The following is a 144,179-nucleotide window of genomic DNA, read 5'->3' on the forward strand; positions in this document are numbered from 1 at the left end:
TGGTGAACTAGTTCCATGAAAGATTTTTTTGTCTACTCTAGTATCTTGCTCTTTAATATGGAGCAAATTGGCATATTTTTTGTGTTGGCGGGGGGGGGGGGGGGGGGGTGACGTTCCCTTATAATCTGCATGGCCAATCTTTCACCATTGCCGTTTGAGAAACTTTTCAGCCACTGGTGCAACTTTTCCTGGATTTATACAGAGGTTTTCTCTGGATTTAATCCTCGTTTCTGATCTCATTTCTCGAAAAGTTTCTTTTTGCACATGAGTTGGGTACCTTTGAAGACGACGTCTGACTCCTGTTAGCAGGATCACAGCTTTTCCTTCCTATGGAGTCGCAATGTCTTAGAGCTTCCTCCTGATAATTACCCATTCCCATTGCCCAAGTCAAGCCTTGTCCTCCTAGTTTTTTCCCTGGAGCACGACCCGCTAGACGGCTTACAACCAGCTGCCCTAATTACAACTGGGTGAACAGGGGAGAATTAGTTATGTCCCAGTTTGACCCAATACAATGTTGTAGATAGTGATTAAGTCCACTGTATTAGCCTAATGGCCAGTCCGGCAAGAATACTTCAGTCCTGAACATAGTCTAGGACTGAGTGTGTGTGTATATATACACACGTAGAAGCAGGGTAGACAAACTTGTCGATGTATATAACCTAAGTTTCCTTTCTTAACAGAAACACTATTTTGGGAATAGCGTAGATTTTAGTTGACTATTTTGTTATAAATGCTCTATTTAATAATATTTTATAAATTATATGTTCTAATTCCTGTATTTAATTAGATATTGTAAATTATGAACTTTAAACTCTCCATTGAATTAAAAAAATTATTTATTTTTAATTTTAAATGTTCTATTAAGATATAGACAAAAAATATGTAGATGTTCTGCCAAGTTAGGAATTAAAAATTAAAAATTTTACAAAATAAATTATAAAAATACTCATACGTCAGGCTGCGAGCAGCCGCGTCCAACAGCCTGGTAGATCAGCCCAGCAACCAGGAGGCCTGGTCGAAGACCGGGCCGCGGGGACGCTAAACCCCGGAAGCACCTCAAGGTAACCTCAAGGTAAGGTAACAATATATTTGAAAACAAAGTATATTGTAGGTAATAATTTATATAAAATAAATGATCTGTAGATTTAGTGGAAAATAAACAGCACCAGCAGCTTATGAATACAAAATAGTGCCAGCAGCTTATGAATACAAAATAGTGCCAGCAGCTTATGAATACAAAATAGTGCCAGCTGCTTATGAATACAAAATAGTGCCAGCAGCTTATGAATACAAAATAGTGCCAGCTGCTTATGAATACAAAATAGTGCCAGCAGCTTATGAATACAAAATAGTGCCAGCAGTTTATGAATACAAAATAGTGCCAGCAGCTTATGAATACAAAATAGTGCCAGCTGCTTATGAATACAAAATAGTGCCAGCAGCTTATGAATACAAAATAGTGCCAGCAGCTTATGAATACAAAATAGTGCCAGCTGCTTATGAATACAAAATAGGGCCAGCTGCTTATGAATACAAAATAGTACCAGCAGCTTATGAATACAAAATAGGGCCAGCTGCTTATGAATACAAAATAGTGCCAGCAGCTTATGAATACAAAATAGGGTCAGCAGCTTATGAATACAAAATAGGGTCAGCAGCCAATGAATACAAAATAGGGCCAGCAGCTTATGAATACAAAATAGTGCCAGCAGCTTATGAATACAAAATAGGGTCAGCAGCTTATGAATACAAAATAGGGCCAGCAACTTATGAATACAAAATAGGGTCAGCAGCTTATGAATACAAAATAGGGCCAGCAGCTTATGAATACAAAATAGGGTCAGCAGCTTATGAATACAAAATAGGGTCAGCAGCTTATGAATACAAAATAGGGCCAGCAGCTTATGAATACAAAATAGGGTCAGCAGCTTATGAATACAAAATAGGGTCAGCAGTTTATGAATACAAAATAGTCCCAGCAGCTTAGGAATACAAAATAGGGCCAGCAGCTTATGAATACAAAATAGGGTCAGCAGCTTATGAATACAAAATAGGGCCAGCAGCTTATGAATACAAAATAGGGCCAGCTGCTTATGAATACAAAATAGGGCCAGCAGCTTATGAATACAAAATAGGGCCAGTAGCTTATGAATACAAAATAGTGCCAGCAGCTTATGAATACAAAATAGGGTCAGCAACTTAAGAATACAAAATAGGGTCAGTTGCTTATGAATACAAAATAGGGCCAGTAGCTTATGAATACAAAATAGTGCCAGCAGCTTATGAATACAAAATAGGGCCAGCAGCTTATGAATACAAAATAGGGCCAGTAGCTTATGAATACAAAATAGTGCCAGCAGCTTATGAATACAAAATAGGGTCAGCAACTTAAGAATACAAAATAGGGCCAGTTGCTTATGAATACAAAATAGGGCCAGTAGCTTATGAATACAAAATAGTGCCAGCAGCTTATGAATACAAAATAGGGCCAGTAGCTTATGAATATAAAATAGGACCAGCAGTTTATGAATACAAAATAGGGCCAGCAGCTCATGAATACAATATAGGGCCAGTAGCTTATGAATATAAAATAGGGCCAGCTGCTTATGAATACAAAATAGTGCCAGCAGCTTATGAATATAAAATAGGGCCAGCAGTTTATGAATACAAAATAGGGCCAGCAGCTTATGAATATAAAATAGGGCCAGCTGCTTATGAATATAAAATAGGACCAGCAGTTTATGAATACAAAATAGGGCCAGCAGCTCATGAATACAATATAGGGCCAGTAGCTCATGAATACAATATAGGGCCAGTAGCTTATGAATATAAAATAGTGCCAGCTGCTTATGAATACAAAATAGGGTTAGCAGCTTATGAATACAAAATAGGATCAGCAACATTTGAATACAAAATAGGGTGACCTGAAAAGGCGAGACAAAGCCAAAAGAGTGAGAGCCTGAATATGTCGCCATTTGTTTTTTACATTTTTCTTTGACTTCTTATAGAAGACTTCTTCCCCTCTGTGGAACCTTGTATTATGTTACATGCAATAAAGGTTTCGAATTTTGCATTTGTAATTTCTATGTACATATGTTATAGGTGTTCAGTCAGTTCAGGTGCAGTCACAGAGAGAGGTTGTGCTAGCTGGAGCTCCGATTCTAATAACATTATTATTGCAATAATGGAGGGATTAGTGAGGGATTTGGTGAGTCTGGTTGGAGCTCTGAGAGCAGAGATGGATTCCCTGCGGGAGGAGGTGCGACGGCTGAGACTTCGGGAGGAAACGGAGGAGGAGGCCAGTGTTGACGGGACCTCATTAAGAAGGACTGACGGGACCAGTATTAAGAAGTCCTCGTCTTGGCAAGTTGTGAAAGACAGGGGTCTTAAGAAGACCTTGGCAAAACTGACAACTAATAGCCTACACCTAAGGACTTTTAATGCATTTGACGTATTAGAAGACGAGTGCTGTGTTGAACCTGTTGTTCAACGAGGTGGCAAAGACAAAGTAACGAGGAGCATTAAAGCGCACGTCCCTCAAACTGCGCGAAAGGAAAAGGGAGAATCGAAGCGAATTTTGGTTGTGAGAGATTCCCAGGTGAGGTATTTAGACAGAACGTTTTGTGCCAGAGATAGGGGGAACAGATTAAGGGTTTGCTACCCGGGAGCTGGAATTGGTGATATTGTTGGAAACATGAATGATATTATGACAGGAAATGGGAACAAACCCATTATTTGTATTAGTGCAGGGGGTAATGATGTTGGACGAGTTAGGAGTGAGGAACTAATACAGAGATTCAGGACAGCCATTGAATTAGTTAGGAGCAAGGGAGGAATCCCGATCATATGTGGCACTCTTTCCAAGAAAGGGAGTGGGAAATGAATGGATGTCAAGGGCACTTGGTGTCAATTGCCGGCTGGAAAGATATTGCAAATCGAATGCAATATCTTTCATAGACAACTAGGAACACTTCTATGGAAGAAATGAAATGTATGCTCGTGATGGGGTGCATCTATCGAGAGCTGGGGTTGTTGCTGTTGCGAACTCGTTGGAAGAAGTGGTTACAGGTGTTTGTTTGGATTTAAACTGTTAGTAGATAGAGGTATGGGAATTGATTTGGAGGAAGGAGATAATAAAAGTATGTGTTTGTGGGAGAAAGGAATTGGCAAAATGTTCAGGGAAAGAGAACGGGCCTCAAAATAACAATTCACTTAGGGTATATTACACTAACAGTAGAAGTCTAAGAAATAAAATTAACGAATTAAATGCTCTTGTCTGCACTGAAAAAATAGATATTATTGCACTTACCGAAACGTGGATGAATGTAGAAAATAGAGAACTATTAGCTGAATATCAAATAAATGGATTTAAACTATTTCACACAGATAGATATATTAGACGAGGAGGGGGAGTAGCCATATATGTTAGGGACAATTTGAAATGTAGTCTCAAAGAGGGAATCAAAACTGAGCCACACTCAGAAACTATTTGGATAGAATTATACGAAAAAGCAAATAATATTATAATAGGAGTTATATATAGGCCACCAAATTTAGACAGAATGGAAGCAAAGCATCTATGGGATGAAATACCTAGGGCATCTAGATCTAACAGTATTTACGTCATAGGTGACTTTAATTTTAGTGGAATAAACTGGTTGAACAAAACAGGGAATAGTGAAGCAGAAGACTTTCTAGAATTAATTGACGATTGCTTTCTTACGCAACACATTAAGGAACCAACACGGGAAAATAATATTTTAGATTTAGTGTTAACCAACAGGGAAACACAAATTAATGACATCGAAATAGGGAGTGAGCTAGGGAACAGTGATCACAAAGAAATCAGATTTAGCATAGAATGGAATAGACCTATAGGAGAAAATTCTGTTAAAGTGCCAGATTTTCGAAAAGCTGATTTTAATAGCCTAAGAAATTCTTTGGGTCAAATTGATTGGAAAGTCTTGGGTATGGGGTGGAGGCCGACCTTGAAGCGAGACATGAACCCAGCGATAGGTGACGTAAATGGGGATTTCGATGTGGATTCAATATATAACTCATTTAAGAATATTCTAAACAAAGCACAGGAACGAAGTATACCATACAAATTGAATAGATCGAATACTAATGACCCAAAGTGGATAACAATGAATTTGAAGAACCTTATAGGTAAAAAGAGAGCTTGGTACAAAAGGATTAAAAATGGAGAGGTCACTTTAGAACAGGAATTCGTACAACTGGTTAGAAATGTTAAAAAAGAGATAAGGAAAGCAAAAAGAAACTATGAAGTTCGCATAGCAGGGTAAGCAAAGACAAATCCTAAAGTTCTTTTTCAGTTATATCGTACTAAGACTAGGGAAAGGATAGATCCATTAAAAACTGAGACAGGTCAAATAACAGATAGTGATGAAGAGATGAGTAGTATTTTTAATAAATATTTTGTATCTGTATTTACTAAAGAGGAACTTAACAATATGCCTTCAGCCGAACAAGTCTATGTGGGTGGGGACGAGGACAAGTTGACGAGTTTAGCAGTTACCAGGGAGGATGTTCTAAAACAAATAGTAAAACTCAAACCAAACAAATCCCCAGGGCCGGATGAAGTGTTTGCCAGGGTGCTTAAAGAATGCAAAGAGGAGCTTTGTGACCCACTGTCAACCATATTTAATAAATCAATAGAGTCAGGCAGAGTGCCAGAGTTTTGGAAAGTTGCTAATGTGGTACCAGTTTTTAAGAAAGGAGATAGATCACTTGCGTCTAACTATCGACCAATTAGCCTAACGTCTATTGTGGGAAAGTTACTAGAATCTATAATAGCAAATAAAATTCGTCTTCATCTTGAAAAACATAAATTAATAATTGAGTCGCAACATGGTTTTATAAATGGCCGTTCATGTTTAACAAATTTGTTATCTTTTTATTCTAGCATAGTTGAGGCAGTTGACAGTCGTAAGGATTGTGATGTTGTGTACCTTGACTTTAGCAAAGCTTTTGATACAGTGCCACATGAAAGACTGATTAAAAACATAGAGGCTCATGGTATTGGGGGTGCTATATTAAACTGGATTAGGGCATGGCTATACCAAAGGAAACAGAGAGTTAGTATAAATGGAGTCATGTCGGAGTGGGAAAATGTTGTAAGTGGAGTGCCTCAAGGCTCTGTCCTGGGACCTCTGTTGTTTATAATATATATAAGTGATTTAGATTCAGGTTTGAGTAGCAACATTTGCAAATTTGCCGATGATACGAAAATCGGTAGGGAAATTAATTCGGAGGAGGACTCACTATCATAAGAACATAAGAACAAAGGCAACTGCAGAAGGCCTGTTGGGCCATACGAGGCAGCTCCAATTTATAACCACCCAATCCCACTCATATACATGTCCAACCCATGCTTGAAACAATCGAGGGACCCCACCTCCACAATGTTACGCGGCAATTGGTTCCACAAATCAACAACCCTGTTACTGAACCAGTATTTACCCAAGTCTTTCCTAAATCTAAACTTATCCAATTTATACCCATTGTTTCGTGTTCTGTCTTGTGTTGATACTTTTAATACCCTATTAATATCCCCTTTGTTATGTCCATTCACCCACTTGTAAACCTCTATCATGTCACCCCTAACTCTTCGCCTTTCCAGTGAATGCAACTTAAGCTTTGTTAATCTTTCTTCATATGAAAGATTTCTAATTTGGGGAATTAACTTAGTCATCCTACGCTGGACACGTTCAAGTGAATTTATATCCATTCTATAATATGGCGACCAAAACTGAACTGCATAATCTAAATGGGGCCTAACTAGAGTAAGATATAGCTTGAGAACCACACCAGGTGTCTTGTTACTAATGCTGCGATTAATAAATCCAAGTGTCCGATTTGCCTTATTACGAACATTTATGCATTGATCCTTTTGTTTTAAATTCTTACTAATCATAACTCCCAGATCCCTTTCGCAATTCGACTTCGCAATCTCAACACCATCTAGCTCGTATCTTGTAACCCTATCATCATTACCTAACCTCAGAACTTTACATTTATCAGCATTAAACTGCATCTGTCAATCCTTCGACCATTTCAAAACCCAATCTAGATCAACTTGAAGTGATAGTGAGTCCTCCTCCGAATTAATTTCCCTACCGATTTTCGTATCATCGGCAAATTTGCAAATGTTGCTACTCAAACCTGAATCTAAATCATTTATATATATTATAAACAACAGGGGGCCCAGGACAGAGCCCTGAGGCACCCCACTTACAACATTTTCCCACTCTGACTTGACTCCATTTATACTAACTCTCTGTTTCCTTTGGTTAAGGGAAAGGATAGGTCCATTAAAAACTGAGACAGGTCAAATAACAGATAGTGATGAAGAGATGAGTAGTATTTTTAATAAATATTTTGTATCTGTATTTACTAAAGAGGAACTTAACAATATGCCTTCAGCCGAACAAGTCTATGTGGGTGGGGACGAGGACAGGTTGACGAGTTTAGCAGTTACCAGGGAGGATGTTCTTAAACAAATAGTAAAACTCAAACCAAACAAATCCCCAGGGCCGGATGAAGTGTTTGCTAGGGTGCTTAAAGAATGCAAAGAGGAGCTTTGTGACCCACTGTCAACCATATTTAATAAATCAATAGAGTCAGGCAGAGTGCCAGAGTTTTGGAAAGTTGCTAATGTGATACCAGTTTTTAAGAAAGGAGATAGATCACTTGCGTCTAACTATCGACCAATTAGCCTAACGTCCATTGTGGGAAAGTTGCTCGAATCTATAATAGCAAATAAAATTCGTCTTCATCTTGAAAAACATAAATTAATAATTGAGTCGCAACATGGTTTTATAAATGGCCGTTCATGTTTAACAAATTTGTTATCTTTTTATTCTAGCATTGTTGAGGCAGTTGATAGTGGTAAGGATTGCGATGTTGTATACCTTGACTTTAGCAAAGCTTTTGATACAGTGCCACATGAAAGATTGATTAAAAAAATAGAGTCTCATGGTATTGGGGGTGCTATATTAAGCTGGATTAGGGCATGGCTATACCAAAGGAAACAGAGAGTTAGTATAAATGGAATCAAGTCAGAGTGGGAAAATGTTGTAAGTGGAGTGCCTCAAGGCTCTGTCCTGGGACCTCTGTTGTTTATAATATATATAAATGATTTAGATTCAGGTTTGAGTAGCAACATTTGCAAATTTGCCGATGATACGAAAATCGGTAGGGAAATTAATTCGGAGGAGGACTCACTATCACTTCAAGTTGATCTAGATAGGGTTTTGAAATGGTCAAAGGATTGGCAGATGCAGTTTAATGCTGATAAATGTAAAGTTCTGAGGTTAGGTAATGATGATAGAGTTACAAGATACGAGCTAGATGGTGTTGTGATTGCGAAGTCGGATTGCGAAAGGGATCTGGGAGTTATGATTAGTAAGAATTTAAAACAAAAGGATCAATGCATAAATGTTCGTAATAAGGCAAATCGGACACTTGGATTTATTAATCGCAGCGTTAGTAACAAGACACCTGGTGTGGTTCTCAAGCTATATCTTGCTCTAGTTAGGCCCCATTTAGATTATGCAGTTCAGTTTTGGTCGCCATATTATAGAATGGATATAAATTCACTTGAACGTGTCCAGCGTAGGATGACTAAGTTAATTCCCCAAATTAGAAATCTTTCATATGAAGAAAGATTAACAAAGCTTAAGTTGCATTCACTGGAAAGGCGAAGAGTTAGGGGTGACATGATAGAGGTTTACAAGTGGATGAATGGACATAACCGGGGGGATATTAATAGGGTATTAAAAGTATGAACACAGGACAGAACACGAAACAATGGGTATAAATTGGATAAGTTTAGATTTAGGAAAGACTTGGGTAAATACTGGTTCAGTAACAGGGTTGTTGATTTGTGGAACCAATTGCCGCGTAACATTGTGGAGGTGGGGTCCCTCGATTGTTTCAAGCACGGGTTGGACAAGTATATGAGTGGGATTGGGTGGTTATAGAATAGGAGCTGCCTCGTATGGGCCAATAGGCCTTCTGCAGTTGCCTTTGTTCTTATGTTCTTATGTTCTTATGTATAGCCATGCCCTAATCCAGCTTAATATAGCACCCCCAATACCATGAGACTCTAACTTTTTAATCAGTCTTTCATGTGGCACTGTATCAAAAGCTTTGCTAAAGTCAAGGTACACAACATTGCAATCCTTACCACTATCAACTGCCTCAACAATGCTAGAATAAAAAGATAACAAATTTGTTAAACATGAACGGCCATTTATAAAACCATGTTGCGACTCAATTATTAATTTATGTTTTTCAAGATGAAGACGGATTTTATTTGCTATTATAGATTCGAGTAACTTTCCCACAATAGACGTTAGGCTAATTGGTCGATAGTTAGACGCAAGTGATCTATCTCCTTTCTTAAAAACTGGTATCACATTAGCAACTTTCCAAAACTCTGGCACTCTGCCTGACTCTATTGATTTATTAAATATGGTTGACAGTGGGTCACAAAGCTCCTCTTTGCATTCTTTAAGCACCCTGGCAAACACTTCATCCGGCCCTGGGGATTTGTTTGGTTTGAGTTTTACTATTTGTTTAAGAACATCCTCCCTGGTATCTGTTAAACTCGTCAACCTGTCCTCGTCCCCACCCACATAGACTTGTTCGGCTGAAGGCATATTGTTAAGTTCCTCTTTAGTAAATACAGATACAAAATATTTATTAAAAATACTACTCATCTCTTCATCACTATCTGTTATTTGACCTGTCTCAGTTTTTAATGGACCTATTCTTTCCCTAGTCTTAGTACGATATAACTGAAAAAACCCTTTAGGATTTGTCTTTGCTTGCCCTGCTATGCGAACTTCATAGTTTCTTTTTGCTTTCCTTATCTCTTTTTTAACATTTCTAACCAGTTGTACGAATTCCTGTTCTAAAGTGACCTCCCCATTTTTAATCCTTTTGTACCAAGCTCTCTTTTTACCTATAAGGTTCTTCAAATTCTTTGTTATCCACTTTGGGTCATTGGTATTCGATCTATTCAATTTGTATGGTATACTACGTTCCTGTGCTTTGTTTAGAATATTCCTAAACAAGTTATATATTGAATCCACATCGAAATCCCTATCCACGTCACCCATCGCCGGGCCCATGTCTCGCTCCAAGACCGGCCCCCACCCCACACCCAAGAATTTCCAATCAATTTGACCCAAAAAATTTCTAAGGCTACCAAAATCAGCTTTTCGAAAGTCTGGCACTTTAACAGAATTTTCTCCTACAGGTCTATTCCATTCTATGCTAAATCTGATTTCTTTGTGATCACTGTTCCCTAGCTCACTCCCTATTTCGATGTCATTAACTTGTGTTTCCCTGTTAGTTAACACTAAATCTAAAATATTATTTTCCCGTGTTGGTTCCTTAATGTGTTGCGTAAGAAAGCAATCGTCAATTAATTCTAGAAAATCTTCTGCTTCACTATTCCCTGTTTTGTTCAACCAGTTTATTCCACTAAAATTAAAGTCACCCATGACGTAAATACTGTTAGATCTAGATGCCCTAGATATTTCATCCCATAGAAGCTTTGCTTCCATTCTGTCTAAATTTGGTGGCCTATATATAACTCCTATTATAATATTATTTGCTTTTTCGTATAATTCTATCCAAATAGTTTCTGAGTGTGGCTCAGTTTTGATTCCCTCTTTGAGACTACATTTCAAATTGTCCCTAACATATATGGCTACTCCCCCTCCTCGTCTAATACATCTATCTGTGTGAAATAGTTTAAATCCATTTATCTGATATTCAGCTAATAGTTCTCTATTTTCTACATTCATCCACGTTTCGGTAAGTGCAATAATATCTATTTTTTCTGTGCAGACTAGAGCATTTAATTCGTTAATTTTATTTCTTAGACTTCTACTGTTAGTGTAATATACCCTAAGTGAATTGTTATTTTGAGGCCCTTCTCTTTCCCTGATCATTTTGCCAATTCCTTTCTCCCACAAACACATACTTTTATTATCTCCTTCCTCCAAATCAATTCCCATACCTCTATCTACTAACAGTTTAAATCCAAACAAACACCTGTAACCACTTCTTCCAACGAGTTCGCAACAGCAACAACCCCAGCTCTCGATAGATGCACCCCATCACGAGCATACATTTCATTTCTTCCATAGAAGTGTTCCCAGTTGTCTATGAAAGATATTGCATTTGATTTGCAATATCTTTCCAGCCGGCAATTGACACCAAGTGCCCTTGACATCCATTCATTTCCCACTCCCTTTCTTGGAAGAATGCCACATATGATCGGGATTCCTCCCTTGCTCCTTACTAATTCAATGGCTGTCCTGAATCTCTGTATTAGTTCTTCACTCCTAACTCGTCCAACATCATTATCCCCTGCACTAATACAAATAATGGGTTTGTTCCCATTTCCTGTCATAATATCATTCATGTTTCCAACAATATCACCAATTCCAGCTCCCGGGTAGCAAACCCTTAATCTGTTCCCCCTATCTCTGGCACAAAACGTTCTGTCTAAATACCTCACCTGGGAATCTCCCACAACCAAAATTCGCTTCGATCCTCCCTTTTCCTTTCGAGCAGTTTGAGGGACCTGCGCTTTAATGCTCCTCGTTACTTTGTCTTTGCCACCTCGTTGAACAACAGGTTCAACACAGCACTCGTCCTCTAATACGTCAAATGCATTAAAAGTCCTTAGGTGAAGGCTATTAGTTGTCGGTTTTGCCAAGGTCTTCTTAAGACCCCTGTCTTTCACAACTTGCCAAGACGAGGACTTCTTAATACTGGTCCCGTCAGTCCTTCTTAATGAGGTCCCGTCAACACTGGCCTCCTCCTTCGTTTCCTCCCGAAGTCCTAGCCGTCGCACCTCCTCCCGCAGGGAATCCATCTCTGCTCTCAGAGCTCCAACCATACTCACCAAATCCCTCACTAATCCCTCCATTATTGCAATAGTAATGTTATTAGAATCGGAGCTCCAGCTAGCACAACCTCTCACTGTGACTGCACCTGACTGACTTTTCCCCCATCCCATCCCAAATCCTTACCCCTTCCAAGTGCCATATATTCTAAAAGTCTTTTTGCGCTTTCTCCTGATAATTACCTTACATTAGGTCCTTGATAGGGAAGAAGGGAAACAAATAGACGTCATATTCCTACTGTTAGCTCTAAAGATGTAATGTTTCATTATTTGGCTCTAACGAAGCTTGAATTCGTTCCCGTGGGCTCTAGGAGACTCGAACCATGGACCCCACGCGTGTGAGGCCGAAGCTCTATCGACCGAGCTATTGAGGAGTCTTAATAAGGAATGTTTTTTCCTACCCCATGTTCCTTGACTACGATACCCTTTCCTCCCCTTCCTTCAAGACCCTGACCCTCCACCAGCACTCAGACCTAGACTCCCCCTTCTCCCCCCTCTGCCAGACCCAGAATGCCCCCACCCCTCACCACCGGTAATTGACCCAGTCTACACCCAACCCTGCTCCATAATCCAGATGGAAGAGAGGGATAATCACCCTTGCTCTCTGACCCAAAACATCCCTACCTGCCTCACTGACCAAGATCCCTCTCCCCCATCCCTAGCATCCCTAACATCCATCCAACCTTCACCCCAATAACCACTACACGACCCCTCCATCCACCTCCCTATCCAGCCTTACTTATCCAGCCATTCATCGCCCGCTATCCATGACCTCCATACATCCTAATCCTTCCCTCTTTCCTCCCTGACAAACACCCTGATCCGTTCGGGGTCAGTTTTGTAGTTTTTGTTTTGTTAAAACTACAAAACAGTTTTTCTGTTTTGTAGTTTTTTTTGGATGGTGGAAACCCCATTTTTTGGTTTTGTAGGGCGGATCCCCGTTTTTTGGTTTTGATAGGGCCCCCTAAAAAAACCTCACACTAACGCAGTCTAATATTTATTTTTTATTGGGAGTAAACAGATTGCAATCGAAAGAAAGAATGTATAAATAGGAAATATGGTATGAGGTATGATAGCAGGCGGGCTGTTCGTCTTCCTGACACAATGTTATGATAGCAGGTGGGCTGTTCGCCTTGCTGACATAATGTTATGATAGCAGGTGGGCGGTTCGCCTTGCTGACACAATGTTATGATAGCAGGTGGGCTGTCCGCCTTGCTAACGCAATGTTTTTGTGTCAGGGAGCTAAGATAAGCTTTATCTCAATTGTGTGTAAAGGTTCGATTAACGAGTATTTGTATTTGAAGTACGTGGGTGAAGCATTTGGAGAGTGGCGATTCGAACACAAGTCGTCAGCGAAACACTGATCGAGAAATGTTCGAACGTCATAAGTTATGAGTCAGCCCATCCTCGTCCAGCCCGTCCTCCAACAAAGATCCAAAAGTGATTCCATGCACCCGCCAACCCCCTGTTTATGAATGAAAAACGGTTTACACACGGCTCACAACTGCTGACGTTCGAACATATCCGGAACAAGTGCTTCACTGACGAATTTTGTTCGAATCCCAACGCTATATATGCTTTACCCACGTAATACAAATACAAATAATCGTCAACAGAACCTAAACACCTGACCTAACCTATCCTATGCCTATATATACATAATATACCAATATATTATAATATTAAATTATACATGAAAAAATTCCCGTTTTGAATGAACAGCGTGTTAAAATTTATGAATGCGTCTGTGGGGTCGACTGCTGGATGTAATGGACTTGAGTCGAGGACGGGTTGCCTCGTCAACCAGCCCGTCCTCCAAACAAAGACCCAAAATTGATTCCATCCACCCGCCAAACCCCCTGTTTATGAATGAAAACGGTTTACATATGACTCAAAATTGTTGACGTTCGAACATTTCCAGAACAGGTGCTTCACTGACGAATTTTGTTCGAACCCCAACGCTGTAAATGCTTCACCCACGAACAACAAATAATCGCCAACAGAACCTAGGGAGTCGACTGCTAGCAGCCGTGGAGTGAGGACGTTTCCCGACCCTCCGTGGCTGTTGGAGTTGTTTGCTGTTTTGGTCGCCAGGTGGTGTGGGCGTCCCTGCCCTACCAGTTTTGTTGCCTGCCTGGCTGCGTTGACGTGGCAGTTCTGACATGGGGGCCATCTTCCTCCTGTTCAGCGTGTGAACTCCGTGGGCCTGGAGTTCACTTGTAAGGCTGGTTATCCGACCATCGAAATGGTGATGTGTGACATGCTTCGTGTCCCGGTGGAAGCTGTTTACGGTGTGGAGCTAGTTACGGCCCATCGGGTTGTTATTAAGTTCGTGTGGGAGGACGAGTACCGGGACTTCCTCCGTCGGTACGGGGGGGCGTACGTTGCCGTTGCCAGACGATGCCGGCTCTGTGGCGATTTCGGACCACAGTGGTGCCCTGACTTATATCAGTATCCATGGTGCGCCCCTAGAATTCCCTGATGACCTCCTCCGGCGTTACTTCAGGGGTTAGGTACTGTTGTCAGCGTGCGGGTGAACACGCTCTCTTCGGGGCGGTATGCTGGGAGGCGTACAAACATTCGCACGTTGGGGATGCGCCTGCGGTCGGATAAACCTTCTTCTATCCGGCTTATGGGGTACTACGTCCGGGTGTATTATGCCCGGCAGCCCCGTACCTGTTTCCGGTGTGGCCTGTTGGGGCATCAGGCTGCCGGGTGCTCTGAGGCCCCTGCTGCTCCTGTCAACTTGTTCCGCGACGAGGATTTCCCGCCGCTCCCTCTGGAGGCAGTCTCCGGTAATGTTGATGAGGTGGTGCGCGTCCCGTCTGCTGCTGCAGCATCCCTGGCGGCGCCTGCCGTTCCTCCGGTTGTTGCCGTCCCTCCTCCGGTTCTTGAGGTACCGTCGGTTGGTCTGCCTGATCCTGTCGCTGTTCCAGCTGCTCCCGTGGGCCTTCCTGGAGCCCCCTGTGTGACGTCGCTGTCTTCTCCCTCGTCTTCTGATGCTGCGCCTGGCCCTGTGTCCGTGACTCGGGTCCCGGAAGTGCTTGGTGCTGGGGTGGCTGCAGAGCCTCCTGCTGTGTGTGGCCGGGTTCCCTCTGTGATAGAGGCTGCTGCCGTCCTGGCGTCGGTTCCTTCGGCTCGTGGTACCCGTGTTTCTGGGTCACTTACCGGCTCGGACGATATCCGGCCGGTGCCCAAACGTTCCCGGCGTTCGTCTTCTTCCTGGGCCGACGTTGGTGACTTCAGTGACTGCGGGGCTTCGGGTATTGACAGTGTGGATACGGATGCGTCGATGTCTCCGCGGTTCGTGGTGGCGGAGGTCCATGTGCCTGCTGGTGCTGGTGCCTGTATCTCGGACGTGCCTTCGGTACTTTCTCCGCCGGGGGACTCTCCACAGTGGGGGGTGGTGGCTTCCGCTGCCAGGGATGGTGTGGACTCTGGTGCTGGGCGTGGCCTGGTGGTGACGTTACGGAAGGATGCGCGCCGTCCGGGTTCCTTGCTGTCGTCTGGTGGTGTGCCCGGGGCGGCGGGTACCCCTGTGGTGCGGGTGCGCGTTAGGGCCCTTGGGGGACGTATTGCCGGCGTCTGTGATGCCACCGGGTCACTGGTCGAAGATTGCCGAGTTACTGCTGTCTGACAGACCGGAGTGCTTTCGTGGGAGGCAAGTTCCCTTCCTGTGGGGGCGAGTGGCGACTTCTCGCCTCATGAGTACTACCATCTGGGTCCCCAGTTTGCAGGTGTTTGTTGACCCGGTTCCGGATGTTATGGCGTCCCCGGTGGATGGACGAGACCCTTGGCAATGGGTGCTCTGGGAGGCGTTCAATGTAAGATTCCCGCGGGCCACGTTCCCGGGCAAGTATGTGATCTGATTTCTTGTGTATTTGCTCTATGTCTTGCTGTGTGCCCTTCTGGCTGTTTGTTTGCCCTGTTCTATTATGTGCTTCTGCCTCTCCCTTTGTTCGTTGCTTTGCCGTGTGGCATATTAGTTTCTAGTGCTTGGCGTCACTCGTTTTGCGTTTTGTCTTGGCATTTCGCCTTTCCTGGCTTGGCGATTCACCCTTCACGGGTACGCTGGGGCGCCTCCGATCCCACGATCGTCGTCGCCCCTAACTCAACAACAACAACAACAGAACCTTAACACCTAACCTAACCTAACCTATGCCTATATACGCAAAATATGGTAATATATTATAATATTAAAATATATTTGAGAAAACTCTCGTTTTGAATGAACAGTATGTAAAAATTTATGAATGTGTCTATGAGGTCGACCGCTGGATGGAATGGACATAAGTCGAGAACGGGTTGTTCAGGAAAATGTGATGTCGGGTTGTTTAGCAATTGTATTAACGAGCATATGCTGGAAGAGTTTCACTCCAGCTCTGAATTGTCGTTTGTCTGCTATCACAAACAGCTCGTTTGCGTCTAGTTTATCCCTCACTCCCCTTTTTACTAATCCTAATCTCCACCTGTGTGCCCCTTTTTCTATAACACTCGCAAATCCCTTGTAGTATTCTGCCTCCACAAACTATACATAATCACAGAGGCTTATAGGTTTTCTCCTTGTACCGTAAATAGTTCAGCGGGGTACGCGGTACCCTGGTTCATGATTATCCCGAGAGAACAAGTGCTTGTTTGGCACAAGAGCCAGTTTCACGAAGCAGCTACTCAAGCACCTACGAACCTGTACATCTTTTCTCAATCTTTGGTGGCTTTGTTTTCAATAATTAAACTGTTAATGAGCTCGGAAGCTCCAGGAGGCTGTTTAACACAAAAGCAACAGTTTATTTGCAAGTTTTTATGCTTGTAAACTTTTATCAAATGTAACCAAAGCCGTCAAAGGTTGAGGAAAGATGTAGACGTTCGTGAGTACTTGCGTAACTGCTTCTTGAATGTAGCCGGCTCAAGTTCCAACTATTCGTTATTTATATTGTCTTCAACTCACTTCTGCCAGTTTTTCCACTCCCTGTCAATATATTTGCTGTCTGTTTGTTTACAATTGTTTATACTAGCTGAGGCTTCGGTTTGGTTTGTGTGAGAGTGTTTAGTGTGTGCATGTTTGAGGTTGTGTTGGGAGCACCTTCGTGCGAGCGTTTATGTGTGTGCAGGCTTCCATGTGTTTCATTGGGCAATTTTTTACACATCTGAGCGGCGACCACTCTCGAGCGCATGCGCCCACAGACGATCATACGTGCATATTCTGACCAGGCACTCGAGAGAGAGAGAGAGTGCATACTTCAGTGTCCTTCAACAAGTCCTTCAAAACCACTGAATGATCTCATTATCAGTCTTGACAGATACGTGGTCTCCCCCACGGAAATATCCGAGCATTGGCAGCGCAGAACTTCATAAAGTCAAGAGCCCAATTAAGGAGGAAGTCTCGAACTCTCCTGTTGTTTGTAAACAATGTCTTTTTGTGTACGTTGTCTCAAAGAATTAATGTCATAAAGCTTTTTAGTCCTAGTAACAATGCCTTCCCTGCTTTCACATTTAAGACAATGCTTATATCTCTTGAGAATTTTATTTTATTTTACAGCTCCTATAAGTGTGATAATGCGGTACATATCATGACACTGTACTACATAGATACAGCCCCATGGGGTGTTGTACTACATGGATACAGCCCCATGGGGTGCTGTACTACATGGATACAGCCCCATGGGGTGCTGTACTACATGGATACAGCCCCATGGCGTGCTGTACTACATGGATACAGCCCCATGGGGTGCTGTACTACATGGATACAGCCCCATGGGGTGCTGTACTACATGGATACAGCCCCATGGGGTGCTGTACTACATGGATACAGCCCCATGGGGTGCTGTACTACATGGATACAGCCCCATGGGGTGCTGTACTACATGGATACAGCCCCATGGGGTGCTGTACTACATGGATACAGCCCCATGGGGTGCTGTACTACATGGATACAGCCCCATGGCGTGCTGTACTACATGGATACAGCCCCATGGCATGCTGTACTACATGGATACAGCCCCATGGCGTGCTGTACTACATGGATACAGCCCCATGGCGTGCTGTACTACATGGATACAGCCCCATGGGGTGCTTATCAAAAGTGAGAACATTGGTGTTGACCAAACCACACACTAGAAATTGAAGTACTGGAACTCCTGAACTCCTAAAAACTGGTACTCCTAAAAACTGAGTATTGGAACACTTGATGATATATTGGACTTGTACCCAAGATTAACCATGTAATGTATCAATTATACAATGTATGTATGTGATGTAACTATATAACCTGAGCTTGTAAAAGCACCTTCATCACCTTCAGTGATTAAGTGCTTAATTGCACACTAGTTTTTCTATCAGCTATCTCACCCTGTCAGAGTAAAAGAGACAAATGTATGTGAATGCATGTGTGTGTATATATGTATACATGTATGTACGTATACATGTATGTACGTATACGTGTGTGTGTATGTATATGTACGTGTATAAAGTATATATGGAAGCTGATCAGAATTACATTTCACCTTTGTAAATGCACATTAATGACACAATGTAAAAGACACATCGAACACTTTATGTAGGGCATACGTAAATCTGTGTATCTATGTATTTACGTATGTAGGTTAGCTTAGCATCTTAAAAGCAACGAATCACCTTCTGTAGTTTTTTGTTCAATAAACCCTTGAACTATACGTTTAACACATCTCTAACCCTGTCCATGGGGGACAGAAGAAAATGGATATATGCTGGTTAGCATTGTAAATGTGTGGCCACGTCTGTGGTAGAAAATAATAATACAACAACAACAACAAAAAATGAAGAGACGACGACGACGTTTCGGTCCGTCCTGAGCCATTATCAAGTCGGTTGTGATGAGACAATGGAGGCAAGGGTATTATGCGGGCAAGAAAGAGATGGGAAGATGGAAATCATAGAGGAAGTTAGGAGCAAAGCAAAAAGGTACGGAAGGTAAGGTGTAATAAAGAGAGTAATAATAGGAATAAGAAAGGGATCGTAAGAGAGAACAAAACGATAAAAGGAAAGGTAGGTTAATGTTAGGTCACGTTTGAGAACCATCGTCTGAGAATGAATCATTCAGGTTATCCATGAGTCACTTAAGCTGTTGAAACTTGTCATAGAACGACCGTTCATGGAGCATCTTGACCGGCACCAAATTATCATGAAGCAACTTGTTTTGAAGTTCCTTGTCTTCTAAATGTTTTTCCCTGGTACAACTTGACCACTGAGAAAGTTGCCCTGGAACAACCTGACCACTGAGAAAGTTGCCCTGGAACAACGTGACCACCGAGAAAGTTGCCCTGGAACAACTTGACCACTGAGAAAGTTGCCCTGGAACAACGTGACCACTGAGAAAGTTGCCCTGGAACAACCTGACCACTGAGAAAGTTGCCCTGGAACAACGTGACCACCGAGAAAGTTGCCCTGGAACAACTTGACCACTGAGAAAGTTGCCCTGGAACAACGTGACCACTGAGAAAGTTGCCCTGGAACAACCTGACCACTGAGAAAGTTGCCCTGGAACAACTTGTCCACTGTGAAAGTTGCCCTGGAACAACGTGACCACTGAGAAAGTTGCCCTGGAACAACGTGACCACTGAGAAAGTTGCCCTGGAACAACTTGACCACTGAGAAAGTTGCCCTGGAACAACTTGACCACTGAGAAAGTTGCCCTGGAACAACTTGACCACTGAGAAAGTTGCCGTGGAACAACTTGACCACTGAGAAAGTTGCCCTGGAACAACTTGACTACTGAGAAAGTTGCCTGGAACAACTTCACCACCGAGAAAGTTGCCCTGGAACAACTTGACCACCGAGAAAGTTGCCCTGGAACAACTTGACCACTGAGAAAGTTGCCCTGGAACAGCGTGACCACTGTGAAAGTTGCCGTGGAACAACTTGACCACTGAGAAAGTTGCCCTGGAACAGCGTGACCACTGAGAAAGTTGCCCTGGAACAACTTGACCACTGAGAAAGTTGCCCTGGAACAACTTGACCACTGAGAAAGTTGCCCTGGAACAACTTGACCACTGAGAAAGTTGCCCTGGAACAACTTGACCACTGAGAAAGTTGCCCTGGAACAACTTGACCACTGAGAAATTTGGTCTGTAACAACTTGACCACTGAGAAAGTTGCCCTGGAACAACTTGACCACTGAGAAAGTTGCCCTGGAACAACTTGACCACTGAGAAAGTTGCCCTGGAACAACTTGACCACTGAGAAAGTTGCCCTGGAACAACTTAACCACTGAGAATGTTGCCCTGGAACCACTTAACCACTGAGAATGTTGCCCTGGAACCACTTAACCACTGAGAAAGTTGCCCTGGAACAACTTGACCACTGAGAAAGTTGCCCTGGAACAACTTGACCACTGAGAAAGTTGCCCTGGAACAACTTGACCACTGAGAAAGTTGCCCTGGAACAACTTGACCACTGAGAAACTTGCCCTGGAACAACATATCAATAAATAACTTGTCCTGTAGCACATTGTCTTGGAACCATTTGTCCTGTAGCAACTTAACGATCTACAGGACTGACATAACCAGGATGCCCTCGTGCCTCTTGCCCTGGTCTAATTAATAATAAACAGCTCAGCCGGATTAAAATTAAAAATCTTAAATGAGCACAAAATTGCAAAAAATTAAAAAAAATATTAATCAGGTTTAACTCTGGAATTAGGTAATTATAGCCTTGTTTACCTACATTAACTGTTGTTGTTGTTGTTGTTGAGTTAGGGGCGACGACGATCGTGGGATCGGATGCGTCCCGGCGTACCCGTGAAGGGTGAATCGCGAAGTCAGGAAGGGCGAAATGCCAAGCCAAAACGCGAAACGAGTGACAGCCAAGCACTAGAAACTAATATGCCACACGGCAAAGCTACGCACAAAAGGGAGAGGCAGAAGTACATAATAGAACATTGCAAACAAACAGCCAGAAGGGCACACAGCATGTCATAGAGCAAATAGTGTTGTTATAGTGTTGTTATATTATCATAGCAATATGGAAGTTGTAGTGAAGGACCTGGTGACTCTAGTGGGAGCCCTGAGGACAGAGTTGGACTCTCTGCGGGAGGAGGTGCGTCAGCTTAAAAAACAACGAGAAGTAACGAAGGAGGAGACCAGCAGTAAAGGGACCTCGTCTTGGAGAGTTGCGAAAGACAGGGGCCTTAAGAAGACTTTGATAAAGCCGCCTTCAAACGCCATAGCAACTTCAAATTCATTTGACGTTTTGGAGGATGAGTGGTGTGGAGAGACTGTGGATCGCGCAAAAGGGAAAGCAACGAAGAGAAAGGAAGCGCAGGCCCCTCAGAAAGTAAAGGAAGTACCTAAGCAAACATTAGTTGTGGGAGATTCCCAGATAAGGTATTTGGATAGAACGTTTTGTGCTAGAGATAGGGGGAACAGGTTAAGGGTTTGCTATCCCGGAGCTGGCATTGGTGATATTATAAACAACATGAATGATATTATGGTTGGTAATGGGAACAATCCCATTATTTGCATTAGCGTGGGAGGAAATGATGTTGGTCGAGTCAGGAGTGAGGAACTGATTCAGAGGTATAAAGCAGCCATAGAGTTAGTTAGGAGCAAGGGAGGAATCCCGATCATATGTGGCATTCTTCCAAGAAAGGGAGTGGGAAATGAATGGATATCGAGGGCACTTGGTGTCAATTGCCGGCTGGAAAGATATTGCAAATCAAATGCAATATCTTTCATAGACAACTGGGAACACTTCTATGGAAGAAATGAAATGTATGCTCGTGATGGGGTGCATCTATCGAGAGCTGGGGTTGTTGCTGTTGCGAACTCGCTAGAAGAAGTGGTTAGAGGTGTTTGTTTGGGTTTAAACTGTTAGTAGATAGAGGTATGGGAATTGATTTGGAGGAAGGAGGTAATAAAAGTATGTGTTTGTGGGAGAAAGGAATTGGCAAAACGATCAGGGAAAGAGAAGGTCCGCAAAATAACAATTCACTTAGGGTATATTACACTAACAGTAGAAGTCTAAGAAATAAAATTAACGAATTAAATGCTCTTGTCTGCACAGAAAAAATAGATATTATTGCACTTACCGAAACGTGGATGAATGTAGAAAATAGAGAACTATTAGCTGAATATCAAATATATGGATTTAAACTATTTCACACAGATAGATATATTAGACGAGGAGGTGGAGTAGCCATATATGTTAGGGACAATTTGAAATGTAGTCTCAAAGAGGGAATCAAAACAGAGCCACACACAGAAACTATTTGGATTGAATTAAACGAAAAAGCTAATAATATTATAATAGGAGTAATATATAGGCCACCAAATTTAGACAGAATGGAAGCAAAGCATCTATGGGATGAAATATCTAGAGCATCTAGATCTAACAGTATTTATGTCATGGGTGACTTTAATTTTAGCGGAATAAACTGGTTGAACAAAACAGGGAATAGTGAAGCAGAAGATTTTCTAGAATTAATTAACGATTGCTTTCTTACGCAACACATTAAGGAACCAACACGGGAAAATAATATTTTAGATTTAGTGTTAACTAACAGGAAAACGCAAATTAATGACATCGAAATAGGGAGTGAGCTAGGGAGCAGTGATCACAAAGAAATCAGATTTAGCATAGAATGGAATAGACCAGTAGGAGAAAATTCTGTTAAAGTGCCAGATTTTCGAAAAGCTGATTTTAATAGCCTAAGAAATTTTTTGGGTCAAATTGATTGGAAAGGCTTGGGTATGGGGTGTGGGCCGGTCTTGGAGCGAGACATGAACCCAGCGATAGGTGACTTAAATGGGGATTTCGATGTGGATTCAATATATAACTTATTTAAGAATATTCTAAACAAAGCACAGGAACGTAGTATACCATACAAATTGAATCGATCGTATACTAATGACCCAAAGTGGATAACAAAGAATTTGAAGAACCTTATAGGTAAAAAGAGAGCTTGGTACAAAAGGATTAAAAATGGGGAGGTCACTTTAGAACAGGAATTCGTACAACTGGTTAGAAATGTTAAAAAAGAGATAAGGAAAGCAAAAAGAAACTATGAAGTTCGCATAGCAGGGCAAGCAAAGACAAATCCTAAAGGGTTTTTTCAGTTATATCGTACTAAGACTAGGGAAAGGATAGGTCCATTAAAAACTGAGACAGGTCAAATAACAGATAGTGATGAAGAGATGAGTAGTATTTTTAATAAATATTTTGTATCTGTATTTACTAAAGAGGAACTTAACAATATGCCTTCAGCCGAACAAGTCTATGTGGGTGGGGACGAGGACAGGTTGACGAGTTTAGCAGTTACCAGGGAGGATGTTCTTAAACAAATAGTAAAACTCAAACCAAACAAATCCCCAGGGCCGGATGAAGTGTTTGCTAGGGTGCTTAAAGAATGCAAAGAGGAGCTTTGTGACCCACTGTCAACCATATTTAATAAATCAATTGAGTCAGGCAGAGTGCCAGAGTTTTGGAAAGTTGCTAATGTGATACCAGTTTTTAAGAAAGGAGATAGATCACTTGCGTCTAACTATCGACCAATTAGCCTAACGTCTATTGTGGGAAAGTTACTCGAATCTATAATAGCAAATAAAATTCGTCTTCATCTTGAAAAACATAAATTAATAATTGAGTCGCAACATGGTTTTATAAATGGCCGTTCATGTTTAACAAATTTGTTATCTTTTTATTCTAGCATTGTTGAGGCAGTTGATAGTGGTAAGGATTGCGATGTTGTATACCTTGACTTTAGCAAAGCTTTTGATACAGTGCCACATGAAAGACTGATTAAAAAAATAGAGTCTCATGGTATTGGGGGTGCTATATTAAGCTGGATTAGGGCATGGCTATACCAAAGGAAACAGAGAGTTAGTATAAATGGAATCAAGTCAGAGTGGGAAAATGTTGTAAGTGGAGTGCCTCAAGGCTCTGTCCTGGGACCTCTGTTGTTTATAATATATATAAATGATTTAGATTCAGGTTTGAGTAGCAACATTTGCAAATTTGCCGATGATACGAAAATCGGTAGGGAAATTAATTCGGAGGAGGACTCACTATCACTTCAAGTTGATCTAGATAGGGTTTTGAAATGGTCAAAGGATTGGCAGATGCAGTTTAATGCTGATAAATGTAAAGTTCTGAGGTTAGGTAATGATGATAGAGTTACAAGATACGAGCTAGATGGTGTTGTGATTGCGAAGTCGGATTGCGAAAGGGATCTGGGAGTTATGATTAGTAAGAATTTAAAACAAAAGGATCAATGCATAAATGTTGGATTGGCAGATGCAGTTTGCGGTCTTGGAGCGAGACATGAACCCAGCGATAGGTGACTTAAATGGGGATTTCGATGTGGATTCAATATATAACTTATTTAAGAATATTCTAAACAAAGCACAGGAACGTAGTATACCATACAAATTGAATAGATCGTATACTAATGACCCAAAGTGGATAACAAAGAATTTGAAGAACCTTATAGGTAAAAAGAGAGCTTGGTACAAAAGGATTATAAATGGGGAGGTCACTTTAGAACAGGAATTCGTACAACTGGTTAGAAATGTTAAAAAAGAGATAAGGAAAGCAAAAAGAAACTATGAAGTTCGCATAGCAGGGCAAGCAAAGACAAATCCTAAAGGGTTTTTTCAGTTATATCGTACTAAGACTAGGGAAAGGATAGGTCCATTAAAAACTGTGACAGGTCAAATAACAGATAGTGATGAAGAGATGAGTAGTATTTTTAATAAATATTTTGTATCTGTATTTACTAAAGAGGAACTTAACAATATGCCTTCAGCCGAACAAGTCTATGTGGGTGGGGACGAGGACAGGTTGACGAGTTTAGCAGTTACCAGGGAGGATGTTCTTAAACAAATAGTAAAACTCAAACCAAACAAATCCCCAGGGCCGGATGAAGTGTTTGCTAGGGTGCTTAAAGAATGCAAAGAGGAGCTTTGTGACCCACTGTCAACCATATTTAATAAATCAATAGAGTCAGGCAGAGTGCCAGAGTTTTGGAAAGTTGCTAATGTGATACCAGTTTTTAAGAAAGGAGATAGATCACTTGCGTCTAACTATCGACCAATTAGCCTAACGTCTATTGTGGGAAAGTTACTCGAATCTATAATAGCAAATAAAATTCGTCTTCATCTTGAAAAACATAAATTAATAATTGAGTCGCAACATGGTTTTATAAATGGCCGTTCATGTTTAACAAATTTGTTATCTTTTTATTCTAGCATTGTTGAGGCAGTTGATAGTGGTAAGGATTGCGATGTTGTATACCTTGACTTTAGCAAAGCTTTTGATACAGTGCCACATGAAAGACTGATTAAAAAGATAGAGTCTCATGGTATTGGGGGTGCTATATTAAGCTGGATTAGGGCATGGCTATACCAAAGGAAACAGAGAGTTAGTATAAATGGAATAAAGTCAGAGTGGGAAAATGTTGTAAGTGGAGTGCCTCAAGGCTCTGTCCTGGGACCTCTGTTGTTTATAATATATATAAATGATTTAGATTCAGGTTTGAGTAGCAACATTTGCAAATTTGCCGATGATACGAAAATCGGTAGGGAAATTAATTCGGAGGAGGACTCACTATCACTTCAAGTTGATCTAGATAGGGTTTTGAAATGGTCAAAGGATTGGCAGATGCAGTTTAATGCTGATAAATGTAAAGTTCTGAGGTTAGGTAATGATGATAGAGTTACAAGATACGAGCTAGATGGTGTTGTGATTGCGAAGTCGGATTGCGAAAGGGATCTGGGAGTTATGATTAGGAAGAATTTAAAACAAAAGGATCAATGCATAAATGTTCGTAATAAGGCAAATCGGACACTTGGATTTATTAATCGCAGCGTTAGTAACAAGACACCTGGTGTGGTTCTCAAGCTATATCTTGCTCTAGTTAGGCCCCATTTAGATTATGCAGTTCAGTTTTGGTCGCCATATTATAGAATGGATATAAATTCACTTGAACGTGTCCAGCGTAGGATGACTAAGTTAATTCCCCAAATTAGAAATCTTTCATATGAAGAAAGATTAACAAAGCTTAAGTTGCATTCACTGGAAAGGCGAAGAGTTAGGGGTGACATGATAGAGGTTTACAAGTGGATGAATGGACATAACCGGGGGGATATTAATAGGGTATTAAAAGTATCAACACAGGACAGAACACGAAACAATGGATATAAATTGGATAAGTTTAGATTTAGGAAAGACTTGGGTAAATACTGGTTCAGTAACAGGGTTGTTGATTTGTGGAACCAATTGCCGCGTAACATTGTGGAGGTGGGGTCCCTCGATTGTTTCAAGCACGGGTTGGACAAGTATATGAGTGGGATTGGGTGGTTATAGAATAGGAGCTGCCTCGTATGGGCCAATAGGCCTTCTGCAGTTACCTTTGTTCTTATGTTCTTATGTTCTTATGTTCGTAATAAGGCAAATCGGACACTTGGATTTATTAATCGCAGCGTTAGTAACAAGACACCTGGTGTGGTTCTCAAGCTATATCTTGCTCTAGTTAGGCCCCATTTAGATTATGCAGTTCAGTTTTGGTCGCCATATTATAGAATGGATATAAATTCACTTGAACGTGTCCAGCGTAGGATGACTAAGTTAATTCCCCAAATTAGAAATCTTTCATATGAAGAAAGATTAACAAAGCTTAAGTTGCATTCACTGGAAAGGCGAAGAGTTAGGGGTGACATGATAGAGGTTTACAAGTGGATGAATGGACATAACCGGGGGGATATTAATAGGGTATTAAAAGTATCAACACAGGACAGAACACGAAACAATGGATATAAATTGGATAAGTTTAGATTTAGGAAAGACTTGGGTAAATACTGGTTCAGTAACAGGGTTGTTGATTTGTGGAACCAATTGCCGCGTAACATTGTGGAGGTGGGGTCCCTCGATTGTTTCAAGCACGGGTTGGACAAGTATATGAGTGGGATTGGGTGGTTATAAATAGGAGCTGCCTCGTATGGGCCAATAGGCCTTCTGCAGTTACCTTTGTTCTTATGTTCTTATGTTCTTAAATACACAAGAAATCAGAGCACATACTTGCCCGGGAACGTGGCCCGCGGGAATCTTACATTGATCGCCTCCCAGAGCACCCATTGCCAAGGGTCTCGTCCATCCACCGGGGACGCCATAACATCCGGAACCGGGGCAACAAACACCTGCAAACTGGGGACCCAGATGGTAGAACTCACGAGGCGAGAAGTCGCCACTCGCCCCCACAGGAAGGGAACTTGCCCCCCACGAAAGCACTCCGGTCCGTCAGACAGCAGTAACTCGGCAATCTTCGACCAGTGACCCGGTGGCATCACAGACGCCGGCAACACGTCCCCCAGGGCCCCAACGCGCACCTGCGGCCCCGGGAACACCACCAGACGACAGCAAGGAACCCGGACGGCGCGCATCCTTCCGTAATATCACCACCAGGCCACGCCCAGCACCAGAGTCCACACCATCCCTGGCAGCGGAAGCCACCACCCCCCACTGTGGAGAGTCCCCCGGTGGAGAAAGAGCCGAAGGCACGTCCGAGATACAGGCACCAGCACCGGCAGGCACATGGACCTCCGCCACCACGAACCGCGGAGACATCGACGCATCCGTATCCACACTGTCAATACCCGAAGCCCCACAGTCACTGAAGTCACCAGCGTCAGCCCAGGAAGAAGACGAACGCCGGGAACGTTTGGGCACCGGCCGGATATCGTCCGAGCCGGTAAGTGACCCAGAAACACAGGTACCACGAGCCGAAGGAACCGACGCCAGGACGGCAGCAGCCTCTATCACAGGGGGAACCGGGCCACACACACAGCAGGAGGCTCTGCAGCCACCCCAGCACCAAGCACTTCCGGGACCCGAGTCACGGACACAGAGCCAGGCGCAGCATCAGAAGACGAGGGAGAAGACAGCGACGTCACACAGGGGGCTCCAGGAAGGCCCACGAGAGCAGCTGGAACAGCGACAGGATCAGGCAGACCAACCGACGGTACCTCAAGAACCAGAGGAGGGACGGCAACAACCGGAGGAACGGCAGGCGCCGCCAGGGAAGCTGCAGCAGCAGACAGGACGCGCACCACCTCATTAACATTACCGGAGACTGCCTCCAGAGGGAGCGGCGGGAAATCCTCGTCGCGGAACAAGTTGACAGGAGCAGCAGGGGCCTCAGAGCACCCGGCAACCTGATGCCCCAACAGGTCACACCGGAAACAGGTACGAGGCTGCCGGGCATAATACACCCGGACGTAGTACCCCATAAGCCGGACAGAAGAAGGTATATCCGACCACAGGCGCATCCCCATCGTGCGAATGTTTGTACGCCTCCCAGCATACCGACCCGAGGAGAGCGTGTTCACCCGCACGCTGACAACAGTACCAAACCCCCCGAAGTAACGCCGGAGGAGGTCATCAGGGAATTCCAGGGGCGCACCATGGATACTGACATAAGTCAGGGCACCACTGCGGTCCGAAATCGCCACAGAGCCGGCATCGTCTGGCAACGGCAGCGTACGCTCCCCGTACCGACGGCATGTCACACATCACCATCTCGATCGTCGGATAACCAGCCTTACAAGTGAACTCCAGGCCCACGGAGTTCACACGCTGAACAGGAGGAAGATGGCCCCCCATGTCAGAACTGCCACGTCAACGCAGCCAGGCAGGCAACAAAACTGGTAGGGCAGGGACGCCCACACCACCTGGCGACCAAAACAGCAAACAACTCCAACAGCCACGGAGAGTGGAGAAACGTCTTCACTCCACGGCTGCTAGCTTAACTGTACAGTTCATTAGAAATAATCATGGACACTTTCATTGCAATTTATCTGTGTGATATTACACTGCTGTACACAAGCCTTTTTCTCCATACAAGGAAGAGCACTTGGAAATTACTTTATGATGTAATTAATTATATACCATCAAACACACTACATAACCACGACGCTCTTTATTCCGTTGTTCAATATTGCATCACAATAACGTTTTAAAGAAAGTTGTTGGTAAGTTCTCTTTGTAAAGAAGTAAGGAAATACGTCAATTTAAAGATCTTTTCATGAGGAACAAAACTGGTAAACGAGAGTGGAGGGAACTAGGCCAAAAAAATGGTAAACTCTAATATATATATATATATATATATATATATATATATATATATATATATATATATATATATATATATATATATATATATATATATATGTATATATATATATATATATATATATGTATATATATATATATGTATATATATATATATATATGTATATATATATATATATATATATATATGTATATATATATATGTATATATATATATATATGTAAATATATATATATATATATATATATATATATATATATATATATATGTATATATATATATATATATATATATATATATATATATATATATGTATATATATATATATATATATATATATATATATATATATATATATATATATATATATATATATATAATCTTTGGACAACACCCATCAGTTGGCCTTGAACCCAGAAAGCACAACTACCTTCCAGTAGCTGCCATAACTAGTACGCCTTAACCCACTACACCATCAGACCCTACAAAAGAAGTAGAGACTTCGAGATATATATACACCTCAAATATCTCCACTTCCCGAGGGCACTAGACAAGTGAGAGGTTACTATGCGTTTTTCATCAAGCCACTGTTAATGTGAGAGAACTCGTGTCCATGCTATAAGCCTATACTTGCATAAACCACAAGTGAAGATTAACAATCTTTGGACAACACCCACCAGTGGGCCTTGAACCCAGAAAGCACAACTACCTTCCAGTAGCTGCCATAACTAGTACGCCTTAACCCACTACACCATCAGACCCTACGAAAGAAGTAGAGACTTCGAGATATATATACACCTCAAATATCTTCACTTCCCGAGGGCACTAGACAAGTGAGAGGTTACTATGCATTTTTCATCAAGCCACTGTTAATGTGAGAGAACTCGTGTCCATGCTATAAGCCTATACTTGCATAAACCACAAGTGAAGATTAACAATCTTTGGACAACACCCACCAGTGGGACTCGAACCCATAAAGCACAACTACCTTCCAGTAGCTGCCATAACTAGTACATAACTAGTGTAGTGGGTTAAGGCGTACTAGTTATGGCAGCTACTGGAAGGTAGTTGTGCTTTCTGGGTTCGAGGCCCACTGGTGGGTGTTGTCCAAAGAGTGTTAATCTTCACTTGTGGTTTATGCAAGTATAGGCATATATATATATATATATATATATATTGTGACGGTAACGCGTTGGTGTTCGGCTGTTTAAGGCTAGGGGTATGGCCTCGTCACATAGTTATAAAAAAAAATAGAAAAAACTGGAACTTCGTCTGTGGTAAGGTAAGGAGAAGACACACAAAACACAAGTAAACTTTAACAATGAAATTTTAATTACGTTAATTAAATCAAAACATGAATAAAATGCACAAACAAATTCTTATAATAAAATCAATCAATCAAAATAATAAGAATTATTAAATGACACAATGAAAAGTTACGTTAAGGCAAAATAACAAGAAGTGCAATACAAAGTAAATGGGAGGTGTTGGAATATTGGCTTTAAGCCACCACTTCTCTCAGTACACGCTAGCGTCTAGCTGGGAGGAGTGGTGACAACGAGAGCACTGAACATTCTGAGTCTGGGGTTGGTGCGACCCCAGACATCAAGTAGTATGGGGGGGCGAGTGCAGGTGCAGCCAGACCGGCGACCAATCAGCGGAGCCGGTAGCGATTAACATGTAGTTTGGTGGTTTGAGTACGAACAGGTGGCTGGCTGCATACGTTTTGCTCACCCTGGCAAGCCTTGCTGGTGTTGTTGTTGGACATGTCTTCCATAGTCGTTTTATATAATTTCAACGACGTGTTTGTGGAGGGAAGAGCAGGCTCAATCTCTTGAAGGAGATTATTGTCACAACTCTCCCCCGAAGCCTGCGGTTCTGGAAGAAGTACGTCGTTATGTGGTGGAGTAATGGATGGAGTCGCTTCTACTTCATAAACTCTGGAGAGGTCATGGGCTAAGATGTTGTCAGACTCTTGGTATAGCGTGTCTCCAGGTTGAATTTCTGCAGGTAGCAAGCCCATAGTAGAAGACGTTGAGATGGGAAGTGGGCGTGCTGCAGGTGGTGTAGGGTGGTGTGGTCCGTGTTGATGGTGGACCGAGCACTTTTCAGGTGTGGAGTGAAGTGCTGAAGCTTCAGGATGAGGAAGAGTAGCTCCTTGCCAATTGTTCCGTAGATCCTTGTAGCAGTAGTCGCTGACAGGTGTATTCTTCTCGCCTCGTTGCTGCATCACGACACCACCAACGTCGGTACCCCTAGCGTCGACATGGAGGATGAAGGGTTTATCTGACGAGGTGAGAGTGGAATTAGAAGAGGGCAAAGGAGCACGATTATTATCCTGAAAGCATTTGGGAAGATCATTAAGGATTTCGGAATTAGAAAGCGCTGACTCCTTGTCAGTGCTTTCGGGAGGAGAAGCTGGGAAGGTCTCACTGTGGATGTAGGGTTCTGTGAATGTGGAATAGTTAGTCAAGACAGTGGGAGGAGCACCATTATATTGCTTCAAGAGGTTGACGTGGCACAGCTGGGTCTTCCGCCGCCTATCTGGAGTCTCTATGACGTAAGTGTTGTTGCTTCTGCACTCTTTGACGCAGTAGGGTCCTGAAAATCTGTTTTGTAAAGGTGAACCTGGGATAGGGAAATAGGCAAGGACGAAGTCTCCCGGCTTGAATTTTCTTACTTTGCTGGTCTGGTCGTAATGAGTCTTCATTCTCACCTGGGCTTTCAATAGATTATCATGGGCAAAGCGGTGGACTCTCTCTAGAATGTGTTGAAGGTTTTGAAGAAACTGGGGCACATTCTGATGCTCACTGAAGGTGGCATCTTTGAGAGAGTCTTTGAAAGCCTTAAGGGGAGTACGGCACTTACGGCCGTAGAGCATCTCATAAGGAGATACTCCTAGGGACTCATTGGGGAGACTTCTGAAAATACACATTATTAGGTCAATCTGCTTATCCCAATCCTTTGAGGTTTCACTACAAAACTTTTTCAAGAGTGCTTTGATGGTCTGATGACTACGTTCAAGAGAACCCTGTGAAGCAGGATGATAGGGGCTGGACAATACCTGTTTGATGTTGAACTCCTCCAGTGTCCTTTTGAAGAGATCACTGGTGAAGTTGGTGCCACAGTCACTTTGAATCTCCCTGGGAAATCCGTATTGAGTGAAGATCTTCAATAGATGTTTTATAACCGTAGCAGTCGTGATGTTCTTCACTGGAACTGCTATGGGAAATCTGGTGGTAGGACACAGGATGGTTAGGATGTAGGCGTTACCTGAACTGGTCCGAGGTAAAGGACCAACACAGTCTATTATGAGTCTGTGGAAAGGTTCCGCAGGCACCTGTATGGGAATCAGTGGTGCTCTGGGAATGGAGACGTTCGGTTTGCCTGCCATCTGACATGTATGACACTGTTTTACGTACTGTTTGACGTTATTTACCATACCTGGCCAGTAGTAGTCTTGACGAATCCCATGGTAAGTCTTGTTGAAGCCGTAGTGGGAGAATGCTCCGTGGGCCAGGTGTAGAATAGTGGGCCACAGGCTGGTGGGAATCACAAGTTATTCGATGTTGGCCCAATCGTCCTCCTCCTTCAGTTTACTGGGTCTATATCTGCGGTAGAGCAAGTCGTTCTCTAGGACGAACCCAGGAATACTGTCGGGTTGAGTCTCAGCCTGGAAAAACAATGGTGTTAAAGTAAGATCTTCCCTCTGCAACTTACGGAACTCCAACTTGGTCAGATGCGGGGGTAGTTTCTGAGGGTCTTGAGGGACAGCGGTAGCAGTAGAGTCAGCTGGCTGTGGATGTGCGGCTTGTGCACGGGTGGTCACGAGAACCGGAGGAGAAACTTCATCACTCTCTTGAACCTCTGCTGGAACATACTCAAGAATAGGGTTTATTGGCACAGAGTTACACACCTGGGGTTTGTCCATGACGATCAGGTTGGTCGGTTGCAGGTCTTCTGCCAAGTCGTTGCCTAGGAGAAGTTGCACTCCAGGCATGGGAAAAGGCTTTTCCCTGACGGCGACTTGGACTTCTCTGTTCATGTAGGGACAATCCAGGTGGACTCTGGCGAGAGGGTATGGAGTGGTAGCAGTGAGGTCAGTGATGAAGACTGTTTCCCCGGTGTAGACTATGTTGGGCACAGCCGACTTCAAGATGATCGATTGTAGAGCCGCTGTGTCCCTCAAGATCTTCAATTTGAAACGTCCCTCCGGATTTGAACCGTTGGCAGAGACAGTTCCAGTATACAGGTGGTTACTGAAAAGAGAAAGATCATTAACATTAACACCAACATTCATCACAGGCTTACCGGACTTAGGAGGAGTTGGTTTGGGTCTTTGTTGGTCAGTGGTTCCCTTGTATTGAGACTTACCACACTTGTCTATGGTATGTCCATAGAGTCTACAATACTTGCAGTACAGTTGTGAACCAGCTTGATCGGGGCTCACCTTCTCGTAACTGTACCACGACTTCTTACTGGAGGATGGTTCGGGTGTCAGCCGGTGGATGAGGCTGTAAGTGTCAGCCGACTTAGCACACTTCAGGTAGTCGGTTTCTTCTTTATCTGCTAAGTAGAGGCGGACAGGAGGTGGCACACGTCTCAAGAATTCTTCAACAAGCATCAGGTTGACGAGTTCTGTAAAAGTAGAGACATGTGCTGCTTCCAGCCATTTCATGAAATACCTCCGTTTCGTGTTAGCAAACTCGAGGAAGGTAGTGGTACTTGCCTTCAGGTGGTCACGGAATTTCCTTCTATAACTTTCGGTGGAAAGTAGGTAGGCGTCCAACACTGCTTGTTTCAGAGTGTAGTAGTCATTCTCAGACGCCAAAGTACTGAGTGTGACTGCAGCTCTACCTGTAAGATGGACTCTGAGAAGTGTGGCCCATTGGTCGACAGGCCAACTGAGTTGATTAGCAAGGGTTTCAAAGGTGGTGAAAAACACATCAACTTCTGCTTCTACAAAGGATGGCATTAACTTACTTGCATGTGATATATTAAAACTGACGGGAAGATTGGCAGTAGCTTGTTGGCGTTGAGTGAAGTGGGAAGTTTCCAAGGCGATTTCGCGTTGACGACACTCTAGAGCCAGAGTCGCTTGTTGCTTGTCATGTTCGCGTTGTATTTCCAACTCGCGTTGTTTGGTTTCAAGCTGTACTCGTTCACGTTCACGGAGTAATGCGACCTCACGTTCGTGTTCTTCTCTCCTCAAAGCAGCTTCGCGTTCTTGTTCGTCTCTCCTCAAAGCAGCTTCGCGTTCTTGTTCTTCCCTCCGTATGGCAGCTGTTCGTTCTTCAATCTTTGCCAGTTCTAGTTTGAGTTTCAGCGTTGCCAAGTCAGGTTTATCTGCAATATAGTAAGTTTCATGAGTTTCAGAGTCTATCTTACCTTGCTCTAAATAGTAATCCAGCAACAGGTTGTGTAGGTCATTTTTGTTGGCTTGGTAGGGAACTTCTAGTTGATACTCATGTGCAAGAGTTTGTAATTCAGTCCTCTTGGCACGACTTAAAGTCCCTATTTCACCTGCTGGATTTGCACGGAAAGTTTGGAGACGAAACATGGTGAAATTAGCAAATAAAGGTACACGAATATTCAATAGTGAAATGTCAGAAACAGGACAACGTGGCAACTGGTACCTATCCTGTGTGATCTTTAACAATTAACGTTAAGTGAAAGATATTAAATGATTAAATTAAATCAAGGGCGCAGGAAATCTTGTACCCGGTACTCATGTAAGAGAATAAGGGCAAGAAAATCCTACTAACAAATGAAACAAAGTTTCGAAAACAAATGAAACAGTTAAATGCTTCAAAAGTAAAATTGGTAGTCCAAGGATGTAGGCATACCTTGCCAAGTCTCTATAGGACATAAAGCAAGTTTTTCCCACTGAATTTAATATGATACTTACAGAATTAGCGAACTTTTGTGCTCTGAAAAAAATAAGCTAATTCCCTACCGTTGTATGTATCATCATCTCTGACTGACGTGTAGGGGTGCGAGGTGTCAACTTGTGACGAGAACTGCTGCTGAGGTCCCAATTCAGCAACTAAAGTTCGAGCTAGAGGAACTATGGCCCTCTTTGTCCTCCTACAGTCAGATTGCAGAAGATTGGGTACTCTTGACCCGGGGCAGACCACAGTACCAGGGTACCAATATGATGATCTGTCAAAATGAGAAATATTCAAGGGACATAGATGGTAAATACGAGTAATAACACGGAGGGAGAGATGACCAATTAAGAGTATGACTGCGGCCTACAGTCACCACGTAATCCAAAGTTGTCTCACCTTCACTATATGTTACTCTCGTAATGCACAATACACCGCACCTTATAAAAAATGAAATTGAATGAAAAATAGTAAAGCTACGTTAACAAAGTTAAATACGCTTACCATAAATTACCACTTGGCACCAGTACCTGAGTGAAGCTCCTAGGACAGGCCCCCATATAACTTGTGACGGTAACGCGTTGGTGTTCGGCTGTTTAAGGCTAGGGGTATGGCCTCGTCACATAGTTATAAAAAAAAATAGAAAAAACTGGAACTTCGTCTGTGGTAAGGTAAGGAGAAGACACACAAAACACAAGTAAACTTTAACAATGAAATTTTAATTACGTTAATTAAATCAAAACATGAATAAAATGCACAAACAAATTCTTATAATAAAATCAATCAATCAAAATAATAAGAATTATTAAATGACACAATGAAAAGTTACGTTAAGGCAAAATAACAAGAAGTGCAATACAAAGTAAATGGGAGGTGTTGGAATATTGGCTTTAAGCCACCACTTCTCTCAGTACACGCTAGCGTCTAGCTGGGAGGAGTGGTGACAACGAGAGCACTGAACATTCTGAGTCTGGGGTTGGTGCGACCCCAGACATCAAGTAGTATGGGGGGGGCGAGTGCAGGTGCAGCCAGACCGGCGACCAATCAGCGGAGCTGGTAGCGATCAACATGTAGTTTGGTGGTTTGAGTATGAACAGGTGGCTGGCTGCATACGTTTTGCTCACCCTGGCAAGCCTTGCTGGTGTTGTTGTTGGACATGTCTTCCATAGTCGTTTTATATAATTTCAACGACGTGTTTGTGGAGGGAAGAGCAGGCTCAATCTCTTGAAGGAGATTATTGTCACAATATATATATATATATATATATATATATATATATATATATATATATATATATATATATATATATATATATATATATATATATATATATATATATATATATATATATTTCTTATTTTCATTTCATTTTTTAGCTATTTTTCTTATATTTCAGTGATGGGAACATCAGATCACTTCATTTTCCCAATTTTCCGATGGGACATTGAGACCATTTGGGAAGGCATCGGACGAGGGAGTAGGGAATGGTGGGGATGACGAGGGGGACGAGGGAGGGGGTAATGGTGGGGAAGGACAAGGGGACGGGGAAGTTTGGGAAGGTGGGAACGAGGGGATGGGGGAATGGAGAATGGTTGGGAGGCCGAGGGTGAGGGGGGGCAGTGGTGGGGAGGACTGAGGGACAGGGCAGGTTGCTGAGCCACAGCAATGCGTGGCCAGGTACTGCTAGTATACATATAATGAACTAAATTGTAGTACATATGTAGTATAATGTACTGCATTATAGTACATATGTAGTATAATGTTCTGCATTATAGTACATATTCACCCATAATATACTGCGTTATAGTACACATGTACTATAATATACTAAATTATAATACACATGTACTATATTGTACTAAATTATAATTCATATGTACTATTATGTACTAAATTATAGTACAGAGGTACTATAATGTACCAAACTATAATACATATGTATTATAATGTACTATGGGATCCATATAATGTACTAAATGTACAATAAATCTCGAAGCGTTCTCTTCAATGGGCAAATTTTGTAAATCAACAAACAAGATATTAGAGTTTGAATTTGATAGCGCCACATATGAGGCTCCTGCAGCTCACATCTGGTGTTATGTCAGACAAAAAAAAAAATTGTCAAATTGAATACCCTCTTTTTTTAGTTTGTTAAAAGTACCAGTGTATAAAAATGTTATTCAACCTGTCCTTTCTCTTATTATGTTTCATTTTGTACGGAGTCGACCAAACGTGAAAGAATGCGGCATATTAGTAAAATATCAACCACCATAATATTGACGTTTTCAAGGCATCGGTCTCGATAGGTCAGGCGGATTGTTCAGGTTCAGGTCCGTTTCTGGTCAGGCCAAACAGTCGCATTTTTGTACTAGTGGCATATCCTGAGAGCCAGATAGGATTAGGTAGTTTCAGAACTACCATGTGTAAGCACCTGACCCGAGATGTGATCAAGTAAGCTGTTTGATCTGTGTTTGCCCTCAGGCGGAAATATTTACCCCGCCCAAGCCCGAGGGATAAGTAGTTAACAAATGGTTAACAAGTATAGTTAACAATGACATATGTTGTTAACATCACTAGGCAATGGTGTGGTGGAGGCAGACTACATACACGAGGAGAGACCCAAGAGCCGAAGCTCAATTCTGGCAAGCACAACCAGGTGAATACACCTAGGGTGGATATACGCCGAGAGGTGTATTCTGCAATTCAGAAGTATATTTCACAGAGTATATTTCAATCCTGAAATGTGTTCAGAAGTAAAGTAAATTTGACTAACTTCCGGGTCAGTCAAGTTTGGTGGCCAGTAAATTCCCCTCGAAGGGTGCACAGGCTCTAAAGTCTGATGAAATGTTTAATAAAGAGTTCCTAAGCTACACGAGGCGTTGAGTAAGAGTTCCTGAGCTACACGAGGCGTTGAGTAAGAGTTCCTAAGCTACACGAGGCGTTGAGTAAGAGTTCCTAAGCTACACGAGGCGTTGAGTAAGAGTTCCTGAGCTACACGAGGCGTTGAGTAAGAGTTCCTGAGCTACACGAGGCGTTGAGTATAATTTCCTGAGCTACACGAGGCGTTGAGTAAGAGTTCCTAAGCTACACGAGGCGTTGAGTAAGAGTTCCTGAGCTACACGAGGCGTTGAGTAAGAGTTCCTGAGCTACACTAGGCGTTGAGTAAGAGTTTTTGAGGTACACGAGGCGTTGAGTAAGAGTTCCTGAGCTACACTAGGCGTTGAGTAAGAGTTCCTAAGCTACACGAGGCGTTGAGTAAGAGTTCCTGAGCTACACGAGGCGTTGAGTAAGAGTTCCTGAGCTACACGAGGCGTTGAGTATAATTTCCTGAGCTACACGAGGCGTTGAGTATAATTTCCTGAGCTACACGAGGCGTTGAGTAAGAGTTCCTAAGCTACACGAGGCGTTGAGTAAGAGTTCCTGAGCTACACGAGGCGTTGAGTAAGAGTTCCTGAGCTACACTAGGCGTTGAGTAAGAGTTTTTGAGGTACACGAGGCGTTGAGTAAGAGTTCCTGAGCTACACTAGGCGTTGAGTAAGAGTTCCTGAGCTACACTAGGCGTTGAGTAAGAGTTCCTGAGCTACACTAGGCGTTGAGTAAGAGTTCCTGAGCTACACTAGGCGTTGAGTATGAGTTCCTGAGCTACACGAGGCGTTGAGTAAGAGTTCCTGAGCTACACTAGGCGTTGAGTAAGGGTTCCTAAGCTACATTAGGCGTTGAGTATAAGTTCCTGAGCTGCACTAGGCGTTGAGTATAAGTTCCTGAGCTACACGAGGCGTTGAGTAAGGGTTCCTGAGCTACACGAGGCGTTGAGTAAGGGTTCCTGAGCTACACTAGTGGTTGAGTAAGAATTCCTGAGCTACATGAGGCGTTGAGTAAGAGTTCCTGAGCTACACGAGGCGTTGAGTAAGAATTCCTGGGCTTCACGAGGAGATGAGTAAAATATTCCTGAGTTGCACAAGGTGTTAACTAAAAAGTTCCCGAACTACACGAGGATCAAGTCAAAGTTTCCAGAGCCACAGAAGACGTTGAGTAAAGAGACTCTGAGCTACAAATCATTTGAGTAAAAAGTTGCGTCTCGTCTCAGTGTGTTGTCAAAGTGACTTTCAAGCAAGTAAAATCAGGCATCCTAAAACACGCAGCCGCCGCCACTGTCCTTGCACACACAACCTTTAAAACCTCCTCACTAGAAACGGGTGATCTTTCAGACATTTGAAAAGTGGCCAATGTGGAACTTATTTGACGGGAGGAAGACAGAAGTTACTAAACTGCAGATCGGTAGCATAACCAAGTATTCACTATAAGATATTAGAGTGACAAATCGAAAAGAAGTCTCATCAATCATTTAAATAATACAAAATTTTCCAAGCATGAACATGGATTCATCCAAGGAAACTTTTTGCTTTACCAAATTTTTTTAGAGCTCTATAACAAAAAACCTAACAGTTAAACAGGATTGAGAAGGTTGGGCTGACTGCATTTTCCTGGACTGCCCTAAGGCATTTGACACTTCCTCACAAGCAACTTCTATGTAAACTCGGAAAACAGGCTGCGGGTGTAACGAGGAAAGTACTAAAGTGGGTGAAGGAGCACCTTTCAGGAAGAGAGGTGGGGGGGGGGGGGACGAAGAGTCATAGTAAGAGGAGAGGTATGAGAATGGAGAGAGATAACGATTGGAGTACCTCAAGGGTCGTTACTAAGGACCATTAATTCTTGTCGTATTATATGCAAACGATCTAAAGCATGTAAGCTCATTCCTTCCTCCCCCCCTCCTCGTCCCATTACAAACCCTTATCCCGATTCCTTCCAAGTTCTATATAGTCGTGATGTTCTATATATAGTTTATATATAGTTCATTTATACATATACATTTATATATATAGATCTGTATAGGCTTGGTGCTTTCTCCTGGTAGTTCCCTTCCCTTTATTCTTTGCTGACGATGCGAGGCTAATGAGTCGAATCAGCACTGAGGAGGCCTGCAATACATTTCAAGATGAACTGGACAATCTCCAGAGATGGTCTGAGAAATGGCAACTGTAGACTTTAGCCCTAACAAATGTAAGGTTATGAGAATAGGAGCTGGAGCACAAGACCAAAAATACAGCACAGGATAAAGAGAACACAACTTCCAACTTCTGAGAAAGACAACGACCTATGTGTGGACACGACACAAGACCTAACACCAGAGGCTCACATCAGCAAGAATAACATAAAGGTAGGAGACGCCGTACTAGCAAACGTCTGTTTATCATTTTGGAACTTGGCAAAAAGCTCCGTTCCGAGCGCTCAATACATGCTGTGTGAGGCTGTTGTTGAGTATGCTGCCCCAGCATGGAACCCCGACCCTAAGAAGAACAAAAGAAAAACAAAACTAGAAAAGGGACTAAAATATACAAGACTGGCTATAAAGTTAATGTTAAGGGAACTGCGCTATGAAGAGAGAGAACTAAGCGTCACTACACTTGAGGAAAGAGGGAATAGTGTAGACATGATAACGACGTACACGATACTCAGAGATATTGTCAAAGTAGACATAGATGCAGTGCTCAAATTAAGAAACACAAGAACGATAATTGGAAACTGGAAACACAATGAGTAATAAGGATGTCAGAAAGAAATTTGTTTAGTCTTAGAGTCCGAAATAAGTGAAAATCATCATCCTAAATAATAGATGATGATGTAAAAGCCAATTCGAAACTCAACTTTAAATGTAAATTGATAAAAATGCGAGTGAAAAAGAATCATTGCATTGAACTACAGCCGGTCGAAAGGCGGGGCTTAAGAGCAGTTGCTTGACCGTGCAAGAACAACTAGGTGAATTCAACTAGGTGAGTACATACACACACACACACATACACACACACACAAATGGTCGAACAAGTGGCTGTTAGAGTTTAACCTAAGCAAATGTAATGTAATGAAGATAAGGGTAGGGAGCAGGGGACCAGATACAAGGTATCATTTGGGAGATGAAATACTTCAAGAGTCAGAGAGAGTGAGAAAGACCTGGGGGTTGATATCACGCCAGACCTGTCCCCTGATGCTCATATCAAGAGGATAACATCAGCGGCATATGCCAGGTTAACTAACATAAGAACGGCCTTTAGAAACTTGAGTAAGGAATCTTTCAGAACATTATATACCACATATGTCAGACCAATCCTGGAGTATGCGGCCCCAGCATGAAGTCCATATCTAGGCAAGAATAAGACTAAACTGGAAAAGGTTCAAAGGTTTGCCACTAGACTAGTACCCGAAGTGAGGGGTATGAGCTACGAGAGACTACGGGAATTAAACCTCACGTCACTGGGAGACAGAAGAGTTAGAGCGGACATGATCACCACATACAAGATTCCCAGAGGAATTGATAGGATAGATAAAGACAGACTTGTTAACACAAGGGCACACGCACTTGGGGACACAGGTGGAAATTGAGTGCCCAAATGAGCCATACAGACGTTAGAAAGATTTTTTCAGTGTCAGAGTGGTTGACAAATGGAATGCATTAGGAAGTGATGTGGTTGAGGCTGACTCCATACACAGCTTCAAGTGTAGATATGATAGAGCCCAATAGGCTCAGGAATCTGTACACCTGTTGATTGACGGTTGAGAGGCGCGGGACAGAAGAGCCAGAGCTCAACCCCCGCAAACACAACTAGGTGAGTACACACACACACACACACACACACACACACACACACACACACACACACACACACACACACACACACACACACACACACACACTGGATCCCCCGCCCCTCATTCCAGTATCCTCTGAGATCCTGTTACCCACCTCACAGGTCCTCACACCCATGGAACAGCCTCCCCCACCAGCAGAACACTCACCAAGGAGGCGATTTGAGAAGGGACAGAAGAAAGTGAGCCTCAAAGCGATGTACACTAACATAGATGGAATTACAAATAAAGCAAATGAGCTTGGAGAACTGGTACTAGAGGAAAACCCAGACATAATAGCCCTCACAGAAACAAAGATCACGAAAACAATAACAAATGCAGTGTTTCCACAGGACTATTATGTTATGCGGAAAGAGAGGGAAGGAAGAGGTGGGGGTGGTGTAGCTCTGCTGGTAAGAAAAGGCTGGGATTTTGAGGAGATGGATATTCAGGGCTGTGAAGGTTTCAGTGACTACATAGCAGGTACTGTAACAAATGGAGGGAAAAAAATTATAGTCGCAGTCATATATAATCCACCACCAAATGACAGAAGACCTAGACAGGAATATGATAGAAACAACATGGCCACCATTAACATAATAGAAAGAGCAGCTTCTGTTGCTAGCAGGAATGGATCTGGACTACTAATTATGGGAGACTTCAACCATGGGAAGATAGATTGGAAGAACAGAGACCCGCATGGAGGACCAGAAACATGGAGAGCTAAGCTGCTGGACGTGGCAACAAGAAACTTTCCAAGCCAGCATACCAAAGAGCCAACAAGAATGAGAGGAGAAGATGAACCAGCAATGCTTGATTTGATATTTACCCTAAATGAATGGGATATAAGGGAAGTTAAGATGGAAGCGCCCTTGGGAATGAGTGACCACAGTGTATTGAACTTTGAGTACCTGGTAGAGCTAGGACTTATCTCCCCCCAAAAAGAACTAGGAATCAAAAGGCTGGCATACCGAAAGGGGAATTATGAACAGATGAGAAGTTTCCTAAGTGAAATACCTTGGGACACAGACCTCAGAGACAAGTCTGTACAGGGTATGATGGACTATGTTACCCAAAAGTGTCAGGAGGCAGTAAACAGGTTCATCCCGGCCCAAAGGGAAAAATCCGAGAAGCAACAGAAGAATCCATGGTATAATAGGGCATGTATGGAAGCGAAGAAACTGAACAAAAAGGCGTGGAGGAACTTCCGGAATAACAGAACACCAGAAAGCAGGGAGAGATACCAGAGAACCAGGAATGAGTACGTCAGGGTGAGAAGAGAAGCAGAGAAAAATTTTGAAAATGATATAGCAAACAAAGCCAAGACCGAACCAAAGCTACTCCACAGTCACATCAGAAGGAAAACAACAGTGAAAGAACAGGTATTGAAACTTAGAACAGGCGAGGACAGGTATACAGAGAATGACAGAGAGGTGTGTGAGGAACTCAACAAGAGGTTCCAGGAGGTCTTCACAATAGAACAGGGTGAGGTCACTGTGCTAGGAGAAAGGGAGGTAAACCAGGCGGCCTTGGAGGAGTTCGAAATTACGAGAGAGGAGGTCAAGAGACACCTGCTGGATCTGGATGTTAGAAAGGCGGTTGGTCCAGATGGGATCTCACCATGGGTACTGAAAGAGTGTGCAGAGGCACTTTGCTTGCCACTCTCCATAGTGTATAGTAAATCACTAGAGACGGGAGACCTACCAGAAATATGGAAGACGGCGAATGTGGTCCCAATATACAAAAAGGGCGACAGACAAGAGGCACTGAACTACAGGCCAGTGTCCTTGACTTGTATACCATGCAAGGTGATGGAGAAGATCGTGAGAAAAAACCTGGTAACACATCTGGAGAGAAGGGACTTCGTGACAAATCGCCAACATGGATTCAGGGAGGGTAAATCTTGCCTTACAGGCTTGATAGAATTCTACGATCAGGTGATACAGATTAAGCAAGAAAGAGAGGGCTGGGCGGACTGCATTTTCTTGGATTGTCGGAAAGCCTTTGACACAGTACCGCATAAGAGGCTGGTACATAAGCTGGAGAGACAGGCAGGTGTAGCTGGTAAGGTGCTCCAGTGGATAAGGGAGTATCTAAGCAATAGGAAGCAGAGAGTTACGGTGAGGGGTGAGACCTCCGATTGGCGTGAAGTCACCAGTGCAGTCCCACAGGGCTCTGTACTCGGTCCTATCTTGTTTCTGATATATGTAAATGATCTCCCGGAGGGTATCGATTAATTTCTCTCAATGTTTGCGGACGATGCTAAAATTATGAGAAGGATTAAAACAGAAGAGGACTGTTTGAGGCTTCAAGAAGACCTAGACAAGCTGAAGGAATGGTCGAACAAATGGTTGTTAGAGTTTAACCCAACCAAATGTAATGTAATGAAGATAGGTGTAGGGAGCAGGAGGCCAGATACAAGGTATCATCTGGGAGAGGAAATTCTTCAGGAGTCAGAGAAGGAAAAAGACTTGGGGGTTGATATCACGCCAGACCTGTCTCCTGCAGCACATATCAAGCGGATAACATCAGCGGCATATGCCAGGCTGGCCAACATACGAACGGCATTCAGAAACTTGTGTAAAGAATCATTCAGAACTTTGTATACCACATATGTCAGGCCAATCCTGGAGTATGCAGCCCCAGCATGGAGTCCATATCTAGTCAAGGATAAGACTAAACTGGAAAAGGTTCAAAGGTTTGCCACCAGACTAGTACCCGAGCTGAGAGGTATGAGCTACGAGGAGAGACTACGGGAATTAAACCTCACTTCGCTGGAAGACAGAAGAGTTAGGGGGGACATGATCACCACATTCAAGATTCTGAAGGGGATTGATAGGGTAGACAAAGACAGTCTATTTAACACAAGGGGAACACGCACAAGGGGACACAGGTGGAAACTGAGTGCCCAAATGAGCCACAGAGATATTAGAAAGAACTTTTTTAGTGTCAGAGTGGTTGACAAATGGAATGCATTAGGGGGTGATGTGGTGGAGGCTCACTCCATACACAGTTTCAAGTGTAGATATGACAGAGCCCGATAGGCTCAGGAATCTGTACACCTGTTGATTGACGGTTGAGAGGCGGGACCAAAGAGCCAGAGCTCAACCCCCACAAACACAACTAGGTGAGTACAACTAGGTGAGTACACACACACACACACACACACACACACACGATGAACACACACGATCGATGAAATCGATCTCATTTGCTCATAATGGTGGACTTTAATCATGGAAGGATAGACTGGGAAAACAAGGAGCCACATGGAGGTGAGGAAACATGGAGAGCAAAACTGTTGGAGGTGGCGACTAGAAACTTCTTAAGCCAGCATGTCAAGGGTTCCACGAGAAGGAGAGGCAATGAGGAACCAGCAAGACTCAACCAAGTATTCATTCGCAACGAATCAGACATAAGAGAAATCGGTCTTGAAGCCCCCGTAGGTATGAGTGACCACAGTGTACTGTTGTTAGAGTATCTAGTCGGAGAGGGGTTAATGTACTCAAGGAAGGAACCAGAAAACAAGAGGCTGGCATTCCGGAAGGGAAACTATGAGAAGATGAGAAAATTCCTAACTGAAATAGCTTGGGAAAGAGAGCTCAGAGGAAAGTCGGTTCAAGACAAGACTAAATGACACAGAAGTGTGATGTAGATGACAAACCCATGGTTTAATCAGAGTTGTAAGCTAGCAAAGCAACTAAGTAAAAGGGCGTGGAGAAACTATAGAAACAACAGAACACTAGAGAGCAGAGAAAGATATCAGAGCGCCAGGAATGAATTCGTCGGGGTGAGAAGAGAGGTAGAGAGGCAATATGAAAATGACATAGCGAACAAGGTAAAGACTGAACCCAAACTGCTGCATAGCCATATCAGGAGGAAAACAACAGTGAAGGAACAGGCAATGAAACTGCAGATAGGGGCACAAAAATTCACTACAAATGACAAGGAAGTGTGTGAGGACTCAATAAGAAATTCCAGGAAGTATTCACCTCAGAGCAAGGAGAAGTCCCAGAGATACGAGAAGAAACATCAAACCAGACACCACTAGAGTGTGATAAAAAGTGGGGAGGTGAGGAAGCATCTGTTAGATTTGGACGTGACAAAGGCTATAGGCCCAGATGGAATATCACCATGGATGCTAAAGGAAGGAGCAGAAGCTCTGTGCCTAACAATCTCCATGGTGTACAATAAATCACTGGTAACAGGTGAACAGCCAAAAAATTGGAAGACGGCCAATATAGTCCCAATATACAAGAAGGGTGATAGGCAGGAGGCACTGAACTACAGGCCAGTGTCCCTGACTTGCATTCTATGCAAGATAATGGAGAAGATTGTGAGAAAAAGATAGTGGAACATCTGGAGCGGAAGAACTTTATAACACAACACCAGCATAGGTTTAGAGATGACAAATCAAGCCTAACAGGTTTAATTAAGTTCTATGACCAGGCAACAAAAATTAGGCAAGAGAGAGAGGGCTGGGCACACTGCATATTTCTGGAGTGCCAGAAGGCTTTTGGCACAGGACCACATCAGAGACTAGTACACAAACTGGAGACGCAGGCTGGAGTGAAAGGGCAGGTACTCCACTGCATAAGGGAGTACCTAAGCAACAGGACACAGCGAGTCACCGTGAGTGGTCAGGTCTTGGAGTGGCGGGCAGTCAGCAGTGGAGTCCCACAGGGATCAGTCCTTGGACCTATACTGTTTCTAATATACGTAAATGATCTCCCAGAAGGAATTGACTCGTTCCTCTCGATTATTGCTAATGATACAAAAATTATGAGGAGGATAGGATGAGGCTTCAAGATGACCTAGACAAACTGAAGGAATTATCCGATAAATGATTACTAAAGTTCAACCCAATTAAATGTAAGGTAATGAAACTAGGAGGAGGAAGTAGGACGCCAGTCACTGAATATCGAATGGGAGATGAAGTCCTTCACGAAACGGACAGAGAGAAGGATCTAGGAGTTGATATCAAGCCAAACATGTCCCCTGAAGGCCTCATCAAAAGAATAATATCAGCGGCCTATGCAAAGGCTGGCTAATATCAGAACTGTTTTCAAAAACCTGTGTAAGGAATCCTTCAGAACCTTGTATTACCACATATGTAAGGCCTATCTTGGAGTATGCAACCCCAGCATGGAGCCCGTATCTAGTCAAGCACAAGACGAAGCTAGAAAAAGTTCAGAGGTATGCCACTAGGCTAGTCCCAGAACTAAGAGTCATGAGTTATGAGGGCAGACTACGTAAACTGCACTTTACGTCGCTGGAAGACAGAAGAGCTAGGGGAGACATGATCACCACATATAAAATTCTCAGGGGAATTGACAGGGTAGACAAGGATTGCCACATAAGATTGGCAATTCACATAAGAATAGAGCGACCTACCATGAACACCCAAATCACGGAACTATTTACTCTACCCACCATGAGAGTAAGGACAAGACAAGAACATATCGATGCCAACACAGAAGACAATGTCCAACATAACAGGCCAATTACACTGGATTAATCTTTGTGTTTAGATAGGAGATGCCTCGTATGGGCCAATAAGCCTTCTGCAGCCTCTATGTTTCACCTCACATTTATCCCTTATGTATCCCCCCATGTTTTCACCTTCATTGTATTATCACCTGACCTAATGCGGGTATAAAATCAACTAGTATTGTAAGATCTGTTCACTTGAGAATGAACCATGGAGGTTCGAAACGTCGTGCAAATTATACAAATAAGTGTAATACACTCTATAGTAAATCACTTCTTTTCTTCACCATAAAAGTACAAAAATGAGTTTTGGAGAACTCCTATTTCAATTAAGCCCTGATGCTAAGAAAATAGTTAGAGGGATAGAAGCCCTAAACCAGAAAATAATAAATACAGAATATGCGGTCATATTCAATGAAATATATATATATATATATATATATATATATATATATATATATATATATATATATATATATATATATATATATATATATATATATATATATATATATATATATATAAATATATATATATATATAGATATGTATGTATTGGTGTATACTGGCAGCAGGTTTTCATTTATATTTTTTTCTGTATTGATTTTTTTCTTGTTTAGGGTTTCTATCCCTCTGACTAGTGCTCTTACATCTTGTTTTAACTGGAAGAAAATTTCTCCAAATGTTTTCTTTGTTCGAGGTGAAGAAAAATATATAATTAACTGTAGAATTTATTACAATTTTTCGAACCTATATGGTTCATTCTCAAGGGAAGGGACAGTGCTGGGCGTATTGTATTTTTACCATTAGGGAGGTCAGGTACATAGTACATATAGGTGAGGTGTACATCGTAAAGGAGGAATCGGGCATAAATGGTGGGCGGATTGGGGACGTAAATAGGGAACGAATGAAATAAATAAGAGGGGAAGTGGGAAGGAAGCGCATACAAAGATTAATCAGGTGTAGTGGGCATAGCCTGTTGAGTAGTGTCTTCTTTGTTGGCATCTTCACGTTCTGGTCTTGTTCTTACTCTCATGGTGGGTAGAGTAAAGAGTTCCGTAATTTGGGTATTTATGGTGGGTTGTTCCATTTTTATGCGGATTGCTTCAAGAATTTGTAATCTTCTTACATCTTGGATGTTGTCTATTATACAAGTGATTTTACTCAACATTTCTCTTGTTAGGGTGATGTCATGGGCTGTGTCATATGATTTTTAGGGACACCTGATTGAAGATGACAGGTCGTCGACCAAGCTGACGAGGCGTTTGACCTGTGATCTTCATGCTACCAGAGAAGGTCCGGTACTTTCTGGTGGTCCATCACTACATATTGGTACTTTCTGGTGGTCTATCACTACATATTGGTACTTTCTGGTGGTCCATCACTACATATTGGTACTCTCTGGTGGTCCATCACTACATATTGGTACTTTCTGGTGGTCCATCACTACATATTGGTACTTTCTGGTGGTCCATCACTACATATTGGTACTTTCTGGTGGTCCATCACTACATATTGGTACTTTCTGGTGGTCCATCACTACATATTGGTACTTTCTGGTGGTCCATCACTACATATTGGTACTTTCTGGTGGTCCATCACTACATATTGGTACTTTCTGGTGGTCCATCACTACATATTGGTACTTTCTGGTGGTCCATCACTACATATTGGTACTTTCTGGTGGTCCATCACTACATATTGGTACTTTCTGGTGGTCCATCCCTACATATTGGTACTTCCCACCAAATAGTTCTTATAAGTACTATCATGACATATGAATGATTTGATATATAAATAAAATTTTGTTATTTAATATTCATAAGTAGGAAACTTAATTAAAGATTAGATACTCCGCTAGCCACAACAGACAATAAAGTTTATCGGACTTTCACCTTTTAATTAAAAACATCACAAACTAATTATCCGATCAACGCACAAATTGGAGACCCAGAATACCATGGCTTCCTGGACCGATATAATGCAAATTGAATTTTACTCTCTGGGTTCAATGCTTTTCTGGGACTCTATGACCGACATTATTAAGTTAATTCCCTGATTCAATCAGCTATTTGTCTCTTCCCATCTTCTGCAACCTTGATTGAGGTTAATGCCATCCTGGGAATAATGTGTATACAAGCGCCATCCTGTGATTAATGCGTCCGCATGCACCATCCTAGGATTAATGCGGCTACAAACACCATCCTAGAATTACTGCGCCCACAAGCCCCATTCTGGGATTAAAGCGTCTACAAGTTCCATTTTGGGATTAATGCGTCTACAAGTTCCATCCTGTGATTAATGGGTCTACAAGTACCATCCTGGGATTAATGCGCCTTCAAGTACCATCCTGGGATTAAGGCGCCTACAAGCCCAGCCAGGGATTAATGCGTCCACAAGCCCCATTCTGCGATTAAAGCGCCCACAAGCCCAGCCAGGGATTAAAGCGCCCACAAGCACTATCCTGGGATTAATACGTTCAACAAACCTTACATTAATCTAAAACGTTTACAAGGTGTTTTGTGAACAGCATCAGATTAATACCTTCACAACACCATTCCGAGATAAATGCACGCACAAACGTCACCCTGGGATTAATTAATTCACAAACAGAATACCGAGAACAAAAAGCCCAAATCCCCTCCCCCCCCTCGACTGTGAGGCTCTTGCGGCCACTAATATCATCCTGAGATATGGAGACACAGGGCCGGGATATGAGAGGGCAATAATATGAGGACGGGAGGGAGGGTCCGACGTAAGAGGTAGATGAAGGCCAAGATGATATAAACAGGCACAAGGAGACTCCAAGAGAAATGTTGGGGGGAGCAAACCTAGAAGGATATACCTTGGCTAAAGGGACGAGAGGCGTTCAGGATTTTTTTTCAGAAATAAAGCTCGCTATTACTATATACATCCAAACCAATAGATCTGTTTAGAAGGGAAAAGGATTATGTATTGGTCCGTCTAAGATCATTATCCAAGACGGTGTGAAACATCATCATTTTTTTCAGACGTGTGAGCAGTGTGTAATTTTTCAGACATGGTATTGTGACTTACTTGCTATAAGTAGTTTAATGGTGGGTTGTGTGTGTGTGTGCAAGTGTACTCACCTATTTGTGCATGCAGGATCCAGCATTGACTCTTGGATCCCGTCTTTCGAACCATCAGTTGTTTACAGCAATGACTCCGGTCCTATTTCCCTGTCAAATCTAATTTTAAAATTATGAATAGAATTTGCTTCCACAACCTGCTCCTTAAGTGCATTCCATTTCCCCACTACTCTCACGCTAAATGAAAACTTCCTAACATCTCTGTGACTCATCTGAGTTTCCAGCTTCCATCCATGTCCCCTCGTTCTGTTACTATTCCGTGTGAACATTTCGTATATTTCCACTCTAAGTATTTGATACGTTCTTATCATAATCCCCCTCTTCTTTCTTTTTTCTACTGTCCTAAGGCTTAGTTCTTTCAGGCGCTCTTTATACCCCATTCCTCGTAACGCTGGGACGAGTCTCGTTCCAACTTTTGAACCTTTTCCAGTTTCCTTACGTGTTTCTTCAGATGGGGACTCCATGATGGTACGGCATACTCTAAGACTGGTCACACGTGGGCAGTGTAAAGCACCCTAAATGCCTCCTAACTTAGGTTTCTGAATAATGTTCTAACTTTTGCCAGTGTGGAGTACGCTGCTGTCGATATCCTATTTATATGTGCCTCAGGAGTTAGACTGGGTGTTACGTCCACGCCCAGGTCTCTTTCTCGAGTTGTCAAAGGTAGGCAGTTCCCTTTCATTGTGTACTGTACCTTTGGTCTCCTATCACCTAATCCCATTTCCATAACTTTACATTTGCTCGTGCTGAACTCCAGTAGCCATTTATCTGACCATCTCTGCAACCTGTTCAAGTCCTCTTGGAGGATCCTACAATCCTTATCTGTCACAAATCTTCTCATCAACTTTGCGTCATGCGCGGACATCGATATGTAGGATTCTACTCCAGTAAACATGTCATTAACGTATATTAGAAATAGAATTAGTCCCAGCACCGATCCTTGAGGAACTCCACTCGTTATTGTTCGTGTTAAGACTTATGTGTCTGCTAAGGGGGATCTAGTATATATTGGTGTAGGGTCAGCAGTTAGAATTAAGATGTATCTCAAGTATTGGAGATCATAAAGGCCCGGCCCCCAATAAAAATATAAGAGTAATACTTATAGTGGCTTACTGAAAATGTCAGCCTAGAGGTAGATCATAGATCTCCTACACAGGAAGAATGGATACTCCTTTGAAACTAACTTATTTATTAAACCCTCTTAACAACCCCCCGATATACATTCACACCAAAAACAAAGATTACTTTACCACACTATCTCACGTTCACACTATCTATCTTTGGTCCACTATCTTATGTGGACCAAAGCCTTGGTCCACATAAGAAGGATACAAGGTTTTACAATGAGCAAAAGCTAGGGTAAAGTCTACTAGGCAAGGGACACTAGCAAGGACTCTAGGTAGCTTACTGGTACTACTGGAGCCCACGTGGTTTCACAGGGACCCCCCTTAGAGTAACTTAGCAATATAAACACTAGTAATCACCTACTTAATTAATACACAGTAATACTCTACACATTAGAACACACTTATGCCAGAAAACGTGAATACAGCACAGTAATTATCTTGGTAAACTAGACACAGAAATAGGTAAGGGAGAGAAGCAGGAGGAAGGGGAGAAGGTTGTTTACACCACGACGCCGGCCAGAGAAGGAGGAGCGTCTCCACTTTCAGCTTCCTCCAGCTGACTCGTTGCCGGCCGACTACTCATCAAATCGTACAGCAGCCCTATATCCAAGTTTACTCAGATCTACTTTACTAATACTTTCTAATCATTTGTAAACATAGTTGATGCCTATTTTATTAATTAATAATCAACCACAAACTCAGTCTTTAAATGCTCTGTGAGAAACAAGATTCGTCTTACGTCTGGCAAGGAAGATACGAACAGAGACACATCGGCAAGCGTCCCACATAATATAAAGTAGTTTATTTAGCTCATTTTGACCTCTGGTTTCCAATTGAGGAACCTAGGATCATAACAGTTCGCCAGTCCTACTTCTCGCCTTCTCAACTTCTGTGTGTGTGTTCACCTATTTATACTCACCTATTTGTGTTTGCGAGGGATGAGTTTTGGATCTTTGGTCCCGCCTCTCAGCTGTCAATCAACTGGTGTACAGAATCCTGAGCCTACTGGGCTCTATCATATCTACTTTTAAAACTGGGTATGGAGTCAGCCTCCACCACATTGCTGCTTAATGCATTCCCCTGTTAACTACTCTGACACTGAAAAAGATCTTTCTAACGTCCCTGTGGCTCATTTGGTTACTCAGTTTCCACCTTTGTCCACCTTGTTCGTGTACCACCGGTGTTGAATTATTTATCCTTGCCTACCCTGTCAATTCCCCTGAGGATTTTGTAGGTAGTGATTATGTCTCACCTCACTCCTCCGTCTTCCAGTGTTGTAAGGTGCGTTTCTCGGAGCCTTTCCTTGTAGCTCATACCTCTCAGTTCTGGGACTAATCTAGTGGCATACCTCTGAATTTTTTCCAGCTTCGTATTGTGCTTAACAAGGTACGGGCTCCATGCTGGGGCCGCATACTCCAGGATTGGTCTTACGTATGTGGTATACAATATTCTGAATGATTCCTTACACAGGTTCCTGATGGCTGTTCTGATGTTAGCCAGCTCGCATATGCCACAGGCGTAATTCTTTTTATGTGGGCTTCAGGAAACAGGTTTGGTGTGATATTAATTCCTAGATCTTTCTATCTGTCCGTTTCATTAAGTACTTCATCTCCTATTCTGTATCCTGTGTCTAGCCTCCTGTTTCCACTGCCTAGTTTCATTACTTTGCATTTACTCGGGTTAAACTTTAGCAACCATATGTTGGACTATTCATTCAGTCTGTCTAGGTCGTCCTATAGTCTCCTACTATCATCCTCTGTTTCAATCCTCGTCATAATTTTTGCGTCATCAGCAAACATTGAGAGAAACGAGTCTATACCCTCTGGGAGATCATTTACATACATAAGAAACAGTATAGGCCCATGAAATGACCCCCTGTGGGACTCCACTTGTAACGTCTCGCCAATCTGAGACCTCACCCCTCACAGTGACTCGTTGTCCTCTGTTGCTTATGTACTCCCATATCCAACGGAGTACCTTCCCTTTCACTACAGCCTACATCTCCAGCTTTTTCACTAGCCTCTTGTGTGGTACTGTATTAAAGGCTTTCTGGCAATCCAAAAATATGCAGTCTGCCCACCCCCCTCTTTCTTGCCTAATTTTTGTTGCCTGGTCGTAGAATTCAGTTAGCCCTGTGAGGCAGGTCTTACCATTCCCGAACCCATGTTGTTGCTGTGTTACCAAGTTCTTTCACTCCAGATGTTCCATTAGATTTCTTCGCACAATCTTCTCATCAGCTTGCATGGTATGCAGGGTATGGACACTGGCATGTAGTTCAGTGCCTCCTGTCTATCCCCTTTCTCGTATATCGGGACTACATTACGGCTTTCTAAACATCTCGCAGTTCCCCTGTTGCCAGTGATTTTTTATACACTATGGAGAGTGACAGGCACAGTGCTTATGCTCCTTCCTTTAGTATCCATGGGGAGATTCCATCTGGACCTATAGCCTTTGTCATATCCAGCTCTAGTAAACTCTTCGTTATTTCCCCGCTGGTAATCTGAAACTCTTCTAGTGATACCTGGTTAACTATTCCCTCTCTTGTCTCTGGAATCTCCCCATTGTCTAAGGTGAAGATCCCCGTGGAATTTCTTACTCAGTTCCTCACGCACTTCCTTGTCGTTTGTAGTAAATCCTTCTGCCCCTATCCATTATTTCATTATCTGTTCCTTTACTTTTTTTTTCTCCTGATGTGGCTATGCAGCAATTTAGGTTGAGTCTTTGCCTTGCATGCGATGTCATTTTCGTGTTGTCTTTTTGCCTCTCTTCTCATCCTGACTTCCTGTGTGTGTGTGTGTGTGTGTGTGTGTGTGTGCGTACTCACCTAGTTGTGCTTGCGAGGGTTGAGCTCTGGCTCTATATATATATATATATATATATATATATATATATATATATATATATATATATATATATATATATATATATATATATATATATATATATATATATATATATACATATATATATATACATATATATATATACATATATATATATAACTGAAAAATCACACCCCAGAAGTGACTCGAACCCATACTCCCAGAAGCAACGCAACTGGTATGTACAAGACGCCTTAATCCACTTGACCTTCACGACCGGACATAATGAGGTGATAGCCGAGGCTATTTGAACCACCCCACCGCCGGCACTCGGATAGTAATCTTGGGCATAGCATTTTACCAAATCACCTCATTCTTTGGGGCAACACGTGAGGAACACAAATGCGAACAAGCCTGAATGGTCCCCAGGACAATATGCAAATGAAAACTCACACCCCAGAAGTGACTCGAACCCATACTCCCAGAAGCAACGCAACTGGTATGTACAAGACGCCTTAATCCACTTGACCATCACGACCGGACATAATGAGGTGATAGCCGAGGCTATTTGAACCACCCCACCGCCGGCACTCGGATAGTAATCTTGGGCATAGCATTTTACCAAATCACCTCATTCTTTGGGGCAACACGTGAGGAACACAAATGCGAACAAGCCTGAATGGTCCCCAGGACAATATGCAACTGAAAACTCACACCCCAGAAGTGACTCGAACCCATACTCCCAGAAGCAACGCAACTGGTATGTACAAGACGCCTTAATCCACTTGACCATCACGACCGGACATAATGAGGTGATAGCCGAGGCTATTTGAACCACCTCACCGCCGGCACTCGGATAGTAATCTTGGGCATAGCATTTTACCAATTTTCATTGGTAATTTTCTCAGCCACAGCTCAGAATGGAAGCAAGTCGACGAAGAACTCTGTAGGGTAAGGCAGGTCCTAGTCAATAACGGCTTCTCCAATGGTTTCATCGAAGACATCATAAGAAGGAAAGTGAAAAGCCATGCAACCTCTGAAGAGACAACTAACACAACACCTATACCCCCTATTAGACTATTTTACAGGAACTTCTTTTCCACAGCTCATAAAACGGAGGAAAGGGTCCTGAAAGATATTGTTAATAGAAACGTTATCCCTACAGACAAAAATCAGAGGATACAACTGACGATTTACTATAAAACCAGAAAAACGGCCAGCCTACTCATGAGAAACTCTCCAGACACAAAACAGAACGCTTTAAAAGAGACTAATGTCGTCTATGCCTTCAAATGCCCACTTGGGGACTGTAAGCTCCAAAAAACCCAGTATATAGGCAAGACAACAACATCTCTTTCTAGGCGTTTAACGATGAATAAGCAACAGGGCTCCATTAAGGAACATATAATCTCTTCCCATAACCAAACCATCGCCAGAGAAATCCTAGTAAACAACACAGAAATCATCGATAGATACAGCGATAGCAGGCGGCTTGACGTTTGCGAGGCACTACACATCAAGAAGTCAACACCAGCAATCAACAGCCAATTATTGCACAACTATATTCTACCCACCTCAAGACTCCGCTCCAATATAGAAGCATCAAGAAATATGGACCAATAGGCTTTCTACAAACACTTCTATTCAATACCCATTGTTTCTGTTCTGTCTTGTGTTGATACTTTTAATACCCTATTAATATCCCCTCCTGTTCTGTCTTGTGTTAATGCCACATCACCCTTCCCACCTCACTCAAATGTAGATATAAAATCAGAGATACGTTCTAATCAGTTGTGTATTTGTGAAGTCTTTGAAAATGTAATAAGTTTTACGAAACGCGCCCGTGTCGCGTCAGACTAGAAATAAAAATGAATTTTGGAGAAGTGATTTTTGATTTACCTCCAACAGTGAAGCGTAATGTACGAAAGATTGAGAAAATTCGTGTTAGAATTATTAATCTTACTTTTTCGGTCATATTTAATAATATATATATATATATATATATATATATATATATATATATATATATATATATATATATATATATATATATATATATATATATATATATATATATATATATATATATATATATATATATATATATATATATATATATATAGGAATGTAGGATGAGAATTGTTTCATTTGGGAGCGAATGTAGGGGAGAAGTGTGTCCTCTCGAGTACACCAATGTGAGAACTGTTAATTCTGTGTAAGTTGCAATGAACGAGAGAACTGTTATCTGTGAAGAAGAATGAGGCGCCTTCTGGACACGAAACAACAATCAAACTGTAGTCGCTATCGACCAAAGGCTTCCTCCATACACGCATCTTAAAGGAGTCTATACAAAAGATTGTTGTTTGAAATATACACCTGCACATGTATTGATAAAACTGTGTCACAAGTTGAGTGGTTATTGTTCCACTTATATTGTCAGTAATTGATAGTTTAGGGACATTTATCTGTCTTGCCGATCACTGAACGGTTCATGAACGACATTGTTCAAGACGGTCCTGATGACTTGATCTTCATCCAGACTATGTCGACTGTGAAGGATCTCTGCTTGTGAGCAGGAGGATGCCTCTCATATCTTCCTGCTTTTCTGCCTCTGATCCAGGTGGTGTGTTGGACTGAGTGTGTGAGGAGGAGAGGAAGTGTGAGACTGAAGAGTGGAGATGAAGTGTGAGGTTGAGGAAGAGAAGGGGGGGGGGAAGAGCGTATGAATGAGAAGGGATTCTTCCTCATTCTCACACCACGTATGGGAATGAGTAAGAAAGGGGAGGGGGAGGCTCCATGTGAGAATTAGAAGGGGAGGTGACGTTTGGAAATATTGTGACAGGGATATGAATGAGGAGTGACAGGCTAAGGATTTAGTCGGTGTGGAATGACGATGGTGAGTGAGTGAGCGAGGAAGCATACTCACCCACAGTCACAACGAAGGGAATGAATCCCCCCCTCCCCTAACTATACCCCCCACCCCCGCAGCTCCGCCCCCCCCCCTCGCTTGCAAGCTTCCTGTAATATCAACAAATCCACATCGAAGACTAATCTGAATTTTTTTCCTTCATATCATGTAATGCTCACTTGAAATTTGAAAGCTTTCAATGGAGTATATTTTCTCACATAAAAGGAGAGCGGAATCATCATTGTTAACAAATATTAATATTTAACGCTAGTTCAATGCTCATAAACCTATCAATGATATAAAATATGACCTTCATGTTAGTCTATGGCAGGGCTTATTAACCGAAGCATTAGATTCCGAATTTTGGGGGGTATGAAACTCGAGCTCTATACAGCTTAAAGCATAAGTGTTGTAGGATTAAATTTAAATATGGCATCTCTTATCTTGTGATTATCTTGAGATGATTTCGGGGCTTAGCGTCCCCGCGGTCCGGTCCATGACCAAGCCTCCTTTTTGTTGCACATCCCCAGGAAGCAGCCCGTAGCAGCTGTCTAACTACCAGGTACCTACTTTGCTGGTAGGTAACAGGGGCATCAAGGTAAATGAAACATTGTGCCCATTTGTCTCGCCGCCACCGGGGTTGAACCCGGAACCTCAGGACTACGAATCCGAAGCGCTGTCCACCCAGCTGTCAGGCGCCCAAAATACCGACTGAGCATCAATACAGACTGAAGATAGTCCATGGTTTGTTTACTCAAGAACAATAGCAAAAGTTCCTATTAGTTGCATCTAAATTGATTGCCATATGCCCTTTTTTTACGTAATATGGCAAAATATTTAAGGACATTCTTTCATCTGTTTAATTGTGAGTAATTTGAAAAGTAAAACGAAGGTATCGACATTTTTTTAAATCATACAGGAATCTAACAAGACTGGTGCTATGGTTGATGATTTCGACGGTCTGGTGGAGAGGATATGAAGGGGATGGGGGTTGTATGTAGGGTAATACAATAAGAGTCTGGATCCACAGGGAGATAGCAGTTCGGTTATATAGACTACGTCTAGATTACAGAAGCACCTGGGAGATTGCTGAACCCAGACATAGAGAATGCCTCTTATGCCAAACAATCAAAGAAAAGCTGTGGGAAAATCCTAGCAGGCTTTATTCTTTATTCTTATTATTAATTAATACTCAAATTTAACTTTATTTTTTTTGTTACTTGAATAATGTATTATTATTATTATTTGATTATTTTTTAGTTAAAATTCAATATTGAATTATTGTTCTTAGTTATTTAGTAGTGGACTGTATATTACAATTCAGCCTGCTAAAACTTATCACACAATGGAAGGGACTAATGCTTACACCACTGTGAGTAGATAACTGTAAGCAAATGTTTACCTTATTGTTAATATATAAATTATAAATCATATCACATATGGTGGTCTAATCTACAATTATATTATCTACAGTATAAAATTCTAGGCCCTATCTTATACTGTAGGTATGGCCTAATTAGGTTGGCTATGTTGTTACATGAGATTAGGGTGTGGCCCTGTGCCTCAGAGTGCATAAAATGGTGTCCTGGGCAGCTGGCGTCTTTGTGTACAACAGGATAAAATTCACTGTTATATTGGGAGGTCAACTGTCTTCTTCAGTAACTTCCCTCACAATTACATGTTTGGGATGTTTAACATTAGTAAAAGGACATTAACATATAAGTACATGTGACATGAATATTTGTGTATGTAGTAAAGAGCTGAGTAAAATGTTACTCACTGTGTTTGTGTTTTTCTCCTGCTAATTACCGGCTACTTATTCTATAGTATGCAGTGCACTACTAATAAAAGAATATAAAGCAGACGGATACTTAAGCACTCTTGTTTGTAGAGAGGCTGTTGTGGTTGCTACTCGCTTGTCGACACGAAATATGGGAGTCTTAATGCGTTTTTTTGGCTCGTAAGGAGCCACCTCTACAGCGTGTCGTTTGTTATGATTCTCTAGTGTTGTTGTTGTTGTTGTTGATTTACGGGCGACGACGATCGTGGGATCGGATACGCCCCGGCGTACCCGTGATGGGTTAATCGCGAAGCCAGGAAAGGTGAAACGCCAAGCTTAATCGCGAAGCGAGTGACGTCAGTTACTTGAAACTAATACGCCATGTGGCGATTAAACGCAAACGGGTAGATGATTGGGGAGTCCCAGGAGTCCCTCAGGGTGACAAGCACCGGCCCCGCCCCACACAGAGAACACCAGGTAGCAAAACCAAAACTCTGCCCCCAACTTAAACGCAAAAGTCATCCAGTGTCCTCCGGCAGAGCAAAAGCCAGCCGCCCACCACGACTGAGAGCACACCAGGAGCCCACCGAGACCCGCCAACCCCCGGCACCCGTCGGCCAAGCCGGCCCCCGAACACCGTCACCCCGCCGGAAGAACCAACCAGAACACGTAAAAAAAAATCTATCAACAATCCCGGGACCCAGGGCAATATGTGCGCCAGGCGTCGTACAACCGGACCGTTGAATAGGGATGCCAAACGGAAGTAGCAAAGCCAAAACGCGAAAACAGAATGTGTTCAGACGGTCACCAGGCGGAGGAGGCGTCCAGACGTCCGCTCTTCGTCAAGGTGAACCAGGAGAGTGTAGTAACAACTCTAGTGTAGTAACGCTGCTTCCCTCTCTGTTGTGGTAATATCCTGGTTCTACTTCGGATTTTATTTAACAGTAACAAGGGAGTCAAGCTATACTTCTTGTGTTGGTAATTATATTCAGTCCTAGTGAACACTTTTATTAAATTTAAATACTAGACTGAGGTTTGAGAGAAATAAGAGTTTAATATATATACGTCTGTTGGATGACATCACGGAATACCCGTTCTGTGATTTCTTTAATGGGTAACTTATGTTATGTGTGTCGGATTTCCGACAAAAGTCACTGTTTCACTATCTCCTGGAATGCGAAGCAGCCAACGACCTCAGAAGTGTTATAAGAGTCCCTGAATCTTGCAGTAACCAACCTGAAGCCATCAACACTGTCACTCTTCTGGTCAAAATATGTGTCCAGGAGCTGGACACCGTCATAAATACTGGCAAGCAGTATTCTTCCCTGCGATAGCAACCTGACGAGTAAATGAGACCTCAGTACACAAATGTTTATTTACTTAAAAAATTCTACAACTTACGGGCTATTCAAGCCCGTGCCACCTCTTGGGTGGCTTAATCTTCTTCAATCAATAGTCTGCAAGCGTAAAGAGGTTAGGAGCCCCTTTCCTTATAGCGACCTAACGTGTCAAGGTCATGCTGTAGACCTATTGCATGTCACCTCTGACGCTTTGAGTGTTAAGCATTAAGAACTTTAACATCTTCTGTCCCATGCTGACTGTTGTCTGCATTGTTGGAAAATTCGACACCATTTAATAATATCATACAGGCAGATAATATTGCTGTGTTGTATAAACAAGTTAACCCATACAAAATGTAACTTGTAGTTGAATTTCCGTCTATAGAAAACGGGATATCACTACCACATACTATTATAAATTCACCACCTATTATGGTGGGAATTATTCTTAAATACATTAGTCTTTGGACTTTACCATCATAAAAACATCTCATATAAATTAACTTAATTATCAATATCAAAATAGAGTAAATGTGACCCTTCTATCACTTACTGTCATCTGGACAATGTAGGCCAGTAGCGTCAGTGAGGAGGGAGTGGTCAGCCATTGTTATTGTTGTTAAGACCTCAGAGTCGTGGAGCAAATTTGGCTCCTATAAATTCTCTTGGACAAAGTGTTATGGAAGATCAGAGTAGTGATCTGCCATCATCAACACGCTGTCATCAATCTCAAGGGAAGTGTCTTTCCGAAACCCGTTTATCTAATCATTTTTGGCCATTAATGTCAGTAGATAGGGCGGACCGGTTAGAACACGAATGATCGACTCAAACAAGGTAATTAAGCCTAGGTCTTTATGGTTCCTTGTACAGTGTTTTCTTTGATATAGCTGTCATATATTAGGATTCTGGCTTCATAGCTAGCGCCCTTTTGACAGGTCAAGACGAGGAAGCATGCTTTGTGCATCAGTTACCAGGGTGATGGAAGCTACCTCACATGAGGAAAATGGGGTGTCTACATCCTGGTTATACCTGGTGGACTAAGGCCTGCTGTACAATAAGATAAGGAACCTCTTCAATGTACACTAATGTGTAGTTAATACTGTAGTTTGATTGGCTGCATATATATAAATTCAATATAAACCCCCTTAATGTGCAGAGGATCGATTTGTGAGATTACTGCAGAAATACAGTCCACTTAACTTCATACAAATTGCTATCGAAGTATACAAATTAACGTAAATATAAATTCTATATAAATTCATATAAATTAAATAAATATAAATCTCACAGGTCGGTTCCCACATGCATTGTGTACATTGATATATGTAGATTCCTCACAGCTGAATTTAATACACATTGTTACGTTGGCTGTATCTTGCTTTCCAGCCTTCTCTCTCTCTCTCTCTCTCTCTCTCTCTCTCTCTGTCTCTCTCTCTCTCTCTCTCTCTCTCTCTCTCTCTCTCTCTCTCTCTCTCTCTCTCTCTCTCTCTCTCTCTCCCACTCTCACACCCTCTCTCATCATTCATCTCTCTCTCTTTCTTTCTCTCTCTCTCTTTCTCTCTCTCTCTCTCTCTCTCTCTCTCTCTCTCTCTCTCTCTCTCTCTCTCTCTCTCTCTCTCTCTCTCTCTCTCTCTCTCTCTCTCTCTCTCTCTCTCTCTCGCACTCTCACACCCTCTCTCATCATTCATCTCTCTCTCTTTCTCTCTCTCTTTCTTTCACCCTCCTTCCCACAGCTTTGATCTTCCCCCACTCTCACTCACTCTCTTCAGCCTGGCCCCCCCCTTTTCATTTTTTCCCTTCCTTTCCCTCTCCCTTCCATTGTGAACTCTTTCTCACTTTTCCAACCCACTTTTCCCCTTTTCTCTTACTCCTCCCTCTCATTCTTCCCTTTCTTTAACTCTCCCCCTCCCTCTCACTCCCCTCTCTTTCAACCCCTCCCTCTCTGACTCTCAGACCGTTGCAGACAACAATACACAATAGATATAACATAATTCGTCCCAGTGGAGACATATTCAGAACACTTCCATGACAAAACTTCAAAGCAGCAGTGGGGGGAGGGGGAGATGGGGGGAAGGGGTTAAAGGAGGGGAAGGGGGGAGGAAGGGGTTGCGGCAGCTAATTAGAGGTGTTGAGCTTGAGGCAGGTTAAGTGGGTTGCCAGTCACCAACTGGCTGTTGATATGTGGCTGCTTCTGCTGTTTTTGTTGCTGTTGATGCAGCTACTGCCTCTGCTACTGCTGCTGCTGCTAGTAATGCTATTTCTACTGATTTTGCTCCTGCTTATACTGTTTTTGCAGCTAATGCTGCTGCTAATTCTGCTGCAACAGTTGCTACTTATATTATGGTTTGATGCTGCTGCTACTGTTGTAAATTCTTCTACTTATGATGAACTGTTGTTACTGATGTTACTACTATTACTTCTACTGTTGATATTGCTGCCACTAAAACTGCGGCAGCTACTGTTGACGCTGTTGCTGCTGCTGTTGCTGCTCCTGCTGCTACTGCTGCTGCGTCTGCTTCTAGAGCAGTTGATGATGTTATCATTGATGCTGCTTCTCCCGCTCCACTTCCTTCCCCTTCTGCTTCGGCGAAAGTTTCTGTTCCGTGAAACATTGCAACACAAAACTGTTTTGCGGGAAAGTTAGTTAGCCTGGGGTCAAGGAGGGAGACAGGGGAACAGGTAGGGAAAGGGAGAGGAATGCGAGAGAAGGTAAAAAGGTAAGGGAGGAAGAGGGGAGTAGGAAGAGGATTTGAAATAGAGTAGGGGGTAGAGGTTGAAGTTTAGAGGAATGAAGATACGTAGAGAGAGAGAATGAGAGCAAGAAAGAGAAATGGAAAGATATAGAGAAAAGGGTGAAATAAGTTAAAATGTTAAGAAAGAGAGGAAGAAGAGAGCTAGAAGGATTAGAAAGGGTAGTAGTTTGCAACGTGGAATCCGAATAAGAGAGGTATAGGGAGAGGTAGAGGGAGAGGGAGAGGGAGAGGGAGAGGGAGAGGGAGAGGGAGAGGGAGAGGGAGAGGGAGAGGGAGAGGGAGAGAGAGTCAGTGCAAGTGCAGTAGAGGGAAACTTAATTCCACCTCCGACTCTTCATTTGTTTCCAAATGACGAATTCTTACATCGGGGAAATTCACACCAACATTACTTCCCACATGTTGGGAGGACCAACACACCTGCCTTAGCAGTGTTGGGAGGACCAACACACCTGCCTTAGCAGTGTTGGGAGGACCAACACACCTGCCTTAGCAGTGTTGGGAGGACCAACACACCTGCCTTAGCAGTGTTGGGAGGACCAACACACCTGCCTTAGCAGTGTTGGGAGGACCAACATACCTGCCTTAGTGGTGTTGGCAGGACCAACACACCTGCCTTAGCAGTGTTGGTAGGACCAACACACCTGCCTTGGCAGTGTTGGGAGAATCAACACACCAGCCTTAGTAGTGTGGGCAGGACCAACACACCAGCCTTAGTAGTGTTGGCAGGACCAACACACCAGCCTTTGCAGTGTTGGCAGGACCAACACACCAGCCTTAGTAGTGTTGGGAGGACCAACACACCTGCCTTAGTGGTGTTGGCAGTACCAACACACCAGCCTTTGCAGTGTTAGTAGGGCCAACACACCAGCCTTAGTAGTGTTGGCAGGACCAACACACCTGCCTTAGCGGTGTTGGCAGTACCAACACACCAGCCTTTGCAGTGTTAGTAGGGCCAACACACCAGCCTTAGTAGTGTTGGCAGGACCAACACACCTGCCTTAGTGGTGTTGGCAGTACCAACACACCAGCCTTTGCAGTGTTAGTAGGGCCAACACACCAGCCTTAGTAGTGTTGGCAGGACCAACACACCTGCCTTAGTGGTGTTGGCAGTACCAACACACCAGCCTTTGCAGTGTTAGTAGGGCCAACACACCAGCCTTAGTAGTGTTGGCAGGACCAACACACCAGCCTTAGTAGTGTTGGCAGGACCAACACACCAGCCTTAGTAGTGTTGGCAGGACCAACACACCAGCCTTAGTAGTGTTGGCAGGACCAACACACCAGCCTTAGTAATGTTGGCAGGACCAACACACCAGCCTTAGTAGTGTTGGCAGGACCAACACACCAGCCTTAGTAGTGTTGGCAGGACCAACACACCAGCCTTAGTAGTGTTGGCAGGACCAACACACCAGCCTTAGTAGTGTTGGCAGGACCAACACACCAGCCTTAGTAGTGTTGGCAGGACCAACACACCAGCCTTAGTAGTGTTGGCAGGACCAACACACCAGCCTTAGTAGTGTTGGCAGGACCAACACACCAGCCTTAGTAGTGTTGGCAGGACCAACACACCTGCCTTAGCAGTGTTGGGAGGACCAACACACCTGCCTTAGTAGTGTTGGCAGGACCAACACACCAGCCTTAGTAGTGTTGGCAGGACCAACACACCAGCCTTAGCAGTGTTGGGAGGACCAACACACCTGCCTTGGCAGTGTTGGGAGAATCAACACACCAGCCTTACCTACACAAGACAAAGCCTTCTCAATACCTAAATTACAGAACTAATGTTTATTACTCTAATACAACTTAATACGAAATACAAAATAACGGAAGTGGTTTAGCCCAATTTTGTGTTTCAGGCAGTTGTAAACTACTAAGTGTCATCTTAATTTATTTTCATTTAGTCACTTTACTTCCTGGTTGTTTTCTCAGACACTCTCGGGTTGTCTTTATCGAGAGTGCATCTTAATCTGGGACTTTACTTGCACTCTCAGGGTACTTGTGTCTTCGTTGAGGTAATTGTTTTCTTTATTGCCTCACGTGCAGTGAGGTCTCCAAGGGCCTCCCCAAGACGCTCTCACATTGAGAGTTTACATTATATAGATAAACACAAAAAAACATGGTTTCCAATTGACATTGTTAAATATAAATTAATTTAGCCATTTATTAACATATTGCATTTTATCTTCTAATTTTACAGTTTACTTTGAGCTAATATTACAGTTTTGCGTTTAGTTTCATTCGTAACTATTATTTCCATATTTCTCGCAGCCTTCACTACCGTTAAGTATTATCTTTTTCGCTAGCTATGGAATAATTTCTCCTGGAAAATATATTAATAATCAAAATACTATTCTTGACAGCAGGTGAAGTGAGCGGAAACTCAATAGATGTTTGACTAGTTATGCTGAGGCCATCTGTGAAAAGATCTCCGGGATGTGGCAGCTCCAGAGGCTGGTGCTGCAGCTCTCTCAGTACTGTGACGCCTGTCTGGGATGTGGCAGCTCCAGAGGCTGGTGGTGCAGCTCTCTCAGTACTGTGACGCCTGTCTGGGATGTGGCAGCTCCAGAGGCTGGTGCTGCAGCTCTCTCAGTACTGTGACGCCTGTCTGGGATGTGGCAGCTCCAGAGGCTGGTGGTGCAGCTCTCTCAGTACTGTGACGCCTGTCTGGGATGTGGCAGCTCCAGAGGCTGGTGGTGCAGCAATCTCAGTACTGTGACGCCTGTCTGGGATGTGGCAGCTCCAGAGGCTGGTGCTGCAGCTCTCTCAGTACTGTGACGCCTGTCTGGGATGTGGCTGCTCCAGAGCCTGGTGCTGCAGCTCTCAGTAGTGAAGTGCCTGAGATTAAAACGTTTCATTTCTGTCTGTTGGCGATAAAAAGACAAATATTCTCTCTTAGTTTCGGCATTTAATTCCTGTTCAATAAAACAATTTTTCTACTAAATAAAGGTGAGCAGTAAAAATATTTTTGTTAAATTCAGGAAAACTTGAATATATGCAGGTTAACAATAGTTAGATTAGCAATAGGTATGACAATAGGTTAACAATAGGTATAGAGGTAGATTTGTTTGATATTCCAAAGTGGTCCATGTTGTGACCACGCATACACCAGTATGATCATACTAAGGCTGGTGTGTGATATGCTCAAACTATATACTGATATCTTGGTTGATATCGTGATATCAGTATCACGAATATTATAATTATTAGTTAATCTCCTTTGACAGTATATTATTATTAATCTGTGTATTGACAATGTATATCATTCATAACATACTATATCATATTTCTGTATCAAAGTTGTATGCCATGTATTTATGGATATATTTGAAGTCTAGTGAGTAGCAGTAGCCTAATATCATGTAGTTTGAAAAACATCCCTAAATGCTTTTTGTATGTAATGCTACGTAATGCTGTATAGGAAATATTATGTGAAATATAGTGGAGAATGTATACATTTAGGTCTCGGATGTATTACTATCATGCATACTGTATAATTTCGATTTCATTATTGTTCCATGCATTGTTCTCCTGTCATGGCATTAAATGAGATTATGGCACTGTGAGATGTATACCACACATAGACAAGCTTATGATTCACATGGTCCATATATATATATATATATATATATATATATATATATATATATATATATATATATATATATATATATATATATATATATATATATATATATATATATATATATATATATATATATATATATATATATATGTCGTACCTAGTAGCCAGAACGCACTTCTCTGCCTACTATGCAAGGTCCGATTTGCCTAATAAGCCAAGTTTTCATGAATTAATTATTAATCGACTACCTAACCTACCTAACCTAACCTAACCTAGCTTTTTCGGCTACCTAACCCAACCTAACCTATAAAGATAGGTTAGGTTAGGTTAGGTAGGGTTGGTTAAGTTCGGTCCGATATATACGTTAATTTTAACTCCAATAAAAAAAAATTGACCTCAAACATAATGAAATGGGTAGCTTTATCATTTCATAAGAAAAAAAATAGAGAAAAAATATTAATTCATGAAAACTTGGCTTATTAGGCAAATTGGGCCTTGCATAGTAGGCTGAGAAGTGCGTTCTGGCTACTAGGTACGACATATATATATATATATATATATATATATATATATATATATATGTCGTACCTAATAGCCAGAACGCACTTCTCAGCCTACTATTCAAGGCCCGATTTGCCTAATAAGCCAAGTTTTCATGAATTAATGTTTTTTCGTCTACCTAACCTACCTAACCTAACCTAACCTAGCTTTTTTTGGCTACCTAACCTAACCTTACCTATAAATATAGGTTAGGTTAGGTTAGGTAGGGTTGGTTAGGTTCGGTCATATATCTACGTTAATTTTAACTCATATAAAACAAATTGACCTCATACATAGTGAAATGGGTAGCTTTATCATTTCATAAGAAAAAAATTATAGTAAATATAATAATTCAGGAAAACTTGGCTTATTAGGCAAATCGGGCCTTGAATAGTAGGCTGAGAAGTGAGTTCTGGCTACTAGGTACGACATATATATATATATATATATATATATATATATATATATATATATATATGTCGTACCTAATAGCCAGAACGCACTTCTCGGCCTACTATGCAATGCCCGATTTGCCTAATAAGCCAAGTTTTCCTGAATTAATATATTTTCTCTAATTTTTTTCTTATGAAATGATAAAGCTACCCATTTCATTATGTATGAGGTCAATTTTTTTTATTGGAGTTAAAATTAACGTAGAAATATGACCAAACCTAACCAACCCTACCTAACCTAACCTAACCTATCTTTATAGGTTAGGTTAGGTTAGGTAGCCGAAAAAGTTAGGTTAGGTTAGGTTAGGTAGGTTAGGTAGTCGAAAAACAATTAATTCATGAAAACTTGGCTTATTAGGCAAATCGGGCCTTGCGTAGTAGGCCGAGAAGTGCGTTCTGGCTACTAGGTACGACATATATATATATATATATATATATATATATATATATATATATATATATATATATATATATATATATATATATATATATATATATATATATATATATATATATATTTATTTATATTGTAAATTCTCCCAACTTTCTGGGTTCATGTCCTTTATTCCTCTACGTCTCAAGTAATGTATGAGGCAATTTACCGTCACTTGTCTTGTGTCCCGTCGAGATGCGCTCTACTTGATAAGGTTTTGGTGACACAAGTTTTGCTGGTAGTTGATGACATTACGTCGTGTGAGTGTCTCTACCCTTCTGTGGGGCTGTTAGTGTTGTGGCACTCATCTTGCCTGTGAGTGTCTCTACCCTTCTGTGGGGCTGTTAGTGTTGTGGCACTCATCTTGCCTGTGAGTGTCTCTACCCTTCTGTGGGGCTGTTAGTGTTGTGGCACTCATCTTGCCTGTGAGTGTCTCTACCCTTCTGTGGGGCTGTTAGTGTTGTGGCACTCATCTTGCCTGTGAGTGTCTCTACCCTTCTGTGGGGCTGTTAGTGTTGTGGCACTCATCTTGCCTGTGAGTGTCTCTACCCTTCTGTGGGGCTGTTAGTGTTGTGGCACTCATCTTGCCTGTGAGTGTCTCTACCCTTCTGTGGGGCTGTTAGTGTTGTGGCACTCATCTTGCCTGTGTGTGTTTGTATGTACTCACCTAGTGGTGCTTGCGGTGGTTGAGCTCTGGCTCTTTGGTCCCGCCCCTCAATTGTCAATCAACTGGTGTACAGATAGAGCCCTTACTGGGCTCTATCATATCTACATTTGAAACTGTGTATGGAGTCAGCCTCCACCACATCACTGGCTAATGCATTCCACTTGTTAACAATTATCCTTATCAATCCTGTCAATTACTCGGAGAATTTTGTAGGTAATGACCATGTCTCCCCTTACTCCTCTGTCGTCCAGTGTCGTGAATTACATCTCACGAAGCCTTTCGTCTTAACTCATGCCTCTTAGTTCTGGGACTAGTTTAGTGGCATACTTCTGAACTTTTTTCGCAGCTTCGTCGTGTGCTTGACAAGGTACGGGCTCCATGCTGGGGCCGCATACTCCAGGATTGGTCTTACATATGCCATGTACAAGGTTCTGAGTAATTCCATACACAGGTTCCTGAACGCTGTTCTGATGTTAGCCAGCCTCGCATATGCCGCAGATGTTATTCATTTTATAAGGGCTTCAGGAGACAGGTTTGGTGCGATATCAACGCCTAGACCTTTCTCTCTGTCTGTTTCATGAAGTACTTAATTTCCTATTCGGTATCCTGTGTCTGGCCTCCTGTGTCCACCTTCTAGTTTTATGACCTTGCATTTACTCGGGTTGAACATTAGTAACAATTTGTTGGACCATTCATTCAGTCTGTCTAGGTCATCTTGTAGCCTCCTACTATCATCCTCTGTTTTAATCCTCCTCATAATTTTTGAATCATCAGCAAACAATGAGAGGAACGATTCTATTCTCTCTGGGAGATCATTTACATATATCAGAAATAGTATAGGTCCAAGGACTGAACCCTGCGGGACTCCACTGGTGACGTCCTGCCAATCTGAGGCCTTACCCCTCACAGTGACTCCCTTTCTTCTGTTGCTTAGGTACTGCCTTATCCAAAGGAGCTCCTTCCTTTTCATTCCAGTCTGCTTCTCCAGCTTTTCTACTAGCTTCTTGTGTGGTACTGTGTCAAAGATTTTTGGCAATTCCTACTGGGCTCTGTCATATCTACATATTAAACTGTGTATGGAGTCAGCCTCCACCACATCACTGCTTAATAAATGCATGTGTGTTTGTGTATGTGCAGGTACGCCCTGGTCAATGCAAAAATATTGGAACATATGAACAATAGAGTGAAGAAACTCTTTGGCCAAACGTACTCAACTCTGAAATTTATCTTTCTACGAAAACAGTAATGAAGTGAATTCATAAGAATATAAAAATCAAGAAAACTGCTCAAGGCTTATTGACCCAAACAAGGTAGCTTGTATTTATATCCATCCTAACTCATTGCCATATATGTCTGTCCTACTCTTGAAACAATCCAACGATCCCACGTCTATTATGTTACCCTGGAAATTGGTTCCATTAACCAACATCCCTATTTCGCAACCAGTATTTACCGTGGTATTTTTTTCAGAATCTAATCTTTGGCAATTTAAATTTATTGTTTCAATTTTGTGAAGATATATTTAAATACTTATTTATTACCTTGTTACTCCATTGTTATTCTTTCAGAATGTCACAACTAACTCTTCATCTCTCTCAAAAATAAAAATTAAGGTGTCTTAATGGATCTTCATTTGCATTTCTGTTCATTCTATTCAGATATTAAACTTGTATTAAACAGTGCCTAATAAAAATAATAAGATAAAGTTGGCTTATTCCTAACACTGCTACAAATAAAACCCAGTATATGCTTTATTTATAATTGTTCATCGACTTTTTGCCTAAGAACCTTCCTAATCATGTCTCGCAAATCTTCGCATTTTGATCTCACAGTTTTAGCAATGTCCAGCTGGCATCTGTTAAAGTATTATCATTTCCTTAGCTCCCTCAGACCCCTTTTCATTTTTTAGTAGGTATTCCTGTGTCTCAATCATGAGAATGTTTGTTAAACCACAGAGGTACATATATTTCTATGGTTTTCTAACTCCAATTGTGCTATGTCTCTGTTTTCTTAATACCCCCAAGCTGTAGTTAAACTTACGATAACCCTCCCATTACCATGTGCGCCTTACTTGGTGACACATATGTCGTGAATCATATGTCTTATGACACTGAGAAGGAACTTTCACTCAGAAGCTTCTAGGAAAGCTTATGAGTATATTCAGAAGCTTTCCTGAAATCCAAGGACAGAATGTCGCAATCATTTTCGCTATCGTCTGCTTGAAACATATTAGAAAATATTAGAATGAAATATTTATAAACACGAGCGGCCATTAGTAAAACCACATTGTAAATTCCCTTGACAATCAATTTATTGTTTTTATTCTAAATTAAGACGCATAGATTTTGCGATTATTGATTCATGCAACTTTTCTGCAATAGACTTTAATCTAACTGGGCGATAGTTCGACGCCAGTGATCCATCTTTCTTCTCCTCGATGACTTTACTGCTTTTGACATTAACAGCTTAATAAATACGCATTTACATTTTTCTATTTGTTAAAAAAACGTCCTATCTGGTAATACTCAGAGAAATCCCATTATCATTGATATATCAATGGGGAAATCCACAGGCGCTGTGATGAGGGATTCTACCTTTTGGATTTGGATTTTGCATTTGGACAGAGAAACTGGATTTTCTCTGTCCTCTGGTAACCTCTAAAGTAGTTAATTTATCCTTTTCATCGCCAGCAAAGATTTTTTTGCCTGCAGGGATAATGTTAAGATGTTCTTTAGTAAGTATAGAGACTTAAACTTATTCAAAATGCCACACACATAGTTTGCCTTTTCCTCTGTTACCTGACTTGTCAGGGTTTCCAATGGTCCAGCCTTCTCTCTTTTTTTTATATAATTGAAAAAACTAGGTTAGGATTTGTCTCAACCTGCCCTGCTCTACATCATAAATTTTCTTTATGAAGTTTTTCTTATTTCTTTTTTACCACTTCTTACTGGTTTGACAAACTGTTGTTCTAAATAGACATCACTATTATTCGTTCGTTTGTAAATTGAATTTTTTTTCGATAATTTTCTTTAGCCTCGAGGTTATTTTTGGTCATTGCTTTACAGTGTATATAATATATATGGCACGCTTGTTTCCAGGTCTAAGAATAATCGAGTTAAAATGTTTATCTACATCGTGAGCCAATCCGATGTTGTCACTCTATTGGTCGCTCATCGCTACACTCTCACCTCTTACCAGAGGCGTGACGTAGCTCCCGGGCTCACCTCCACTCAGTCTACCTTTCCAATCTTCCAAGAAACTTGTCCAATCCTACATTAAATTCCCATTAAGGAATGTTAACAGATCTCTTACGAGAACTTTTCCTTGCTATGTTAAATCTAAGATCCTTGAGCTACCGCTAACTCAATCCTTATTTCCATGTTTTTGTTAGTGCAATAACACCTGTCGTTTCTGTACCCAACGATGCCCTTAAATTAAGCAACTGTGTGGCTAATATTGCTATAATTTGGGAAGCACACCTTTAGGGTGTAATTATGTTTAAACCTGTTTATACGCCTAATACTTTTACCCACACTTTTTTCACGGTTTTCTCATTACTGAGAAAATTAATCATTACTGTCACTAGAACGACTACTGTTTGCTATTCTTTCTACGATATGTATTTTCTCCTCTTATTATTTAAACCCATACGCTATGAACTGTTTAAAATCTTATATTCAATTTCTTCTTAAGAGTCTGCCTAAGATTCCTTGAGAGATGAGCCCCGTACTTCACATACATGGTATTATTGACAAAGAAATAGTCAAAGTTATTCATGAACGAGACTGCATCGAGGAATGAACCAACTTCCCGATTCACTGAACAGTCGGGAAATGACTGTACATGACTAGTTCATTAGATTAGGCTGGAAAGAAAGTGGCCAAACAGAAAGGGACACGTAAATATGTAAGGTTTTAGGGAAAAGCTTTCCTGGAAGTGTGAGCTCATTCTTTGGGGCACACGTGAGGAACACAAATGCGAACAAGCCTGAATGGTCCCCAGGACAATATGCAACTGAAAACTCACACCCCAGAAGTGACTCGAACCCATACTCCCAGATGCCACGCAACTGGTATGTACAAGACGCCTTAATCCGGTCGTGATGGTCAAGTGGATTAAGGCGTCTTGTACATACCAGTTGCGTTGCATCTGGGAGTATGGGTTCGAGTCACTCCTGGGGTGTGAGTTTTCAGTTATATATATATATATATATATATATATATATATATATATATATATATATATATATATATATATATATATATATATATATATATATACATATGTTGTACCTAGTAGCCAGAACGTTGTACTCGGCCTACTATGCAAGGCCCGATTTGCATAATAAGCCAAGTTTTCCTGAATTAATATATTTTCTCATATTTCTTTCTTATGAAATGATAAAGCTACCCATTTCATTATGTATGAGGTCAATTTTTTTTATTGGAGTTAGAAATTAACGTAGATATATGACCGAACCTAATCAACCCTACCTAACCTAACCTAACCTATCTTTATAGGTTAGGTTTGGTTAGGTAGCCGAAAAAGTTAGGTTACGTTAGGTTAGGTAGGTTAGGTAGTCGAAAAACAATTAATTCATGAAAACTTTGCTTATTAGGCAAATCGGGCCTTTCATAGTAGGCTGAGAAGTGAGTTCTGGCTACTAGGTACGACATATGTTTATATATATAAGCCTATACTTGCATAAACCACAAGTGAAGATTAACAATCTTTGGACAACACCCACCAGGGGGACTCGAACCCAGAAAGCACAACTACCTTCCAGTAGCTGCCATAACTAGTACGCCTTAACCCACTACACCATCAGACCCTACAAAAGAATTAGAGACTTCGAGATATATATACACTTCAAATATCTCCACTTCCCGAGGGCACTAGACAAGTGAGAGGTTACTCTGCGTTTTTCATCAAGCCACTGTCAATGTGAGAGAACTCGTGTCCATGCTATAAGCCTATACTTGCATAAACCACAAGTGAAGATTAACAATCGATGGCCAACACCCACCAGTGGGTGTTGAATTTTCTTATCTCCTCATAGTTTCCCTTTCGGTATGCTAACCTTTTGGTTTCAGTATCCCTCTTCGAGTTCAATAACCCTTCTTCAAACAGGTACTCAAACACCAATACACTGTGGTCGCTCATTCCTACTGGGGCCTCAAAACCGGTTTCTCTTATGTCAGAGTCGTCCAGGGTGAAGACCAGGTCGAGTCTCGCTGGTTCGTCATTTCCTCTCATCCTTGTGGGTTCTCTGACATGCTGGGTTCAGACGTTTCTAGTCACTACCTCCAGTAGTTTGGCTCTCCACGTATCCTCGCCTCCATGCGGTTCCTTGTTCTCCCAATCAATCCTTCCGTGATTGAAGTCCCCCATGATGAGCAGGTGGGATCTATTTCTACAGGCAGCAGAGGCTGCCCTCTCAATTACAGTGTTAACTGCCATGTTGTTGTTTTCGTACTCTTGACTGGGTCTTCTGTCATTTGGTGGAGGGTTATATATTACTGCTACTACTATCCTTGGTTCTCCCATTGTCATGGTGCCTGCTATGTAGTCTCTGAAACCCTCACAGCCCAGGATAGCCATCTCCTTAAAATTTCATTCCTTTCTCATGATTAGGTCCACTCCGCCTCCTCCCCTACCTTCCCTCTCTTTCCTTATTACTGTGTACTCCTGGGGAAACACGGCATTCGATATGATTCCAGAGAGTTTTGTTTCAATGAGTCCGATTACATCTGGGTTCACTTCTTGTGCTCTTTCCCTTAGTTTACTTGCCTTGCTTGTGATCCCATCTATGTTCGAGTACATCACCCTGAAACTGACTCTCTTTTGCTTCTCCTCTGGGGGGGACCTGTGGGGTCTGGGGTGAGCGGGAGCTGGGAAGATCTGTACGGGGGGACTGGTGGAGGAGGAATGGCTTGGGGGGGTAAGGAGGAGGGGGAGGATAAGGGGAATGGGTGAGAGGGGGAGGGTTGGTGGGGTGGGTTAGAGGGGGAGGGTTGGAGGGGGTGAAAGGGGGAGGGTTGAGGGGGGTGAGTGGAGGAGGTTTGGTGGGATGGAGGAGAAGGGGGGTTTGGGGGGCAGTAAAGGGGGGAGGGCATGGGGGGCAATGGGGGGAAAGGGAAGGCTGAGGTGGGTGAGGAAGAGGGGAGGGTTTTGGGGAGTGGTGGAGAGGGGAACGCTTAGGTGGGGTGGGGGAGAGTAGGGGGCTTAGGGGGGCGGGGGAGAACGGAGGGCTTGTGGGTGGGAGAGACGGGAGGACATGTGGGAGAAGGGAGGGCTTGGGGGAGGGGGGAGAAGGGAGGTCCTGGGGGGAGGTGGGAGTGGGAGGAGGGGGGGGAGTGGGAGGAGAGGGATGGGTGGGAGGAGGGTGCCCTAGGTGGGTTCTTAGTGGGGGGGCTGACAGGGGTTGGGGCAGGTAGGGTGTCTGTTGGGTAGAATGTGGGGGTGGTGCCGCTCTCCTAATTGTACTCACCTAATTGTACTTGCGGGGGTTGAGCTTTGGCTCTTTGGTCCCGCCTCTCAACTGTCAATCAACTGGTGTACAGATTCCTTAGCCTACTGGACTCTATCATATCTACATTTGTGTGTGTACTCACCTAGTTCACCTAGTTGTACTCACCTAGTTGTGTTTGCGGGGGTTGAGCTCTGGCTCTTTGGTCCCGCCTCTCAACCGTCAATCAACAGGTGTACAGATTCATGAGCCTATCGGGCTCTGTCATATCTACACTTGAAACTGTGTATGGAGTCAGCCTCCACCACATCACTTCCTAATGCATTCCATTTGTCAACCACTCTGACACTAAAAAAGTTCTTTCTAATATCTCTGTGGCTCATTTGGGCACTCAGTTTCCACCTGTGTCCCCTTGTGCGTGTTCCCCTTGTGTTAAATAGACTGTCTTTATCTACCCTATCAATCCCCTTCAGAATCTTGAATGTAGTGATCATGTCCCCCTAACTCTTCTGTCTTCCAGCGAAGTGAGGTTTAATTCCCGTAGTCTCTCCTCGTAGCTCATGCCTCTCAGCTCGGGTACTAGTCTGGTGGCAAACCTTTGAACCTTTTCCAGTTTAGTCTTATCCTTGACTACATATGGACTCCATGCTGGGGCTGCATACTCCAGGATTGGCCTGACATATGTGGTATACAAAGTTCTGAATGATTCTTTACACAAGTTTCTGAATGCCGTTCGTATGTTGGCCAGCCTGGCATATGCCGCTGATGTTATCCGCTTGATATGTGCTGCAGGAGACAGGTCTGGCGTGATATCAACCCCCAATTCTTTTTCCTTCTCTGACTCCTGAAGAATTTCCTCTCCCAGATGATACCTTGTATCTGGCCTCCTGCTCCCTACACCTATCTTCATTACATTACATTTGGTTGGGGTAAACTCTAACAACCATTTGTTCGACCATTCCTTCAGCTTGTCTAGGTCTTCTTGAAGCCTCAAACAGTCCTCTTCTGTTTTAATCCTTCTCATAATTTTAGCATCGTCCGCAAACATTGAGAGAAATGAATCGATACCCTCCGGGAGATCATTTACATATATCAGAAACAAGATAGGACCGAGTACAGAGCCCTGTGGGACTCCACTGGTGACTTCACGCCAATCGGAGGTCACCGATTGTGTGTGTGTGTGTGTGTGTTTGTGTGTGTGTGTGTGTGTGTGTGTGTGTGTGCGTGTGTGTGTGTGTGTGTGTGTGTGTGTGTTGTGTCTGTCACACCTAGTTGTGTCTGCAGGATCGAGCATTGACTCTTGGATCCCGCCTTTCGAGCATCGGTTGTTTACAGCAATGACTCTTGTCCCATTTCCCTATCATACCTGGTTTTAAAATTATGAATAGTATTTGCTTCCACAACCTGTTCCTGAAGTGCATTCCATTTCCCCACTACTCTCACGCTAAAAGAAAACTTCCTAACATCTCTGTGACTCATCTGAGTTTCAAGCTTCCATCCATGTCCTCTCGTTCTGTTACTATTCCGTGTGAACATTTCGTCTATGTCCACTCTGTCAATCCCTCTGAGTATCTTATACGTTCCTATCATGTCCCCCCTCTCCCTTCTTCTTTCTAGTGTCGTAAGGCACAGTTCCCTCAGGCGCTCCTCATACCCTATCCCTCGTAGCTCTGGGACGAGTCTCGTTGCAAACCTCTGAACCTTTTCCAGTTTCATTATATGCTTCTTCAGATGGAGACTCCATGATGAGGCGGCATACTCTAAGACTGGCCTTACGTAGGCAGTGTAAAGCGCCCTAAATGCCTCCTTACTTAGGTTTCTGAATGATGTTCTAACTTTTGTCAGTGTAGAGTACGCTGCTGTCGTTATCCTATTAATATGTGCCTCAGGAGATAGATTAGGTGTTACGTCCACCCCCAGGTCTCTTTCACGCGTCATTACAGGTAGGCTGTTCCCCTTCATTGTGTACTGTCCCTTTGGTCTCCTATCTCCTAGTCCCATTTCCATAACTTTACATTTGCTCGTGTTGAATTCTAGTAGCCATTTCTCTGACCATCTCTGCAATCTGTTCAGGTCCTCTTGGAGGATCCTGCAATCCTCATCTGTCACAACTCTTCTCATCAACTTTGCATCATCCGCAAACATCGACATGTAGGACTCTACGCCTGTAAACATGTCGTTAACATATACAAGAAATAGAATTGGTCCCAGCACCGATCCTTGTGGTACTCCACTTGTGACTGTTCGCCAGTCCGACTTCTCGCCCCTTACCGTAACTCTTTGGCTCCTTCCTGTTAGGTAGTTCCTTATCCATGCTAGGACCTTTCCCCCCACCCCCGCCTGCCTCTCGAGCTTGAACAGCAGTCTCATGTGCGGTACTGTATCAAAGGCTTTTTGGCAGTCCAGAAATATGCAATCTGCCCAACCATCTCTGTCCTGTCTTATCCTCGTTATTTTATCATAGAATTCCAGAAGGTTTGTTAGGCACGATTTCCCTGTCCAGAACCCATGTTGATGTTTGTTCACAAACCTAATGTTCTCCAGGTGTGCAACCAGTCGTAGCCTAATTATTCTTTCCAGTATTTTACAGGGGATGCTTGTCAGTGATACAGGTCTATAGTTAAGTGCCTCCTCCCTATCGCCTTTCTTGAAGATCGGCACGACATTTGCCTTCTTCCAGCAACTGGGCAATTCTCCTGACATAAGTGACTCATTAAAGATCATTGCCAGAGGCACGCTGAGGGCCTGTACTGCTTCTTTTAGTATCCACGGTGATACTTTGTCTGGTCCAACTGCTTTAGTTGCATCTAGAGTTGTCAACTGTTTCATTACCTCCTCTGCTGTCACCTCTATATCTGATAGTCTTTCATCTAGGGTAACCCCTTCCAACAATGGGAGCTGCTCAGGCTCGGTAGTGAACACTCCATGGAAACTGGCATTCAGTGCCTCGCAGATTTCCTTGTCACTTTCAGTATATGCCCCCTCTGTCTTCCTTAGTCTTGTCACTTGGTCGTTCACCGACATTTTTCTTCTTATATGACTGTGTAGTAACTTAGGTTGTTTTTTCGCTTTGATTGCAATATCGTTCTCATAGTCCCTTTCCGATGTTCGTCTTATGTTAATGTAATCGTTCCTAGCTCTGTTGTATCTGCTTCTGTTGTCCTCTGTTCTTTGTCTTCTGTACTTCCTCCACTCCCGCCTGCTGGCCATTTTTGCTTCCTGACACTGTCTATTAAACCATGGGTTATTATATTCCTTCTTATTTTTTCCCTTTACCGTTGGTATAAATCTCTCTTCGGCCTCATGGCATTTCTGTATGACTAGGTCCATCATATCTTGGACTGTTTTCCTCTAATTTCTTCCTCCCACTGCACTTCATCCAGATAGTCCCTTATCCTCATATAGTCCCCTTTCCTGTAGTCAGCTCTCCTTTCGCAGATCTCTTGTCCCATGGTCATAAGTTTGAATTCCATCATGTAGTCAAAGACTAGGACACAATGGTCACTGGCCCCTAGAGGTATTTCATGCTCTAAATTCTCGATATCTTCTACGTTCTGGGTGAAAATCAGGTCTAATAGGCTCGGTGCATCTCCTCCTCTTTCCCTTGTGTCTTCCTTCACATGTTGTGTCAGGAAATTCCTGTCTATAACATCTACTAATTTTGCTCCCCACGTTTCGTCCCCTCCATGGGGATTCCTTGATTCCCAATTTATCTCTCCATGATTTAGGTCCCCCATGATCAGCAGCTTCGCTCTCATTCTGTGGGCTAGTGTTGCTGCCTTCTGCAGTTCATCTATACATGCTTTGTTGTTGTCATCATACTCCTGCCTGGGTCTTCTACTGTTTGGTGGGGGATTGTAGATTACCAAGATCACAATCTTTCTCCCATCTACTGTCAGAGTTCCATGTATGAAGCTTGTGCACTCATTGGTAACGCGATTTCCCAGGTCTTCAAACTTCCATTTCCGCTTTATTAGGAGTGCTACTCCCCCTCCCTGTCTCTGTGTCCTCTCTTTTCGTATCACCTGGTACCCTTCAGGAAAGATTGCATCTGAGATCATGTCATTAATTTTAATTTCCACAATTGCAACCTTGTCATGATCTGCTTCACTCACTCTTTCTTTTATCTCTTCTGCTTTATTAGATACCCCATCAGCATTGGTGTACCAAACCTTGAGATTCTTCATGGAAACTCTTGTACCAGAGTTCTCCCTTTCTCTGGGGGTCTGGGTGGATCTGGGGGATGTCTGGGGGGTGACTGGGGGCAGGGGGATCTGGGGGATCTGGGGGGTGTCTGGGGGATGACTGGGGGCGGGGAGGGTCCGGGGGATGTCTGGGGGGATCCGGGGGGTGTCTGGGGGAACCCGGGGGTTGTATGGGGGGTGAAAGAGTTCAGGAGGGGTGCTTGGGGGGCTACTGGGGGCTGGGCTTCTAGGAAGGTAGGTAGGAGGGTCTGGGGTAGGGCCTGGGTAGGTAGGTCTGGAGTAGGAAGGGCATACTGGGTCTGAAGATTAGGGAGGGCATAGAGGGGTTGGGAGATAGCGTAAGGTTGGGAGTCAGATAGAGGTTGAGAGGTTGGGAGGGGTAAGGATAGAGGGGGTGGGGGGAACCTCCCACCCCCCTCGCAAGGGTGGGGGGTCACATGGAAGGAGACGGGATGAGGAGGGTTGAGGACTGGGTAGGCTTTGGGTGTTGAGGGGATGAGGGCTGGGTGGGTTCTTGGGGTTGAGGGGATGAGGGCTGGATGGGTTTTGGGGGTTGAGGGGATGAGGGCTGGGTGGGTTTTGGGGGTTGAGGGGATGAGGGCTGGACGGGTTTTGGGGGTTGAGATGATGAGGGGGTCCTTGGAATGTGGGATGAATTTGACTCCAGTGGGGTCAGAGGGGTCAAGGGATGTGTTGGGGAGATAAGCAGGGGCGGCTGATTTGGGGAAGGGGTGACCTGAGAAGCAAATGTGAGCTGGTTAGCATGGGGTGGATTAGCACTGGAGTGTGTAGCTGCGCTCAAATGGGAAGAGTCGTATTGTTGTTTGCTTGCTCTGTGGGCTATCTGTTCCTCCTTTGTCATGAATTTGTCAATATATACGTTGTAGTAATTTTCGCTACCTCTGAGTAAGTGTTTGTGATGTAGTATGTAATCCACTGCCTCTTCGTTAGTGAACTGTACCAGGACAGGTCGTTTCCTGTTACAGTTGTATGGTCCAATGCGTCGTTGAACTTGCACCTCATTCCCTGCCATCTGGGCTCTCATGTCTCTCAAGATCCCCTTTAGCTCTAAATCCTCAATCTCCATCCTTTCCGGCCTCGATGGTGCCCTGGCTTCAAGTAATCCATGGATTATGATTGTCCTCTTTCTCAGTTCAGGGTCATGCTGGAGGCCCTCTCCCTGGCTGTCCCCCACCCCTCCTACACCCGCTACTCCACCTACTACTACTCCCCCTTCCCCTGCCAAGCTTCCCTTATTCCTGCCAAATTCATTAGTAAGCCTAGATATTTCTCCTTGCCATTCTACCCTGCTCTTCGTGATTTCCTCTTGAATATAATCCATAAACTCTTGTTTGAGTCTTTGAACCTCGTCCTGTATCTTATTAAAGACTTCACTTTTAATCCCCTGGATTAGATCACCTATCCAAACATCCCTCTTCTCTACAAATTTCCCAATCATCTTCTCCACAAACCTATCTTCTTCGTCAATCATAATACTGTTGTGTGTGTGTGTGTGTGTGTGTGTGTGTGTGTGTGTGTGTGTGTGTGTGTGTGTGTGTGTGTGTGTGTGTGTGTGTGTGTGTGTGTGTGTGTATGTATGTATGTATGAGTATAAAGTATATGTGGAAGCTGATCACAATTACATTTCACCTTTGTAATTGTCATTTCACATTAATAACACTATGTAAAAAACACATCGAACACTTTATGTTGGGTAGACGTAAATTTGTGTATCTATGTATTTACGTATGTAGGTCAGCATAGCATTTTAAAAGCACTACAATCACCTGTGGTGGATTGTTCAATAAATCCCTGAATTATATGTTTAACAGATCTTTCACCCTGTCAATGGAGGGCAGAAGAAAATGTATATATGCTGGTTAGCATTGTAAATGTGTGGCCACGTCTGTGGTAGAAAATAATAATAATAATAAAAAAATTCTTGCATGATTATAGTGTTCAGTTCTCACATGATTAGTGTTCACTTCTCACATGATTATAGTGTTCACTTCTCACATGATTATAGTGTTCACTTCGCACATGATTAGTGTTCACTTTTCACATGATTATAGTGTTCACTTCGCATATGATTAGTTCTGACATGATTAGTTTTCACTTCTCACATTATTCGTTCTTACATGATTAGTGTTTGCTTCTAACATGGTTAGTTCTCACATGATACATGATTAGTGTTCACTTCTCCCATGGTTAGTTCTCACATGATTAGTGTTCACTACTCAAATGATTAGTTCTCACATTATTAATGTTCACTTCTCACATGATTAGAGCTCACGTCTCACATGATTAGTGTTCACTTCTCACCTGCAGTAGTGTTCACTTCTAACTTGATTAGTGTTCACTTCATGCATGATTGTTGTTCATTTCTCATGCAAGCATTGTTCACCTCGAAAAAGACTCTTGTTCAGCTCCCACAATTATTCACTTCTCACAAGACGATCACTCATTTCTCACAACACTATTGTGCCTGTCTCAAAAGACTATCGCTTACATGTCAGAAACAAGATCAGCCAGTCTATCAGTCAATCGGAATTGAGGTGATGTGCCAATAAGAGAGTTTCCTGTGAAGCTTCGTGTTGATTTTTATCAAAATGCTCTTCAGTTTTGAATTTGATCATTCAAGAAATTAACTAATCACGAGATAAAATGTATCTGTTTGTTTAAAATTGCGATAGAGTTCTGCGGAACCAGGTTCGTCAGTTATTGTTGTTCATAGAATGAGGATAATAGTAGCTTCCTAGTGGTTGGTTTAACAACTGACTGATTCAGTTGTTACCTTATTCTGACACCGTCTCCCCCTCACTGTCAATCCTTCATAAAACACTGGTAAATACAGAGAAAAATTGTAGCTCGAATCAGTAAATTTAACCAGTTTATAGAATTAGTAAATATAACCAGTTTAAAGAAACAGTAAATTTAACCAGTTTAAAGAATCAGTAAATTTAACCAGTTTAAAGAATCAGTACATTTAACCAGTTTAAAGAATCAGTAAATTTAACCAGTTTAAAGAATCAGTAAATTTAACCAGTTTAAAGAATCAGTACATTTAACCAGTTTAAAGAATCAGTAAATTTAACCAGTTTAAAGAATCAGTAAATTTAACAAGTTTAAAGAATCAGTACATTTAACCAGTTTAACGAATCAGTACATTTAACCAGTTTAAAGAATCAGTAAATTTAACCAGTTTAAAAAATCAGTAAATTTAACCAGTTTAAAGAATCAGTAAATTTAACCAGTTTAAAGAATCAGTACATTTAACCAGTTTAACGAATCAGTACATTTAACCAGTTTAAAGAATCAGTAAATTTAACCAGTTTAAAGAATCAGTAAATTTAACCAGTTTAAAGAATCAGTAAATTTAACCAGTTTAAAGAATCAGTAAATTTAACCAGTTTAAAGAATCAGTAAATTTAACCAGTTTAAAGAATCAGTAAATTTAACCAGTTTAAAGAATCAGTAAATTTAACCAGTTTAAAGAATCAGTAAATTTAACCAGTTTAAAGAATCAGTAAATTTAACCAGTTTAAAGAATCAGTAAATTTAACCAGTTTAAAGAATCAGTAAATTTAACCAGTTGAAGGAAATAATAAATTTAACCAGTTTAAAGAATCAGTACATTTAACCAGTTTAAAGAATCAGTACATTTAACCAGTTTAACGAATCAGTACATTTAACCAGTTTAAAGAATCAGTAAATTTAACCAGTTTAAAGAATCAGTAAATTTAACCAGTTTAAAGAATCAGTAAATTTAACCAGTTTAAAGAATCAGTAAATTTAACCAGTTTAAAGAATCAGTAAATTTAACCAGTTTAAAGAATCAGTACATTTAACCAGCTTAAAGAACCAGTAAATTTAACCAGTTTAAAGAATCAGTACATTTAACCAGTTTAACGAATCAGTACATTTAACCAGTTTAAAGAATCAGTACATTTAACCAGTTTAAAGAATCAGTAAATTTAACCAGTTTAAAGAATAAACAACCACGAACATTAAGCACACACCTAGAGCCCAGCTCCATTAGTTGTGTGTCAGCTCCCCGGCAACTCTAGTTAAAGACTGACAGTCAATTTCTTCCCTGTCAGTTCTGTAATTGGTTTCTCAGTTCTTTTGTTATACCAGAGGAAAGTGACTCTTCGTGATTACAGCATTTAACTCCTCCCCTTACTTCCTTTACGTCATTTTAACTTTTATGTTCCGATCAATTTTGTGTCTCTTCAACAAATCACGTCCTCAGACCTAATACAAACAATTGTGGTGCTCGTTAATCACAGTCAAATTAATTTATTCGGTTCAGTGAAATTATTGGTAGTGCAATATTGATGGTTCTTTTCAACTAATCGGCCACAGAATAAATAGGTTAAGTGAGTGGCAAGGGATGGAATGCTCCTGGCTAGGCACCTTTAACCAATTCAAAATTAACAGTTATAAAAGTGAGAATGGGAATGTTAGTCTGTGGACAACAAGATATATAATGGAGATTCAGTAACGCAACGTTTATCTTTCGTGTGGTGTTGGCCACAATCAATGACAAAAAGCACGCGGTGATGACAAGGTGTTCATCACACCAGTAACACACCAGTAACACACCAGTAACACACCAGCAACACACCAGTAACACACCAGCAACACACCAGTAACACACCTGTAACACACCAGCAACACACCAGTAACACACCAGCAACACACCTGTAACACACCAGCAACACACCAGTAACACACCAGCAACACACCAGTAACACACCAGCAACACACCAGCAACACACCAGTAACACACCTGTAACACACCAGCAACACACCAGTAACACACCAGCAACACACCAGTAACACACCAGCAACACACCAGTAACACACCAGCAACACACCAGTAACACACCAGCAACACACCAGTAACACATCTGTAACACACCAGCAACACACCAGTAACACACCAGCAACACACCTGTAACACACCAGCAACACACCAGTAACACACCAGCAACACACCAGTAACACACCAGCAACACACCAGTAACACATCTGTAACACACCAGCAACACACCAGTAACACACCAGTAACACACCAGCAACACACCAGTAACACACCAGCAACACACCAGTAACACACCAGCAACACACCAGTAACACGCCAGCAACACACCAGTAACACACCTGTAACACACCAGCAACACACCAGTAACACGCCAGCAACACACCTGTAACACACCAGCAACACACCAGTAACACACCAGCAACACACCAGTAACACACCAGCATCACACCAGTAACACACCTGTAACACACCAGTAACACACCAGCAACACACCAGTAACACACCTGTAACACACCAGTAACACACCTGTAACACACCAGTAACACACCAGCAACACACCAGTAACACACCAGCAACACACCAGTAACACACCAGCAACACACCAGTAACACACCAGCAACACACCAGTAACACACCTGTAACACACCAGCAACACACCAGTAACACACCAGCAACACACCTGTAACACACCAGCAACACACCAGTAACACACCAGCAACACACGCGTAACACACCAGCAACACACCAGTAACACACCTGTAACACACCAGTAACACCAGCAACACACCAGTAACACACCTGTAACACACCAGTAACACACCAGCAACACACCAGTAACACACCTGTAACACACCTGTAACACACCAGTAACACACCAGCAACACACCAGTAACACACCAGTAACACACCAGAAACACACCAGCAACACACCAGTAACACCTCAGCAACACACCTGTAACACACCAGCAACACACCAGTAACACACCAGCAACACACCTGTAACACACCGGCAACACACCAGTAACACACCAGCAACACACCTGTAACACACCAGCAACACACCAGTAACACACCGGCAACACACCAGTAACACACCGGCAACACACCAGTAACACACCAGCAACACACCTGTAACACACCAGCAACACACCAGTAACGCACCAGTAACACACCGGCAACACACCAGTAACACACCAGCAACACACCTGTAACACACCAGCAACACACCTGTAACACACCAGCAACACACCAGTAACACACCGGCAACACACCAGTAACACACCAGCAACACACCAGTAACAATAAGAAAGGAGGTGTAGAGTTCAAGGAACACAATAGCCGGCTACAGGCCAGGTCAGGAAGGCACACTCAATGTCCATACCTTACAATACAATTCAATTACCAAAGTTGCAATGTAATACAGTACAATTACATATTCTTCCTCCCTTAATATACTGCATAAGTTCATAAGTTCATTTTATGGTGTTTGTTAGGATATCTTCTTTTTCAAGTGAAGAAAAATGTTGGAAAAATAGAGAAGATTCGCCCTAGAACCACTGATCTTACCCTAAGACCTTTAAGTTGGGTTTTCCTTAGTTAAATGTATTTTGATGCTTAAAACAAAATTAATTTGTCTCAAGTGTTCCACGCGTTTAATCTTTAAACGCGTGTTTAAATCTTCTTTTAAGAAGTGCTTAATCTTCTTTTAAAGATTCTAATATATTACAGGGAAAATTTTAAGTGACATCGGCCGTTAAGTTCAGTGGCGCGACATTAAGTGACATTAAGTTCAGTGGCGCGAGTCTTCCTTCCTTCCGTCCTTGTTACACATTTCCCAATTTCCCAAGTTCAGGCAGTTTGGCGTTACAAATTAGGAGTTGAAGATTGCAACAAGTGATCTACACGATGCTGCAGTTGCCTCTTGACGGGACAATGGTGAAATCTCGTCCGGGGGCCTGTGTGGCTGGTCAATTGTTGCCTCAAATTGTTGCCACACTTCCTCTGGTCTCACTTAAATTTCATATAGTAATTTTAATGACAGCACCTGTTCCTGTATGGCAGCACCTGTTCATGTATGGCAGCACCTGTTAATGTATGGCAACACCTGTTCCTGTATGGCAGCACCTGTTATTGTATGGCAGCACCTGTTATTGTATGGCAACACCTGTTCCTGTATGGCAGCACCTGTTATTGTATGGCAACACCTGTTATTGTATTGCAGCACCTGTTATTGTATGGCAGCACCTGTTCCTGTATGGCAGCACCTGTTCCTGTATGGCAGCACCTGTTCCTGTATGGCAACACCTGTTCCTGTATGGCAACACCTGTTCCTGTATGGCAGCCCCTGTTCCTGTATGGCAGCACCTGTTCCTGTATGGGAACACCTGTTCCTGTATGGCAACACCTGTTCCTGTATGGCAGCCCCTGTTCCTGTATGGCAGCACCTGTTCCTGTATGCCAGCCCCTGTTCCTGTATGGCAACACCTGTTCCTGTATGGCAGCACCTGTTCCTGTATGGCAGCACCTGTTCCTGTATGGCAGCCCCTGTTCCTGTATGGCAGCACCTGTTCCTGTATGGCAGCCCCTGTTCCTGTATGGCAGCACCTGTTCCTGTATGGCAGCCCCTGTTATTGTATGGCAGCACCTGTTCCTGTATGGCAGCCCCTGTTCCTGTATGGCAACACCTGTTCCTGTATGGCAGCACCTGTTCCTGTATGGCAGCACCTGTTCCTGTATGGCAACACCTGTTATTGTATGGCAGCACCTGTTCCTGTACAGCAGCACCTGTTATTGTATGGCAACACCTGTTCCTGTATGGCAGCACCTGTTATTGTATGGCAACACCTGTTCCTGTATGGCAGCACCTGTTATTGTATGGCAACACCTGTTCCTGTATGGCAGCACCTGTTATTGTATGGCAACACCTGTTCCTGTATGGCAGCACCTGTTATTGTATGGCAACACCTGTTCCTGTATGGCAGCACCTGTTATTGTATGGCAGCACCTGTTCCTGTATGGCAGCACCTGTTATTGTATGGCAACACCTGTTCCTGTATGGCAGCACCTGTTATTGTATGGCAGCACCTGTTATTGTATGGCAACACCTGTTCCTGTATGGCAGCACCTGTTATTGTATGGCAGCACCTGTTATTGTATGGCAACACCTGTTCCTGTACAGCAGCACCTGTTCCTGTATGGCAGCCCCTGTTCCTGTATGGCAGCCCCTGTTCCTGTATGGCAGCCCCTGTTCCTGTATGGCAGCACCTGTTCCTGTATGGCAGCACCTGTTCCTGTATGGCAACACCTGTTCCTGTACAGCAGCACCTGTTTCTGTATGGCAGCACCTGTTCCTGTATGGCAACACCTGTTCCAGTGTGGCAACACCTGTTCCATTAGAATTCGTAGAGCTCGCTGCCATGTAGGGAGCAGCTGTGGCTCTTACTTAAAAACTTCCTGGGCGCTCGTATTTAGGTTCTTTGCACAGTTCCTTATCATTCTCTGTGTGGCCCAACCACTTGAGCTGGATGGCATAGTGCGACGGTCTCGCTTCATGCAGGTCGGCATTCAATCCCCGAGACCCTCCAAGTGATTGGGCACCATTTTTGGCCACCCTCCCTGTCCCATCCCAAATCCTTCTCCTGATCTCTTCCAAGTGCTATATAGTCGTAATGGTTTGGCGCTTTCTCCTGATAGTTCCCTTCCCTTCCACCTTCTCAATGAAGGGATGGGAAGAGCTGTTAGCTCTTGGACCCCGCCTTTCGAATCGTCGGTGGCCTAGTGTGCTCAACACTGGACCATTTTTGTCCATCATATCTATAATATATTTATCTCACACACACACAACCGACAATATATGACTAATTCGCAAGCAACTTTAATGCAAAGGTGAACAGAGATATCAGGCGAGAGAAAGTCTGCCCATTTATTTCTGTCTCGACTGGAAATCGAACAGAGGCCCCTGGATTGCAAATACCGACCGGCGGCCCCTCGGCCGACAGGACCCTGCAAGAATGTGTGTGTGTGTGTGTGTGTGTATGTTTGTGTGTGTGTGTGTGTGTGTGTGTGTATGTGTGTGTGTGTGTGTGTGTGTGTGTGTGTGTGTGTGTGTGTGTGTGTGTGTGTGTGTGTGTGTTTGTGTGTGTGTGTGTGTGTGTGTGTGTACTCACCTAGTTGTACTCACCTAGTTGTGTCTGCAGGATCGAGCATTGACTCTTGGATCCCGCCTTTCGAGCATCGGTTGTTTACAGCAATGACTCCGGTCCCATTTCCCTATCATACCTGGTTTTAAAATTATGAATAGTATTTGCTTCCACAACCTGTTCCCCAATTGCATTCCATTTTCCCACTACTCTCACGCTAAAAGAAAACTTCCTAACATCTCTGTGACTCATCTGAGTTTCAAGCTTCCATCCATGTCCCCTCGTTCTATTACTATTCCGTGTGAACATTTCGTCTATGTCCACTTTGTCAATCCCTCTGAGTATTTTATACGTTCCTATCATGTCCCCCCTCTCCCTTCTTCTTTCTAGTGTCGTAAGGCACAGTTCCCTCAGGCGCTCCTCATACCCCATCCCTCGTAGCTCTGGGACGAGTCTCGTTGCAAACCTCTGAACCTTTTCCAGTTTCATTATATGCTTCTTCAGATGAGGACTCTATGATCAGGCGGCATACTCTAAGACTGGCCTCACGTAGGCAGTGTAAAGCGCCCTAAATGCCTCCTTACTTATGTTTCTGAATGATGTTCTAACTTTTGCCAGTGTAGAGTACGCTGCTGTCGTTATCCTATTTATATGTGCCTCAGGAGATAGATTAGGTGTTACGTCCACACCCAGGTCTCTTTCGCGCGTCGTCACAGGTAGGCTGTTCCCCTTCATTGTGTACTGTCCCTTTGGTCTCCTATCTCCTAGTCCCATTTCCATAACTTTACATTTGCTCGTGTTGAATTCCAGTAGCCATTTCTCTGACCATCTCTGCAACCTGTTCAGGTCCTCTTGGAGGATCCTGCAATCCTCATCACAACTCTTCTCATCAACTTTGCGTCATCCGCAAACATCGACATGTAGGACTCTACACCTGTAAACATGTCGTTAACATATACAAGAAATAGAATTGGTCCCGGCACCGATCCTTGTGGTACTACACTTGTTACTGTTCGCCAGTCCGACTTCTCGCCCTTTACCGTAACTCTTTGGCTCCTTCCTGTTAGGTACTTCCTTATCCATGCTAGGACCTTTCCCCCCACCCCCGCCTGCCTCTCGAGCTTGAACAGCAGTCTCATGTGCGGTACTGTATCAAAGGCTTTTTGGCAGTCCAGAAATACGCAGTCTGCCCAGCCATCTCTGTCCTGTCTTATCCTCGTTATTTTATCATAGAATTCCAGAAGGTTTCTTAGGCACGATCTCCCTGCCCAGAACCCATGTTGATGTTTGTTCACAAACCTAATGTTCTCCAGGTGTGCAACCAGTCGTATCCTAATTATTCTTTCCAGTATTTAACAGGGGATGCTTGTCAGTGATACAGGTCTATAGTTAAGTGCCTCCTCCCTATCACCTTTCTTGAAGATCGGCACGACATTTGCCTTCTTCCAGCAACTGGGCAATTCTCCTGACATGTGTATGTGTGTGTGTGTGTGTGTGTTAGTGTGTGTGTGTGTGTGTGTGTGTGTGTGTGTGTGTGTGTGTGTGTGTGTGTGTGTGTGTGTGTGTGTGTGTGTGTGTGTGTGTGTGTGTGTGTGCGTGTGTGTATTCACCTAGTTGTGGTTGCGGGGGTTGAGCTCTGCTCTTTCGGCCCGCCTCTCAACTGTCAATCAATGTTACTATTAATTTTTTTTTTTTTGGTGTGTGTGTACTCACCTATTTGTACTCACCTATTTGTGCTTGCGGGGGTTGAGCTTTGGTTCTTTGGTCTCGCCTTTCAACTGTCAATACACTGGTGTACAGATTCCTGAGCCTACTGGGCTCTGTCATATCTACATTTGAAACTGTGTATGGAGTCAGCCTCCACCACGTCACTGCCTAATGCATTCCATCTGCTAACTACTCTGACACTGAAAAGGTTCTTTCTAACGTCCCTGTGGCTCATGGGGGTATTCAGTTTCTACCTGTGTCCCCTTGTTCGCATACCACCAGTGTTGAATAGTTTATCCTTGTCTACCCGGTCAATTCCCCTGGGGATTTTGTTGGTAGTGATCAAGTCTCCCCCTTACTCTTCTGTCTTCCAGTGTAGTAAGGTGCATTTCCCGCAGCCTTTCCTCCTAACTCATGCCTCTTAGATATGCCTCTGACTAGTCTAGTGGCATATCTTTGAACTTTTTCCAGCTTCGTCCTGTGCTTGACAAGGAACGGGCTCCATGCTGGGTCCTCATACTCCAGGATTGGTCTTACATATGTGGTATACAAGATTCTGAATGATTCCTTACACAGGTTCCTGAAGGCTGTTCTGATGTTAGCCAGCCACGCATATGCCGCAGACGTAATTCTTTTTATGTGCGCTTCAGGAGACAGGTTTGGTGTGATATCAACTCCTAGATCTTTCTCTCTGTCCGTGTCTTTAAGTACTTAATCTCCTTTTCTGTATCCTGTGTCTAACCTCCTGTTTTCACCGCCTAGTGAGTGTTTGTGTACTCACCTAGTTGTACTCACTTAGTTGTGTTTGCGGGGGTTGAGCTCTGGCTCTTTGGTCTCACCTCTCAACTGTCAATCAACTAGTGTACAGATTTCTGAGCCTATTGGGCTCTATCATATCTAAATTTGAAACTGTGTATGGAGTCAGCCTCCACCACAACACTACTTATTGCATTCCATTTGTTAACTACTCTGACACTGAAAAAATTATCTCTAACGTCTCTGTGGCTCATCTGGGTACTAAGTTTCCACCTGTGTCCCCTTGTTCGTGTTCCACCCGCGCTAAAGAGTTTGTCTTTGTCCACCCTTTCAATTCTCCTGAGAATTTTGTAGGTGGTTATCATGTCTCCTCTTACTCTTCTGTTTTCCATGGTTGCAAGGTTCAGCTACCTTAGCCTTTCCTGGTAACTCATTCCTCTCAGTTCCGGGACCATTCTGGTGGCATACCTCTGAATCTTCTCTAACTTCGTTTTGTGTTTAACTAGGTATGGACTCCAGGCTGGAGCTGCATACTCCAGGATTGGTCTTACATAAGTGGTATACAGGGTCCTAAACGATCCTTACAAAAGTTTCTAAAGGCAGTTCTAATTTTGGCCAGTCTAGCATATGCCGCTGATGATATCCTTTTAATGTGGGACTCTGGGGACAGGTTTGGTGTGATATCGACCCCCAGATCTTTCTCTCTATTTGACTCTTGTAGGATTTCACCTCCCAGATGGTACCTTGTGTTCAGCCTTCTGCTCCCTTCGCCTAATTTCATTACTTTACACTTTCCTGAGTTGAACTTTAGCAGCCATTTTCTAGACCATTCCTCCTGTTTGTCCAGGTCGTCCTGTAGTCTCTGTCTATCTTCATCTGTTTTGATTCTTCTCATAATTTTTGCATCGTCAGCACACATTGAGAGGAATGAGTCAATACCCTCTGGAAGGTCGTTTACATTTACTAGAAACAATAGGGTCCGAGTACAGAGCCCTGTGGGACTCCGCTGGTGACATCTCGCCACTCTGATGCCTCCCCCATCACCGTTACTCGCTGTTTCCTATTGCTTAGATACTCCCTTATCCACTGGAGCACCTTACCTTCTACTCCTGCCTGCTGCTCCAACTTTTGTAACAGCCTTTTGTGAGGTATTTTTTCCTCAGATTTTTTTTTGTGTACTCACCTATTTGTACTCACCTATTTGTGCTTGCAGGATCGAGCATTGACTCTTGGATCCCGCCTTTCCAGCAATCGGTTGTTTACAGCAATGACTCCTGTCCCATTTCCCTATCATACCTAGTTTTAAAAGTATGAATAGTATTTACTTCCACAACCTGTTCCCCAAGTGCATTCCATTTTTCCACTACTCTCACGCTAAAAGAAAACTTCCTAACATCTCTGTGACTCATCTGAGTTTCCACCCATGTCCCCTCGTTCTGTTATTATTACGTGTGAACATTTCATCTATTTCCACTTTGTCAATTCCTCTGAGTATTTTATATGTCCCTATCATATCTCCTCTCTCCCTTCTTTTCTCTAGTGTCGTAAGGTTCAGTTCCCGCAGACGCTCTTCATATCCCATCCCTCGTAACTCTGGGACAAGCCACGTCGCAAACCTCTGGACCTTCTCCAGTTTCTTTATGTGTTTTTTCAGGTGGGGCCTCCATGATGGCACGGCATACTCTAAGACGGGTCTCACGTAGGCGATGTAAAGTGCCCTAAAAGCCTAAAAGCCTGTGTGTGTGTGTGTGTGTGTGTGTGTGTGTGTGTGTGTGTGTGTGTGTGTGTGTGTGTGTGTGTGTGTGTGTGTGTACTCACCTAGTTGTGTTTGCGGGGGTTGAGCTCTGGCTCTTTGGTCCCGCCTCTCAAACGTCAATCAACTGATGTACAGATTCCTGAGCCTACTGGGCTCTATCATATCTACATTTGAAACTGTGTATGGAGTCAGCCTCCACCACATCACTTCCTAGTGCATTCCATTTACTAACTACTCTGATATTCAAAAAGTTCTTTCTAATGTCTCTGTGGCTCTTTTGGGTACTCAGCTTCCACCTGTCCCCATGTTCGCGTCCCTCCAATGTTGAATAGTTCATCCTTGTTTACCCGGTCGTTTCCCCTGAGGATTTTGTAGGTTGTGATCATGTCCCTCCTTACTCTTCTGTCTTCCAGTGTCGTAAGGTGCATTTCTCGCAGCCTTTCCTCATAACTCATGCCTCTCAGTTCTGGGACTAGTCTAGTAGCATACCTTTAGACTTTTTCCAGCTTCGTCTTGTGCTTGACAAGGTACGGGCTCCATGCTTGGGCCACATACTCCAGGATTGGTCTTACATATGTGGTGTACAAGATTCGGAATGATTCCTTACACAGGTTCCTGAACGCCGTTCTGATGTTAGCCATCCTCGCATATGCCGCTGACGTTATTCTCTTTATGTGGGCTTCAGGAGACAGGTTTGGTGTGATATCAACTCCTAGATCTTTCTCTCTGTCTGTTTCATTAAGTACTTTATCCCCTATTCTGTATCCTGTGTCTGGCCTCCTGTTTCGACTGCCTAGTTTCATTACTTTGCATTTACTCGGGTTGAACTTCAACAGTCATTTGTTGGTCCATTCACTCAGTCTATCTAGGTCATCTTGTAGCCTCCTATTATCATCCTCTGTTTCAATCCTTCTCATAATTTTTGCATCGTCGGCAAACATTGAGAGGAACGAATATATACCCTCTGGGAGATAATTTACATATACCAGAAACAGTATAGGTCCAAGGACTGACCCCTGCGGGACTCCACTTGAAACGTCTCGACAATCTGAGACTTCACCCCTCACACAGACTCGTTGTCTACTGTTGCTTAGGTACTCCTCTATCCACCGGAGTACCTTCCCTTTCACTCCAGTCTGCGTCTCCAACTTTCGCACTAGCCTCTTGTGTGGCACTGTATCAAAGGCTTTCTGACAATCCACAAATATGCAGTCTGCCCACCCTTCTTTTTCTTGCCTTATTTTTGTTGCCTGGTCGTAGAATTCAAGTAACCCTGTGAGGCAGGACCTGCCATCCCTGAACCCATGTTGATGCTGTGTTACAAAGTTCCTTCGCTCCAGATGCTCCACTAGCTTTCTTCGCACAATCTTCTCCATCAGCTTGCATGGTATGCAGGTTAGGGACACTGGCCTGTAGTTCAGTGCCTCCTGTCTATCCCCTTTCTTATATTTCGGGACTACGTTAGCTGCTTTCCAAATATCTGGCAGTTCCCCTGTTGCCAGTGATTTGTTATACACTATGGAGAGTGGTAGGCACAATTCTTTTGCTCCTTCCTTTAGTATCCAAGGGGAGATTCCATCTGCGCCTATAGCCTTTGTCACATCCAACTCTAGTAAACACTTCCTAACTTCCCCGCTGGTAATCTCAAACTCTTCCAGTGGTTCCTGGTTAGCTATTCCCTCACTTATCTCTGGAATTTCTCCTTGCTCTACGGTGAAGACCTCCTGGAATTTCTTATTCAGTTCCTCACACACTTCCTTGTCATTTGTAGTGAATCCTTTCGCCTTTATCCTTAATTTCATAACCTGTTCCTTTACTGGTGTTTTTCCTGATGTGGCTATGCAACAATTTAGGCTGAGTCTTTGCCTTGCTTGCGATGTCATTTTCGTATTGTCTTTCTGCCTCTCTTCTCATCCTGACATATTCATTTCTGGCATTCTGGTATCTTTCTCTGCTCTCCAGGGTCCTGTTATTCCTATAGTTTCTCCATGCCCTTTTACTTTGCTGCTTAGCTAGCCTATATCTCTGATTAAACCATGGGTTTCTCATTTTCATTTCTCTATTTTCCTTTTGGACTCGGACAAACTTTTTTGCTGCGTCCTTGCATTTCTGCATGATGTAATCCATCATATCGTGGGGCTTCTTTTTCCTGAGCTCTGTTTCCCATGCTATATATGTTAGGAATTTTCTTATCCCCTCATAGTTTCCCTTTCAGTATGCTAACCTTTTGGTTTCGGTATCCCTCCTCGAGTTCAATAACCCTTCTTCAATCAGGTACTCAAACACCAGTATACTGTGGTCGCTCATTCCTACTGGGTCCTCAAAACCGATATCTCCTATGTCGGAGTCGTTCAGAGTGAAGACTAGGTCGAGTCTTGCTAGTTCGTCATTGCCTCCCATCCCTGTGGGTTCTCTGACATGCTGGGTTAAAAAGTTTCTTGTCACCCCCTCCAATAGTTTGGCTCTCCACGTATCCTCGCCTCCATGCGGTTCCTTGTTCTCCCAGTCAATCCTTCCGTGATTGAAGTCCCTCATGATGAGCAGGTAGAATCTATTTCTACAGGCAGCAGAGGCTGCCCTCTCAATTATAGTGTTAATTGCCATGTTGTTGATTTCATACTCTTGACTGGGTCTTCTGACATTTGGTGGAAGGTTGTATATTACTGCTACTACTATTCTTGGTCCTCCCATTGTCATGGTGCCTGCTATGTAGTCTCTGAATCCCTCACAGCCTGGGATGGCCATCTCCTTAAAACTCCATTCCTTTCTCATGAGTAGGGCCTCTCCTTCTCCTCCCCTGCCTTCCCTCTCTTTCCTTATTACTGTGTACTCCTGGGGAAACACGGCATTCGTTATGATTCCAGAGAGTTTTGTTTCAGTGAGTCCGATTACATCTGGGTTCACTTCTTGTGCTCTTTCCCTTAGTTCACTTGTCTTGCTTGTGATCCCATCTATGTTCGAGTACATCACCCTGAAACTGACTCTCTTCTGCTTCTCCTCTGGGGTGGACCTTTGGTATCTGGGGTAAGTTGGAGCTGGGGGGACCTGGCACGGGGAGACTGATGGAGGAGGGAGGGCTTGGGGGGATGGGGGAGAGGGCGGGTGTAGGAGAGGGGGAAGGTAGGGGGGAGAGTGAGAGGGGGAGGGTTAGGTGATGAGAGGGGATGAGAGGGAGGGGGTTGGGGGCGACAAGGGAGGAGGGCTTGGGGGGGGGGCGGGGGCCTAGGGGAAAAAGGAGGGCTGAGGTGGGTGAGGAAGAGGGGAGGGTTTAGGGGAGTGGTGGAGAGGGGAAGACTTAGGTGGGGTGTGGGGCTTAGGGGGGGTGGGGGAGAAGGGAGGGCTTGGGGGATGGAGAGACGGGAAGGCATGTGGGAGAAGGGAGGGCTTGGGGGATGGAGAAGGGAGGTCCTTGGGGAGAGGGGTGAGTGGAAAGAGGGGGGGTTAGTGGGAGGAGGGGGTGGGTGGGGGGAGGGTGCCCTAGGTGGGTACTTAGTGGGGGGCTGTCAGAGGATGAGGCAGGTTGGGTGTCTGTTGGGTAGAATGTGGGGGTGGTGCCCCAATCCCTGTGGCTGTTGCACTGTTTGAGGAGGGTTCTTCACTTCACTCTGGGATTGTAGGGTTCCGGGTTGTGGTACTCTGATTCCTTTCTCTCTCCCTGCGCTCCCTCCTTGTGTCTGCTGCCTGTATTCTCACTTCCCTTGTCATATCCCTCTGTAGAAATACTTTTTTTTAACGTCGGAACATTTGCTAGACCGCTCTTCCTTGCTAACAGTTCCTCTTTCGTGATTTTGCTCATGAATACCACCTTTATCATTCGGTCTCTGTCCTTGTTGTACTTTCCAAGCCTGAAAACCTTTTCAACATTTTGGTCAGTTCCCTCCATCATTACCTCTTTAAGGATCTGGGTAACTGCGTTTTTGTCCTTGTCTCTCCGCTCCTTTGGGCTGGTCCCTGTTTGCTCTTTAATGCCTGCTACTACTACTACTACTGCTCTTTTTCTCTCTATCAGCCGTCTAGTACATCTAGCCGCTTCCTGAGAGGAGGCCACTTCCATGGCAACTTCCTTAACTGCAGACCTAGCTTCAGGGCTCGTTTTAAGTATTTCAGCAAATGAGAGCTGAGGTGTGGAGGTCCCCTCCATAGTAGCATTCCTGTCTCCCAGAGGCACGGTTTGTGTCTGGTATTGTGGAGAAGTCTCCTTCAGGCATCTTATCTCCTCCTCTGCTGCCCATAGTTCATCCTGCAGGTTGGCAACTGTCTCCCTCATTACCTTCAGTCCTTCACTGAATTCTTCCCACATTTGCTGGAATACTCCCTTCATCCAGGCTTCCTGTTCCACCCCACGCTCTGAATTTGTTCTAGCCGCGATTGTCATCCTGCGTCTGTCCCCCCGACTTCGAGCTTCCATGTCTTCCCTATGAGAGAGAGAGAGAGAGAGAGAGAGAGAGAGAGAGAGAGAGAGAGAGAGAGAGAGAGAGAGAGAGAGAGAGAGAGAGAGAGAGAGAGAGAGGGAGAGAGAGAGAGAGAGAGGGAGAGAGAGAGAGAGGGAGAGAGAGAGAGAGAGAGAGAGAGAGAGAGAGAGAGAGAGAGAGAGAGAGAGAGAGAGAGAGAGAGAGAGAGAGAGAGAGAGAGAGAGAGAGAGAGAGAGGGGGGGAGAGAGAGAGAGAGAGAGAGAGAGAGAGAGAGAGAGAGAGAGAGAGAGAGAGAGAGAGAGAGAGAGAGAGAGAGAGAGAGAGAGAGAGAGAGATACAGAGAGAGAGAGGGGGGGAGAGAGATAGAGAGAGAGAGGGGGAGAGAAAGAGAGAGAGAGAGAGGGAGAGAGAGAGAGAGAGAGAGAGAGAGAGAGAGAGAGAGAGAGAGAGAGAGAGAGAGAGAGAGAGAGAGAGAGAGAGAGAGAGAGAGAGAGAGAGAGAGAGTGAGAGAGGGAGAGAGAGAGAGAGTGAGAGAGGGAGAGAGAGATATATATATATATAGAGAGAGAGAGAGAGAGAGAGAGAGTGAGAGAGGGAGATATATATATATATATATATATATATATATATATATATATATAGAGAGAGAGAGAGAGAGAGAGTGTGTGTGTGTGTGTGTGTGTGTACTCACCTAGTTGTACTCACCTAGTTGTGTCTGCAGGATCGAGCATTGACTCTTGGATCCCGCCTTTCGAGCATCGGTTGTTTACAGCAATGACTCCTGTCCCATTTCCCTATCATACCTGGTTTTAAAATTATGAATAGTATTTGCTTCCACAACCTGTTCCTGAAGTGCATTCCATTTTCCCACTACTCTCACGCTAAAAGAAAACTTCCTGACATCTCTGTGACTCATCTGAGTTTCAAGCTTCCATCCATGTCCCCTCGTTCTGTTACTATTCCGTGTGAACATTTCGTCTATGTCCACTCTGTCAATCCCTCTGAGTATCTTATACGTTCCTATCATGTCCCCCCTCTCCCTTCTTCTTTCTAGTGTCGTAAGGCACAGTTCCCTCAGGCGCTCCTCATACCCCATCCCTCGTAGCTCTGGGACGAGTCTCGTTGCAAACCTCTGAACCTTTTCCAGTTTCATTATATGCTTCTTCAGATGGGGACTCCATGATGAGGCGGCATACTCTAAGACTGGCCTTACGTAGGCAGTGTAAAGCGCCCTAAATGCCTCCTTACTTATGTTTCTGAATGATGTTCTAACTTTTGCCAGTGTAGAGTACGCTGCTGTCGTTATCCTATTTATATGTGCCTCAGGAGATAGATTAGGTGTTACGTCCACCCCCAGGTCTCTTTCACGCGTCATTACAGGTAGGCTGTTCCCCTTCATTGTGTACTGTCCCTTTGGTCTCCTATCTCCTAGTCCCATTTCCATAACTTTACATTTGCTCGTGTTGAATTCCAGTAGCCATTTCTCTGACCATCTCTGCAACCTGTTCAGGTCCTCTTGGAGGATCCTGCAATCCTCATCACAACTCTTCTCATCAACTTTGCGTCATCCGCAAACATCGACATGTAGGACTCTACACCTGTAAACATGTCGTTAACATATACAAGAAATAGAATTGGTCCCAGCACCGATCCTTGTGGTACTACACTTGTTACTGTTCGCCAGTCCGACTTCTCGCCCCTTACCGTAACTTTTTGGCTCCTTCCTGTTAGGTACTTCCTTTGCTTGGACCTTTCCCCTCACCCCCGCCTGCCTCTGGAGCTTGAACAGCAGTCTCATGTGCGGTACTGTATCAAAGGCTTTTTGGCCGTCCAGAAATATGCAGTCTGCCCAACCATCTCTGTCCTGTCTTATCCTCGTTATTTTATCATAGAATTCCAGAAGGTTTGTTTGGCACGATTTCCCTGTCCAGAACCCATGTTGATGTTTGTTCACAAACCTAATGTTCTCCAGGTGTGCTACCAGTCGTAGCCTAATTATTCTTTCCAGTATTTTACAGGGGATGCTTGTCAGTGATACAGGTCTATAGTTAAGTGCCTCCTCCCTATCACCTTTCTTGAAGATCGGCACGACATTTGTCTTCTTCCAGCAACTGGGCAATTCTCCTGACATAAGTGACTCATTAAAGATCATTGCCAGAGGCACGCTGAGGGCCTGTGCTGCTTCTTTTAGTATCCACTGTGATACTTTGTCTGGTCCAACTGCTTTAGTTGCATCTAGAGTTGTCAACTGTTTCATTACCTCCTCTGCTGTCAACTCTATATCTGATAGTCTTTCATCTAGGGTAACCCCTTCCAACAATGGGAGCTGCTCAGGCTCGGTATTGAACACTTCATGGAAACTGGCATTCAGTGCCTCGCAGATTTCCTTGTCACTTTCAGTATATGCCCCCTCTGTCTTCCTTAGTCTTGTCACTTGGTCGTTCACTGACATTCTTCAATTTATATGACTGTGTAGTAACTTAGGTTGTTTTTTCGCTTTGATTGCAATATCGTTCTCATAGTCCCTTTCCGATGTTCGTCTTATGTTAATGTAATCGTTCCTAGCTCTGTTGTATCTGATCCTGTTGTCCTCTGTTCTTTGTCTTCTGTACTTCCTCCACTCCTGCCTGCTGGCCATTTTTGCTTCCTGACACTGTCTATTAAACCATGGGTTATTATATTCCTTTTTATTTTTTCCCTTTACCATTGGTATAAATCTCTCTTCGGCCTCCTGGCATTTCTGTATGACTAGGTACATCATATCTTGGACTGTTTTTCCTCTAATTTCTTCCTCCCACTGCACTTCACCCAGATAGTCCCTTATCCTCTTATAGTCCCCTTTCCTGTAGTCAGCTCTCCTTTCCCAGATCTCTTGTCCCATGGTCATAAGTTTGAATTCCATCATGTAGTCAAAGACTAGGACACAATGGTCACTGGCCCCTAGAGGTATTTCATGCTCTAAATTCTCGATATCTTCTACGTTCTGGGTGAAAATCAGGTCTAATAGGCTCGGTGCATCTCCTCCTCTTTCCCTTGTGTCTTCCTTCACATGTTGTGTCAGGAAATTCCTGTCTATAACATCTACTAATTTTGCTCCCCACGTTTCGTCCCCTCCATGGGGATTCCTTGATTCCCAATTTATCTCTCCATGATTTAGGTCCCCCATGATCAGCAGCTTCGCTCTCATTCTGTGGGCTAGTGTTGCTGCCTTCTGAAGTTCATCTATACATGCTTTGTTGTTGTCATCATACTCCTGTCTGGGTCTTCTACTGTTTGGTGGGGGATTGTAGATTACCAAGATCACAATCTTCCTCCCATCTACTGTCAGAGTTCCATGTATGAAGCTTGTGCACTCATTGGTAACTCGATTTCCCAGGTCTTCAAACTTCCATTTCCGCTTTATTAGGAGTGCTACTCCCCCTCCCTGTCTCTGTGTCCTCTCTTTTCGTATCACCTGGTACCCTTCAGGAAAGATTGCATCTGAGATCATGTCATTGATTTTAGTTTCCACAATTGCAACTATGTCAGGATCTGCTTCACTCACTCTTTCTTTTATCTCTTCTACTTTATTAGATACCCCATCAGCATTGGTGTACCAAACCTTGAGATTCTTCATGGAAACTCTTGTACCAGAGTTCTCCCTTTCTCTGGGGGTCTGGGGGGATCTGGGGGATGTCTGGGGGGTGACTGGGGGCAGGGGGGATCTGGGGGATCTGGGGGGTGTCTGGGGGATTACTGGGGGCAGGGAGGTTCCGGGGGATGTCCGGGGGGATCCGGGGGGTGTCTGGGGGGTCCGGGGGTGTATGGGGGGTGAAAGAGGTCAGGAGGGGTGCTTGGGGGGCTACTGGGGGCTGGGCTTCTACGAAGGTAGGTAGGAGGGTCTGGGGTAGGGCCTGGGTAGGTAGGTCTGGAGTTGGAAGGGCATACTGGGTCTGAAGATTAAGGAGGGCATAGAGGGGTTGGGAGATAGCGTAAGGTTGGGAGTCAGATAGAGGTTGAGAGGTTGGGAGGGGGAAGGATAGAGGGAGTGGGGGGAACCTCCCACCCCCCTCGCAAGGGTGGGGGGTCACATGGAAGGAGAGGGGATGAGGAGGGGTGAGGGCTGGGTAGGCTTTGGGTGTTGAGGGGATGAGGGCTGGGTTGGTTCTTGGGGTTGAGGGGATGAGGGCTAGGTGGGTTTTGGGGGTTGAGGGGATGAGGGCTGGGTGGGTTTTGAGGGTTGAGGGGATGAGGGCTGGACGGGTTTTGGGGGTTGAGGTGATGAGGGGGTCCTTGGAATGTGGGATGAATTTGACTGCAGTGGGGTCAGAGGGGTCAAGGGATGTGTTGGGGAGATAAGCAGGGGCAGCTGATTTGGGGAAGGGGTGACCTGAGAAGCAAGTGTGAGCTGTTTTTTTGTCAATATATACGTTGTAGTAATTTTCGCTACCTCTGAGTAGGTGTTTGTGATGCAGTATGTAATCCACTGCCTCTTCGTTAGTGAACTGTACCAGGACAGGTCGTTCCCTGTTACAGTTGTATGGTCCAATGCGTCGTTGAACTTGCACCTCATTCCCTGCCATCTGGGCTCTCATGTCTCTCAAGATCCCCTATAGCTCCAAATCCTCAATCTCCATCCTTTCCTGCCTCGATGGTGCCCTGGCTTCAAGCAATCCATGGATTATGATTGTCCTCTTTCTCAGTTCAGGGTCATGCTGGTGGCCCCCTCCCTGGCTGACCCCCACCCCTCCCACTCCCGTTACTCCGCCTACTACTACTCCCCCTTCCCCTGCCAAGCTTCCTTTATTCCTGCCAAATTCATTAGTAAGCCTAGATATTTCTCCTTGCCATTCTACCCTGCTCTTTCTGATTTCCTCTTGAATATAATTCATAATCTCTTGTTTGAGTCTTTGAACCTCGTCCTGTATCTTATTAAAGACTTCACTTTTAATCCCCTGGATTAGATCACCTATCCAAACATCCCTCTTCTCTACAAATTTCCCAATCATCTTCTCCACAAACCTATCTTTTTCCTCAATCATAATACTGTTGGACCTAGACACCCTTCCTGACCTAGTCATTGCTATGATGCAACCTTACCCACAGGGGTTCCAAGTATCTTACCATCCTGCTAACACAATAGGTGAGTGAATCTCCAATCGTCGTCCCATGTGGTGGTAGAAGGGTTGCTGCCGGGGGTGAGGTCACGCGGTCAGAGGCGGTGAGGTCTGCTCCACACTACACACTGCCACAGTACTTCCTCAACTATTTTGAATTACGCTATTTAAACTGTTTTTCTTCACTACCTTATGGCTTTGGTCAATACCCAAGGTTTTTTCATTCACTTGTACACACTTATTCACTTCGAAGTTGCCTGATTACCCCTCCCACTCCACTAGTGAACCAGGAGCTCCCAACCCCACGTCCACCCAACACGATGGTCACAAGACAAGTGTGTACTCACCTAATTGTACTCACCTAATTGTGCTTGCGGGGGTTGAGCTCTGGCTCTTTGGTCCCGCCTCTCAACCGTCAATCAACTGGTGTACAGATTCCTGAGCCTATTGGGCTCTATCATATCTACATTTGAAACTGTGAATGGAGTCAGCCTCCACCACATCACTTCCTAATGCATTCCATTTGCTAACTACTCTGACACTGAAAAAGTTCTTTCTAACGTCTCTGTGGCTCATTTGGGTACTCAGCTTCCACCTGTGTCCCCTTGTTCGCGTCCCACCAGTGTTGAAAAGTTCATCCTTGTTTACCCGGTCGATTCCCCTGAGGATTTTGTAGGTTGTGATCATGTCCCCTCTTACTCTTCTGTCTTCCAGTGTCGTGAGGTGCATTTCCCGCAGCCTTTCCTCATAACTCATGCCTCTTAGTTCTGGGACTAGTGTGTGTGTGTGTGTGTGTGTGTGTGTGTGTGTGTGTGTGTGTGTGTGTGTGTGTGTGTGTGTGTGAGTATTCACCTATTTGTGCTTGCGGGGGTTGAGCTCTGGCTCTTTGGTCCCGCCTCTCAACTGTCAATCAACTGGTGTACAGGCTCCTGAGCCTATTGGGCTCTATCATATCTACACTTGAAACTGTGTATGGAGTCAGCCTTCACCACATCACTGCCTATTGCATTTCATTTGTCAATTACTCTGACACTAAAAAAATTATTTCTAATATATCTGTGGCTCATTTGGGCACTCAGTTTCCACCTGTGTCCCCTAGTGCGTGTGCCCCTTGTGTTAAATAGCCTGTCTTTATCTATCCTGTCGATTCTTCTGAGAATCTTGTAGGTGGTGATCATACCCCCCCTAACTCTTCTGTCTTCTAGCGACCTGAGGTTTAACTCCCGTAGTATCTCCTCGTAGTTCATACTTCTCAGCCCGGGTATTAGTCTGGTGGCAAACCTTTGAACTTTTTCCAGTTTGGTCTTATGCTTGACTAGATATGGACTCCATGCTCGGGCTGCATACTCCAGGATAGGTCTGACATAGGTGGTATACAAAGTTTTGAATAATTCCTTGCACAAGTGTCTAAATGCTGTTCTTATATTAGCCAACCTGGCATATGCTGCTGATGTTATCCTCTTGATATGGGTTTCAGGGGACAGGTCTGGCGTGATGTCAACCCCCAGGTCCTTCTCTCTCTCTGACTCGTGTAGAATTTCATCTCCCAAATTATTCCTTGTAACTGGCCTGCTCCGTACACCTATCTTCATTACATTACATTTGCTTGGGTTAAACTCTAACAACCATTTGTTCGACCATTCCTTTAGTTTGTCTAGGTCTTCTTGAAGCCTCAAGCAGTCCTCCTCTGTCTTAATCCTTCTCATAATTTTGGGATCGTCAGCAAACATTCAGAGGAATGAGTCTATACCCTCCGGGAGATCGTTCACGGATATCAGAAACAGGATAGAACCGAGTACAGAGCCCTGTGGGACTCCACTGATGACTCCCTTATCCACCGGAGCACTTTACCAGTTACTCCTGCCTGTCTCTCCAGCTTATGTACCAGCCTCTTATGGGGGACTGTATCAAAGGCTTTCCGACTATCCAAAAAAATGCAGTCTGCCCAGCCTTCTCTTTCTTGCTTAATCTTTGTCACCTGATCGTAGAATTCTATTAAGCCCTTAAGGCAAGATTTACGCTTCCTGAACCCATGTTGGCGATTTGTCACGAAGTCCCTTCTCTCCAGATGTGTTACTAGATTTTTTCTCACGATCTTCTCCATCACTTTGCATAGTATACAAGTTAAGAACACTGACCTGTAGTTCAGTGCCTCTTGTCTGTCACCCTTCTTGTATATTGGGACCACATTAGCCGCCTTCCATATATCTGGTAGGTCTCCTGTCTCCAGTGACCTACTATACACTATGGAGAGTGGCAAGCAGAGTGCCTCTGCACACTCTTTCAATAACTATGGTGAAATCTCGTCTGGACAAACAGCCTTTCTCATATCCAGATCCAACAGGTGTCTCTTGACATCTCTCGTAATTTCGAACCCTTCCAAGTCCACCTGGTTTACTGCCCTCTCTCCTAGCACAGTGACCTCATCATGTTCTATTGTGAAGACCTCCTGGAACCTGTTTTTGAGTTCCTCACACACCTCTTTGTCATTCTCTATATACCTGTCCTCGCCTGTTCTAAGTTTCATTACCTGTTCTTTCACTGTTGTTTTCCTCCTGATGTAACTGGAGTAGCTTTGGATCGGTCTTGGCTTTGCTTGCTATATCATTTTCATATTTTTTCTCTGCTTCCCTTCTCACACTAACATACTCATTCCTGATTCTCTGATATCTCTCTCTGCTTTCTGGTGTTCTGTTATTTCGGAAGTTTGTGCACGCCCTTTTGTTCAGTACCTTTGCTTCCATACATGCGCTGTTAAACCATGGATTCTTCTTTTGCTTCTCGGATTTTTCCCTTTGGGCCGGGATAAACCTGTTTACTGCCTCCAGACACTTTTGGGTGACATAGTCCATCATGTCTTGTACCGACTTATCTCTGAGGTCTGTGCCCCATGGTATATCCCTTAGGAAACTTCTCTTCCCCTCATAATTCCCCTTTAGGTATGCCAGTCATTTGTTTTCTAGTTCTTTTTGGTGGGAGATAAGTCCTAGCTCTACCAAGTTCTCAAAGATCAATACACTGTGATCACTCATTCCTAAGGGTGCTTCCATCTTAACCTCCCTTATATCCCACTCATTTAGGGTAAATATTAGATCAAGCAAAGCTGGTTCATCCTTCCCTCTCATTCTTGTCATTTCCTTGATATGCTGGCTAAGAAAGTTTCTTGTTGCCACGTCCAGCATCTTAGCTCTCCATGTATCTGGTCTTCCATACGGGTCTCTGTTCTCCCAATCAATCTTCCCGTGGTTGAAATCCCCCAGGATTAGTAGTCCAGATCCATTCCTACTAGTGAGAGACGCTGTTCTCTCTATTATGTTAATAGTGGCCATGTTGTTTCTATCATATTCCTATCTGGATCTTCTGTCATTTGGTGGCGGGTTATATATGACTGTGACTACAATTTTTTGTCCTCCTGTTGCTATTGTACCTGTTATATAGTCACTGAAACCTTCACAGCCCTGAATATCCATTTCCTCAAAATCACAGCCTTTTCTTACCAGCAAAGCTACACCACTACCACTTCTTCCTTCTCCCTCTTTCCTCACAACACAGTAGTCCTGTGGAAACACTGCATTTGTTATGGTTTTATTTAGCTTTTTCTGAGAGTGCTATTATGTCTGGGTTTTCTTCAAGTACCCATTCTCCAAGTTCATCTGTTTTATTTGTAATCCCATCTATGTTAGTATACATTGCCTTGAGACTCACTTTCTTCTGTCTCTTCTCATGTTCCCTTCTTGGTGAGCGTTCTGCTGATGGGGGAAGCTGTTCCATGGGCGTGAGATGTGGGGTGGGTAACGGAGTCTCAGAGGATACTGGAGTGAGGGGTGGGTCGTCAAGTGAAGGGGGGACAGGGAGGGGATAGGATGAAGGTGGAGGGAGGACAGGGGGTGAATGGGGGGGGGGAGTGGGATATGGTTGGAGTAGAGGAGGGGAAGCAGGGTGGGAGTGGGGTGAGGGGGGAGGGAGTGGTGGTTGAACATTTGAGTGGGGGAAGGGAGGGTTCGGGGTAGGGGAGGTTTCTATGCAGAGGAGGGTGGTGGAGTTGCCCTCCCCTCTGGTGTTACTTGGTTGCTGGTTGTGGGTCCCCCCCCCCCCCCCTCACCCCTGGGAATGTTGTGCTGGGAGCTGTGTTTTCCTGGTTTTCTCCTCTCACCCGGCGCTTCTGTCTTGCTTCTGCAGCCATGGCTCTTTCCTCCCTCAACATGTCCCTCTGCAGAAATACTTCCTTGTTAGAATCTTCTCCTTTGTGGCCTCGTTTGCAGACACTATCTTTAACACACGGTCTCTGTCCTAGTTGTACCAGCCCATCCTGAAAACCTTCTCAATTCTATGTGTAGTCCCTTCCATCTCGAGTCTCCTTAGTATTTCATTCGCTGCTGCTCTGTCCTTATCATTCCATTCTGTCTTATTAGAGCCTTCCTGCTCTTTAATACCCACAGCTACCACTGATCTTTTTTCTTTCTAGCAGCTGACTAGTGGCCTTTGCTGCCTCCTGTGAGGTGGCTGCTTTCATTGCTACCTCCCTCACTGTGGACATTACTTCCTTGTTCTTTTTTTAGCATTTCCATAAATGTTGCTTGTACTATGGCAGTCCCTTCCAATGAACCATTTTCATCTTCTCTTTGGATGGTTATCTGAGCCTCCATCTCGGTATTCTTCTCTTTACGTATTTTAATCTCCTCTTTTGCTACCGTCAGCTCGCTCTGCAGGGTGCTTATTGTATTATTCATTTCCTGCATCTCACTTCTGATATCCTCCAAAACCTGGGCAAACACTTCCATCATTTGGACACATTGACTTTTCCCTGTTCTCTTAGAAGTCCCCGCTGCCATGTTTGTCCCTGTTCTTACTATGTCTTGATAGGTTTTGCCAGGAGGTGTGTGTGTGTGTGTGTGTGTGTGTGTGTGTGTGTGTGTGTGTGTATTTGTGTGTGCGTGTGTACTCACCTAGTAGTACTCACCTAGTTGTGCTTGCGGGGGTTGAGCTCTGGCTCTTCGGTCCCGCCTCTCAACCGTCAATCAACAGGTGTACAGGTTCCTGAGCCTATTGGGCTCTATCATATCAACACTTGAAACTGTGTATGGAGTCAACCTCCGCCACATTACTTCCTAATGCATTCCATTTGTCAACCACTCTGACACAAAAAAAAGTTCTTTCTAATATCTCTGTGGCTCATTTGGGCACTCAGTTTCCACCTATGTCCCCTAGTGCGTGTGCCCCTTGTGTTATATAGCCTGTCTTTATCAACCCTCTATGTGTGTGTGTGTGTGTGTGTGTGTGTGTATGTGTGTGTGTGTGTGTGTGTGTGTGTGTGTGTGTGTGTGTGTGTGTGTGTGTGTGTGTGTGTATCTGTGTGTGAGTGTGTGTGTGTGTGTGCGCACGCGTGTGTGTGTGTGTGTGCACGTGTGTGTGTGTTTTCAATTGACAATTGTGCCAAGTTTGGTTTTCAAGCCGAGAAATAAAGTAAAGGGTCCAAAGGGTCCAGATATATACCATTCGAACAAAGTTTTAATTGTCAATTTCTATGCAATGATTTCATCTACAGAGGCGTCCAAGACCCCTTCCAGTCTGACCATCTCAAATTGTGTTTGCCTAAACCACTTTCTGACACCACCAGGGAGGCCCCGTACCGAGCACATTGTCACTGACACCACCAGGCAGGCCCCGTACCGAGCACACTGTCACTGACACCACCAGGCAGGCCCCGTACCGAGCACACTGTCACTGACACCACCAGGCAGGCCCCGTACCGAGCACACTGTCACTGACACCACCAGGCAGGGCCCCGTACCGAGCACACTGTCACTGACACCACCAGGCAGGCCCCGTACCGAGCACATTATCACTGACACCACCAGGCAGGCCCCGTACCGAGCACATTGTCACTGACACCACCAGGCAGGCCCCGTACCGAGCACACCATCACTGACACCACCAGGCAGGCCCCGTACCGAGCACACCATCACTGACACCACCAGGCAGGGCCCCGCACCGAGCACACCATCACTGATACCACCAGGCAGGCCCCGTAGCGAGCACACCATCACTGACACCACCAGGCAGGCCCCGTACCGAGCACATTGTCCCTGACACCACCAGGCAGGCCCCGTACCGAGCACGCTGTCACTGACACCACCAGGCAGGCCCCGTACCGAGCACATTGTCACTGACACCACCAGGCAGGCCCCGTACCGAGCACATTATCACTGACACCACCAGGCAGGCCCCGTACCGAGCACATTGTCACTGACACCACCAGGCAGGCCCCGTACCGAGCACATTGTCACTGACACCACCAGGCAGGGCCCCGTACCGAGCACACTGTCACTGACACCACCAGGCAGGGCCCCGTACCGAGCACACTGTCACTGACACCACCAGGCAGGCCCCGTACCGAGCACACTGTCACTGACACCAAAAAGCCAGGTGTTTGGTGATGAACACACCAGTAACAGACAAGGTGTTTGGTGATGAACACACCAGTAACAGGCAAGGTGTATGGTGATGAACACACCAGTAACAGGCAAGGTGTATGGTGATGAACACACTAGTAACAGGCAAGGTGTTTGGTGATGAACACACCAGTAACAGGCAAGGTGTTTGGTGATGAACACACCAGTAACAGGCAAGGTGTTTGGTGATGAACACACCAGTAACAGGCAAGGTATATGGTGATGAACACACCAGTAACAGACAAGGTGTATGGTGATGAACACACCAGTAACAGGCAAGTTTTTTTTTTTATTATTATTATTATTTTCTACCACAAACGTGGCCACACATTTACAATGCTAACCAGCATATATACATTTTCTTCTGTCCTCCATGGACAGGGTTAGAGATGTGTTAAACATATAGTTCAAGGGTTTATTGAATAATCAACCACAGAAGGTTATTCAGTGCTTTTAAAATGCTAAGCTAAGCCTACGTACATAAATATATAGATACACAGATTTACGTATGCCCTACATAAAGTGTTCGATGTGTCTTTTAAATAGTGTCATTAATGTGCATTTACAAAGGTGAAATGTAATTCTGATCAGCTTCCATATATACTTTATACACATACATATACATACACACACACACACATACATATATGTACACATACACACATACATACATACATACATACATATATACATACATACAGCAGGACTAGCCGGTGGATCGCTGAGAATCTTAAGACGTTTGGGTCGCATTGTGACCACACTGCGCCTTGTGATGTGTTGGCCGGTCTGTATCATTGACTTTCCTGTATTGGCATGTGTGTGTGTATACATATATACACACACACATGCATTCACATACATTTGTCTCTTTTGCACTGACAGAGTGAGATAGCTGATAGAGAAACTAGTGTGCAATTAAGCACTTAATCACTGAAGGTAATGAAGGTGCTTTTACAAGCTCAGGGTATATAGTTACATCACATACATACATTATATAATTGATACATTACATGGTCAATCTAGGATACAAGTCCAATATATCATCAAGTGTTCCAGTACTCATATAGTAATTACACAGTTCAGCACACCTTAGCCCAGGAGGGCTAAAGTCAGTCAATATGGGACATTCTACAATATAATGTTCAAGAGAGTGCATGTTTTCTCTTTCACAAAGTTCAAACTCTTTCAAAGCTCTTTCAAACAGGCAAGGTGTATGGTGATGAACACACCTGTAACATGCAAGGTATAAGGTGATGAACACACCAGTAACAGGCAAGGTATAAGGTGATGAACACACCAGTAACATGCAAGGTATAAGGTGATGAACACACCAGTAACAGGCAAGGTATAAGGTGATGAACACATCAGTAACAGGCAAGGTGTATGGTGATGAACACACCAGTAACAGGCAAGGTATAAGGTGATGAACACACCAGTAACAGGCAAGGTATAAGGTGATGAACACATCAGTAACAGGCAAGGTGTATGGTGATGAACACACCAGTAACAGGCAAGGTATAAGGTGATGAACACACCAGTAACAGGCAAGGTATAAGGTGATGAACACACCAGTAACAGACAAGGTGTATGGTGATGAACACACCAGTAACATGCAAGGTGTATGGTGATGAACACACCAGTAACAGGCAAGGTATAAGGTGATGAACACACCAGTAACAGGCAATGTGTATGGTGATGAACACACCAGTAACAGGCAAGGTATAAGGTGATGAACACACCAGTAACAGGCAAGGTATAAGGTGATGAACACATCAGTAACAGGCAAGGTGTATGGTGATGAACACACCAGTAAAAGGCAAGGTATAAGGTGATGAACACACCAGTAACAGACAAGGTGTATGGTGATGAACACACCAGTAACAGGCAAGGTATATGGTGATGAACACACCAGTAACAGGCAAGGTATATGGTGATGAACACACCAGTAACAGGGAAGGTGTATGGTGATGAACACACCAGTAACAGGCAAGGTATAAGGTGATGAACACATCAGTAACAGGCAAGGTGTATGGTGATGAACACACCAGTAACAGGCAAGGTGTATGGTGATGAACACATCAGTAACAGTCAATGTGTACGGTGATGAACACATCAGTAACAGTCAATGTGTACGGTGATGAACACATCAGTAACAGTCAATGTGTACGGTGATGAACACACCAGTAAGAGTCAATGTGTACGGTAATGAACACATCAGTAACAGTCAATGTGTACGGTGATGAACACACCAGTAACCGTCAATGTGTACGGTGATGAACACATCAGTAACAGTCAATGTGTACGGTGATGAACACATCAGTAACAGTCAATGTGTACGGTGATGAACACACTAGTAACAGTCAATGTGTACGGTGATGAACACACCAGTAAGAGTCAATGTGTACGGTAATGAACACATCAGTAACAGTCAATGTGTACGGTGATGAACACATCAGTAACAGTCAATGTGTACGGTGATGAACACATCAGTAACGAGTCAATGTGTACTGGTGATGAACACACCAGTAACAGGCAAGGTGTATGGTGATGAACACACCAGTAACAGTCAATGTGTACGGTGATGAACACATCAGTAACAGTCAATGTGTACGGTGATGAACACATCAGTAACAGTCAATGTGTACGGTGATGAACACACCAGTAAGAGTCAATGTGTATGGTGATGAACACACCAGTAACAGGCAAGGTGTATGGTGATGAACACACCAGTAACAGTCAATGTGTACGGTGATGAACACATCAGTAACAGTCAATGTGTACGGTGATGAACACATCAGTAACAGTCAATGTGTACGGTGATGAACACACCAGTAAGAGTCAATGTGTATGGTGATGAACACACCAGTAACAGTCAATGTGTATGGTGATGAACACACCAGTAACAGTCAATGTGTATGGTGATGAACACATCAGTAACAGTCAATGTGTATGGTGATGAACACACCAGTAACAGGCAAGGTGTACGGTGATAAACACACCAGTAACAGTCACTAAACACTGTGAATGTGAATGCAGTTAATGTGGAGACAATTTTTTAAGCTTGCGGTTTGTTTAATTTGTTAAAAGCTTTCGCTAATAAAGTTTTGTTGGACAGACAAGTATGTGACAAATACAATAATGTTTGTAACTTTTATTTTCATTTAGCTTTTGTGTACTTTTTTGGTTCTTGTACTACCATATTGGAACGCCTCCTCCGAATTGACAGTACCGTTCAATACTAAGTGTAATAAGTACAATTCGTGACTGCTATGAATAGTACATAATTACACTTACTTGTGCCGTTACATTTACCTCCCCCATATATACTCTTCGTTTTCAGTTAAAACACTCAAAATTTTAGGATGAACGTTTCAGGGTCAATTCTATATTCACAAGGTTTAAATATAAAGAATTTCTTTTTCAGTTAATTAAAGAATAGAGATTTTATACAAAATTTAAAAATATCCTGAGTTACTTTATAAATTATTGAAAGATTTTAGTTTTGTTTTATTAGTTTTATAAAACTGTAACATCAGTATAGGTATAGGTTAAATACTAACTGTAATAACGAAGAAATAAAATGCTTCTCCTCATACACTAAGAAGGATAGGTTAGGTCGTGGTTTTATATTTAGCTTTATAGGTAAAGCCAAATATTCACAATATTTTGGTGCGATTCTGGCGATTATTTGACTGTACTGTTTAATACTAGGTGTAATAAGTTCAGTTCCCGACTGCTAGGAATAGTACATAATTAGACGTGCTTTTGCCATTACATTTGCCTCCCCATATTCGTAGGATGGGCTGCATGTTGTTATTGACAATTATTGCTGAGCTAGCTGTACACGGCCAAGCGTTGCTGTGCCACAGCAATCTTCCCCTGTCCCCCAGTCCTCCCCACCAATCCCCCCCCTCACCCGTCCTCTCGTCCTCCCAACCATTCCCCACTCTCCCGTCCCCTAGTCCTCCCATCCATTCCCTCGTCCTCCCCACTCCCCTGTCCCCTTGTCCTCCTAACCATTCTCCATTCCCCCATCCCCACTATATCTCCAACTTCCCATCCCCTTGTCCTCTCCACCATTACCCCCTCCCCTGTCCCCTCGTTCTTTCCACCTTCCCCCACTCGCGTCCCCTCGTCCTCCCCACCATTCCTAACTCCCTCGTCTGATACATACCCAAATGATCTGATGTTGCCTTCAGAAATTGGGAGCATCAAATGATCTGATATTTCCATCACTGAAAAAATAGAAGAACAGTTAAAAAACAAAATGAAAAAATTTGAAAAAATAAAAAAATTAACTATACTCACGAAATGAACGGTATGGTAAACAACACCGATCATTTCCAACGCAATGTCATAAAAAATAATTGAATTCAAGATGAAAATAAATCGAAATATATGAAAATTAAATTTTTCAATGCAATTGGAAACATTGAAATGGAATCGTAACATATTTGGTATAATGTGTTTTGCTCTTAATTGCAATAGATGGCGCGGTTTTTCAAAAAAACTAGTTTTTTTCCTGTCACAGGTGTAGCATCTATACAGTAGGTATATAAAAACATGCACATATTCGAATGGAACGTTGTGTCAATATTTCAAAACAATCGGTGGATAATTTTTTGGAGATTAGAGCATGTGTTGCTCTTACGTCCAACAGATGGCGTTATTTAAAAAAACACTTTTTTTTCCTGTCACAGGTGAGGCATGTATTAGGTAGGTATATAAAAACACGCTCCAATTCGAATGCAACGTTGTGTCAAAATTTCAGAGCAATCGGTAAAGAGGTTTCGAAGGTTTCCCTCACTTGAAAAACACAGTAAAAAAAAACATGTTTTTTACCCGTCACAGACGTGACATCTATATAGTATGTACATAAATCCCCGCTTGAATGCGAATGGAACTTTGTGTGAAAATTTCAAAGCAATCTTTGCAGAACTTTCGGAGATTAGCGATTTTGAACAAACGAACATTTAAATTTTTATTTATATAGATTATTGCTGTTGTTGGGTACTGCCATATTGTTGTTATTGGTTACTAACAGGGGGTACCAGGCGGTGCCCGGGTCTGTGTCTATACCATTCCCCCCCCACCCCCCTCTATCTCCTCATTTCATCCCCCACCCCCCCACCCCCTATCTCCTCATTTCATCCCCCCCCCCTTCCCCACCTCTCCCCTCATCATCCCCATGTTCTATCTCTCCTCTCATATTACATCCTCATTACACAATATGATCACTCAACATTATCTTCACCACCAAAACCATCTTCACTACTAAATACCTTCATCAGTACAATCATCATCCCTACTATCTTCATAACAGTAATTGTAAATGTATTTCGTTCGGCGTCGTTTTCGAGCACATCTTCTCACTTCTTGGGATTTTTTAATATTACACATTCTTGAAGCCCTTCACATAAAAGTCCACCAACGCACCATAAATATTCAAGTAACGGAACTGTTCACTCTACCCACAACGAGAGTGAAAGCAACACCCCGGAACGCGAAGGTGCCAGCGTTGACGTCACTGGCCAAAACGCTATGCACTCTACACCTGACTAATCTTTGTAGGTATAGGCTATTGACGTATACCTTTTCCTTTACTACTCACCCTACATCTACTTGTATCTACCTGACCTCTCAGCGGTATAAAATCCGATGTTTTCTCAAATTACGGCTTTGGAAACCCAGTCACATTGGCATAGAAAAGAAAACACAGACTCACTAGCAAAAACTGCCATTGCTCTACCTGTTTTACAAGTTAAAATTCCTCCAAGTTTTTCACAGATTCACGAGCAAATCAAGAATACTCCCGACTATCCATAGTCGCCAAAGTAGCGGAAGAAAGATCAACTGCGATGTGTTACGAACAAGCCACTAGGTACTCCTCTTTCAAGCCTGGCATAAAGATATCCAGAGACATTGCAGTAGTCATACACAGCCTCAGACTTGGTTACAAGTGCTGCTGGGAGGTAATAAACCTCCCAGCGGTTTAGAGGTTAAAGAGTGTCATATCTGTGAAACAGATGCATAGTCGCCACTATTGCATTACCTACTGGAATGCAAATCAATTGAAGCCCTGCGCATCAAACTCATCATTAATCCAACGACAACAGCTGCATTAGATGCAAATTCCACGGTAACTACAATGATTATAAAATCAGTTGAAAAATGGAACACATTAGGGAACACTGTGCATCTACAGCCGCCACGAAGATAATATTATTAAAACTAAACACTAAACAAAGTGCGCTAAAACATAAGCGAAAAAGAAATTTAAAACCTTGACCAAATATCACAGTGACAAAGTTATCACGAACAACCGCCCTCAATTACGGGTTCACCATAGCCCGTGCTACTTGGAACCTTTGTTTCGAGTAGCTTAATCTAAAACAATAACAATAACTTCTGTTTTCTCTCCTGTACTCCTGTTTTCACTACAGTAACAATATTATCGTGAATAACCGAACTCAATTAAGGGCTCACCATCCTGAGGTTATCTTCAGATGATTTCGGGGCTTAGCGTCCCCTCGGCCCGGTCCTCGACCAGGCCTCCTTTCTGTTACTCACCCGCAGGAAGCAGCCCATAGCAGCTGTGTAACTCCCAGGTACCTATTTACTGTTAGGTGAGCAGGGGTATCAGGGTGAAAGAAACTGTGCCCATTTGTTTCCGCTCTACTGGAGATCGAACCTGGAACCTCAGGACTATGAATCCCGAGCGCTGTCCACTCGGCTGTCAGGCCCTTATAACTCATGTTAATGGACATTTCGTTCTGAGTAGCTAAATCTAAAACAACAACTACAACATATCTTGTCTTTTAGGGGCTACTCATGCCCGTGCCACCTCTTGGGGTGGATTATTCTTCATCAATCAGTCTCCTGTCTCCTAACATGAGAATGAACCTTGTAGGTGCGAAACGTTGTGTAAATTTATAATAAGTGTAATACTTGGTATAGTTAACTTATATTCTTTTCCTCAACCTCGAACAAATATAACATTTAGAGAAATCCTCTTAAAATTAAACGAGGATGCAAGAGCACTAGTCAGAGGGAAACAAGCCATAAACATGATAATAATTAACACGGAAAAGGTAGAGGTAAATCTAGAGGTAGAGTACTGGTTATGTCAAGGTGCGCATACACCTGGCTTTCCATGGTTCGACCCCTTGACAGGGAGTGAGCTCATTGTGGATATATATATATATATATATATATATATATATATATATATATATATATATATATATATATATATATATATATATATATATATATATATATATATATAAACATATGCGAACAAGCCTGAATGGTCCCCAGGACAATATGCAACTGAAAACTCACACCCCAGAAGTGACTCGAACCCATACTCCCAGGAGCAACGCAACTGGTATGTACAAGACGCCTTAATCCACTTGACCATCACGACCGGACAAAATGAGGTGATAGCCGAGGATATTTGAACCACCCCACCGCCGGCACTCGGATAGTAATCTTGGGCATAGCATTTTACCAAATCACCTCATTCTTTGGGGCACACGTGAGCACGTGTGAGCACGTGTGAGCAACTGAACACGTGTTCAGTTGCATATTGTCCTGGGGACCATTCAGGCTTGTTCGCATTTGTGTTCCTCACGTGTGCCCCAAAGAATGAGGTGATTTGGTAAAATGCTATGCCCAAGATTACTATCCGAGTGCCGGCGGTGGGGTGGTTCAAATAGCCTCGGCTATCACCTCATTTTGTCCGGTCGTGATGGTCAAGTGGATTAAGGCGTCTTGTACATACCAGTTGCGTTGCTCCTGGGAGTATGGGTTCGAGTCACTTCTGGGGTGTGAGTTTTCAGTTATATATACATATATATATATATATATATATATATATATATATATATATATATATATATATGACCGAAAAAGTAAGAATAATAATTCTAACACGAATTTTCTCAATCTTTCGTACATTTCTTTTCACTGTTGGAGGTAAATCAAAAATCTCCATTGTCATGGGTTCTCCCCTAGGTGTCCTGTTTGCAAACTTCTACATGGGTAACATCGAGCAAAAAGTCTTAGTCGACATGAACTTGAAACCGGCCATATACTGCAGGTATGTTGACGACATTTTTACACAGGTACCTGATGTCAGACATCTGCAGGAGCTGAAGGAGGCATTTGAGCAGAGTTCCGTGCTGCGTTTCACTTACGAGATGGAAAAGGATGGGAAGCTGCCCTTTCTAGATGTAACAGTCATGGAAAAGAGCGGAGGTTTCCACACTGCAGTCTACACTAAGGAAACGAACATAGGAATGTGCCTAAATGCCAACAGCGACTGCCCAGACAGGTACAAGAGGAGTGTTGTTAACGCATATGTCGACCGTGCTCTCAGCCACAGCTCAGAATGGAAGCAAGTCGACGAAGAACTCTGTAGGGTAAGGCAGGTCCTAGTCAACAACGGCTTCTCCAATGGTTTCGTCGAAGACATCATAAGAAGGAAAGTGAAACGCCATGCAACCTCTGAAGAGACAACTAACACAACACCTATACCCCCTATTAGACTATTTTACAGGAACTTCTTTTCCACAGCTCATAAAACGGAGGAAAGGGTCCTGAAAGATATTGTTAATAGAAACATTATCCCTACAGACAAAAATCAGAGGATACAACTGACGATTTACTATAAAACCAGAAAAACGGTCAGCCTACTCATGAGAATCTCTCCAGACACAAAACAGAACGCTTTAAAAGAGACCAACGTCGTCTATGCCTTCAAATGCCCTCTTGGGGACTGTAAGCTCCAAAAAACCCAGTATATAGGCAAGACAACAACATCTCTTTCTAGGCGTTTAACGATGCATAAGCAACAGGGCTCCATTAAGGAACATATAATCTCTTCCCACAACCAAACCATCGCCAGAGAAATCCTAGTAAACAATACAGAAATCATCGATAGATACAGCAATAGCAGGCGGCTTGACGTTTGCGAGGCACTACACATTAAAAAGTCAACACCAGCAATCAACAGCCAATTAATGCACAACTATATTCTACCCACCTCAAGACTCCGCTCCAACATAGAAGCATCAAGAAATATGGACCAATAGGCTTTCTACAATCACTTCCATTCAATACCCATTGTTTCGTGTAGTGTCTTGTGTTGTGGGCCTGCGGGCCGCTCCAAGCAACAGCCTGGTGGACCAAACTCTCACAAGTCGAGCCTGGCCTCGGGCCGGGCTTGGGGAGTAGACGAACTCCCAGAACCCCATCAACCAGGTATCAACCAGGTATCAACCAGATGAAATTAATACCCTATTAATACCACCTCACCCCATCCACCTCACTCAAATGTAGATATAAACAAATTGGAGATGTGTAAGTTCTATTCAGTTGTGTATGTGTAAACTAAAGTCTTTGAAAATGTAATAAGTTTTACGAAACGCGCTCAAGTGTCGCGTCAGACTAGAAATAAAAATGAATTTTGGAGAATTGATTTTTGAATTACCACCAACAGTGAAAAGAAATGTACGAAAGATCGAGAAAATTCGTGTTAGAATCATTAATCTTACTTTTTCGGTCATATTTAATAATATATATATATATATATATATATATATATATATATATATATATATATATATATATATATATATATATATATATAAATTTGTGAGGGTACCACCTCTGGTGCCAATGAGGGGACCCATAGCCTCGGAGAAGAAAATAAAAAGTATTCAGAGGAGACCTTGTGGTCTCTCACTGAACACTAATATTATCTTCTCCTACCACCCCCATTCTTTTGTATGTACACATATATATTTGCTTTATTTGAACCTTGTTACAAAAAAGGAGTTACATATAGGTTACAAAGATGGTTATCATAGGTTGTCGAGTTCCTCCTGCTCCTCAGATGGCGGGCAGGAACCCTGGATGCAGTGCGCATTTCCCGTCTGTATCGCCACGCTGAGGAGCTGGAAAAGAAAGCTGGCAGCTCTAGGGTCCCTTGTTGTTTCAATGAGCCTAGAACCCAGTTCCTTAAAAAAACTGGTAGCACTTTTACCCCAGGCGCCGAGTGTCTCAGAAGCAATGGGGACAAAATTGTAGTGGTGATCCAGTTCTCTATACTTACAGGATTTGGCTGCTTCAATGTGGGTGGCAGCGCTACCTGCTTGTGCAACACTGAGGTTAATGTATGTGTTAGCCAGGGTTGATACGCACGTGTAGTCCCATACCAACTGCTTGCCATTCTTCCAGGGGTTCACTGTGATACCATCCGGGTGACTAACAAGAGCATCAGAGTTACGGGGCGTTAGATAACGGGGCGTTAGGTAACGGGGCTCTCTTTCAGCTGGGCATCCAGCTGTGGTGAGGCTCCTCTTGATGATGTCGTTAACTTCACTGTGCCTCGAGTGCCATCCCCCTGTGCTTTGGCAGAGTAGGCCATGGTGGGCGTACCTGTCAGCCACCACCTCGCCGCAAATACACCTATATCTGGTGTGGATTGGGGCAGCAAGGCGAAGGGCCACAGCAATTCGGAGGGCGTGTGGTGTGAGACGCGTGCCAGTTGCCGACATTGGGGTTGCTAACAGGAAATCCCCTGTATGTGGGGCTGCTACTGCTGTGAGGCAAGCAATGTCGTGTTGTGTTGTTGCAGCACCCAGGCACTTTGCAGCAACTTTGTCTACAATGGGGCCATCCCAGCTGGATTGCTTGTGGGCTTTTGGGGATGGTGGTTGAGGTGATGGGCCTGCACGCGAGTCCCACTCTGTGGCACAGCGTGTAAAATTGGGATCATGTACACCTGCCAGCTGATGTAAGTCGGCAGGTAGAATATCCTTCACAAGGTCGTCGGATGCTGATAAGGAGGACAGGAAGGCTGGAACAGCGATTTGCGTTGCTGTTCGAACTCCGAGGCCCCCAAGTCTTACGGGAAGAGAGGCTTGTTTCCACTGAAGGTCATCAAGAGAGAGGTTAAGGGCTTTTTCTAGCATTGATTTCAGTAACCGGTCATACTCACTTAGTTTTTGGCTGCTGTAAGATGGTGAACACCTCAGAAAGTAGGTTAACCTGGGAAGGGACAGACATCTGGTAATGAGGTAGAGTGCATCATGAGCATCAATATCCTCAATCCTCCCATCCATCCTCTTAAGGTCGGCGATTTTCTTATCAAGGACCTCATCGATGGCTTTCAACCCCAGTGGAGCTCCTAGGAGTGTGCTGTCTTCAGGTTTAGTTTTATTGATATTTTGCAGAAGACCCTCTATTCTCTCTACGATGCCCTGGTTGGAACATATTATTTCACATTTAGAAGGGTTCAGGGTGAGGCCTAAAACTGCACCTTGCTCACATATATATATATATATATATATATATATATATATATATATATATATATATATATATATATATATATATATATATATATATATATATATATATATATATATATATATGACAATGTCAGACCACGGAGGAAAAATGAAACAGGAAATTTCCTTAAGTACTTTCGTATATTAAATACATCTTCAGAAGGACCTTCTGAAGATGTATTTAATATACGAAAGTACTTAAGGAAATTTCCTGTTTCATTTTTCCTCCGTGGTCTGACATTGTCACATTCTTAATCACGTGTTTATTTTCGTGATATACACACACATATATATATATATATATATATATATATATATATATATATATATATATATATATATATATATATATATATATATATATTATTAAATATGACCGAAAAAGTAAGATTAATAATTCTAACACGAATTTTCTCTATCTTTCGTACATTTCTTTTCACTGTTGGAGGTAATTCAAAAATCAATTCCCCAAATTAATTTTTATTTCTAGTCTGACGCGACACTTGAGCGCGTTTCGTAAAACTTATTACATTTTCAAAGACTTTAGTTTAAACATACACAACTGAATAGAACTTACACATCTCCAAGTTGTTTATATCTACATTTGAGTGAGGTGGATGGGGAGAGGTGGTATTTAATAGGGCATTAATTTCATCAACACAAGACAGAACACGAAACAATGGGTATTGAATAGAAGTGATTGTAGAATGCCTATTGGTCCATATTTCTTGATGCTTCTATGTTGGAGCGGAGTCTTGAGGTGGGTAGAATTTATTGGCTGTTGATTGCTGGTGTTGACTTCTTAATGTGTAGTGCCTCGCAAACGTCAAGCCGCCTGGTATCGCTGTATCTATCGATGATTTCTGTTTTGTTTACTAGGATTTCTCTGGCGATAGTTTGGTTGTGGGAAGAGATTATATGTTCCTTAATGGAGCTCTGTTGCTTATGCATCGTTAAACGCCTAGAAAAAGAAAATCTCTTTCTAGGCGTTTAACGATGCATAAGCAACAGGGCTCCATTAAGGAACATATAATCTCTTCCAACAACCAAACCATCGCCAGAGAAATCCTAGTTCCTAGAAATCCTAGAAAGAGATTATATGTTCCTTAATGGAGCCCTGTTGCTTATGCATCGTTAAACGCCTAGAAAAAGAAAATCTCTTTCTAGGCGTTTAACGATGCATAAGCAACAGGGCTCCATTAAGGAACATATAATCTCTTCCCACAACCAAACCATTGCCAGAGAAATCCTAGTAAACAACACAGAAATCATCGATAGATACAGCGATAGCAGGCGGCTTGACGTTTGCGAGGCACTACACATTAAGAAGTCAACACCAGCAATCAACAGCCAATTAATGCACAACTATATTCTACCCACCTCAAGACTCCGCTCCAACATAGAAGCATCAAGAAATATGGACCAATAGGCTTTCTACAATCACTTCTATTCAATACCCATTGTTTCGTGTTCTGTCTTGTGTTGATTAAATTAATACCCTATTAAATACCACCTCACCCCATCCACCTCACTCAAATGTAGATATAAACAAATCGGAGATGTGTAAGTTTTATTCAGTTGTGTATGTGTAAACTAAAGTCTTTGAAAATGTAATAAGTTGTACGAAACGCGCTCAAGTGTCGCGTCAGACTAGAAATAAAAATGAATTTTAGAGAATTGATTTTTGAATTGCCACCAACAGTGAAAAGAAATGTACGAAAGATAGAGAAAATTCGGGTTAGAATTAATAATCTTACTTTTTCGGTCATATTTAATAATATATGTCTACAGGAAAGACTGCTACCAAAATATACTAATATATATATATATATATATATATATATATATATATATATATATATATATATATATATATATATATATATATATATATATATATATATATATATATATATATATATATATACATAACTAAAAACTCACACCCCAGAAGTGACTCGAACCCATACTCCCAGGAGCCACGCAACTGGTATGTACAAGACGCCTTAATCCACTTGACCATCACGACCGGACATAATGAGGTGATAGCCGAAGCTATTTGAACCACCCCACCGCCGGCACTCGGATAGTAATCTTGGGCATAGCATTTTACCAAATCACCTCATTCTTTGGGGCACACGTGAGGAACACAAATGCGAACAAGCCTGAATGGTCCCCAGGACAATATGCAACTGAAAACTCACACCCCAGAAGTGACTCGAACCCATACTCCCAGGAGCCACGCAACTGGTATGTACAAGACGCCTTAATCCACTTGACCATCACGACCGGACATAATGAGGTGATAGCCGAAGCTATTTGAACCACCCCACCACCGGCACTCGGATAGTAATCTTGGGCATAGCATTTTACCAAATCACCTCATTCTTTGGGGCACACGTGAGGAACACAAATGCGAACAAGCCTGAATGGTCCCCAGGACAATATGAAAATTCACACCCCAGAAGTGACTCGAACCCATACTCCCAGGAGCCACGCAACAGGTATGTACAAGACGCCTTAATCCACTTGACCATCACGACCGGACATAATGAGGTGATAGCCGAAGCTATTTGAACCACCCCACCGCCGGCACTCGGATAGTAATCTTGGGCATAGCATTTTACCAAATCACCTCATTCTTTGGGGCACACGTGAGGAACACAAATGCGAACAAGCCTGAATGGTCCCCAGGACAATATGCAACTGAAAACTCACACCCCAGAAGTGACTCGAACCCATACTCCCAGGAGCCACGCAACTGGTATGTACAAGACGCCTTAATCCACTTGACCATCACGACCGGACATAATGAGGTGATAGCCGAAGCTATTTGAACCACCCCACCGCCGGCACTCGGATAGTAATCTTGGGCATAGCATTTTACCAAATCACCTCATTCTTTGGGGCACACGTGAGGAACACAAATGCGAACAAGCCTGAATGGTCCCCAGGACAATATGCAACTGAAAACTCACACCCCAGAAGTGACTCGAACCCATACTCCCAGGAGCCACGCAACTGGTATGTACAAGACGCCTTAATCCACTTGACCATCACGACCGGACATAATGAGGTGATAGCCGAAGCTATTTGAACCACCCCACCGCCGGCACTCGGATAGTAATCTTGGGCATAGCATTTTACCAAATCACCTCATTCTTTGGGGCACACGTGAGGAACACAAATGCGAACAAGCCTGAATGGTCCCCAGGACAATATGCAACTGAAAACTCACACCCCAGAAGTGACTCGAACCCATACTCCCAGGAGCCACGCAACTGGTATGTACAAGACGCCTTAATCCACTTGACCATCACGACCGGACATAATGAGGTGATAGCCGAAGCTATTTGAACCACCCCACCGCCGGCACTCGGATAGTAATCTTGGGCATAGCATTTTACCAAATCACCTCATTCTTTGGGGCACACGTGAGGAACACAAATGCGAACAAGCCTGAATGGTCCCCAGGACAATATGCAACTGAAAACTCACACCCCAGAAGTGACTCGAACCCATACTCCCAGGAGCCACGCAACTGGTATGTACAAGACGCCTTAATCCACTTGACCATCACGACCGGACATAATGAGGTGATAGCCGAAGCTATTTGAACCACCCCACCGCCGGCACTTGGATAGTAATCTTGGGCATAGCATTTTACCAAATCACCTCATTCTTTGGGGCACACGTGAGGAACACAAATGCGAACAAGCCTGAATGGTCCCCAGGACAATATGCAACTGAAAACTCACACCCCAGAAGTGACTCGAACCCATACTCCCAGGAGCCACGCAACTGGTATGTACAAGACGCCTTAATCCACTTGACCATCACGACCGGACATAATGAGGTGATAGCCGAAGCTATTTGAACCACCCCACCGCCGGCACTCGGATAGTAATCTTGGGCATAGCATTTTACCAAATCACCTCATTCTTTGGGGCACACGTGAGGAACACAAATGCGAACAAGCCTGAATGGTCCCCAGGACAATATGCAACTGAAAACTCACACCCCAGAAGTGACTCGAACCCATACTCCCAGGAGCCACGCAACTGGTATGCACAAGACGCCTTAATCCACTTGACCATCACGACCGGACATAATGAGGTGATAGCCGAAGCTATTTGAACCACCCCACCGCCGGCACTTGGATAGTAGTCTTGGGCATAGCATTTTACCAAATCACCTCATTCTTTGGGGCACACGTGAGGAACACAAATGCGAACAAGCCTGAATGGTCCCCAGGACAATATGCAACTGAAAACTCACACCCCAGAAGTGACTCGAACCCATACTCCCAGGAGCCACGCAACTGGTATGTACAAGACGCCTTAATCCACTTGACCATCACGACCGGACATAATGAGGTGATAGCCGAAGCTATTTGAACCACCCCACCGCCGGCACTCGGATAGTAATCTTGGGCATAGCATTTTACCAAATCACCTCATTCTTTGGGGCACACGTGAGGAACACAAATGCGAACAAGCCTGAATGGTCCCCAGGACAATATGCAACTGAAAACTCACACCCCAGAAGTGACTCGAACCCATACTCCCAGGAGCCACGCAACTGGTATGTACAAGACGCCTTAATCCACTTGACCATCACGACCGGACATAATGAGGTGATAGCCGAAGCTATTTGAACCACCCCACCGCCGGCACTCGGATAGTAATCTTGGGCATAGCATTTTACCAAATCACCTCATTCTTTGGGGCACACGTGAGGAACACAAATGTGAACAAGCCTGAATGGTCCCCAGGACAATATGCAACTGAAAACTCACACCCCAGAAGTGACTCGAACCCATACTCCCAGGAGCCACGCAACTGGTATGTACAAGACGCCTTAATCCACTTGACCATCACGACCGGACATCATGAGGTGATAGCCGAAGCTATTTGAACTACCCCACCGCCGGCACTCGGATAGTAATCTTGGGCATAGCATTTTACCAAATCACATCATTCTTTGGGGCACACGTGAGGAACACAAATGCGAACAAGCCTGAATGGTCCCCAGGACAATATGCAACTGAAAACTCACACCCCAGAAGTGACTCGAACCCATACTCCCAGGAGCCACGCAACTGGTATGTACAAGACGCCTTAATCCACTTGACCATCACGACCGGACATAATGAGGTGATAGCCGAAGCTATTTGAACCACCCCACCGCCGGCACTCGGATAGTAATCTTGGGCATAGCATTTTACCAAATCACCTCATTCTTTGGGGCACACGTGAGGAACACAAATGCGAACAAGCCTGAATGGTCCCCAGGACAATATGCAACGGAAAACTCACACCCCAGAAGTGACTCGAACCCATACTCCCAGGAGCCACGCAACTGGTATGTACAAGACGCCTTAATCCACTTGACCATCACGACCGGACATAATGAGGTGATAGCCGAAGCTATTTGAACCACCCCACCGCCGGCACTCGGATAGTAATCTTGGGCATAGCATTTTACCAAATCACCTCATTCTTTGGGGCACACGTGAGGAACACAAATGCGAACAAGCCTGAATGGTCCCCAGGACAATATGCAACTGAAAACTCACACCCCAGAAGTGACTCGAACCCATACTCCCAGGAGCCACGCAACTGGTATGTACAAGACGCCTTAATCCACTTGACCATCACGACCGGACATAATGAGGTGATAGCCGAAGCTATTTGAACCACCCCACCGCCGGCACTCGGATAGTAATCTTGGGCATAGCATTTTACCAAATCACCTCATTCTTTGGGGCACACGTGAGGAACACAAATGCGAACAAGCCTGAATGGTCCCCAGGACAATATGCAACTGAAAACTCACACCCCAGAAGTGACTCGAACCCATACTCCCAGGAGCCACGCAACTGGTATGTACAAGACGCCTTAATCCACTTGACCATCACGACCGGACATAATGAGGTGATAGCCGAAGCTATTTGAACCACCCCACCGCCGGCACTCGGATAGTAATCAATAGTAGATAGTAGTCACTCGGATAGTAGTAATTGCGTGGCTCCTGGGAGTATGGGTTCGAGTCACTTCTGGGGTGTGAGTTTTCAGTTGCATATTGTCCTGGGGACCATTCAGGCTTGTTCGCATTTGTGTTCCTCACGTGTGCCCCAAAGAATGAGGTGATTTGGTAAAATGCTATGCCCAAGATTACTATCCGAGTGCCGGCGGTGGGGTGGTTCAAATAGCTTCGGCTATCACCTCATTATGTCCGGTCGTGATGGTCAAGTGGATTAAGGCGTCTTGTACATACCAGTTGCGTGGCTCCTGGGAGTATGGGTTCGAGTCACTTCTGGGGTGTGAGTTTTCAGTTGCATATTGTCCTGGGGACCATTCAGGCTTGTTCGCATTTGTGTTCCTCACGTGTGCCCCAAAGAATGAGGTGATTTGGTAAAATGCTATGCCCAAGATTACTATCCGAGTGCCGGCGGTGGGGTGGTTCAAATAGCTTCGGCTATCACCTCATTATGTCCGGTCGTGATGGTCAAGTGGATTAAGGCGTCTTGTACATACCAGTTGCGTGGCTCCTGGGAGTATGGGTTCGAGTCACTTCTGGGGTGTGAGTTTTCAGTTGCATATTGTCCTGGGGACCATTCAGGCTTGTTCGCATATATGTATATATATATATATATATATATATATATATATATATATATATATATATATATATATATATATATATATATATATATATATATTGTCTTCTGTGTTGGCAATGCCAACACAGAAGACAATGTCCAACATAACAGGCCAATTACACTGGATTAATCTTTGTGTTTAGATAGGAGATGCCTCGTATGGGCCAATAAGCCTTCTGCAGCCCCTATGTTTATCCCTTATGTATCCCCCCATGTTTTTCACCTTCATTGTATTATCACCTGACCTAATGCGGGTATAAAATCAACTAGTATTGTAAGATCTGTTCACTTGAGAATGAACCATGGAGGTTCGAAACGTCGTGCAAATTATACAAATAAGTGTAATACACTCTATAGTAAATCACTTCTTTTCTTCACCTTAAAAGTACGAAAATGAGTTTTGGAGAACTCCTATTCCAATTAAGCCCTGATGCTAAGAAAATAGTTAGAGGGATAGAAGCCCTAAACCAGAAAATAATAAATACAGAATATGCGGTCATATTCAATGAAACATATATATATATATATATATATATATATATATATATATATATATATATATATATATATATATATATATATATATATATATATATATATATATATATATATATATATATCCACCAGGATCAGCAGGTGGGTTCACAGGACTACGACCCAACCACATCAAACAAATGCTCAACCCTGCACTGGGAGACATTGCACAGGGCCTCCTGGTAGAACTAACTAGATTCGCCAACACATGTCTAGCTGGCAACATACCAGAGACCATACGGCCTCTCTTTTTTGGCGCTACCCTCTGTGCCCTGAGGAAAAAAGATGGAGGAATCAGACCGATAGCTGTCGGCAATTCACTCCGGCGTCTCGTCGCTAAGGCTGCTGCTAGAACAGTTAGTCAGGCAGCAGCCGACATGCTGAAGCCAAAACAGCTTGGGTTTGGCATTCCCCAAGGGTGTGAGGCAGCGGCTCATGCAGCTAGAGCCTACATTGCCAACATTACGAATGAAAAAGCCCTGATAAAGCTGGACTTCAAAAATGCTTTCAATCTGGTTAGAAGGGATGCAGTACTCAGTGCAGTTCATCGCCTTTTTCCTTCCCTCTACCCGTTTGTAAACTCATGCTACAGCAAGAATCTAACCCTGCTTTTTGGGGAACATGAAATTGAATCACAAGAAGGTGTCCAACAAGGTGACCCCCTTGCTCCTTTTCTGTTCTGCCTAGTTATCAAGGAAGTCACCGATAACCTGTCCAGTGAGCTCAACATTTGGTTTTTGGATGATGGTACTCTAGCCGGCTCCCCAGCCTCACTCTTGGACGACATAAGAATAATCCAGGAGCAAGGAGCAAGCCTAGGCCTCACCCTGAACCCTTCCAAGTGCGAAATAACCTCCACCAACCAGCACATAATAGAGCAAATAAAGGTTGTTTTGCCTGACATTCATACAACCAACCCTGAGGACAGCACACTCCTAGGTGCTCCTCTTGGAAGGAATGCCATCGACGGGGTGCTTGGTAAGAAGATCACTGACCTGAAGAGGATGAACGAGAGGATTGAAGACATCGATGCTCATGATGCACTTTACCTCATCACCAGATGCTTGTCCCTTCCCAGGCTGACCTACTTTCTAAGATGTTCGCCATCTTTCAACAATATTAAATTAGAAGAGTATGACAGCTTGCTGAAATCAACACTAGAAAAAGCCCTCAATCTTTCCCTCAGCGACTCACAGTGGAAACAGGCCTCCCTTCCTGTCAGACTCGGGGGCCTTGGCGTGCGCACAGCAACACAAATTGCTGTACCAGCATTCCTGTCCTCTTCAGTGGGGTCTGACAACCTGGTGAAGGAAATCCTACCTGAGCACCTAGTTCAACAGGCAGGGGTGCATGATCCCAGCTTCACAGACTGCACAACCAAATGGGTCTCTCTCGCAGGACCAGCACCCCAACCACCGCCTTCTGAAGCCCATAAGCAATCCAGCTGGGATCGCCCCATTGCCAACCAAGAAGCTGCAACTTTGCTAGAAGCTGCGACGACACCACATGACACTGCCCGACTTAGAGCTGTAGCAGCTCCCTATGCAGGTGATTTCCTATTAGCAACCCCAATGTCAGCAACCGGCACCCGTCTCACACCGCAGGCCCTCCGAATTGCCGTGGCTCTCCGCCTAGCTGCCCCAATCCACACCGAATACAGGTGTATTTGCGGCGAGGCAGAGGCCGACAGATATGGACGGCATGGCCTTCTTTGCCAAAGGACCGGAGGATGGCATGCAAGACACGGCGAGGTTAATGACATTATTAAGAGAAGCCTTACCACAGCCGGTTGTCCAGCAGAGAGAGAGCCCCGTTACCTAATGTCCCGCAACTCTGATGAGCCTGTCGGTCGCCCAGACGGAATTACGGTGAACCCCTGGAAGAATGGTAGACAGTTGGTGTGGGACTACACTTGCGTTTCAACTTTAGCCAATACCTATGTTGACTTCAGTGCTACACAAGCAGGAGGAGCTGCCAATCACCGGGAAGCGGCCAAGTCACGTAAATACAGAGACCTTGAGCACCACTACAATTTTGTCCCCATTGCCTCAGAGACGCTTGGTGCCTGGGGTAAAAGTGCTGCTAGCTTTTTAAAGGAGTTGGGGTCTAAGCTAATCGAAACAACTAGAGACCCCAGAGCTGCCAGTTTTCTTTTTCAGCGCCTTAGTGTGGCAATCCAGAGAGGAAATGCTCACTGCATCCATGGTTCCTGCCTGCCATCTGAGGAGCTGGAGGAGCTATTCAACTTGTGACAAGCAGCCTTGTACCCTGTATGTAATCAATATTGTAACTTTTTTGTGTAATGACATTTTCAAATAAAGTTAGATAAATATACACACTTAACAAAAGAATAGGGGTGGTAGGAGAAGAAAATATCAAAGTGTTCAGTGAGGATCCACAAGGTCTTCTCTGAGTACTCTTTATTTTCTTCTCCGAGGCTATGGGTCCCTACATTTGCACCAGAGGTGGTACTCCTTCTAGGTTTATATATATATATATATATATATATATATATATATATATATATATATATATATATATATATATATATATATATATATATATATATATATATATATATATATATATATAATCATATTTTCTGTTCTGTGCATCAAAGGTTTCTGCAACCTATGTTTTTCTGATAACAGTCAAGTCCAGTAGCTTTGGAAAGGAATTGAATCATACGGAGATTGAAAGATTTTTGTCCCATTTAGTTTTATGATGTATTTTTCAGCTGTATAATAAAGGTGGAACTTTGAACACATTTAAGTTTTGTCCATGTATACGTGACAAGATTTGACTATGTATACGTGACAAGTTTTGACCATATATACGTGACAAGTTTTGACCATGTATTCGTGACAGTAGACTTTATCAAGCCTTTGCAACATTCTGTTTTGATCAATGTATATAGTCAAGTCTCATAACTTTCTGATGCATTCTAAGTTTTTGACCCACATATACGTAAAGCAGGTGTCATCATTCCATGCAATGTTTTGACCAACATATACGTGAAATAAATAATATTGCTCCCTGCTATACGCGATGTTTTGACCAATGTTCATGCGAAACGATTCTTATTTCTCATTTCTATAATCATTTTAATCTTTCAACCGATCTTGGCATTCAAAAAGTTATATGGTAGTGTACATTATAGACACATGTCAGTACATTCTTGCCCAATGTGTCAGTGTGAAACCAGCATGAATAAATTACATTAGCATGAGTAAGAACCCCCTTATATATACATTAGTTAACATGAAAACCACGCTTAAATATATTAGTTAGCATGAAAGCCACGTCTAAATGGAACAATTAGGATGAAAATCACGTCGAATTAGATTAGTTAGAATGAAAACTACGCAGAAATAGATTAGTTAGGATAAAACCACGTTGAAATTGATTAGTTAGGATAAAAACCAGGCAGAAATAGATTAGTTAAGATGAAAACCACACCGAAATAGATTAGTTAGGATGGAAACAACTCAGAAATAGATTAGTTTGGATGCAAGCCACTTAGAAATAGATTAATTAGGATGAAATCAAGCATAAATTGATTAGTTAGTATGAGAAGCACGCCGAAATAGATTAGTTTGGATGAAAACTACGCAGAAATAGATTAATTAGGATGAAAACCACGCATAAATAGATTAGTTTGGATGCAAACCACGTAGAATTACACTACGAAGGGACAACAACAGAGAAAACATTAGGCTGGGTGAGTACTACACTGAAATAAATAATCCCGAGTGAGAACCAGGAATTTTCAGCGCTGGATGAGATTTATCTTTCCCATTAGCTCGACGTTTTTAAATTCTCCAATCATTCATCATCCTGCCTCGAAGGATTTAAGTTCAATGAAAAAAAACATTGTCATACATATAGGAACAGTTTCTTAATTTGACTTTCATTACAGTGAAATGTTTTGCTCAACGCTGCAATTATGCCATTTTGGGGGTTGTGTTACAAGTCGGTATCAATTTCAAAAGTTATTCTGTTTATCTCCTGCAATATTGCTCTCGTTACTGACTTTATCCTCATTCGTACTGGAGACTCAAAGGCTTCGTTGACCTTGGAGCTGAGTGGATGTTATCTTATAGGTGTGCAATGGTGAACCTGAGATGCTGTGCTGACCTTAGAATGACATTTTCACTGTGCGACTCTTTGGTGACCTTTTGAGTATCTGGTGACCATTTCAGTCTCTGGTGACATTTTGAGTCTCTGGTGACCTTTTGAGTCTCTGGTGACCTTTTGAGTCTCTGGTGACCTTTTGAGTCTCTGGTGACCTTTTGAATCTCTGGTGACATTTTGAGTCTCTGGTGACATTTTGAGTCTCTGGTGACCTTTTGAGTCTCTGGTGACCTTTTGAGTCTCTGGTGACCTTTTGAGTCTCTGGTGACATTTTGAGTCTCTGGTGACATTTTGAGTCTCTGGTGAACTTTTGAGTCTCTGGTGACCTTTTGAGTCTCTGGTGACATTTTGAGTCTCTGGTGACCTTTTGAATCTCTGGTGACCTTTTGAGTCTCTGGTGACCTTTTGAGTCTCTGGTGACCTTTTGAATCTCTGGTGACATTTTGAGTCTCTGGTGACATTTTGAGTCTCTGGTGACCTTTTGAGTCTCTGGTGACATTTTGAGTCTCTGGTGACCTTTTGAGTCTCTGGTGACATTTTGAGTCATTGGTGACCTTTTGAGTCTCTGGTGACCTTTTGAATCTCTGGTGACATTTTGAGTCTCTGGTGACATTTTGAGTCTCTGGTGACATTTTGAGTCTCTGGTGACCTTTTGAGTCTCTGGTGACCTTTTGAGTCTCTGGTGACATTTTGAGTCTCTGGTGACCTTTTAATACTCTGGTGACCTAGCCTTAGTCTCGTGACTTTGTTTTGCTCAGGTGTCCCTGAGGGTAACCAAACCGGATCACCAGTTGAGGGGGCAAAACTGCCACACCAGCTGAGAAGGTCTAAACAAGAATACCAGCTGAGGGAAGGAGCAAGCCAACAACACCAGCTGAGGGAGGGAGCAAGCCAACAACACCAGCTGAGGGAGGGAGCAAGCCAACAACACCAGCTGAGGGAGGGAGCAAGCAAAACAACACCAGCTGAGGGAGGGAGCAAGCAAAACAACACCAGCTGAGGGAGGGAGCAAGCAAAACAACACCAGCTGAGGGAGGGAGCAAGCAAAACAACACCAGCTGAGGGAGGGAGCAAAACAAGAACACCAGATGAGGGAGGGAGCAAAACAAGAACATCAGCTGAGGGAGGGAGCAAGCAAAACAACACCAGCTGAGGGAGGGAGCAAGCAAAACAACACCAGCTGAGGGAGGGAGCAAGCAAAACAACACCAGCTGAGGGAGGGAGCAAAACAAGAACACCAGATGAGGGAGGGAGCAAGCAAAACAACACCAGCTGAGGGAGGGAGCAAGCAAAACAACACCAGCTGAGGGAGGGAGCAAGCAAAACAACACCAGCTGAGGCAGGGAGCAAGCAAAATAACACCAGCTGAGGGAGGGAGCAAGCAAAACAACACCAGCTGAGGGAGGGAGCAAGCAAAACAACACCAGCTGAGGGAGGGAGCAAGCAAAACAACACCAGCTGAGGGAGGCAGCAAGCAAAACAACACCAGCTGAGGGAGGGAGCAAGCAAAACAACACCAGCTGAGGGAGGGAGCAAGCAAAACAACACCAGCTGAGGGAGGGAGCAAGCAAAACAACACCAGCTGAGGGAGGAAGCAAGCAAAACAACACCAGCTGAGGGAGGGAGCAAGCAAAACAACACCAGCTGAGGGAGGAAGCAAGCAAAACAACACCAGCTGAGGGAGGGAGCAAGCAAAACAACAACACCCGTTGATGCACGCACAGGCAAAACAAGAACACGCACAAACAGCCGAGAAATAAAGCACCAACTGCAGGCAGGAAACATACGGCTCCTCTCGAGGCTGGGCTGATCATAATATTTCATATACAACTTTTATTGTCAACATTTCCAATGGGGTTTTGAAGACAAAGCTGTTGGCGTGTCTAAACCAATGGGTTCTGATCCCCCCTCGTTAGTACCTCTTTCCCTGCCTGTCCCAAGCAGTGTTCAATTTTTTATTTTTTTTTTGTGAGAGAGAGAGAGGTGTGGGGAATTAATGTCTTTCTTGAGCGACAGAGAGAGAGAGAGAGAGAGAGAGAGAGAGAGAGAGAGAGAGAGAGAGAGAGAGAGAGAGAGAGAGAGAGAGAGAGAGAGAGAGAGAGAGAGAGAGAGAGAGGGAGGGAGGGAGGGAGAGAGAGAGAGAGAGAGAGAGAGGGAGGGAGGGAGGGAGGGAGGGAGGGAGGGAGGGAGGGAGGGAGAGAGAGAGAGAGAGAGAGAGAGAGAGAGAGAGAGAGAGAGAGAGAGAGAGAGAGAGAGAGAGAGAGAGAGAGAGAGAGAGAGAGAGAGAGAGAGAGAGAGAGAGAGAGAGAGAGAGAGAGAGAGAGAGAGAGAGAGAGAGAGAGAGAGAGAGAGAGAGAGAGAGAGAGAGAGAGAGAGAGAGAGAGAGAGAGAGAGAGAGAGAGAGAGAGAGAGAGAGAGAGAGAGAGAGAGAGAGAGAGAGAGAGAGAGAGAGAGAGAGAGAGAGAGAGAGAGAGAGAGAGAGAGAGAGAGAGAGAGAGAGAGAGAGAGAGAGAGAGAGAGAGAGAGAGAGAGAGAGAGAGAGAGAGAGAGAGAGAGAGAGAGAGAGAGAGAGAGAGAGAGAGAGAGAGAGAGAGAGAGAGAGAGAGAGAGAGAGAGAGAGAGAGAGAGAGAGAGAGAGAGAGAGAGAGAGAGAGAGAGAGAGAGAGAGAGAGAGAGAGAGAGAGAGAGAGAGAGAGAGAGAGAGAGAGAGAGAGAGAGAGAGAGAGAGAGAGAGAGAGAGAGAGAGAGAGAGAGAGAGAGAGAGAGAGAGAGAGAGAGAGAGAGAGAGAGAGAGAGAGAGAGAGAGAGAGAGAGGAGAGAGAGAGAGAGAGAGAGAGAGAGAGAGAGAGAGAGAGAGAGAGAGAGAGAGAGAGAGAGAGAGAGAGAGAGAGAGAGAGAGAGAGAGAGAGAGAGAGAGAGAGAGAGAGAGAGAGAGAGAGAGAGAGAGAGAGAGAGAGAGAGAGAGAGAGAGAGAGAGAGAGAGAGAGAGAGAGAACGATTTTCTCAGCCAACTGCGCAACAGAATCCTGTCGTCTTGCTCTGTGCTACAGATCTGGTAGGCCGTCTTTACCCCTGTGTTGGAAACCGGGTTGAAATGATCAAGGAGTAACGTTCCACTTACGAACGTCTTTGCTGGATCACCACTTACGACACCTGTACGTCTGTGCTAGATCATGGCGGTTAAGTCCGTGTTAATCAACCGTTTACGAGCTTCGAAACTTCTCACAACCAAAGGTTATTATCGGTATACCAAACCTTTTGGAATGATGCACTGGTTTCACAAGTGAGCCTAAATTATCTCATGAATCCTGGGCCCTGAGCTGGTATTCCACACAGTGACACATAGCGCGGTTGTTTCCTCTTAGGCAATTAAGAATAAGCCTGTCTCGTCCTGTGGCACAGAGCCACAGGACGAGACGGGCATATTCATTTATCGTATCATTTTTACTTGTGATACAAAGATTGGGAATCTCTGTTTACAGAGCTCAAGAATCTCTTTTCCACAGAGCTCGGATGATCCCCTCTACACTTTAAATTAGCTGGCTGTCGCTGTAATGTAAAAGAGAGTTGCTATACATTTTGTTTCTTAAAGATCTCATAAATACCCCCCCCCCCTCTGTGCCACAGAGTGAGACTATACTCTAATGCCACAGAGCTGGGCTGCCTATACCTGTTTGACTACCGAGGTAATCACCCTCTCGAGACAGAGCTAGGGAAGATACTCCTCCCACTGACACAGTGCCACTCTCTCTCTTGAGGCACAGACACCTGCTATCTACACCAACTCCGGCCTCACAAACTGCGCATGTCTGCCTCTGTGCCACGAAACCCGGCTCTTCAGCTCCGCTCTTGTGTGCGTCGATGACCGGCCCAGTTACCCCGTGGCTCACAGCTTGGTTGACTCGGCCGGCTCTACAGTTGGCTCTGCGCCCCGACTCCCCCAGCTGGCTCCACCCTCTGACTCTCCCAACTGGCTCCACCCTCTGACTCCCCCAGCTGGCTCCACCCTCTGACTCTCCCAGCTGGCTCCACCCTCTGACTCTCCCAACTGGCTCCACCCTCTGACTCCCCCAGCTGGCTCCACCCTCTGACTCTCCCAACTGGCTCCACCCTCTGACTCTCCCAACTGGCTCCACCCTCTGACTCCCCCAGCTGGCTCCACCCTCTGACTCTCCCAACTGGCTCCACCCTCTGACTCTCCCAACTGGCTCCACGCTCCGACTCTCCCAGCTGGCTCCACCCTCTGACTCCCCCAGCTGGCTCCACCCTCTGACTCCCCCAGCTGGCTCCACCCTCTGACTCTCCCAACTGGCTCCACCCTCTGACTCTCCCAACTGGCTCCACCCTCTGACTCTCCCAACTGGCTCCACCCTCTGACTCTCCCAGCTGGCTCCACCCTCTGACTCTCCCAACTGGCTCCACCCTCTGACTCCCCCAGCTGGCTCCACCCTCTGACTCTCCCAACTGGCTCCACCCTCTGACTCCCCCAGCTGGCTCCACCCTCTGACTCTCCCAACTGGCTCCACCCTCTGACTCTCCCAACTGGCTCCACCTCTGACTCCCCCAGCTGGCTCCACCCTCTGACTCTCCCAACTGGCTCCACCCTCTGACTCTCCCAGCTAGCTCCACGCTCCTACTCTCCCAACTGGCTCCACGCTCCTACTCTCCCAACTGGCTCCACGCTCCGACTCCCCCAGCTGGCTCCACCCTCTGACTCTCCCAACTGGCTCCACCCTCTGACTCCCCCAACTGGCTCCACGCTCCTACTCTCCCAACTGGCTCCACGCTCCTACTCTCCCAACTGGCTCCACGCTCCTACTCTCCCAACTGGCTCCACGCTCCGACTCTCCCAGCTGGCTCCACGCTCCTACTCTCCAGCTGGCTCCACCCTCTGACTCTCCCAACTGGCTCCACCCTCTGACTCTCCCAGCTGGCTCCACGCTCCTACTCTCCCAACTGGCTCCACCCTCTGACTCTCCCAACTGGCTCCACGCTCCTACTCTCCCAACTGGCTCCACGCTCCTACTCTCCCAACTGACTCCACGCTCCTACTCTCCCAACTGGCTCCACGCTCCGACTCTCCCAGCTGGCTCCACGCTCCTACTCTCCAGCTGGCTCCACCCTCTGACTCTCCCAACTGGCTCCACCCTCTGACTCTCCCAGCTGGCTCCACGCTCCTACTCTCCCAACTGGCTCCACGCTCCGACTCTCCCAGCTGGCTCCACGCTCCTACTCTCCCAACTGGCTCCACGCTCCTACTCTCCCAACTGGCTCCACCCTCTGACTCTCCCAACTGGCTCCACGCTCCTACTCTCCCAACTGGCTCCACGCTCCTACTCTCCCAACTGGCTCCACGCTCCTACTCTCCCAACTGGCTCCACCCTCTGACTCTCCCAACTGGCTCCACGCTCCTACTCTCCCAACTGGCTCCACGCTCCTACTCTCCCAACTGGCTCCACGCTCCTACTCTCCCAACTGGCTCCACGCTCCTACTCTCCCAACTGGCTCCACGCTCCTACTCTCCCAACTGGCTCCACGCTCCTACTCTCCCAACTGGCTCCACCCTCTGACTCTCCCAACTGGCTCCACGCTCCTACTCTCCCAACTGGCTCCACGCTCCTACTCTCCCAACTGGCTCCACGCTCCTACTCTCCCAACTGGCTCCACGCTCCTACTCTCCCAACTGGCTCCACGCTCCTACTCTCCCAACTGGCTCCACCCTCTGACTCTCCCAACTGGCTCCACGCTCCTACTCTCCCAACTGGTTCCACGCTCCTACTCTCCCAACTGGCTCCACGCTCCTACTCTCCCAACTGGCTCCACGCTCCTACTCTCCCAACTGGCTCCACGCTCCTACTCTCCCAACTGGCTCCACGCTCCTACTCTCCAGCTGGCTCCACCCTCTGACTCTCCCAGCTGGCTCCACGCTCCTACTCTCCCAACTGGCTCCACGCTCCTACTCTCCCAACTGGCTCCACGCTCCTACTCTCCCAACTGGCTCCACGCTCCTACTCTCCCAACTGGCTCCACGCTCCTACTCTCCCAGCTTTCTCCACGCTCCTACTCTCCCAACTGGCTCCACGCTCCTACTCTCCCAACTGGCTCCACGCTCCTACTCTCCCAACTGGCTCCACGCTCCTACTCTCCAGCTGGCTCCACCCTCTGACTCTCCCAGCTGGCTCCACGCTCCTACTCTCCAGCTGGCTCCACCCTCTGACTCTCCCAGCTGGCTCCACGCTCCTACTCTCCAGCTGGCTCCACCCTCTGACTCTCCCAGCTGGCTCCACGCTCCTACTCTCCAGCTGGCTCCACGGTGGGGAGTCGGGACCTGCCCTCTCACAGACCACACCACCATAGAGGACACAAACACAGGGAGTGGGGGAGACGACAGGACACAAACACAGGGAGTGGGGAAGACAAGAGGACACAAACACAGGGAGTGGGGGAGACGACAGGACACAAACACAGGGAGTGGGAGGGACGAGAGGACACAAACACAGGGAGTGGGGGAGACGACAGGACACAAACACAGGCAGTGGGGGAGACGACAGGACACAAACACAGGGAGTGGGGAAGACAAGAGGACACAAACACAGGGAGTGGGGGAGACGAGTGAACACAAACACAGGGAGTGGGGAAGACGAGTGGACACAAACACAGGGAGTGGGGAAGACGAGTGAACACAAACACAGGGAGTGGGGAAGATGAGTGGACACAAACACAGGGAGTGGGGAAGACGAGTGGACACAAACACAGGGAGTGGGAGAGGCGAGAGAAGGACACAAACACAGGGAGTGGGAGAGACGAGAGAAGGACACAAACACAGGGAGTGGGAGAGGCGAGAGAAGGACACAAACACAGGGAGTGGGAGAGACGAGAGAAGGACACAAACACAGGGAGTGGGAGAGGCGAGAGAAGGACACAAACACAGGGAGTGGGAGAGACGAGTGGACACAAACACAGGGAGTGGGAGAGACGAGAGAAGGACACAAACACAGGGAGTGGGAGAGGCGAGAGAAGGACACAAACACAGGGAGTGGGAGAGACGAGTGGACACAAACACAAGGAGTGGGAGAGACGAGAGAAGGACACAAACACAGGGAGTGGGAGAGACGAGTGGACACAAACACAGGGAGTGGGAGAGACGAGTGGACACAAACACAGGGAGTGGGAGAGACGAGTGGACACAAACACAGGGAGTGGGAGAGACGAGAGAAGGACACAAACACAGGGAGTGGGAGAGGCGAGAGAAGGACACAAACACAAGGAGTGGGAGAGACGAGAGAAGGACACAAACACAGGGAGTGGGAGAGGCGAGAGAAGGACACAAACACAGGGAGTGGGAGAGGCGAGAGAAGGACACAAACACAGGGAGTGGGAGAGACGAGTGGACATTGTCACCTGAATCCCCTGCATATCAGGGGGAACTGCCTTTTTCCCTCACCTTCAATGCCTTTCCACTGAAAGTCTACATCTACACCAGCCCAAATGAGTCATCAGTCCTGCCACCTCTCCGTACCCACCAGGACCTTGAAGGAGGAAATGTACATGTTTATCTCTCAGAATGTTTGGTAACAGATTTATTGTTTGTGATGTGTGTCTATGTATGTACTAACACGTTGTACTGAACGGGGTGAGAATAGCTTGAGCTACCTCATCCCTTTGTGTGTATTTTACCTCAATAAACTTATTTCAATTTCAACCAGGGCCTGGCACGGCCTGGTACATCTCAGAGGCAAGCCGGGCACCTCTGTTAACCAGTAGATTGACCCCACAAACAAGTAGTTAGCCGCCTTCAACTGACAGTGGTTCAGGTCAACACAAAGGTACCGCCAGCTAGCTAACAAGCAGTTTGCTAGTTGACCAGATGTCCACCTTGTGTTGACATTTTTTTTTCTTTTTTTTTTTATTTTTACATGCAGAGCATGCAAATTAAATACAATAAAAATACAGAATACATAAAGGAAAACAATAGACCACCGGCCAGAAGGGCCGACAGCATAGCACAACAAAACAGCATAGCACAACAAAACACATACACAAGAAAAACATGAAAAATACAGCATACATCAAAGCACAAAACAGAATACAATGGCAATCCAGCAATCACAGTACAAAACAACACCTCCAGAAAAACAAAACATACAACAAGAGGCATAGCAGGAAACAGAACAGTGCAAACACAATACTGTCCAAACACGTACAACAGGTAAAGCAACATAAAATCAATACATTAATAAAAAAAAACACACACCAAGCCATCCGCCCCGTAAACAAAAGGCGAGGCCAAAATAAACAATAACAATAAACACGCACACCTGAAAACAAAACAGGCATAAACACAACAACTAGCCTGAAGTTGCTAGTTGGTTTGGCAGCCGTGCGGAGCGGTTCTGTTTACATTCGCTCCTCAGTCTTGCCTGGACGTTTGGCGTGCACACAGCTGGTGGCGTTTTTTGTGGGCCTCTGGCCTGGTGGGCCGGCGGGATGGCGTTGCCCATGCCGCCTATAAGGCGTGTGGATACGGTTGAGCTGGCCTTCTCTGGTCAGGTGAACTACTCGTTGTTGGAGGTTGCTCTCCTGGATGTGCTGGGTGTCAACCCTGCAGATGTGTGTGGTGTGCAGCTGGCTGGGGAACATCGGGCCTTGGTTAAGCTGACTGACGCTGTGGTGTACCGGGATGTGGTCGGCAAGTATGATGGGCGTACTGTACCCTTGCCTGGCGCGGCCGGTACGGTTACTGTAACGGACTTGTGTGTTCCAGTGACTTTTGTGGTGGTGCGGGGGCTGCCGTTTGAGTTCCCAGAGAGCCTGCTCCGCCGGTTCTTAGGAGGATATGGGAGTGTTCTCGCCTGTCGGGCAAATGTGCTGAAGTCTGGCCGTCTTCGTGGCGTCCTGATGGGTATCCGCACGGTTACCATGAAGCTGAGGAAGGCGATCCCGTCGTCGATGGTGCTGCTGGGGTTCAAGGTGCAGTGCTTTTATGCGGGACAAGAGCGCACATGTTTTCGGTGCGGTATGGCTGGACACCTGGCTGCTGGTTGCCGTAATGGCACCGTCCGGTTGGTCAATGTCTTCCGAGAGGAGGATTTTCCACCTCTACATGGCCTTGTGGACCTGGGGGATGCTCCTGCCGGGTTGAACCCTCCTCCTGCACCTACCGGTGATGGCGTTGTGGGTGCGGTGTGCCCCACTGGTGCTGACGTGTCGGGTCCAATGTCTGTGGACCCCCCTGGTGTGGGTGGTAGTGCGGTGGTCACGCATGTGGAGGTGCATCCGCCTCCAGTTGCCATAGCCGTCGATGTTGGCGCTTCGGTGGGGCGTGGCCCTGTTTTGTCACCGGTGGAGGATGTCGCGCCAGATTCTGGTGCACTTGGTGTGGAACCCTTGGAAGCAGATGAGTTCTTGGAAGGGGGTCGCCCCTCTCGTCGTCCTTCCACCACTGCTGTCCAGGGTCAACCTGGCTCTCTGACGAAGCGCCGGAAGACGAACAGGAGTGGTCGCTCCGGGGACCGAGGGCCTTCGGTGCGGAGGTTAGAGCCTGATGCGAGTGTCGGTGATGGTGAGGGTGTGACGGTGTCTGTAGTAGACCCGTCGGTGCCGGGTGGTGGAGGGTGTGTTGTGGACCCTCCTGGTGATCTCGTATGTGGGTCCCCTGGGGTACGGGGCCCGGAGTGGGCGGTAGTGGATCCGGGGGACTGTGGCAGTGCTGATCGCGGCCTTGTGGTGAAGCTCCGGAAGGACTCTGGCCTCCCCCCCCCCTGTGGGGAGTGCGTCTCCGTCGCCTGGGAACCCAGTGGCGGCTGCTACTGCTTCCGTACGCGGGGTGTCGGCCGGACCGGTATGACGGTTTTGTGGTTAGATAGGGTTTATCTCTTTTCCCGATGGATCCTACATTAACGTGTGCTTCGCTGAATGTGAATGGGTTGCGTTCTATGGCTGTGCAATTGGGCCTGGTGTCGATGCTGCGTGAGTGGAGGGTGGATGTGGCTTTTGTGCAGGAGCACAATGTGCAGGACGTGGGGTTGTTACATGTGTTGGCTGAGGGGTTTACGGTGGTGTTAAACCCTTCGCGTGGCTTGCGTGGAGGTACGTTGATCCTGCTTTCTAAGCGGGCCCCGATTTCCGTGCTTCACACGGAGATGGACGAAAGTGGTCGGGTGCTGTTAGTTCGGGTCTCCTTTTTGGGGTCTGAGGTCTCTCTCTTGAATGTGTACGCGCCATCTGGGGCGGCGCAGAGGCAGAACCGGGAGGTTTTCTTTTCCCGTGATGTGCTGCATTTTTTGCGGCACGATACGAGGGGGATGATTTTGGGGGGGGATTTTAATTGTATTACATCGCCGCGGGATAGCAATAGTCTTCGTCCAGCGAATATCTCGCCGGCTTTGACTGCTACCTTGAAGAGTTGCGGGTTTCGGGATGCGGCAGTGTTGCAAGGGGGTCCTTTGGAGTATACTTTTCTCTCGCGTGGGGCTTGCTCTCGCCTCGATCGTTTTTACGTGCCTACTGGGGGTGGTTCGGTTTTTTCGTTGCAGACGGTTCCCGTGGGGTTCTCGGACCATTGCATGGTGGTGTTGCAGGTGGGGATTCGCAGCCAGGTGCGGGTTGGCCGTGGCTGGTGGAAACTGAATTGTGGGTTGCTGAAATGCCCTGTTGTGTGTGCCCAGTTCCGAGCCCGGTGGGCTGTTTTGGCCGCTCGGAAGGGGACTTTTCCCTCGGTCCTGGAGTGGTGGGAGTGGGCTAAGGTGGAATGTCGGTCGTTTTTTCGGGTGGTGGCGAAGCGGGAGGCGTCGGGAAGGTTTGGTCTGTTGAGGGTCTTGCAGGCACGGTTATTTCGCCTGTATGGGTTGCTGAATCAAGGCTTAGATAGGTTTCGGGAGATCTCGGTGTGTAAGGATCTCATTTGTGGGCTGAGGGAGGAGATGGCTGAGGGGGTACGTGTGCGGGCTGGGGTGGAGGAACGGTTGTGTGGTGAGAAGCTCTCGCAGTTTTTACTGCGGAGGGAACGGGTGGGGCGTGCCTCTGTTTTGTTGGCAGGTCTTCATCGGCCGGACGGTTCGGTTGTGTCGGACACGGGGGCGATTTTGCATTATGTGCGTGGTGAATTAGAGTCTTTGTATGGGGTGGTTGCGGGGGATGAGGGGTTGATGGAGTCCTTCCTCCAACACTGTGCACCGGGGTTGTCGGGTTTGGATTGTGTGGGTCTTGTGCGGGAGGTAAGCCCTTCGGAGCTCTGGGGGGTTGTGCGGTCCTTTCGTCGTGGTAAGGTTCCAGGGTCGGATGGGTTTCCGATGGAGTTCTATGTTGAGTTTTGGGATGTACTTGGTGCCGATTTTTTGGAGGTGGTTCGGTTTTGTCTTCGGAGTTTGTCTCTGTCTGTTTCGCAAAATGATGGTCTTGTGCGGCTTCTTCCGAAGCCGGGGGATTTACGTTTTTTTGCAAATTGGCGGCCTATTACATTGCTAAATGTGGATTACAAGATTATTTCTAAGTTGTTGGCTGGACGTTTGCGCTCGGTTGTGGGGTCGGTGATCTCTTGGGGTCAGTTTTGTGGCGTTCCGGGTAGGTCGTTGGTGCAATGTAATTCCCTTTTTCGGGATTTGCTCCTCTATGTGGAGGAGTCTAGTGTTCCCGCGGCCATGATCAGCCTGGATTGGTCCAAGGCTTTTGATCGCGTGCCGATTGGGTTTGTTTTGCGGGTCCTGGAGAGGTTTGGTTTCCCGCCCCAGTTTGTGGGCTGGATACGGATGTTGTATGCTGGTTGTAGTAGTAGGGTGTGTGTCAATGGGTTCCTTAGTGCTCCCTTCGCTCTTCGGCGTTCGGTTCGACAGGGGTGTCCTCTGTCGATGCTTCTATATATTCTGTTTCAGGAGCCCTTTGTTCGCGCAGTGCGTGCTTGTCGTTCAGTTGTCTCGCCGTGTTTGCCGAATGGCTTGTCCCTCAAGATTTGTGGTTATGCGGACGACACAGTCTTGTTTGTTGCCTCTGAGGGTTCTGTGCCTGCTGTTCAGGATTTGGTTTTTCAATTTGAATCGGCTACAGGGGCTTTGGTCAATCGTGGAAAGTCTTGTCTTCTGGGGTTGGGGGGTTGGGCCTCTCGTTTGGTGTGGTCTGGTTCGTGGTTTCCGGTGGTTCAGTCCATTCGGGTTCTGGGGATTACGTGGTTTAGGTCGTATGTGCAGTCTTTGGAGTTTAATTGGGAGGCAGTTTCGCGGGGGGTGGGCGTAGCTGTGGGGATGTTGTCGCAACGGGCCCTGACTATTTACCAGCGGGCGATTGTCGTGTCTTGTAAGGTTTTGTCGCGGGTCTGGTTTGTTGCGCAGTGTTTTCCGTTGGATCGGCGGAAGGCTCGCGCTCTGGAGGGTTTGGTGTATCGTTATGTGTGGTGTGGCCGGTATCATCCGGTTCGTCGATCTACGTTATGTCTTAAGGTGTCAGAAGGTGGAATTGGTATTCCTGATGTCTATGTGAAGGCGTTGGCTTTGTTTTGGGGGTCGGTGCGGAGGAGTTTGGTGTTAGGGGGTGGGTTAAACTCCTTGGGGTTGTTTTACTGCTCTATGAGGTTTAGTTTTTTGCTTGATCTGGATCGTTGCCAGGCGGTGGCCATGTATACGCCTCCAGTGTATTCGTGGGCGGTTTTGATCCTTCGGGCGCTTTGTCGCTTTCATGGGTTTGTCTCTTTTGGTTGTCGGGAGGTGTATGGGGCGCTTGCCTCTCGGGTGCCTCCCAGGGTTGAAAGTTTGTACCCTTGTTTCGACTGGGGGAATGTGTGGGAGGCGTTGAGTGGGCCGTGTATTGCGCCACGGACGCGTGAGTTGGTTTTTCGATATTTGCATGAGTCTTTGGCTACGAATGCAAGGCTCTTTATGTTGGGTTTGGTCGCCTCTGATGGTTGTGTTCATTGTGGGAGACGTGAGACTCAGTTGCACGTCTTTTATTTTTGTGCGCGGGTTCAGGGTTTGGTTGGGTGGTTGCGGGATGTCATTGCAGCCTTTTGTGGTCCAGGGGTGCAGGTCGACCTATTGCGGTTTTTGTTTTTTTCGTTTCC

Source organism: Procambarus clarkii, chromosome 11 (assembly GCF_040958095.1).
Source record: "Procambarus clarkii isolate CNS0578487 chromosome 11, FALCON_Pclarkii_2.0, whole genome shotgun sequence".
Taxonomy (NCBI): domain Eukaryota; kingdom Metazoa; phylum Arthropoda; class Malacostraca; order Decapoda; family Cambaridae; genus Procambarus; species Procambarus clarkii.